Consider the following 144179-nt stretch of genomic DNA (forward strand, 5'->3'; position numbering starts at 1 on the left):
ATGGCAGGCCTGTGTTGCCTTTTCAAGGCTACTTGTGTGTGTGGCACAATTAGTGCTGCAGGTCCACTAGTATCATTTGCATTACCCGTCCTGGCACACATAGTGCACTTTAACAGGGACTTTACTAGTAAGGCAAACATATCAATCATGGACAACCAATTACCATTATACATTATACAGGGAGCACTTGTACTTTGACACTGTTTAGCAGTTGGAAAGGGTCCAAAGCATGTAAGTTGGCAACACCATGTCAGAAAAAAATTCTAGGGAGAAAGAAAAAAGTTTATGGACTTTAGCCAAAAAGGGCCAAGTCCTACAATAACTATGTATAAGAATCATTTTTTCCGTCATCCTAGTCTGACATGACACATCAAGGTACATTCCTGAGGGTAACACTTTGGGTATATAAACACCACATCTTTGCCGAGACAGGCAGAGGAGAAAAGGACTTCCATGCTAACACACTGAGGTGAGACACTGAGGTTCCTGCACGCAGACACTCAGGCACGCAGTGGTCTGACATCCCTCACTGGGTGTCCATCTCGAGACCAAGACGGGGACTCACAGTCTCTCACTTAAGGTAATGGGGTTGACTTTATCCTAGTGGAACTCATGGCTCTACACCTACATACTTGATAGGTACCCATAGATATATCTAGTTAGGATTGCATCGTAAGAGTACGCATTATTACTGTCATGTATTTATATACCTGTCTGTATTCATAGTTTTAGCACTATGGTAGGAATCTACTATCCTTTTACTCTGTTGGTGCTGACCATTATTTATATCTGTTTCTGTCTTATGGTTGTTGCAGCACACCTATTTTACATTAGAATAATGCTGGTTCAATAAATGCTTAAGGGAAAACCTCTCCACTGTTTATTCTGTGTATTTCTCTGACACAATGTGAGCACGAGCGAAGAGTACTATACTGTTTTCACGATCCCTGACAGGATAGATTTGTCATGTTCGATAGTTGCCAATAACTATTTTCTTCTTTGGACTCAGTTGGGCCTTTAGGCAGAAACATGTTGACCTCATTCACGGTGGTGGGGGGACATTGATATCCCCATTACACTGATCACCTTATTTTAAACCACCATATAGATGCCAGCACTATTAAAAATTTAAGCTGACACCTGTAATGGCCTTTTAATCCACTTCTTTTTCATGGGCCCCCGCTTAATTTAGAAGTGCATCCCTGTCAACAGGTGTATGCGCGCCCTCTATCAAACCAAGTTTTTAGAGGGCGAGGACGTGTCTAATTTGCCTCCGCTGTGTGAATGTGTTGCGCAAACGCTTTACACATTGCCTCTGGGATAAGCCTGACTGCTCTGCCAAGCTACCAAGGGGGTGAGCAGCGCTTATCTTTAATGTGTTACTCCCTTGCCCTGACTAGAGTAGTGGTTTCTGCATGGCTTTGGCTTTGGCGCATGCCCTAGCCAATCAGACACCCCATTTCTAACACCCAAGTACACCCACATCTCTGATCAACTCACAATTCTTCACTGGCTTCCAGTTGAGAAACACATCCAGTTCAAAGCTCTCTGTGGCTTATTTATCAGCCCCTTGCAGCACTTTTACACAGTTGGTCAGACACTTTGTTGACACACTGGAGGCGTTAATAATGTGCCACTTTACACCATATTTACAAGTGATGCATCTAGACAAATACAGCACTTTGTAAACCTCTGCCCTACATTATACCTACGTCAGGTATAATGTATGCAGAGTGGGAGTTTCCCCATAAGAAAGCCTTGTAGAAGTGGAGTAGAAAAATCGATCAGATTTCACGGTGCCCTTTCTAGGATGCCACTGCATCAAAACCTTATGCCTGCCTCACAGCAGGCATAAGGGGTGACACAGGCCCTTTCACTTGGGGCTTGCCCCATGTGAAAGGACACATAGCTGGAGTTGTGTCTGTTTTCAGACACACCCCAGCAATGCATCACTTTTGTGCATATACATGGAGCGTCGGACAGTAAATACAGCACATCCAAGGTGTCACAAGGAAGGTGCACTGACTGGTTTCCCCCAGCAATGCAACATATTTAATAAATTAGACACCCCCCCCCCAGGTGCAGACTATCCTTCCCTATGGAGTCAGGATTTCACAAACTTTGAAAACATGGCTTTTCCTGGCCAGCGCCTGGATACACTTACAGCTCTCTACAAAAATACCTATCATTACATTTACTAAAATAGACTTATGTTTGTTCTTATTTTTGTGATCTTTTAGGCTCTTCATGTTTAGGTCGACCATCAGTGCACATGCGCTGTCTACAAGACCTGCTATCATCAATAAAACCCCTCCTGATTACCGTTGGCTCATTCCAGCATCATTCATCCATGCAGCCTCCTGTTTCGTTCTGGCTGCCGATACCTCACTTCCTTTCAGCCTTCCTTTCAGCTGAGGAGCACTAGTAAATACGGTGTACATACGCATGCATTCTTTATCTTCTGTTTGGGAGAACTTCTTTTTATCCGTCGCTGCTTGTTTCCTTTTACTTTGTCTCTCCCTACCCCCAACACTCCAAGATTGCTGTTTAAAAGAAATTTAAATTAGTAGATCCTGTGATTTGTGTATTTAAATTAGTTGATTAAGGGATTTGCTAAAAGTCACAGAATGTTGAGCCAACGCTGATGCTCGATTACTGGTCTCCAGGTCCTGAGTCTGCAGCTCTGACCACTGAGCCACATATTTTCCCTCTACGGACAGCACAATATTATATAAATTTTCTTGTTATGTAAAAACGTTCCGTTCGAAACTACACACTGGCAAATTACACTAAAGAATTTTTATTATTTATTTATTTATTTTTTGCATTTATGATGCGCGCAGATACCCACAAAGGGTTTCCCGGCGCCAGGACTAAGAGACCGACAACACAGAAAGCAGCACGATCAAAGACCACAATTATTTATTGAAAAGCCAGGTTTTTACGCTTTTCTTAAAACTGGCAAAATTTTCCTCCTTTCGTAGAGCTGAGGGAAGGGAATTCCAAAGGACTGGTCCCAGATGGGAAAAGGATTTCCCTCCCACTCGGGCCAGTTTAAATCTAGGAACCGCAAAATTTGCTCCATTTGAAGAACGGAGGTTGCGTGCAGGAGCATAGGGCCTAACTAGTTTTTGCAGATATTTTGGTGCGGTTCCTGCCTTGATCTTAAACATATAGGTCAAAGCTTTGAACCGAACCCGGTTCTCAACCCTGAGCCAGTGCAGGTCCTTGAGGTGCTTCGAAATCCTTGCTGTCCTGGGGATTTTGCACAGCAGCCTGGCAGCGGAGCTTTGGACAAGCTGATGCCGCCTGATCACGGCTAAGTTGGAACTCAGGTATAAGATGTTACCGTAGTCAAGCCTAGATGTAATAAGTGCATTGACTACGGTCTTCTGGGTATCCACAGGCAGCATCCAGATAATCTTCCGCAGCCACTTGAGGATAGTGAAGCAAGTGCCAGCCACTTTATTGACCTGCTGTTTCATCGATAGTGACTCATCGATGCACACCCCTAAATTTCTGACCTGGGTAGCCGGGATAGGAAAAGCGCCCAAAGATGGCGGCCAATGGATATCCTGCCACAGATCTCTGTTTTTACCTAGGAGAAGGATCTCCGTCTTTTCCCCGTTGAGCTTCAGCTGGTTCGTTGACATCCAGCTGAAGATTTCATGAAGACCTAGTTTCAGCGCAGAGGGGGATGAAGGCTCTGAGTTGGTAAGGGAAAAAATAATCTGCGAATCATCCGCATAGGTCATGAGTTCTAGACCTACTCGCTCTGCTAGATCGGCGAGAGGGCGGAGATACAGGTTAAAAAATAGCGGGCTCAAAATTGAGCCCTGAGGCACGCCATGGGATGAGACAAAGGTGTCTGACTGAGCCTGCGAGGACGAGATCTGAAACGTCCGGTTGCTCAAATAGGACCCGATCCAGTCCAGCGCTGTCCCTCCGACACCATCCTCACTCAGCCTGGTAAGCAGTCTGTTGTGTGAGATGGTGTCGAAGGCCGCGCTTAGATCAAGCAGGACAAGCGCAACCGTTTGCCCATCGTCCAAGAGCCCCCTGATCTTCTCGGTGACTCCCAGGAGGGCAGACTCGGTGGAATAGCCTGCCCTGAAACCTGACTGGGAGAAATGGAGTAAGTTGTTATTCTCCGTGTATGTTGAAAGTACACCTTGAATGTGCTTCTCCAAGATTTTTGAGAAAGCAGGCAACAGCGGGATAGGGCGATAGTTGGCCAGCACCTCAGGATCCGCAGACGGCTTCTTCAACAGAGGGCTGACCATGGCGTGCTTCCTGGACGATGGGACTGTTGCCAGATGAATAGAGGCATTTAATGTCTCAGAAATGATCCTCAGAGCAGAGTCATCAAGTTGGCTCAGAATGCTAATAGGAAGAGGGTCACAGGGAGAGCCTGACTTTATGGAAATAGCCAAGGATTTCAGAGTGTCCAAGGAGATGGATGGCCAAGAGTCAAGCCGGCATCCTATTGAACTTACTGGAGACGGAACTCCTCTGCCATCCCTCACCGGGGGATTGATATTGGCAATAATAGTCTCAATCTTTTCCACAAAATAGGTGGCAAGATCTTGACATTTTTTAGTGGTAAGGGGGCGTGCGGCCGCCATAGAATTTGCTCCAGCTAGTTCTTTGACTGTATTGAAAAGAGTCAGTGCTTTATTGGCAGCAGTGTTAATAGTCTCTGTTACATAACAGGCTTTGGCTCTTGTGCAGGCCGAGTGATAAAGATTTCTGGCCTTACGGTATGTTTCTTTTTTTAGAGGATCATATTGTTTGCGCCATTTCCGCTCAAGTGCCTTACACTTAGTTTTTTCTATTTTAAGTTCTTCAGTGTACCAGGGAGCCGGTGGGCGGTGAACATTCCCTCTGCACCTGGCAGCAGGCAGACAAGTATCAACTGCTCTCTCCAGCCAAAAGTGAGTTTCCAGCGCATTATTTTCCATATCACCACCCAAAACAGGGGGGGATATCTTTAATGCATTCTGCAGCTCAGTCAGGTCCAGCCTTTTCCAGTTTCTCATAAGGGTCGGAGGCCGGGTGGAGCGTGACTGCTTAGGTTCTCTAAGGGTGATACTAAAAAGAGTTAAAAAATGGTCGGACCAACAGATAGGGTCAGTTTTTAGCCATTTTAACTCCTGTATGTTGGATATAATGGGGTCCAACAAATGTCCAGCTTTGTGAGTAGGGCCCTCATTACGCAGTATCATATTCAAAGTAGTAAAATCCTCAAGAGGTTGACAGCTATGCTATTTGATTTTTCCTCCAAATGGAGATTTAAATCCCCCAATATAGTCAGGTTTTGGGCATTAAGAAAGTAAGGCGAGATGAAATTAACCAAATTCGCAGCCCAAATGTTAACCAAATCTAGAAAAAACATGAAGGCATTCTTGCGTTGGTTATTAACATTTTTTTATTGTAATTTGCCCCTGTGTAGTTTCTATCAATCAATCAATAAATCATTTGTAAAGCGCACTACATACCCGCAAGGGTCTCAAGGCGCTGGGGGGAGGGGCGCTACTGATCGAACAGCCAGGTCTTGAGTATCCTCCTGAAGGTCAGCAGGTCTTGGGTCTGTCGTAGGCTCAGTGGGAGGGTGTTCCATGTCTTGGCGGTGAGGTGGGAGAAGGAACTCCCACCGGTGGTTGTTCTTCGGATGCGTGGGACGGTGGTGAGTGAGAGGTCGGCGGAGTGTAGCTGGCGGCTGGGGATGTAGAAGGAGAGCCGTCTGTTGAAGTAGGCTGGGCCGGTCTTGTGGAGTGCCTTGTGTGCGTGGGTGAGGAGCTTCAAGAATATCCTCTTGTTGACGGGGAGCCAGTGCAGGTTTCTCAGATGGGTGGTGATGTGGCCATGACGTGGTACGTCGAGGATCAGTCGTGCCGAGGCGTTTTGGATGCGTTGTAGTCGTGTGATGAGCTTGGTCGGGGCTCCCACGTTGAGGGCGTTTCCGTAGTCGAGTCTGCTGCTGACGAGGGCCTGAGTGACTGTCTTTCTTGTATCTCTCTGGATCCATCTGTAGATCTTGCGGAGCATGCAGAGGGGTTTGAAGCAGGAGGAGACAGTGTTGACTCGCTTGATCATTGAGAGCGTTGAGTTGAGGATGATTCCCAAATTGCGTGCGTGGTCGGTGGGTTTTGGGGCTGCCCCCAGTGCCGTCGGCCACCAGGAGTCATCCCAGGCTGAAGGGTTGGAGCCGAGGATGAGGACCTCCGTCTTGTCCGAGTTCAGCTTCAGACGGCTGATCTTCATCCAGTCGGCGACAGCCTTCATTCATTCGTGGAGGTTGGCTTTGGCGATGATGGGGTCCTTGGTGAGGGAGAGGATCAGCTGAGTTTCGTCGGAGTAGGAGATTTAGTGAGGTTGTGCTGTCGGGCTATGTGTACGAGCGGGGCCATGTAAATGTTGAGCCGCATCAGTCTGAGGGAGGATCCCTAAGGTACGCCGCAGATGATCTCGTAGGCTTTGGAACGGAATGGGGAAGGCGGACGCTCTGGGTTCTGCCGGAGAGGAAGGAGGTGGTCCAATCCAGAGCCTTGTCTCGGACCCCTGCGGCGTGGAGGCGTGCTGTGGCAGACGGTGTCGAAGGCGGCAGAGAGGTCTAGGAGGATGAGTGCTGCGGTCTTGCCATTGTCCAGCAGGGTCCTTATATCGTCGGTGGCTGCGATGAGGGAAGTCTCGGTGCTGTGGTTGCTGCAGAACCCTGACTGGGAAGGGTCCAGGATTCTGTTTTCTTCGAGGTATCGGGTTAGCTCTCTGTTGACGGTTTCTCGATGACCTTGGCCGGGAAGGGGAGCAGAGAGATGGTCCGGAAGTTCTTGAGGTCTCTTGGTCTGCCTTAGGTGTTTTGAGTAGGGCGTTGATCTCGGCGTGTTTCCAGATCTCTGGGAAGGTCGCGGTCTCAAGGGAGAGATTGATGACGTTGTGCAGATGGGGTGCAATGGAGCTGCTTGCTCTGTTGAAGACGTTGAAGACGTGGTGCAGGAATGGGTCTGACGGAGTGCCGGAGTGGATTGTGCGCATGGTCTTGATGGTGTCATCGATGCTCAGGCTGGCCCAGGCTAGCAGGAGTCATGGTCGATGGTGTACGGAGGGTCTGTTGTGTTGCTGTCTGTTGGGGCTGTCTGGGTGTTGAAGCTGTTGTAGATGCCAAATCAAATCAAATTTATTTATTTGGTTTAGTTCTCTACTGAGAACAACAAATAGAATGATAAAACAGATAATATTACATTTTATAGTCAGCAAAAATTATGAACACTTCTAATACAATTAATTTTTTTTAATTTAACAGATTATAGCATCCAAATTCATAGGGAGGGGATTTAAAAATGGAAATCAAACTCTACATTTATAGAGTTACACTTTGTTTGAACTGTTTTTAAAAATCGCTTTCTAGCATTAACTACAGTAGGGTTAGGACAAACAAACAAAATATGGATCAGATCTTGAACTCCTCCTTTACAGAGGTCACATCAGCTATTGGCAATATTGTTATTTTTCTGTTGTGGATGTCTGCTATCTTGCGGTGGAAGAAGGTGGCAAGGGAGTCGCACATGGTTTGCGACGGCAGGAAGTTGTTGGTGTTGGAGCTGGGGTTGGAGAGTTCCTTCACGATGTTGAAGAGCTCCTTGCTATTGTGTGCGTTGTTGTTGAGGCGGTCTTTGAAGGAAGTCCTCTTGGCCGCCCTGATGAGGTGGTGGTGGTTTGCGGATGGCGTCCTTGTGTGCTGCGTGGTGGTCCAGAGTTTGTTCACTATGCCATTTCTTCTCTAGTTTCCGGCAGGCTTGCTTGGAGGCTAGGAGTTTTGGAGTGAACCAGCTGGCCCTCTTGCTGGTGTCTCTGTGGGGGGGTTTCTTCAGCGGGGCGAGGGTGTTGGCGAAGTCCTCGATCCAGCGTCTGAGGCTGTGGGTAGCGTCGTCAGTGTTAGAAGGTTCGGTGGGTGGGCTAAGAGCGAGGTTTGCGTGTAGTTGGTCTTCGGTGATTTTGCTCCAGCGGTGGCAGGGGAACTGTTGGGTGCGGTGGTGTGTGGTGGGTTTCTGGAAGGCGAAGTGGATGCAGTGGTGGTCGGTCCAGAGGAGTTTGATAGTGTTGCTGATGGAGACGTACAGGCTTGAGGAGAAGACGGGGTCGAGCGTTGGCCGACGGAGTGGGTGGGCTTTTTGACGAGTTGCTTCAGTCCGAGGTTGTCGATCAGGGTTGTGGAGTTATTGTCATTGTTGTTCTCAAGGTGAAAGTTCAGGTCTTCGAGGAGGATGTATTCGTTGGAGGTCAGGGGGTGTTTGCATAACAAGCAAATATATATATTGTGCAAATTAGTATTTACTAAATGCCTACTATTTCATAATATTGGGAAAATTACATCATACAAGCTCAAGTGCTGTGTGAATATATTTTATGTTTGCCAGGTACAACATGGCTGATAGAATTCCACATACAAAGGATGGCTGCAATTAAACTTGGCTACCATTATCTTGTGGGACGTGTGGTCAAGTGACAGTGCTTGAATGCCCGGTAAAGATGACCGCCAACATTCTGTCAAAAGCGGGCCAATGTCAGAACCTAACAGCATGGCTACAGCAGCATCAGTAAGTGACTTCTAAGTGTGGTGCTTGCAGCTTTGGGAGGGTAGCCTGAGAATAGCACTTGTGCCATAAATGCGCTCGACTGCAGGGAATCCTGCCACTGACATTCATTGCGGGTGACCCTGACTGTCTATATTTATGACACACTGCTCAGGCTTTACCATTTCTGCTGCAGCACACGTTTATTTTTATTCTGCTGGTTTCAACGGCGCAGACAGTTGTTAAAGTTAAAATGCTTGTCTCTCCTGCTGCACTGGAAGAGACAATACTGCTCCAAATGAGGTCATCGATCCTCATGTAAGCCACAAACGGGATGGTCCCACGCATTAAAAAGCACAAAAGCGTGACCCTTTTTTTTCTTTTATTTTTACGTTGTCCCCCTTGCTGTACCACAAGAGACAACACTGCTCCGGATGACATTACCCAGCCGTGGGCCAAAGCATCATTCATCCATAGTCTTATCTTTTAACTTCTATTCGACAAATTGAAGGTTTGTTCTTTGCTTCCTTCCTCAATGACTTATTCATAGCTGAAGCCACACAGGAGGCTGCTCAGAAAAGAAGCATTTGCAATGCAATAGATCTCACATTAGTCAAAATGCGACGTTGCAGATTGGCGTTGCAGATATTAATGGTTTTTTTTAATTTCAAACTATGCCAGCAGTAGCATAATAAGCAAAGAAATTTATTTTAAGAAGGAAAGGGTGCAGTGCCACAGGCTGTTACGAGGAGTCCCTGGGACACCTAGAAAAGAAATTCCTTTCAGGAAGGAAAGGGCGCGGTACACAGACTGTTACTAAGAAATTCCTTTAATGAAGGAAAGGGTGCAGCACCACAGGCTGTCACTAGGTGTCCCTAGAATTTCTTTTATAGGTGTCCCAGGGACACTGAGTAACAGCCTGTGGTACTGCACCCTTTCCTTTGTGAAATACATTTCTTTGCTTATTATGGTACTGCTGGCAAAATTTGAAACAAAAAAACTATTAGTAACTGCATCGCCGGTAGCTCACATTTAGATTAATGTGCGACCTATTGCATTGCAAATGCTTGTTATTTTTCTGCTGTGTCTTTTTAGCACTAGGACACCTTGATTGTGTAGATATATATTCTTTAAACAAAACAATCTAATCTTGGTACATGGTGTTAATCCATCCACTGCCATGCAGTTCTCATAATCAGACATGTGAACTGTAAACCCCATGGAGGTCATGCCATCTCCCTTATTCCAGTTCTGAGTTCTATAAGACATTTCTAATCTTACAGGGAGGGGGTGGGTTATCTTATCTGGCGTGCATCACTTGCTCTAGTTTAAATGTAATAATTATTTGATAATTACTCCCAGGAGAGCCATTTAAAGCTTCAAATTAATTGTAATGGATTTCTAAAGCCAATAACGGGGAGAGGAGGAAGAAAGCAGTGACAATTAGTACAGAAGGCAGAGGGAATAGAATAATTATCATGTCAGTTAATACTCATAACTGCGCTTCCATCACTTACTTTATAGCTCAATCTTCACCATCTTTCGTTGTCTGATACAGATTTGTGCAGGAATACTCAAGTTTTCATAGGGCTTCTCCTGTGATCCCAGGACCTGCAGCTCCCGCGCTCCTAGACTCCACCACAATCATGGTCACCGAGCTCGTTTCCATCACGAACAGCATGCGAGTGGAAGTACCAGTCACCCGGTCATTCAACACAAATAATCAACCAGTGACCCTTTTAATTTCTGATCTTTATAAGTAAGGTCCTGTTTGGGAACATTGCCACTACTTGGTTCAGGTAAATGCTAGGGGATGTTGTGCTAACCCTCTCACCATAGTGAGGACAGTTAGCCAGATGATGTGAGACCTTCCCAGTAGGCCACCAAGCGTCGATCCATAGCGAGGTGAGATGAGGATTTCCGTCTTGTCCATGTTGTGCTTGAGACAGTTGTCCTTTATCCAGTCGCAACATTCAACATGCATCTGTGGAAGTAGGCTGTGATGATGGAGGGGTCTTCTGACAGCAAGAGAATAAGCTGGGTGTTGTCGGCATAGGAGATTATGTTGAGTCCATGCGGTCTGATGGTGTTGGCCAGGAAGTTCATGTACACGTTGAAGAGAGTGCGGCTGAGGGACGATCCTTGTGCGATGCTGCATATATTCTTCTTGGGTTCTGAGGTGAACGATGAGACACAGATTCTCCGGGTCCTTCCATTGAGGTCTGAGGCAATCTTTTGAAGTTGTCTCCCTGGATTCAAATTTGGTGGAGTCTGTTGATCAAGATGTGGTGGGAAACAGTGTTGAAAGCAGCTAAAAGGTCCAGGAGAATGAGAGCAGTTGTTTTGCCATTGGCAGGAGGTCCCTGATGTCGTGGGTGGCTGCAATCAGGACTGTCTCAGTGCTATGGTTGGCTTGCAATCTGGTTTGAAAGGGGTTCAAGAGGTTGTAGTGTGTCAGGTGTTCGGTGAGTTGCTGGTTAATTGCCTTTTCAAGAACCTTTACCAGAGAGGGGAGCAGGGAGATGGGCTGGTTGTTCTTCAGCTCTGCTGGGTCAGCAGTTGGTTTCTTCAGGATGGGACTCACTTCAGCATGGTTCCAGTCATCAGAGAAGGAGACCATGGTGAGAGAGGCATTCAGGGTTTTCTTGAGCTCGTCAACAATTGCTTTGCTCCCGAAGTTGAAGACGTGATGGGGTCATGGGTCCATGGGAGCTCCTGAGTGGAAAATATGACATTACAATGCAAACAAATTTAACCCTTGCCTTTACAATCCGGTTTCTACGTCGCACCATCCATTACAATGCATGATTTTACAATGTATACCATCACAATGAATTTTTAGAAACTACATTTACAACACATTCCATTACAATGCATACCATTACAACGCATACCATTACAACTCAAAATACTTTTATGGCAAGAGTAGGGTAAGTGTTGGATAGTGTAGGGGTGAAAATTACTATTCCCACTCCAGTGAATGCAACAGTAGGGTAAGTGTGGGGGTATAAATTACTATTCCCACTCCAGTGAGTGCAACAGTAGGGTAAATGTTGGATAGTTTAGGGGTAAAAATACTATCCCCATGTACCCTAAAACCCATACCCACCATAAAACTAAAATATTCCCATTACTTATCGTATAATGTGTTGTAATGGCATGCGTTGTGATGGTATTCATTGTAATGGCATGCGTTGTAGTGAAATGTGTTGTAATGACTGAGTTGTAATAGCATGCAATGTAAAGTTAACTACGTTGTAATGACTGTGTTATAAAGGTAGTGCATTTTAATGACTGCGTTGTAATGGTTGTTTCCCCCTGACTGTATGGAGTTCATGATAGAGATTGTGGCTTGAGTTGTGAGGGGATCTCAACAGGTAATCAGTTGTTCAGGGTTTGTGTTTGTGTGTGTGAGTAGGCTGATGCTGTACGTGGGGGGGGGACGTTGGGGGGTTGAGATTTGAAGTTCTCATAGATGCCTGAGATCTTGTCATAGAAGTAGTCCGCCAGGGTGTCACACAGTTCTTGGGAAGTGCTAATGTTGTTCCCGGTGGCTGCAGGGTTGAAGAATTCCTACACCTCAGTAAAGAGCTTCTTGCTGTGATCTGTGCTGGTTTCTAAGTGGTCTGCTAGAGCCTTCCTCTTTGTTTCTTTCAGGAGGCTGTGGCACTGGTTGAGTGCTCTCTTAAAGGTGGTGCGGTCTTCTGTCTTTTTGCTAGTACACTTCTTCCTTTCTAGTTGCCATCAGTTGCGTTTGGTGGAATTCATCTCTGCCATGAACCAGCTGGCTCTACTGACAGGTACATTGGGTTTGGCGATGTGATTGTGTCTGCGCATTCTGTGATCACCTGGAGAAGTTATTCACAGCCTGTTGTCGGTCAGATGCTGTATCTAGAAGATGGGAGGTGACAGCGTCGTTCCACTGGTCTTCTGAAATCTTTTTCCAGTTTCTCCGTGTGGAGCTGGGCGGCATGATTCTAGTGTTGGTAGATCCTGAGTTGGTGCAATGGACACTGTAGTAGTCATCCAGGTAAGCTGCAAGACATGGTTGTACTTGACTTTGACGCTGGACTTAAAAATGGTGTTGAGCAGGTGTCCTGCAATGTGAATGGGGTTGGTGACAAGTTGTTTGAGGCCAATGTTGCTCATGTTTTCCAGGAGGTCAGTTATGTTGGTGTTGTCTGGGTAGTCGAGGCGGTTGGGGATGTTGAAGGAGAGCCATCTGTTCAGGTAGGCTGGGCCGGTCTTGTGGAGTGCTTTGTGTGCGTGGTTGAGGAGCTTGAAGGATATCCTCTTGTTGAGGGGGAGACAGTGCAGGTTTCTCAGGTGGGGGGTGTGGTGGCCATGGCGTGGTACGTCGAGGATCAGTCGTGCTGAGGCGTTTTGGATGCGTTGTAGTCATGTGATGAGCTTGGTCGGGGCTCCCGCATAGAGGGCATTTCCGTAGTCGAGTCTGCTGCTGACGTGGGCCTGGGTGACTGTCTTTCTTGTACCTGTCGTGATCCATCTGTAGATCTTGCGTAGCATGCAGAGGGTGTTGAAGCAGGAGGAGGAGACGGCGTTGACTTGCTTGGTCATTGAGAGCATTGAGTCGAGGATGATTCCAAGGTTGCATGCGTGGTCGGTGGTGTCGGGGCTGCCCTCAGTGCCAACGGCCACCAGGAGTCGTCCCAGGCTCTCGGGTTGGCGCCTCCATCTTGTCCGAGTTCAGCTTCAGACGGCTGGTCTTCATCCAGTCGGCGATGGCCTTTATTCCTTCGTGGAGGTTGGCTTTGGCGGTGATGGGGTACTTTGTGAGGGAGAGGATCAGCTAAGTGTCGTCGGCGTAGGAGATTATGTTGAGGCCGTGCTGTCTGGCTACGTGTGCGAGCGGGGCCATGTAAATGTTGATCAGCGTCGGGCTGAGGGAGGATCCCTGGGGTACGCCGCAGATGATTTTGGAGGCTTTGGAACGGAATGGGGGAGGCGGACACTCTGGGTTCTGCCGGAGAGGAAGGAGGTGGTCCAATCCAGAGCCTTGTCTCGGATCCCTGCGGCGCGGAGGCGTGCGCGTAGTGTACGGTGGCAGACGGTGTCGAAGGCGGCAGAGAGGTCTAGGAGGATGAGTGCTGTGGTCTCACCGTTGTCCAGCAGGGTCCTGATGTCGTCTGTGGCGGCGATGAGGGCAGTTTCGGTGCTGTGGTTGCTGTGGAACCCTGACTGGGAAGGGTCCAGGATTCTGTTTTCTTCAAGGTATCGGGTTAGCTGTCTGTTGACGGTTTTCTCGATGACCTTGGCCGGGAAGGGGAGCAGAGAGATGTTCCGGAAGTTCTTGAGGTCTCTTGGGTCTGCCTTAGGTATTTTGAGTAGGGTGTTGATCTCGGCGTGTTTCCAGATCTCTGGGAGGGTCGCAGTCTTGAGGGAGAGATTGATGACGTTGCGCTGGTGGGGTGCAATGGAGCTGCTTGCTCTGTTGAAGACGTTGAAGATGTGGTGCAGGAATGGGTCTGACGGAGTGCCGGAGTGGATTATGCGCATGGTCTTGATGGTGTCATCGATGCTCACGCTGGCCCAGGCTAGCAGGGGTCGTGGTCGATGGTGTATGGAGGGTCTGTTGTGTTGTTGTCTGTTGGGGCTGTCTGGGTGTTGAAGATGTTGTGGATGTCAAATCAAATCAAATTTATTTATTTGGTTTTAGTTCTCTACTGAGAACAACAAATAGAATGATAAAACAGATAAGATTACATTTTATAGTCAGCAAAAATTATGAACACTTCTAGTACAATTTTTAAAATAAAATTAAAATTTAAACAGATTATAGCATACAAATTTATTGGCAGGGGATTTAAAAATGGAAATAAAACTCTACATTTATAGAGTTACACTTTGTTTGAACTGGTTTCAAAAATCGCTTTCTAGCATCAACTACAGTAGGGTTAGGACAAACAAACAAAATATGGATCAGATCTTGAACTCCTCCTTTACAGAGGTAACATAAGCTATTGGCATTATTGTTATTTGTCTGTCGTGGATGTCTGCTATCTTGTGGTGGAAGATGGTGGCGAGGGAGTCGCACAGGGCTTGCGACGGCGGGATGTCGTTGGTGCTGGAGCGGGGGTTGGAGAGTTCCTTCACAATGTTGAAGAGCTCCTTGCTATTGTGTGCTTTGTTGTTGTAGTGGTCTTTGAAGGAGGTCCTCTTGGCCTCCCTGATGAGGTGGTGGTGGTTGCGGATGGCGTCCTTGTGTGCTGCGTGGCTGTCCGGAGTTTGTTCACTATGCCATTTCTTCTCTAGTTACCGGCAGGCTTGCTTGGAGGCTAGGAGTTCTGGGGTGAACCATCTGGCCCTCTTGCTGGTGTCTCTGTGGGGGGGTGTCTTCAGGGGGGCGAGGGTGTTGGCGCAGTCCTCGATCCAGCGTCTGAGGCTGTGGGCAACGTCGTCGGTGTTGGAGCATTCGGTGGGTGGGCTGAGAGCGAGGTTTGCGTATAGTTGGTCTTCGGTGATTTTGCTCCAGCAGCGGCAGGGGATCTGTTGGGTGCGGTGGTGTATGGTGGGTTCCTGGAAGGGGAAGTGGATGCAGCGGTGGTCAGTCCAGAGGAGTTTGGTAGTTTGGCTGACGGAGACGTACGGGCTTGAGGAGAAGACGGATTCGAGCGTGTGACCGGCGGAGTGGGTGGGCGTTGTGACGAGTTGCTTCAGTCCGCGGTTGTCGAGGTTATCGATCAGTGTTGTGGAGTTATTGTCATTGTTGTTCTCAAGGTGAAAGTTCAGGTCTCCGAGGAGGATGTAGTCGTTGGAGGTCAGGGCGTGTTTGCCTAACAAGCAAATATATATATTGTGCAAATTAGTATTTACTAAATGCCTACTATTTCATAATATTGGGAAAATTACATCATACAAGCTCAAGTGCTGTGTGAATATATTTTATGTTTGCCAGGGACAAAATGGCTGATAGATTTACACATACAAAGGATGGCTGCAATTAAACTTGGCTACCATTATCTTGTGAGAGGTGTGGTCAAGTGACAGTGCTTGAATGCCCGGTAAAGATGACCGCCAACATTCTGTCAAAAGCGGGTCAGTGTCGGAACCTAACAGCATGGCTACAGCAGCATCAGTAAGTGACTTCTAAGTGTGGTGCTTGCAGCTTTGGGAGGGTAGCCTGAGAATATCACTTGTGCCATAAATGCGCTCGGCTGCAGGGAATCCTGCCACTGACATTCATTGCGGGTGACCCTAACTGTATATATTTATGACACACTGCTCAGGCTTTACCATTTCTGCTGCAGCACACGTTTATTTTTATTCTGTTGTTTTCAACGGCGCAGACAGTTGTTAAAGTTAAAATGCTTGTCTCTCCTGCTGCACTGGAAGAGGCAATACTGCTCCAAATGAGGTCATCGATCCTCATGTAAGCCAAAAACGGGATGGTCCCACGCATTAAAAAGTACAAAAGCGTGACCCTTTTTTTCTTTTCTTTTTACGTTGTCTCCCTTGCTGTACCACAAGAGACAACACTGCTCCGGATGACATTACCCAGCCGTGGGCCAAAGCATCATTCATCCATAGTCCATTTTGTTCTCTGCTTCCTTCCTCAATGATTTATTCATAGCTGAAGCCACACAGGAGCTGCTCAGAAAAGAAGCATTTGCAATGCAATAGGTCTCACGTTAGTCAAAATGCGACGTTGTAGATTGGCGTTGCAGATATTAATGTTTTTTTTCATTTCAAATTATGCCAGCAGTACCATAATAAGCAAATAAATTTCTTTCTCGAAGGAAAGGGTACAGTACCACAGGCTGTTACGAGGAGTCCCTGAGACACCTAGAAAAGAAATTCCTTTCACGAAGTAAAGGGCGCGGTACACACACTGTTACTAAGAAATTCCTTTAAAGAAGAAAAAGGGTGCAGCACCACAGGCTGTCACTAGGTGTCCCTAGAATTTCTTTTATAGGTGTCCTAGGGACACTTAGTGACAGCCTGTGGTACTGCACCCTTTCCTTCGTGAAAGAAATTTCTTTGCTTATTATGGTACTGCTGGCATATTTTTGAAACAAAAAAACTCTTAGTAACTGCATCACCGTTAGCTCACATTTAGATTAATCTGCGACCTATTGCATTGCAAATGCTTGTTATTTTTTGCTGCTGTGTCTTTTTAGCACTAGGACACCTTGATTGTGTAGCTATATATTCTTTTTATACTAAAGCAATCTTATCTTGGTACATGGTGTTAATCCATCCACTGCCATGCAGTTCTCATAAGCAGATATGTGAACTGTAAACCCCATGGAGGTCATGCCATCTCCCTTATTCCAGTTCTGAGTTCTATAAGACATTTCTAATCTTACAGGGAGGGGGTGGGTTATCTTATCTGGCGTGTATCACTTGCTCTAGTTTAAATGTAATAATTATTTGATAATTACTCCCAGGAGTGCCATTTAAAGCTTCAAATTAATTTTAATGGATTTCTGAAGCCAATAACGGGGAGAGGAGGAAGAAAGCAGTGACAATTAGTACAGAAGGCAGAGGGAATAGAATAATTATCATGTCAGTTAATACTCATAACTGCGCTTCCATCACTTACCTTATAGCTCCATCTTCGCCATCTTTCGTTGCCTGATATAGATTTGTGCAGGAATACTCAAGTTTTCATAGAGCTTCTCCTGTGATCCCAGGACCTGCAGCTCCCGCGCTCCTAGACTCCACCACAATCATGGTCACCGAGCTCGCTTCCATCACGAACAGCATGCGAGTGGAAGTACCAGTCACCCGGTCATTCAACACAAATAATCAACCAGTGACCCTTTTAATTTCTGATCTTTATAAGTAAGGTCCTGTTTGGGAACATTGCCACTACTTGGTTCAGGGAAATGCTAGGGATGTTGTGCTAACCCTCTCACCATAGTGAGGACAGTTAGCCAGATGATGTGAGACCTTCCCAGTAGGCCACCAAGCGTCGTTCCATAGCGAGGTGAGATGAGGATTTCTGTCTTGTCCATGTTGAGCTTGAGACAGTTGTCCTTTATCCAGTCACAACATTCAACATGCATCTGTGGAAGTAGGCTCTGATGATGGAGAGGTCTTCTGACAGCGAGAGAATAAGCTGGGTGTTGTCGGCATAGGAGATTATGTTGAGTCCATGCGATCTGATGGTGTTGGCCAGGAAGGTCATGTACACGTTGAAGAGAGTGCGGCTGAGGCACGATCCTTGTGCGATGCTGCATATATTATTCTTGGGTTCTGAGGTGAATGGTGAGACACGGATTCTCCAGGTCCTTCCATTGAGGTCTGAGGCAATCTTTTGAAGTTGTCTCCCTGGATTCAAATTTGGTGGAGTCTGTTGATCAAGATGTGGTGGGAAACAGTGTTGAAAGCAGCTAAAAGGTCAAGGAGAATGAGAGCAGTTGTTTTGCCATTGGCAGGAGGTCCCTGATGTCGTGGGTGGCTGCAATCAGGACTGTCTCAGTGCTGTGGTTGGCTTGCAATCCGGTTTGAGAGGGGTTCAAGAGGTTGTAGTGTTCCAGGTGAGTTGCTGGTTAATTGCCTTTTCGAGAACCTTTACCAGAGAGGGTAGCAGGGAGATGGGCTGGTTGTTCTTCAGCTCTGCTGGGTCAGCAGTTGGTTTCTTAGGATGGGACTCACTTCAGCATGTTTCCAGTCTTCAGAGAAGGAGACCATTGTGAGAGAGGCATTCAGGGTTTTCTTGAGCTCGTCAACAATTGCTTTGCTCCCGAAGTTGAAGACGTGATGGGGACATGGTCCATGGGAGCTCCTGAGTGGCAGATATGACATTACAATGCAAACAAATTTAACGCTTGCCTTTAGAATCCGGTTTCTACGTCGCAGCATCCATTACAATGCATGATTTTACAATGTATACCATCACAATGCATTTTTAGAAACTACATTTACAATGCATTCCATTACAATGCATACCATTACAACGCAAAATACTTTTAAGGCAAGAGTAGGGTAAGTGTTGGATAGTGTAGGGGTAAAAATTACTATTCCCACTCCAGTGAGTGCAACAGTAGGGTAAGTGTAGTGGTAAAAATTACTATTCCCACTCCAGTGAGTGCAACAGTAGGGTAAATGTTGGATAGTGTAGGGGTAAAAATACTATCTCCATGTACCCTAAAACCCATACCCACCATAAAACTAAAATATTCCCATTACCGTATAATGTGTTGTAATGACATGTGTTGTAATGGTATTCATTGTAATGGCATGCGTTGTAGTGACATGTGTTGTAATGACTGCGTTGTAATAGCATGCAATGTAAAGTTAGCTACGTTGTAATGACTGTGTTATTAAGGTAGTGCATTGTAATGACTGCGTTGTGATGGTTGTTTCCCCCTGACTGTATGGAGTTCATGATAGAGATTGTGGCTTGAGTTGTGAGGGGATCCCAACAGGTAATCAGTTGTTCAGGGTTTGTGTTTGTGTGTGTGAGTAGGCTGATGCTGTACGTGGGGAGGGGGTGGTGGGGGGGGGGGGTGTTGAGATTTGAAGTTCTCATAGATGCCTGAGATTTTGTCATAAAAGCAGTCCGCCAGGGTGTCACACAGTTCTTGGGAAGTGCTAATGTTGTTCCCGGTGGCTGCAGGGTTGAAGGATTCCTACACCTCAGTAAAGAGCTTCTTGCTGTGATCTGTGCTGGTTTCTAAGCGGTCTGCTAGAGCCGTCCTCTTTGTTTCTTTCAGGAGGCTGTGGCACTGGTTGAATGCTCTCTTAAAGGTGGTGTCTTTTTGCTAGTACACTTCTTCCTTTCTAGTTGCCATCAGTTGCGTTTGGTGGAATTCATCTCTGCCATGAACCAGCTGGGTCTACTGACAGGTACTTTGGGTTTGGCTGGTGTGGCGATGTGATTGTGTCTGCGCATTCTGTGATCACCTGGAGAAGTTATTCACAGCCTGTTGTGGGTCAGATGCAGCGTCGTTCCACTGGTCTTCTGAAATCTTTTTCCAGTTTCTCCGTGTGAAGCTGGGCGGCATGATTCTTGTGTTGGTAGATCCTGAGTTGGTGCAATGGACACTGTAGTGGTCGTCCAGGTAAGCTGCAAGACATGGTTGTACTTGACTTTGACACTGGATGTAAAAATGGTGTTGAGCATGTGTCCTGCAATGTGAATGGGGTCGGTGACAAGTTGTTTGAGGCAATGTTGCTCATGTTTCCCTCCAATGATAATTAACATACCAGGGAATTATATTTTACCCATTCATTTTAGTGCTCTGGGTACTAATTTGCCCTTTATTTATCATAGTGAATTGGAAGCTCATGCCATTTTGCATGGGGTGGCATGCTTTCCCATAAATTATACTTGTAAAAACTGCTGTGTTTCCACAGTATACTGGATTATAAAACATAAACAATTCACACTGGCAGAAACCATCTTGCACATTTAACCAACAAACTTTATTATGGTGTTAGATTGCTTATTTTCTATCTGAATGACAGAACCAAAGTGAAATGGCCATAAGCGCCACGCTGGTACAATCCAAACTGAAGACTCCCCAGCACAGCAGGATGCAGGAAATTAGCAAATAACTAGTTTTCTCATAATCTGTAATGGGTATTCAGTCATAAGTCTGCAATAATCAGTATTCTGCATTGTTATTAAGACTGTATATACTTATTCTCCTTATTCACCAGTTGGCCCTCTTGGGCCAGGGTGAACTGTTCTTCTACTCTACGCCTGCCTGTTTGTAGACAATGCATGGAAAGGAGGGGAGGCAGCTCCCTCTGGCTGCCTTAGCATCCCTTCCTCCTAGACAAATGCCTGGTTACTCACGGAAAATCTTCATTACTCCGAGTCCTGGTCTTCACGTCCCATTCCTTAACAGTGAGCAGCTTGTCTGCTCCCCAGAAACCTTATACCTAGCCGAGTTTTTAACTCTTCCCCCAATATGGCGCCTCCTATCAGGTGAGAATGTATTGGGAAGTGCATAACACAATATCCTGAGAATACCAAAGAAAACCAGAAAAATAACAATCACCAGAAAGAAAACCCAGGGTGGGAGGGAAGGGCCCAGGAATGGGACAGGAAGATCAGGACTCAGAGTAATGAAAATTACCGGTGAGTAACCGGGCATTACCTCCTCTTCCGTCTTCCCTGCCCATACCTTAACAGTGAGCCCATAACCAAGCACACAGTAATTGCAAGAACAAACACTAGGAAATGCAGCAAACAGGTCCATTTAATCAAAAAGAAAGCAATACAAATCATAAACAATGTACAGCAGACAAAACATGAGTGCTAAAGGCACCCAAGGCCACTATCCCCAACTAAAGAAGGTAATGGGAAACAAAGGTAAGGGGAGAGGCCCACATGGCAGCATTACAAATGTCACGCAAGAATGCATCTCTTTGAACATGGCCCAGGAGGAGGAGACACCCCGGGTGGACCTATCCTGGACAGAAGAAGGGAGAGGACAGTGAGCGAACTCATAAGTCAAAACAACAGCCCACTTCACCCAACAAGTCATGGTGGATAAGGAAGGACAAAGCCCCTTCCCAGAGATCCTGTAGGTAACAAACAAGGAATCAAGTTTCCGAATGGCACTGGTCTGATCCAAATAGATGCAGAGAGCCCTCATCACATCCAGAGAATGCAGAACCACTTCCTCTGGGGAGGATGGGTCCGGAAAAAAGACAGGGAGGACAATATCCTTCTGACAGTGGAAAGAAGAAAAAACCTTAGGCAGAAAAAACTGACTAGGACGAAGAATCGCCTTGTCAGAGCAAAAACATAAAATGGGGGAGAAGCCATTAAAGCACCAAGCTCACCAACCCAACCGCCCAGAAGAAACGGCCACCAAAAAAAGAACTTTAGCCATAAGGAACTATTGGAAATGGGGGTCTCTAGATGGTAGAGTTAGGTGCCTTTGACCAAATAGGGACCCTTGCTTCCAGTCAGGGTAAGGGGGATACACACTTTAAATAACCCCTGCTCACTCCCGTGGTAGCTTGGCACGAGCAGATAGGCTCATGCCATAGGCAATGTGTAAAGTATTTGCACCAACACCCACAGTAACACAGTGGATACCACACAGGTTGTTATAAAAATATATCTCTCTTTATCTAAATTAGGCAAGACCAAAAAAGACAAAAATCCAACATACAAGTATACTTAATTATTATTACTATAATTATAATTGACTTTTCAGGATGTTACGCAAAAATCACTGGTAGGATCTTTTCGGTACTTATGAGCAATTCAATTGTTGTAATGCAGTTCAATTTGGCACCGGCACGCAGTGCAGCCATGGTTAAAATATGCGTATTCGCTTTCAGCTGACCTACGCGGTCAGCACGTACAAAGATAGACCCCCAATGGATGAGAAAGAAGAGTTAGATGGCACAAGGGTGACACCGGTACTATTCTGTAAGTAAGGACCGCTTGAGTGTGTCAGCGCAGAGACGTGATGCAGCGGGAGAGATCGGAGCTTCCACTTCCAGTTTGCCGCCAAGTGACGCACACAGCGGCTCGGGACCGGAGTCCAAGCCTTACCTGGGGGTTGCTCCGCTTGTCTCTCACCACACATCGGATGTCTTGCTGGGCGGCTCTGATGTCAGCAGCATCTTTTGCATTTGACTTGTGAGGGACTGTAATGGCTGGATTTTCTGTTTAGATGGGATCAGCCCCCAGGGGCCCCTGCGACCCAGCCAAAACGTACTCACCTTCCGTCCTCAGGACTCCTCTATCCAGGCACCTGGTACCTACCTGAGGATAGGGAACTCGCAATATACAAGCTCATATTATCAAAAACACCACTAAATCTATAGGGATACTAAGAATACTCACTGATTATTAGGGATATCCATACCCTACACCACACTTATTTACATCAGTTGGTCTCGCGGCCACCCTGACCCAGACCGGTCTACCCTAGGGCAGATATTGCGCACAATCCGGTGCGACTACACATGGGCCTGCAGAACCCAATGCTCCCGTTTCCAAACGCTCAACAATCCTGTCGAACTCCACGTCAGTATCCCCCCTGGCGCTCTCACTTATTCAAGCCACAATCCAGTGGGTATTAACACTGGTCTCCCACCCAGTGCTGTCACTAACGCCGCATATCAACGACGACCACATTCCTATGAACACCTATACATATATATATATATATTGGGAAGTCTCTTCTCTAAGGGTCTGCTACTACAATATTAGGAGTTAGCCAATTAATATCATGCGTCCCCTGTTCTTGGCACTATAGGTCCACTCACTCCCTATTTATGTGATCACCACTTACCTGATTGGGATTACTCATCCATTCATGTGCCTAGTACTCACCTAGAAGCTTCATTTACCTATATTGACCAAAAATATGAAGCGCATGGCAGTTCATTAATAAACTGGGGGTCTCTTTAATCACAATAATATAGATACATATACAGATCTGACAAAGACTATAGGTAAAACACACCGCTTGAAAGAGAAGGATAAAACATAACAGGAACACTCCGCTGAAAGGGAAAAGATTAGCAATGCAAAAGCCCAGGGGATAAAGATAAGATTAAGATGCAAGTGTAAAGTAAATTAATATAACAGGAACGCCTTCACCTTATTAGTGTGTAGTCTTGTTCTAGCTGTCATCTGGGTTCCTCTCTCGTCTGTGCCTTGGGTCATCTCAGACTCTCTCTCTCTCCTGCACTCTTGGGTACACCTCTGCGCTGATCACTCTGTCTCTGGACTCCTCTCCCCCACACGAACTGTCTCTCCACCTTCCGTCTTCAATCTTTAATGGTTCCTGCCGCTCTGATCACCGTTCATTCCACTATCTTATTCACTCTGCCTCTGCGCCAATGTCCAATTCCATCTGCTCCCATAGGTTAATCCACGAGCTCTCCTCTATCTCTTCTAAAAGGCATTACTTCAGACTCCAGCTATTCACACCTCCTCCTGATAAGCAACTGCTTCTGACTGCTTCCTTCAGTTCCAGCTCACTATTCAACTCAGCTCTTCTCCAGATTGAACCCTCTCTCTCTCTCTGCCAACTCCACTCCACTGCTCTCCTCTCTGCTGGACTCTCTCCTCGACTGACTCCTCGACTCCCCTCTGCTTGACTGACTGACTCCGCCTCTGCACTTCACAAATATAGAATGCTGTTTCCTCATGGAAAGTTCCATCCATCAGCCCGCCGCTTACCAGGTCTCTGCATCACCTCGCATCAAGGACACACACCCAGCCGGCCGGCCATTTGTTGTGTCTTCTACACAGAGAATAATACAGCCTACCGATAAGGGCTGGCCCAGACCGGTTCTCTCCAAGTGAAAAACAGCCTTAACTATAAACTTCGCCTTTGCCCTAAAAAGCCTCCCTGCTTCCATCAAGATGGAGTCTCTCTAGCTCTAGGCCTTTACGCCTGAAAGGGGTGAAATGCTCCTTAGCTCTGTCAGAATACCTACATAAACCATACCAATATGTCTAATATGTCAAAGCCAATAGGCAATAGACAAGTTAAAGTCAAGAATAAAGGCATATTAAGCAGCTATCCTCTTCTAGGTCTGGAAAAAGGGCTTAAAAGGGCCAACACAGGCTAAGAATGCCTATACTAGATGCGAGCAAGAATAATGATCTATTATCACTGCTAAATAAAGCCAAAAACCCTGCCATAACATTGCACCCTAGATCCTTATCTTGCGAGCATCTTATAAACAACAACATCTAGATAAACAAACATCAACATAATCTATCCAACATAGGCTAAGAATACCTATCCTAGATGTGAACAAGATTAAGATCTATATCACTGCTAAAATAAAGCCCAAAAAACTCTGCCATCCACCCTTAGATCCTTATCTTGCGAACATCTGACAAACAATAACATCTAAATAAACAAACATCAACACAATCTATCAACAAATCAAAACCTAAAAAACTCCCTAAAAACAATGACAACTCAAGAAAATTCCACCTGAAACTCAATTGTAGGAAATAGAAACCTAAAAACAAATCAAAGCACCCTTGACCTGAATGCTGAAACATATCTGAGATTGGATCTGATAACAACAGAAACTAACCAAAGCATCCTCAAACTAAATGTGCCTCAACTTCTAATGATAACTGGTGAAATCTAGTGATGTAGGGACTTATGTGTTGAATGAAAACAGCAAGGGGCCTAAATGGGCCTACTTCGGACAACTTAAGGCTAAATGTGTTTCAACTTCTAATGAGAAAACAAGAAAGGGCCTAAATGAGCTCTACCTACTATAGGCAAGTTAAGCTAATGATGAATCATGAAACTATTGGTGTAGGGGCTTGTTTGTGTGATGAAAATAACAATAGGCCTAAATGAGGCCTACCTGCTGACATTAGTCAATTTAAGGTGAAATCTGAGAAATAAACATGACAAACTGTTGCAAGGTCTGGATAAACATTAACACATAATCATACTAAAAGACACACCACCCAGAACCATCTAAATTGTAAGGTAACCACCCTTTGATCAATCAAGGTGAAAATGCAAGAACAGTAAAAAACTACAACCCCAGTCTACAAGATAACTAGTGTAACATCAAGCTTAAATCACACAGTGGAGCACATGTGTGCGCCATCATTGAAAAAAGTCCTTCATTTGGAAAAACTATAATAGGTGACATATTTTTTTTTTTAAAAGTGGGGCCTGCTTGTAGTGATGTCAAAATTGCAGGCCAGGGAATTAATCATCAAAATACATGTATAATTCTGTCCCAAATAAAACATATTTGTATTATATATATATTTTTTTTTAAAGTGGGGCCTGCTCGTAGAGATGTCCATAAAAAGACGCAGGCCAAGGTATTAATAACACAGTCCAAATTATACAGTGTAGGCCACCACCCTGCATCCTCGGTACTTCCTCCAATGCGGCCATCCATCACCCGGTCTGGTCTGGTCTGGTCTGGTCTGGTTCCATCATCCAAAACAATAAACTAAAATAATAACATGAAAATAAAAAGCTAAAACAAATAAAGGGAGTGGGAGGGAAGTGGGCCGATCCAGCACGCACCACCACAACCCAGCAACCTAGGAACAAGAGAAGAAGTATCATTATTCTTGTAAAATAAAATTTTCCATTGAAAAAGCACCCCGGGTGCCTTTCAGTATTGAAAAGAAAATATCCTAATTAATTAAAAATATTCAAAATTTAACTTTTAGTAACATTGAGTGGGGCCTAACATACCCTAATCCTAACTAAGCCAGTCCCACCCTTCAGGGCAAGAGCCATGCTTACAATGTGAACAAAAAAAATTGTAATACTGCCAAATGATGACAGCATCAGCAGGGCACTGCAAGCCTCCCAGTTTTCCATATTAAAGAAGCCCGCCCAGGCTCCCTACACTAACTAACACCAAGGGAAGAGCCAGGCCACCCCGCCCTTAAATAAACAAGCCGTGCGCGGAAGAAAATTGAACTGTAGCCAATCATAACACACTGGGACGTGATCGAAACTTGCAGAATGAAGGGAAGATACTCGTCTGCACAGACCAGCTGGTCTGCCAAGGTCAAAAAACAAATTCCTTTTGCCTGTTCTCATGGCCTGATTCTCAAACTAACGGAGGCTAATATTAATAAAAAAACAATTCTGTTACAGTGTATTGCCAATTAAAAAAGCTCCAATTTTTTTTAAAAAGACGTTTGTCCAACTAATTCAACTAAAGGCAAGACATGTAAAATATGAGCACTTATTTAGAAAGGGGCAACTACCTTTGGCATATAATAGTATACATTTTAATTCACATTTGGGAAAATAATAATGTCACATTTTAACTTTTTTCATTCAAAAGCACATGGTTGCCTCACACTAATTAAAAGCACATGTTACCACGCACTGTCGGGCAAGATTTATTATTCTAAACCTATTATTATTGCAACCATCACATTCCTGTCTAGATGGAAACCCCTCACAGAAATAATTAATGAAAACAGCCCGTAGCATGCATTCTAACGGGCCATCTTTTTAACATTTCACTCATTTTAAAAGAACACAGCTTTCTCCGTAAGGTTGATTTATAACCACATCAATTCCAAGGTGAACCCACACAAATTCGTAGACGCATTTCAAAAGGAATATGAAATGAACAGAACCCTCCTCAAAACACAAGATGTTACCTTTCCGTCAAGAAACTGACAAAGCACGTAGGCTGACCAAGGAACCAAAAAAAAGTCAAAATCAAACCATCAAAAATCCTTAAAATAATTCACTGACTTTTATAGTCAGGTCAGATAACCATGCATGTTGACAGCATGTAAAAAAAAAATAAAGACTGCCATCTCAACTCAAGATATTAACCCTTTGGCAGCTCAAGCACAATCATTTCCCAACGTCCATGGATACATGGGAAAATCATGATCACATTTCTTCACGTTCACAGCTAACACGTACACATATTTTCAAAAACGTTATCCCCAAGCACCCGAGAGAGATCCAGCTCTCTCCTGCCAAACGTAATGAGAACATGCCCTGTCCAAGCCATGACCACATGGCGCTATTCACAAGCCATATTTACAAGACAAGCCTTTCACAAACAACATTTCCAAGGCGCAATGCACAAGGAACACAACAAATTAACATAAGAACATGCACCTCACAAACCACATTAAAATGGCGCTATTCTAAAGCCATATTTACAAGACAGTAAACAAACTCAAAAAACGACACGCTTTTCACAAGTAATATATTCAAAGCACCATTCACAAGCAACACAGCAGATCAACATGAGAACATGCACCTCATAAGGCACATTAAAATGGCGCTATTCACAAGTCATATTTACAAGGAGCTATATTCTAAAAACTCCACAGATCATATTAAAATGAACACATTTCACATTGCACAGCATAAGCAGATGCAGCAAGCAATTTAATGGGCAATTTAAAAGCACTTTCTACACACATTTATACAATTGGACCATCACATAGATGTAACTGGCTTCCTCATGTAATGCCATCCTTCAACTCTGACCCTTTAAACACCAAGATGAAAACCATTCCTTCCACCCTGAATAAGCCAAATGCCATGATGTAATGCAATCTCCTCACGCTGCAACTGTTCAAGCCCATAGGTCTAACAGGCTACATAAACTGCAACATTACGCCAGATGGAACTAGCGTTCAGGGCACTCCCTCAGAACACATGGGCAACTCTCTAAGCACATGGCCAGATCACACAGGATAGGTAAACCGTTTGACTACGCCAGATGTTATGGCGTTCATGGCACTCACTCACAACACATGGGAACCTCTCTAAGCACATGGCCAGGAACCTCTCTAAGCACATGGTAAGGTCACAAAGGTTTCGTAAACTGTTCGTAGACGCCAGATGTTATGGCGTTCATGGCACTCACTAACAACACATGGGAACCTCTCTAAGCACATGGCCAGACACACAGGCTTCGTAAGATGCCGACTACGCCAAAATGTAATGGCTGGATTTTCTGTTTAGATGGGATCAGCCCCCAGGGGCCCCTGTGACCCAGCCAAAACGTACTCACCTTCCGTCCTCAGGACTCCTCTATCCAGGCACCTGGTACCTACCTGAGGATAGGGAACTCGCAATATACAAGCTCATATTATCAAAAACACCACTAAATCTATAGGGATACTAAGAATACTCACTGATTATTAGGGATATCCATACCCTACACCACACTTATTTACATCAGTTGGTCTCGCGGCCACCCTGACCCAGACCGGTCTACCCTAGGGCAGATATTGCGCACAATCCGGTGCGACTACACATGGGCCTGCAGAACCCAATGCTCCCGTTTCCAAACGCTCAACAATCCTGTCGAACTCCACGTCAGTATCCCCCCTGGCGCTCTCACTTATTCAAGCCACAATCCAGTGGGTATTAACACTGGTCTCCCACCCAGTGCTGTCACTAACGCCGCATATCAACGACGACCACATTCCTATGAACACCTATACATATATATATATATATTGGGAAGTCTCTTCTCTAAGGGTCTGCTACTACAATATTAGGAGTTAGCCAATTAATATCATGCGTCCCCTGTTCTTGGCACTATAGGTCCACTCACTCCCTATTTATGTGATCACCACTTACCTGATTGGGATTACTCATCCATTCATGTGCCTAGTACTCACCTAGAAGCTTCATTTACCTATATTGACCAAAAATATGAAGCGCATGGCAGTTCATTAATAAACTGGGGGTCTCTTTAATCACAATAATATAGATACATATACAGATCTGACAAAGACTATAGGTAAAACACACCGCTTGAAAGAGAAGGATAAAACATAACAGGAACACTCCGCTGAAAGGGAAAAGATTAGCAATGCAAAAGCCCAGGGGATAAAGATAAGATTAAGATGCAAGTGTAAAGTAAATTAATATAACAGGAACGCCTTCACCTTATTAGTGTGTAGTCTTGTTCTAGCTGTCATCTGGGTTCCTCTCTCGTCTGTGCCTTGGGTCATCTCAGACTCTCTCTCTCTCCTGCACTCTTGGGTACACCTCTGCGCTGATCACTCTGTCTCTGGACTCCTCTCCCCCACACGAACTGTCTCTCCACCTTCCGTCTTCAATCTTTAATGGTTCCTGCCGCTCTGATCACCGTTCATTCCACTATCTTATTCACTCTGCCTCTGCGCCAATGTCCAATTCCATCTGCTCCCATAGGTTAATCCACGAGCTCTCCTCTATCTCTTCTAAAAGGCATTACTTCAGACTCCAGCTATTCACACCTCCTCCTGATAAGCAACTGCTTCTGACTGCTTCCTTCAGTTCCAGCTCACTATTCAACTCAGCTCTTCTCCAGATTGAACCCTCTCTCTCTCTCTGCCAACTCCACTCCACTGCTCTCCTCTCTGCTGGACTCTCTCCTCGACTGACTCCTCGACTCCCCTCTGCTTGACTGACTGACTCCGCCTCTGCACTTCACAAATATAGAATGCTGTTTCCTCATGGAAAGTTCCATCCATCAGCCCGCCGCTTACCAGGTCTCTGCATCACCTCGCATCAAGGACACACACCCAGCCGGCCGGCCTTTTGTTGTGTCTTCTACACAGAGAATAATGCAGCCTACCGATAAGGGCTGGCCCAGACCGGTTCTCTCCAAGTGAAAAACAGCCTTAACTATAAACTTCGCCTTTGCCCTAAAAAGCCTCCCTGCTTCCATCAAGATGGAGTCTCTCTAGCTCTAGGCCTTTACGCCTGAAAGGGGTGAAATGCTCCTTAGCTCTGTCAGAATACCTACATAAACCATACCAATATGTCTAATATGTCAAAGCCAATAGGCAATAGACAAGTTAAAGTCAAGAATAAAGGCATATTAAGCAGCTATCCTCTTCTAGGTCTGGAAAAAGGGCTTAAAAGGGCCAACACAGGCTAAGAATGCCTATACTAGATGCGAGCAAGAATAATGATCTATTATCACTGCTAAATAAAGCCAAAAACCCTGCCATAACAGGGACACCTAGTAACAACTAGAACTGCAGCATGATGTAATAATTTCAATTCTTTTGCATTTGACTCGTGAGGGACACCTAGTAACGACTAGTTTAACTGCAGCTCTTTGTAGAATTATTTTGATATTGGGTACTATAATATTCACTGCCCTCTGCTAATCTCGTCCCATACCGCTTTGCAGGACATTTGTTTGGGATTGTAATTTTGCGGATGTACCATGCATAGCGCTTGGGGGTGCTGGATAGTGGTAAGTATAATTTACTATTCTAACTCCAGTCCCCGTGGACCCTAGGGTAGGTGTTGGATAGTAAATTATACTTATTCCCTATCCTATAGCGCCCCCCAGCGCAATGCGTTGTAATGGTATGCGTTATAAAAGTCGCGTTGTAATGGTAGTGCGGAGTAACGAATGCGTTGTAACAGGTGCATACCTAATTTTGCTCATAACTGTGCTTGGGGTGGTCCTAAGAGGATGGGACCGCCATCGAATCGTTCAGCAAGATGTGCTCTTTGTTTTCAAGGCATCTGCTTGGTTCTCTGCCTAGGTTAGGGAGGATCCCAAAATCATCACCTTTCTCACTGCTTGCTAAATTTTCATTTTCACTTTTTTGAAATGACTATATGCATTTTAGCATGTAAAGACAGAGATACTTATTATTTTACCAAAAGTATATGAGGTTTCTGTTTTATAAATTGGGAGTCTGACAGAGGGAACTTTGTGAAAATCCGTATAGTAGTTCTCTGCCAACTACACCCACCCTTAGTGTTAAACCCTACAGAATTAGAAATCCCATATCGTTTGATGACTGGTAAAATCTGCCCCACAGAGTAGTTGCCCATTCTATGGGATTTAACTCGTAATTGGACAGTACTTGATTGAAATTACTGCAAGATAATGATACATTTGCATTCAAATTTACTCTTACAATTTTTTACCCAATACCATCTAATTCAATGTCGATGAAAATGCCAGGGATCAAATGGTTCTGAAAGGAGCAGCTGGAATTGCAGGCCTTCATTTGGGACTCCATGACATAGATGTATGTTTTGCTAAATGTCTTTGAAATTGGAAAATATCTTCTTTAGCTTTATGGCATTATAAAGCGCTTTAAATAGCTTGAATAATTAAAGAGAGATTTGAATGAATGAAGGTAAGAAGATTTATAAAGCACGTAGATATGCCCGAAAGCTTTGGCGCTTCCCTATGTACTCAGAAGAATGTTCTTTCCACAGCTGTAAAGATTACCCTTCCTCTCTGTCCCATCATGCCTTTTAAAAACTGAAATTAGGGATGCATGGTATTTTGTACACTTCACTGTAATAATTAAAGTTTTACGCTGATGCTGGTATTTATTTTCAGAAATACTGTCCTTGGAGGTAGCCACTTGGAGCTGGAATGGGTAGATGGGTAGAAGAGATGTAGGGGCATATTTACAAGGGCATTGCATCACAAGACCGTCACTTTTAACGATAATCCAGTAGGACAATGCCGTGCTCCATATTTACAAAGTCGTTTTAAGCCACTTTTTGTGGATTAACAGCACTTTGTAAATGTGGTCCCCTTTCACGTAGGTATATGTGTGGAAGGGGCGGGCAATGAGTATTGCTGTTTCACCGCAATACCCATTGTTTTTTAACGCTGCCCCGGGATTACAACGATGTGTAAATCTAAGGCAGCACCAACAACTAATGTCACCCAGGAGCAAGTGTTAGAATGGCAAAACAAGAGAAATGCATTTATTTCTCCTGTCTTTGCTTTTTCTAAGTGTGCTGCATTCTACAGCACACACAGAAAGAGCAAAGCGCCATTAATGATTGTTTATGGGCAAAGAGGAGACACCTTCTTCCACATAAACAATCATTCTCTGCAACGTAGACACCTTTGCACCATGGTGCAAGGGTGCCTGTGTTTCAGGGATGATTATTTTTTTACAGGAATGGAAACCTTTCTGTACAAAAATAATCACAAGAGGCTTTTTCCTCTATTTATGTGTGCTGCAGAATGAAGCACACATAGAAAAAGGAGAAACGAGGAGAAATAAGGATATTCCTGCTCGTTGTGCCTCCCTTACGCCTCCCATGGGGAGGCGTAAGCTTTTGGCGCTGCTTCAGATTTACGATTTCTCGTAAATCTGGGGCAGTGTTAAAAGGCAAAGGATGTTACTGGGAATGCCCCCAGCAACACCCATTGCACGCCCCTTCAACGCAGAACACTGTGTTAAAGGAACTGATATTTATCAGGCAGCATTAAGCCAAAGAAAGTGTCCCTGTGCTGCCCGATAAATATCATGCAGGCTTCAGCGCCACGGAACGTCACAAAAAGTGACGTTCCGGAGACACAAGGAGTCTCATAAATGAGGCCCCAAGTATATAGAACTGTCCTTGAAAATAAATCTCTTCGTTTGCAGGCATTAAAGAAAGATGTCCTCACCATTCCCTTTCCTATTTCACCATTCAGCATTGGGGACAAGGGAGAGTACAGCAGCATACTTATAAGCCATTAATATATCCAGTATGTGCTTGCTGTGTCTTCTGCAAATGGGTTTTCTTCTTTGATAACACTGCAAGGATGCTGGTACATACTAGCTTTCAGTTTGCATAATATCACTCCAATTTGTAACACATTGAGACCAATAGAGGCAGTGCTTACTTTGAGCTGGTGGTTGTTGTTGGGGCGCACCAGCACTCATTTTTGGGAACCAGCACTTATTAGTCCTTTTCTGACTTTGACCCAAAGCAAGAGAGAGAAAAACATTCAAAAGAGAAAGAAGAGAAAGACGTAAAACAGTGACAAAGGGAGAATGCAGGGATGAAAAAGAACTGCATGAGTGAGACAAAGAGACAGGAAATGTCTGGTGGTGGATTAATGAGGCATGAGGTGGAATAAAGACTACAGAGCTGCTGGCTTCTGAACACAACGTTGCGGCCCAGCACTAACCCTTTTACAAATCAAGCCCTGTAGTACTTTACAAAAGTAACACTATGTCATCCCTTTATTCAAACATCTTCCGTTTTGGGCTTTAACCCCTTCACTGCAGGGGATATTCCCCCGCTGTGCTGGAGGAGAGGGGGGCGCGCACAGCGCTCACATGCTCATAGGCACGGCGCTCCTGTGCTCATGACGAGCTCAGCTCGTCACTGCCACACCCGTTCCCGTGGAACGCTCAGCACAGCAGGGGAATTATCCCCGCATGCGAGCGTTCCACGGCTCATGACGAGCTGAGCTCGTCATGAGCACCGGAGCGCCGTGGCTCATGACGAGCTCAGCTCGTCATGAGCTTGCAAGGGGCTAACAGAAATGTATTAACACAAGCTCACCACAAAGCCTGAATTGCTCAGCTGGTAGCAACACAACAAAGCATAGGGAAGCACCTTTACCAGCTGCGGCCCGTGGAGGGAGTTATGGTGGGGCAGAAAGGCGGGGCGGGGGCAGGGTGGGGGGGTGCTAAAATCCGGAATATGGATAACTGAAGGTAAGTAAACAATTTCAAGTGAGAAGAAAGGTCCAATACCGATATCTCCTAAGCAGAGGAAGAAAGGGGGTTCCAGGAAAACAGGGTCAGTCAGGGGGAGTAAGCAGTTTCAGGCTCAGAGGAATACACCCTCGCTTAAAAGCTTTTTCAAGATTATGGAGCAAGCAGTTAAAGATGGGGAGTCAGCGGATAAAGCCGTCAACACAAACACTGGTACTGGCGCTTGCACCAAGGATAATACTAAGGCCAACACTAAAATAAAGAGAATTAAGACAGTTGTAGCCAATCAAACTAAAGTTGACCAAACGAAGGTAACCCCCAGCCTTCCATCTACACTTGCATCATCTGCCTTTTCTTTTTTGCCGCTGGAGAATAGGTATTCTGTGCTGGAAAGTATACTAGGGGTGGGCGGCCAGCTACGCTCCGTGCACGGAGTGTGCGTAGTGCCGCCTACTCCGCATTTTGCAGAGCTGGCGGAGCCAGGCGGCACTACGCACGCTCCGCAGACGGAGCGTAGCTGGCCGCCACCCGCCTCCCTCCCGCCCTCCCTAAATACTTTAAAATAAAGGAATGCAATAATTTTAAAAGCACTTACCTTGCCGCCGCTGGCCGCCGCGTTCCCCGGGGCTCGTTATCTTCCGTCTTCCGTCTTTTTCAGTAATGCGCATGCGCGGGCGGCCGCGCATGCGCATTTTCACGAGAAAATGGGCATGCGCGGCCGCCCGCGCATGCGCATTACTGAAGAAGACGGAAGATAGCGAGCCCCGGGGACGCGGCGGGCAGCGGCGGCAAGGTAAGTGCTTTTTAAATTATTGCATTCCTTTATTTTAAAGTATTTAGGGAGGGCGGGAGGGAGGCGGGTGGCGGGGCTGGCGGCCAGTGGTTTTGCGGAGTGGGGCTACGCGGAGTGCGGAGGTGGGCGTAGTTTCTCGCCCACTTCGCGTAGCTCCGCGAAGCCCCACTCCGCCAACTCCGCCCAGGGCTAAAGTATACCTTGTGAGGGCGGGGGAAATCAGACAATCCCAAAGGGATCAGTACGTAACCCAGAGCAGGACTTTGCTCCCATTTCTAAGGTTGGGGAGCCATAGATATTGGTTTCTTCAGTTACCCCAGGGCCCCCTGCTCCGTCTGCTCCCCCTGCTCCTCCAGCCACAGCAGATACAGCGGTTGTTTCAGCCTTCCACCCTCCTCCCCTAGCTATGGTAGTTACTCCAGCTTCAAATTCCGTGGGAGAGGGGAGAGCAGTACCTACCACTGTACCTCAACTGTTACCCCAGGAATATTTGTTCCAATCACACTAATGTCACTGACACCATTTGCATCCGCCCCATTGACAGAGGGCGGGGGGAGGGGAACGGGGCCCTTTCTTCTAATTTTTCTAACTCTACAACTCCAACTCCAGCCGTGGAAGGGGAAAATGTAACCTCAGTCGCATTAACTGATCTGTCTACAGCATTGCCAGTACTACCGACTTTTTCAAATCCCCTCCCTGCAGCCTCACAAAATTTTCCCATGTATTCTCCATTCCCCTCCACTAGTTATGCAATTAGTACAGCTCAAAGTAATCCGTGCTTGAATAGAGAGGTTCAAGATGTAGAGGCAGGAGGAGTGGAGGAGGATAGGCTTGGTCAACTGTTCTACTCACTGAGGGAGGATTTGATGGAGAAATTTGCCACATCAGAGAATTACCAAAGAGGGCTTCATGACAGATTTGATATTTTGGAGGCAAAAATTGAGGGTATAGCGGCTCGAACCGGTGTGCTAGAGGGAAAGGTTGCCTCATTGTCAAAAATATCAGTGAAGAATACCAAGGATATTGAGGCTCTTAAAGTTCAAAATCGTAAATTAGTTATGGACATGGAACGGCTGGAAATGCAGAGCAGACGGAATAATCTACGAACTCTGAAAATTCCAGAGGGTGCACAAGTGGAGGATATTAAGGGTTTTGTATGCCGTCTGTTACGGGAAGATGTATTAAAAGACAGACCTGGAAGCCGAGATACAGCGTGTGCACCGAGACCCCTTCAGACTGCATCCGGACCGCAAGGCTCTGAGGAAAATACTTGTCTATTTTCAAACGTATGCGGTTAAGGAACTTATCCTTAGTAGATGTCTTGCACGCTCTTCTCTCCATTACCGTGCTAATCCCTATCAAATTAGATCAGATATGGGGGGGAAGACTGCGTAGAGGAAGTGGGAGTTGGGTTCTAGGATTCCCGAACTCCGATCATTGGGTGCACAGGTCCAAATGAAATTCCCCGCACTACTGAAGATCATGTGGAACAACAAAATGTATAACTGTAATTACCCAGAGGAGGTAGATGAATTTGTGGATGGGGATGAGAAAATAGTAGGGCAATAAGTTCATTTCTAACGTAATCTTCTCTTGGCAGGAGGGAGCAATAGACGGAGGGGCAATGTGGTGAAGGGAAGTAGGGAAAAAAAATTAGAGAAACTTAGAAAGTTTAAAAAAAGCTATAGGTGTTGTATAGGTTTAGTAAAAAAAAAAAGAGTCAAGGTATATAAGCATTAAAAACAGAACTAAAGTGGGTTGGGAAAAATTCTACTAGATGTGCTTTGGGCTGGGAGCTCCCTATGGCGTTGGATACGCCAATTGTGAAGGGAGGGTTCCTCGGGGGGAGGGGGGAGGTGAAGGTCCAAGGGGAGGGAGGGGTAAAAATAAAAAAAATTCCTCATATGCCAGAATTCTATGTTGTAATGGTTTGGAATATCACTACAAGTCTATACAATTATTAGTCACAAGATTATTACTCTATCAATATATATATGGCATCGAGTACTAGAATCCTATCATGGAATGTAAATGGATTGGGAAGCCGGAAAAAACAACGGAGAATATGCGAATTTTTCAGGAATTCTGAAGCATTCTTGTATCTTTTGCAGGAAACACATTTAGAGTCGAAGGAGTGTGCGCAAATTTTTACCAGATATAATTGGGTCCAGGAAGTCCTGTGCTCTAATCAGAAAGGGTCAAATAGAGGTGTAGCCATCATAGTACGGGCATATAAAAGGATTAGGGTGATCAGTTGGGGTACTGACCAGTCGGGAAGGTGGTTGGTAGCAGTACTGTCTGTTGGAGGTTTTACTTTTCTTTGCGCTGTGTACTATGGCCCTAATGAAGATAATGCAGTGTTTCTTCAGAAGCTACAAGAGTATTTGATACAGTATACAGTGCCAGTCATACTAGGTGGCGATTTTAACTTAGTGTTTGACCAAGATCTAGACCGCACCTCGAAGGTGAAATATAATCCCCCCAATAAATCCATCTCAGCACTAAATATTATTATCAAAGAATTTGTTTTATTGGATATCTGGAGAATTAAGCATGGTCATCTTAGAGAGTACTCCTTTTTTAGCAAAAAATATAAACAATTTTCCAGAATTGTTTTTTTTTCTGATAGATCAGTTTTTTCTTTCAGACATAGTGTCTGTATCTTATATGCCAGTAGGTTTGTCAGACCACTCTGTGGTGGAGTTGGAAATTAATTTAAAAATTAACTATACAGAGCGGCGGTGGACCCTGGATAGAACAATGCTCTTAGACGATAAAGTTAAATTAAATATCAAAGAAAGTCTCTCTAAATTCTTTCTGTTTAACGTAGAGACAGCTTCAGAGCGAATTGTTGGGATGCATCAAAATCCTTCTTAAGGGGGATCTTTAAGTCACAGAAGGTTTCAATAATAAAACGTAGAAAAGAAATAGACATCCACGATCTAGAAGAGATTAAAAATAAGGAACGGCAACTCCAACGGGCAGCGTTAAATGACAGAGGTAAGATCCAGGTATTAGAAAAGGAACTGGGCGAGATACAGGCACGTCTCAAGGCTCGTACTGATAAAATTAACAGGGACAGGTGGGAGTGAGCAAGCTTCGTAACTTCGAATATGGGGAAAAATGCGTCTCGCTCCTCGCATGGAAGGCTATATCTGAGAGAAGTAGAAACAATATTACGATGTTAATTCAGGAGGAAACAGGGTCAAAGCTAACAGAAGACTCTGAAATAAGGGATGAAGCAAGAGGGTTTATGGAGGAACTTTACAAAGAACAAGATATGCCTAGTGAAGATGCATTGGAAAATTGGTGGGTGGAGAAAGAATTGCCACAGTTGAGTGAATCAGATAAACTTTACCTAGTTACAGCTATAACGGAGGGAGAGGTAAGGACCCAATTGAAAAAAATGACTAGAAACAAAGCGGCAAGCCCTGATGGGCTGCTAACTGAAGTCTATAAGGATAACGTAGAGGAGGTAGTAGGCCCATTTGTTTCATTATTTAATAGGATTCTTATAGAGGGGGAATGTATTCCTGATACTTGGGCTGAGGCAACAATAACATTGTTGGTAAAACCTAACAAGGATCCAAAAAGAATAGCTTCATACAGGCCGATCTCGCTCCTTAACTCAGATTCCAAAATATATTCCGGCATTCTTTCGAATAGACTCGCAAAAGTAATTAAATCCATTATACACTCAGATCAGAGACTTTATACAGACGGCCTAGGGCTAAAGTTTTAGTTAACGGAAGCCTAACAGATTGGTTATATATTTCAAGAGGAACAAGACAGGGTTGTCCCCTGTCACCTCTTCTCTTCGATATTTACATAGAGCCTTTTGTTTGTTCCATAAGATCTGACCTTAATATTTTACCATTTATGTTGGGAAATTTGGAGCTTAAGACGGCACTTTATGCCGACGACCTTTTACTTTATACATCAACCCAGATGAGGCTATCCCACGCTTAATAGAATTGGCCAAAGATTTTGGCACAGTGTCAGGGTACGGAATAAACCAAGATAAAACTGACATTATGGGGGTCATTATGATGGCGGATTCCCCGCATACTCCGGGCCGGCGGAAGCCATCGCCGGCCCGGAGTATGCGGGGAATCCGCCGAGGAGGCCTGAAAGACCCACCGCCAAATTAGGATGGCTGGTGGGTCTCACAATCTGTCCTCCACTTTTCCGCCGCGGTCGGAAGGCGACCACGGCGGAAAAGCACTAACATGGCTGGCGGTGTCTATCAGACACCGCCAGCCATATTAGGATGTAGGGAAAGTAATGCTTTTCCACGGCGGCTTTTCCGCCGTGGAAAAGCATACGGACATTCACTTTGGGGGCCCGTTGTGGGCCCCCTGGGTGAAGGTTGCGTGGGGGGTGCACATGGGGGGTACCTATGGTATCCCCCTGCCTTTTCGTGCACGAAGCGGCAGGCACCGCGCGGTGCCTGCCGCTTTGTGCATGCAAATGCACTGCTTTTATTTTTTACATTGCGGCGGGTGCTGCTTCAAGCAGCACCCGCCGCAATGTAAAACATACAGGATGTGACCACCAAGGTGGCGGTCACATCCTAATTGCCATGGAGGGACCGCCGCTGCCCATGCGGACGGTCCCTCCTACTCAGGGGTGGCGGACGGACGCAAGTCCGTCCGCCATCCTAATCGACCCCTATGTGTTGGAATTGCCCGTCCCCCATATTAGAGGCGAAAATAAAAATAAGATATTTGGGGATTCATATCACTCAAGCCTTGGATGAAGTAGTGAAGGTCAGTTGGAACACAGTATTAAAAGAAGTTAAGAAACTCTTGACTAGATGGAACGCTCTGCCTTTTAATATCCATGGCAGAGTGAATTTGGTTAAGATGATTATTTTACCAAAGTTCACTTTCTTATTTAACTTAATTCCTCTGGGCTTTGATAAAAAAAGATATCGCTAATCTCCAAGGTCGGATCGGCTCATTCATATGGGCTACTAAATCCCCTAGAATAGCATGGAGAAAATTGAGGAGGGGTTTGAAACTAGGAGGATTGGCTCTACCAGATTTACTTTTTTACTGTTATGCTTTTCAGTTCAAAAATTTTAGGCTCCGGGCAAATAAATTGGATTCGTCATCCCATGGTAAACTTGTTCAAGCTATGCTTACAGACTTGCCACAAGGTTTAGATTATTTTTTGTTTAAATTTGGAGACCAGAAATATTTTAAGAAGGTTCGTTTGAAGGTTTTGAAGACTGCGCTCGCTGTATGGCAGGCAATGCGAAGAATTTTTGATATTCCCTACTATCATCATTTGGCCCCCATCTGGGATTCTCCAGGTACCCCAGAATGCTTATTGGATCGTTTAGCTATTCCATTGAAAGCTGCAGGTTTTTTGCAATGGGGTGATTTGTGTAATCACGGAGAATTATTAAGTTGGAAATCTCTTTTTAACCTTACAGGAGGTGCTATTTCAAGGTTTAAGTTTTATCAGCTGTCCTTATGGTGGGAAGAGCAATGTGGGGGAAATATAAGAGAGGTTGAAATGTTGGAGCATGTTAACAGGGGAGGGGGCTGGAAGGGTGAGATATCACACTGGTACACCACAATGTTATACGAGAAAGATAATTTGGGAGCAGAAATAGTTAAACTCTGGGGGGACTTAATAACTGAGGACCCGGGGAAATGGTAAAATTATGGACGGATTCTTTTGTTCTCTCACAGAACGTTATAAAGCCCTCTACTCTAAGGAGGAATCATTTTTATACAGCGTATAGGGCCTATTGGACTCCATCAAAGCTCTCAAAGATCTCTGTAGATGAATACCTATGTCCCAGATGTAAGACAGTAGCAGCCAATGATAGGCATATGTTTGCGGAGTGTCCTGTATTGGAAACTTACTGGGAGAAGGTTGCTAGTTTCTTAGAGCAGGTAACATTATCACCCGTTGAATGCAATACCAGATTAATACTTTTCGGCCTACCTCAAGATTATGATATTAGAAATAATATTACACAATTGATGTTTTATGTTCTAGTCATTGCAAGAAGGGAAATATGTAGGGAATGGAAGTCCGCCAGTCCTCCGAGATTTGCGGACTGCCTTAGAAACATCATGGTAGTGAGTGGTTTGGATTTGTTGTGTGGTGGAGAGAGGGCAAGTAGGGTATGGACCCCACTGACGGCATGGTCTGAGAGCTAATTCGGAACTGAGCCCGATGATTATGCCAGAGGTTTTTTGGTCCTATCCTCCCGCAGGGCAAGAATCACCGCAAACGAGAGTGGGATGGGAAACGACCTACCTCTGGGTGATCTCCGTTGGCGACTTGCAGACTCCAGGGCGGGAACAATTAAGTCTGAGGTGGTGGCCCGGAGAAAGCCTTTCTAGAGTTATATTTCGGGTGGCATTATATGAGGACTTAAAAAAAAATGTATAAATAAAACGAATTTCATAGCGCGCCCTGCATCGCAAAATGCGATGCAGCGCGCGCTACCAAAATTTGTTTTATTAATTAAATTGTTTACTTACCTCCAATTATCCATATTCCGGTTTTTAGCACCCCCCAACCTGCCCATCCCCGCCCCGCCTTTCTGCCCCACCGTAACTCCCTCCAAGGGCCGTGGCTGACCTTCACTTCAGTTGCTATTTCACTGCAGCTCTATAAAGCAGTGTCTAAAGACTGCCCAATTAAGTAAATGTGAGTAAAATGTGCCTAACATAGTGCATCTACGAAAATGCACTGCCAGTGGCGTCTACCGTGAAGGCAAACTGGTGGGGGGCTGCGCGGGGAAGAAAAATATGGAAAAGAAAATATTACTTACCTGCTGGCCACAGCAGAGGTGGTCTTCTGCTCATCTACTCCTGCCGACTCCGAGCATCCAATACACAGGCTCCCAGACACCCCATGGTCAATCCAGACGCTTCTCTCATTTTAGTAATTCTATTAGAAGAATAAGAGCAGTCACGGGATTGGTCTTAGCGGCCTGATTTGGAGCTCCGACAGGGACTGGGAGCCTGTCTCTCTTTTTCACCCAGCTGAACAACACAGCTAAGTTTGGAGAAAACTAAGAGCGCATGCCGGGTTGGGTGGCATGAGACAGCCGGACAAACCCACATTTGCACTTAGTACCGACCATTCCTCCTCCCTGTTGCTGACTCTCCATCAGGATGGCCCTGCCCCCTAGACTCAGCTCAGTGACAGCAAAGTAAAACAAGCCTTTGAAATGCAATAGGTCTCGCATTTACATTAGTTTAAGCTATTGACATTGTAAATGACAATGCTTTTTTTCTTTTTTAAAACATAAACAAAAGGCATTGTCATTTACAATGCCAATAGCTTAAACTCTCGTAAATGTGAGGCCTATTGCATTGTTGGTGTCCTTAATTGCCCCGAGTGGTGTGGTTGCCCTACTTGGCTTTATGTCGACATGGCACAGAGATCAAAGTCCTGGGCCTTCCTTTTGCAAATGGTTGTTTTAAGGTGTGTCAGTCTAATAGGTTAAATTGAAGTGAAACAAGCCTACAGCTGCCAGAATCCATTAGAATACCAATGAAAATCCCAGGGCTCACACCATAGTGTCCTGGCGACAAGGTAAACTCTGTGACGTGCAGCGTAAGAAGATGGCCCTTGTGGGCAGCTTTAGAGGCAGGTGTCTGGGGAAAGGGAGAAGGTGGCAAGGTGGGTCAATGTGAAAAGCTGGCACTGGCAGGCAGTTTGAAGAGCTGATACTGGTGGGCAGAGCATGCAGCTTTCATTGGAGGGCAACGTGGCAAGCTGGCCCCGGTGGATAGTGTAGGAAGTTGGCATTGGGGGGCATTTCGAGAAGTTGGCAAAGACAGACAGTATGAGGTACAGTAATTGGTGAAGAGTGAGTGAAGGAATCCGGAGACAGTGAGAGAAGACGGCACTTAGTAAAGAAAGTAAAGAGGCACTGTGAAAAGACAGCAAAGATAGGCAGTCTACAAAGCAGAAATCATGGCATTGTAAGCAGAAGGCACCACTAGGGAGTGTCACATGCTGGCACCAGTGGGTCTCATGGGGCTTGTACCAGGGGCGGCTCTAGGTTCATGGCGGCCCTGGGCAGGGAGCGTAGGTAGGGGGCCCTGGAAGAGGGGGTCCAGGCGGGGTGGAGCCCCCTGGAGCTCAGGAGGGAGGGGGGGTCAGGGTGTTAGGAAGTTGAACAGAGCCAGAGGCCGCCAAATCTCTGCCAGGGGCCGCCATGCAAATATGTATCCATCCTCAGAGGATTGTTATATTAAGGATATATATTGGCGTGGGGGCCCCTGGGGTTTGGTGGCCCTGTGCAGGTGCACAGCTTGCACATGCCTAAGGCCGCCCCTGCTTGTACACTTCAAAGCAGCACCTGGAGCCGACAGCTGTTACAGAAGCAGCGCAAGGAGCTTGCCTCCTTGGGCACAGTGAGCACTGTGAGAAGCACGAACAGATCATTTTGAGAAGGTGGAAGGGGTGGACTATTTGCCACAAACCTCCATAATACTTCTGTGTACCCTCCTCCCCTTACCGATCCCTTCCTCCATGCCCGAGGTCTTCGGTCTGAGAGGCAGTTGAAGCCTGAGTAGGGAAGAGCGCAGGAGCCCAGGAGCTTTTATTGTTTACCGGAAATATAGAGAGCATTGCACAGAGAGGTACCCCAGTCTGAGCACAGGGCTAACATTACAGCCGCAGCCGGCGCTGGGCGGACTCCTCCGGCTGGGGGAGGGTAGCACAAGTACCAGATGCAGGGGCACAGCTTGCGCAGGCACTGGGCTGTTAGAGACCTACTGATGCCAAGCCTGTTTACATTTATGGCGAGGCAGGAGGTTGTGGTGAAACTCAGCCCAGCCCCTTCCTAGCCCTGCTCTCCAACGGTGGAATGAGCAGTACTTACCGGCTCCTAAACCCTGAAAAGGAAGGGTCAAGAATGTGGCCTCTAGCGAGTAATGCGACAGAAATGCATGTCCCGGGTTAAGACGCGCCGTATATACTGACACGCAGTCTACCATTTTACCAGAAAGGCATTCCTTTTCAAGATACACACAACGGTCAAGCAGAGGCGCAGCCAACATACTTTCTTACAAAACACAGCATAATACTCTATTAATCATGGATGCAGAATCAGACACGAAGAATTGGAGGTGCTTGCCATGAGCAGGCATAAACAACAAGCGTTCACCATTGCAGAAAGGCAGCCGCTTGTTATTTGCATCGCGCTTTCACTTGAAGTGAAAGTGCGGTGTGATGAAACAGATGTGTACACGCCCCCTTGAGATAAGAAAGTGCTTCACGACAGCCGTGAAGCTAACAACCCAGTCCGGATGGGCAGTCCAAGAGGGAGACAGGGCGGTAACCAAAAAGCATCCTTTACAATAGGAAGCTAGCGTTTAGCATAAACGCTGACGTAACCCAATGTAAATGATGGGCAGGGCTTCAAGTCCCCTTCTGATATCTCCTCGATCACAATAGCCCTTGCAGAGCAAGCAGCACATGTGCGCTGCAACGCTAGGCGAAACCTAATTAAATAATAATAGTCTTACATATTATCATTTTTATTTTTCCTGTGTGCACTGCTGAAAAAGCAGTGGGGTGATGCTCCTGCACCTTAACAGAGGAGCCGCGCTGCTGGGTGTATCCTGCATGCAAACCACGCCTGTGAATTGTAGAAAGGAAGGGCTCCTTCTGAGCAGGCGGTACCTCTGTTATTATAAAATCTTGTTTTTAATAGCCGTTCATACCACATTTCTTGCATTTCTAAACTTTGTACATAACAGATATTACCATTATCCCATGTATGGTACTAGGTTTACCGAGTGGTTAAAGGATAGATGGCTGAGTCGGCCTGGCTGTGTTTACAACCTAGAAACAAGAGATCACTGCCTGTTCCAGCAGTGAATGTTCAACTCGCTGAGCCATCCTGCCATCGTGTCTGAGCCAGTGAGACACATCTACTCTTTCTTTGATATTTCACCACAGTTGCTTAAAGCATCATGTAAGCACCTTTTAACACCTTGCGTGCGGCTCCGATTTCCCTCCCGTGCTGGACATTCCAGAACAGGGTGTGGTTGTGACGGAACCATTCCGTCATCAGCACAGCTCAACCGTGACTGATGACGGAATGGTTCCGTCACCAGCATCGAAGGGGTTAATTAAATGTGGACTTTTCTCTGAGGAGTGGTAAGAAGCATGAAACATGCCACGGAAGTTCCAGCAAGGCTTTGCAAGTATTTTATTGCCAAAACTAGTTAGATGTGAGTCTAATTAAGTAACTGAACAGCATATTTTGACTTACTTTGAGTGGACTGATAGAACATGTTCAGTGTGTGAACCACACCTGTGAGATTATCTTGCATGTTCTTCATTTGGCTGTTACCTACAAAGGGGGCTTCTGATTGGACTACATTGAAAGCATGTTTGATAGATCAGATATCAGTTTCCTCATGATCATTCATCAAGTTCTAAGATATACAAACTTTTTGCTTAATAAAGCTGACAAAAAATTATTTCTTTCTGTTTGTGCTTCAACAGAACTCAGCCTGAGCAAGTCTGTGTCCATCCATCATTTTCAGCCAGTAGCAGCACCATCAAACAGCATTTTCTGCTCATCCTACAACTGGAGCATTCCAGCTCTATATTCCTCATTCATTCTGAGTTACATTGAGCCAGTGGGCATGCAACTTAGCGACGAGTAGTCGTAGATGCTTCCTAGCTCATGGCACAACACAACAGCATGTTGACATGGATCCTAGCCCTTCATTAGTTATAGCCTTTTGGCAGTACTAAGGGGCAGATTTACAAGCCCCTTGCGACACTTTTACGCCGCCGTTGCATCACTTTTATGAGGCAGCGGCGGCGTAAACAATGCGCCACGTTGCGACTTATTTACAACGTGATGCATCTAGGCAGATGCGTCACGTTGTAAAGCCCTGCGCCACATGAAACTTGCGTCAGGTTTCATGTGGGCGTTCTGTCGCAGGGTGGGCGTTCCCTCGCAGGATTTCACTGAGTCAGTTTTACAATGCTGCTGCGTCAAATCCTTACGCCTGCTTCAAGCAGGCGTAAGGAGTGACGCACCACGTTGAGTATGGGTGGCCCCTGTGCCTTGCAGGAGTTGCGTCGCGCTTGCGACGCAACTCCAGCAATGCACCACCCGTACACCACAAGATGCGTCACACATCTGCCCTTCCCTGCACCATCGTGCACCGCATTGTAAATGCGGCACATCTGTGGTGGGGCAAGGAGGGGATTGCATGACGCATCTGTTCTGGCCCATCCCTGCTGATTTGCAGAGATGCGCCAGAACTTGTAAATATGCCCCTAAATGTGTAAATGAATGAGTTCCAGCACCCGAAGCTCTGCTCAGAAGCCCACGGCCGATAAAATTAAATGTGAGAGCACTGAATACCAAAGATGTGTCGTCTTCATTTCACTTCAGGCCTTTTCAATCCATAGAATGAGAGGCAGGAATAGGCCAAGGTGTGAAAACAACGATTTAAACATAGAACTAAAGGAAACAAGACCAGTGAGTCACTGCTTCGGATTTTTTCTCTTTTAATCCACTGCTTTTCAGCAAGCACAGCCAACGCATTGCGCATAAACATTGGCTTCCTAAGGGCTGCAAACATGCAAAAAACTCATAACAAACATAAGTATATTTGATAACCTATACATATGTGTTAGACGGAAAAACAAAATTACACCAAATTAAATATAGCTGTGTACATTTATACAGAAATTAAGCACATACGAAGCCACAAACATTTATAGAAACTAATTAGGGCCTCCTTAATTCACTGATAGACACTTTCTGCCCCCTTATCACACTCTCTCAGGTTTCTGCTTTCTCCCTATGTGACAAGTTTATCATTTTTCTCTTCCTACGCCTTTCTGCTTTGTGTGCTTTTTCTTCTGTTGCTCTTTGTGTAAATATTCAGAGGAAAAATAAGTGCCGACCCCCTGACATAGCTGCCAGTGGTGGGCACCGGCAATCATCGGCTCAAATTATACACTGGCCCTACTAGACACCTGCCAACAAACTGTTCGGTTTAACTGCCCAATTGTTTGATAGGAACAAAAGTACTTTTCTTCCGAATATTAAACCGACGCAAGAAAATTAATCACCAAAAATAAGGTAACTAAATGCCCCATTTACCATCAAATGAATAGTGCAAATAGAAAAAAAGAAACGTTGTGAATGGAAAAATAATACTAATTAGAAGAGTAGTTGTGAATGGAAAAATAACACTAATTAGAAGAGTAACAGCAATAAAACTAAAAAACACACTAAGCAGGACAAGGGAGAGCAAACAGCTAAGCTAGGTAAGAAAGAACTTTAAAGAAAGACCAGGGGAACCCAGTAAATGGCTCAGGACCATGGGTATCAAGTATTTATAAAGGAAACAAGTGGTCCTTAGCATATGGGAATAAGAGTACACACAGATATTATATAGACCAAATTGGGCTGCTAAATAGTACACAGTCCCTTGTCCAGCCGGACAGGGAATTTTTATTGATTTGGTAGGTTGTTTGATGTACAGATACAGCACATAACCAAAGCAATAGGGTTACAGTAGGGCACAGTCCTGTGCCGTACGTGGGAAGGAAAAAAGAACAGTAAGTGGAAGAAATATCAGGCAAACGGGGTGAGCTTACAGGTCACTGATGTGAATTTAAATTAACAGTGTATCCTGGAGTTCAACATACATACAATAATACAGTGGGGTCATATGTATGGATTACTCGTAAAGGAGTCGACGTTTCGATCCCAAGCTCAGTTTATAAAGGGATCATCTTCAGGACTTGGAAATGATTTTGCCTGAATAAAGCTTTTAAACAAACGCCAAGTGTGCGTCTGTGATTGAAATCTCTTCAATTGAGATGGCACAACAAGGTCGTTGCTTGCGTACACTGTGCAGGTAACGCGACGCTATTACCGCAGACTGCACGGTGGTACTTGCACAAGTGCGCGCAAGCATCGACTCTGATGTGTCTTTTACCACTTTCAAGTTAACCAAACGCGACGCTATTATCGCATACCGAATCGCGGTGCCTGCACAGTGTATGCAAGCAACGACCTTGTTGTGCCCTTTAATACCGATCCATACCAGAAGAAACCCTCAGATCATGGCCACTGTATGACATTTATTGCATTGAGGCCATCTCAATTGAAGATCGGTTAGAGGCTTTGCTGACCAAATGCTGCAGGACTTTGAGGGCAGTTCAAGCCAACTCCTCGCCGCACCCGCTCCGCGGGTGCCGCTTCGCACAGGAGTGCGCAGAGCATCACTTACCGGGAACCAGGAGCAGTAAGGCGGAGGTAAGGGTGTGAGGCTCGGCGGGGCTGCAAGCGTGCGGGGACTCCAGCAACCAGGAGTCCCTGCGAGACCACGGAGACAGCATCCGGTCCGCTCTCCCCGCTGGCCCGCCCCCCGCCCATTACGCCCCCTATATCACATAATCAGACTCCCGCAGCGCGGGACGCAGCTCGGGGCGAAGACCGGGCTAAGAGCGGGCCGTTTGAGGCCGTTCGAGGTCTGAGAGGACTGGACTGGGCCACCCTCTTTCGCCTTTTTCCCCGTTATTTCCTCTACTGAGTCTAAATAGGTAAACCATTATATTATCCTATTTCCACTGCTAGATTTGGCGGTTGCCTTCGTGTAGTTAAAGTTATGTGCACCAGGTTAACTCGGAGTAAGGCTGTCAAGAGCGGCCCACCAATCAATGGCCCCATGGATGATTTCATTACTCGTACCAATCTAGCTATAGACCAAGAAATTTCCAAACTTCAGACTCGGGTCTCCCTGGAACTGGTAGCTGCTAGAAGGTTGTTTGAGGTCATTGCAACTTCTAAAAAATCTTCCCTAGGCCACATAGCCACTGCGATTACCCCGGAGCGTCCTGCCATTCCCCATTGTGTAGTTACGCAGGTTGATGTTCACCAGACCCCGATTTCCCTCCCCCTTCCCCCGCTCTTAGAGCCACCAGCCAAGACAGACGAAGCGAACCTACCAGCTGTTTCTCCCAAACAGGCTGCTATTTCAAAACCCCCCACCCCGGTATTTCTCAACTCACCTAGTTGTAATATTATTAATGGCAAACAACCTAAAAGAAAACGCAATTCCCGCTCTGCCTACTCTCGCAAGAAGGCAAAAATTGCGGTAGCACAACATCTGAAGTTGACTAGTGTTCCGGTACCCAACGCAAAAGGAGAGTGTACCCCTAGTGAACAGCCACCAAGGGAGGGAGGGGGAGAGGGGACAGCTACTGCTTCCCCCACTACCATCCTAGAGGATGAGGGCTTACATGTAGAGGGTTTGGGAGGGAATGAAAGGGAATTTATAGGTTTAGTTTGGGAAACTCTTAAGAAACTTCTTTCCCCCCTCGACCTCAGACTTTCACGCATTGAAAACAACTTGCTCGAGATGGAAAAGAGCATTATTGCTCTGGCCACTCTCTGCCTGAGAAGTCTTGAAAATCAGGGTCTTCCTGTAGCTGACCCAATACCATTAGTCTCTACATTACAAGCCCGCAACCTCCCCCCCAGTACCAGCCTCTGTACGGCCGGCTCCCAAACCACGGACCATGGGTGTGGATCAAACCACCGTTGCCTCTAAACCTATGGCTCCCAAGCGCTCTATCCCAAAGCCACTAGTAAATCCTAACGCCAGCGTCCCTCTTAGACCCCCTCCCAGTGAAATGGCTTACCAACCAACTCAGGGCCCTCCTGTCAAGAATAACTTTAGAGGGGGCTACCTTGATCTTCCTCCAGAGGCCAATGATTATGTGGTTGTGTTGACGGGCGTCACCCAGATTGGAAATGGTCAACACGAGAACCACTGGTCTCTGAAGAACAAGATAATGCACTGGCTTAATGTGAATAGACCAATTCCCAATGGCCGGAGAAGCAGAGTTTTGATGGTACGTAGAATTCCCTGGGTGGGTCCCACGAGGAAAACCAGCTCCGGGGATTGTATAGTGGTGACCTTTGAGGACCCACACACGGCACATCACATCTGTTCTTGGCCCATCAGCGAAGGTTCTACTGTCATACCTAGGCCACTGTCCTTCTTTTACCCACCACGCCCCAGACATATCCAGGTGGATGACTGGTCACTGGTACATCACCACACATGGAAGAGTCACCCTAACAACCAAAAGGATTTCCCTTTACATTGGAATGGCCTTCCAACCTTTAATAGGTTTGGTGGCCTGGAGGAGGTAGATGGACTCCCTAGGCAACTTGCCCATCAATTAATGGAAAAAGCACCTTCACCCCAGGCCTTAGGGCTCGTAGAATCCCTCCCCTTGTTGATTGAACCTCTAGTTCCTAGCCCCCTAGGTCCAGTAGGAATACTACATACTTTGCCTATAGATGGGGAATTGATTACTTCATGTACTTTAGATTCGCAAGACGTAGTCGAACGGCTGGATTCACCTTGTATGATTCCCCTATCATCCATTCAGGATGTCCCTATAGATAGGAAGCTGCCCAGAGTAGCAATGCTTCCTAAACACCAGCAGATTGAGTCACCACTAAGGTTATCCAGAGTGGCTGCAGGGGTGACAGGCCCTGTGACTAATTCGGCTATACCTCTCTATTCTCCAAGGCAGATTATCCCAGATGAACCTTTGCTAAAGATTCTAAGCTGGAATGTGGCAGGGCTCGCCCGTAACCTTGAAATCCCTGAATAGAACACCTTTTTGGACCCCTATAACATCTGCCTCTTGCAGGAAACCTGGTGCCTAGAACCCAGGCACAGAGTAGGCTTTACAACTTACTTTGTCCCAGCTTCCCAACAACATGGATGCAAAGGTCGCCCGTCTGGCGGCCTTCTTATATGGGTCAGCATTGCACTAGGTTTAAGTGTAAGTCAAAGGTCCACTCAATCTCCTGACCTCCAGAGGATAACTATACACTGCCAAGGGGGAGGGAAGTTAGAAGTCTTTAATCTTTATTTGAGGGGAGCCAGGGGTGGGGCATCATGCCTATCCTCAACAGGATTAAGCAGCGATTTAGCTGCCTGCAATATCGATTCTTATGTTCTCCTTGCAGGCGATTTCTACCGCTGTTTTGAGCCATTGGCCAGGGAGGACATATTGGACACTTTGGAAGAGGATACAAGGAGAGGTATCCCTATCCTGACCCTAGATCCGATCCCCTAATGGACGCAAAGTGCGATAGACATCAACGCACTTTGCATGGAACACGACCTGAGACCAACAAATGGACGATCCAATTCGGATTCTATGGGTGCGCACACTTATAACAGGACGGGGCATACCTCCAGAATTGACTATATCATGTTGAATTATAATCTTTGGTCATTCCATCAAGACATGGAGGTCATAGCGTCTTGTGATAGTGGCCATAATCCTCTTTCCTTAACCCTCACTCCTCCTTGGCAGGTTGGGAATCGAGACAAGTCTGCCCACAAGTGGAAATCCACCCATGAAATTGTTCCTTCAAACTGTGGCAGGCGCCTAAAGTGGGCAAAAGCAGCAGCGGATGAAGTAAGGATGGCGCAAGCAGGGACCATCATGTCAGTGGTGGGGCCGCGGCTCGATGCCTTAAGTCTCACCAGTCAAGATGTTTTACCGATATTCACAGAAACTATTGTGGCATTAAGCAAACTGTTTACCACTCCCCAATCCAGTGCGAGGGTTGTACCGAAAGGTGCTTCTAAGGCAAGAGATAAGTGGTATTCCTCCAAATGTCGGGCTGCTAAGGGTGAACTTATCTCCGCAGTGAAGAATAAGGACCCAGCCAATATCAGAATTGCAAGGAAATTTTACAAAAAAACTGTGGCTGAGGCTAAGGAGGCTCATGAATACAAGTTTTGGTGGGAGCTAGTGGAGGCAAGTACTAGGAAAGATTCCAAGGGGTTTTGGGATTTGCTGAGAGCCAGGGACAAGCCTCTTGACCAACAGTTAACCTGTAATATCCCCGGTGTCGTCTGGTTTGCCCACTTCTCCAAGCTTTATTCCGCTCCACAGGGGGCACCTCATCCAAGTTTGGGTCTTTTGCCCAGTCCCCCAGTTGTCATCCCAATAAATGACTGCCCCTTCACCACTGAGGAAGTTGAAAGGGCAATCAGGTGTATTGTAGCCAATAAGGCTGCAGGCCCTGATGGGATTCCGGGTGACTTGCTGAAGAAATACCCATCATTGTGGAGCAGATTAATTGCCTCACTCTTAAATGAGGCTTTGCTGGGAGGTTCTCTCCCTGACTCATGGAGGGGTGCTGAGGTCGCCCCTATTTTTAAGAAAGGTTGCAGGGACGACCCAGCCAACTATCGCCCCATCAGTCTGCTGGACTCAACCCAAAAGGTTGCGGGCAAAGTGGTACTAGGTAGGATCTTGCAGTGGGCTGAAGAAAATCAGATTCTCTCAGATTTCCAAGCAGGTTTTAGAACAGGGACAGGCACCATCGAGCAGACATTTCGCCTTTTAATGATATATTGGAAAGTGGTGGTGCTGGGTGGGGGCAGTTTGTATTTAGTCTTTATAGACTTGCGAACTGCCTTCGACCTGGTCCCACGAGCCCAATTGTGGAATATCCTCGATAGGTTAGGTATACCCCCTTACTTGTTGGCTTTGCTTATAAAATTCCATGAAAGCAACTTTGCTCAGATTAGATGGGGTGTTCAAGGGGAAAAAACATCTCGTATCCCTGTAAATAGGGGCATCCGCCAGGGGTGTGTGCTTGCCCCCACTCTGTTTTCTCTTTACGTTAACGGAGTGGTGGAGCATCTTCTTCAACATCCATCAGATGCACCCTCCCTGGCCGGAAGGAAAGTTCCGACGCTCCTATTTGCGGATGACACCCTCCTAATCTCAAAATCACCAGCAGGCATTCAAAAGTTGCTTTCTAGTTTCAAGGCCTTTTGTGATACCAAGGGCCTGTCTATAAATATAGGCAAAACCAAATTCCTTGTCCTTAACCCCTCTAAGAAATCTGTTGCCCCTCCTGCTCTAGACTCTGTTCCACTCGAAAGAGTCAAAGAATTTGACTACCTGGGCATCCGACTCTGCGACACTATGAGTTGGAAGGCACACCACCAAAAGGTGTTTTTGACCCATAAGAGGGTCGCAGGTGCCCTGCTCAAAGAACAACGTGCCTCATCTATAAAACCTATTGGGGCACTATTAGACATCTACAGGGCAAGGGTGGTGAGTGCAGCATTGTATGGTGCAGAACTGTGGGGCATTCAGCGAGTTGACACCTTATCGCACCTCGAAAATAACTTCCATAAAGATCTTATGAGGTTACCCCACAGTACCCCTACAATCCCCCTCTTGCTAGATGCAGGCACACACCCAATATGCGAGCAAGCAAGGCTACGTCCCCTTTTATTATGGGCCAGGATATGGAACGTCCCAGAACTGTGTAGCTACGCAGATGCCTTAAGTGAACTCTTATCCCTTTCGGGCTGGCATAAGGTACCCTGGCTCAGGGAGGTTAAGCGGCTTCTCTACGAGTTGGGGTTAGGAGACGCTTGGGTCAATAGATCAGCACCGTCAAAACAATTACTAAAGAAGGCTTATTGGTCATGGGTGGACAACGAGAGATTGTGCAATCCTAAGCATTGTAAATCTGTTGCTCAGTTTCTGTTAGTTAAGGAGCTCCCTTATAGGGAACCCTATCTGGATTTGATCCATAACTCGGCGACAGATCACTGTACTTCAAATTTAGGGTGGGAGTACTCCCCTTAGGGTTGTTAACTTCCACCTGGAAACCACCATTACAAACTGTATCATATTGTCCCTTATGTGACTCAAGGGTTGAGTCTGTTGCTCATCTGTTGTTTGAGTGCCTAGGTCAAGATGGCTAAAGCCTTTATGTAGGAGCTTGGGCACTAGATCACATTTGGAAGCCCTACGCATATTGCGTACAGATGCCCAACCCTTTTTTGCCTGTTGTATGGCAAAATTCCTGGGCTGGGCTTGGCGAATAAGAACTGCAAAGAAACTGTTGATCCAGTAATGTGTTTTCTGCCTGTACTGGTTCTTACAATATGCCCAATAATAATTTTTTTTAATCCTGTTGTTGATTCTGAAGGGTTTTACACTGTGCATTGTTAAATTGTTTTTTATCATTGATGTAATGTATTGATTTTATGATATGTTTTTATATCGAAATAAAGCTTCAATCAATCAATTCCTATTGCTTTGGTTATGTGCTGTATCTTTACATCAAACAACTTACCAAATCAATAAAAATTCCCTGTCCGGCTGGACAAGGGACTGTGTACTATATAGCAGCCCAATGTGGTCTATATAATATGTGTGTGTACTCTTATTCCCATATGCTAAGGACCACTTGTTTCCTTTATAAAAAAAAAAAAGGTAAGAAGGAACAACACAGTGAAATAATATCAACAAGAGACAAATAAATCACACAAACACTCATTAAAGACAGAAATAATTGTCTGATACATTTTCACCTGGACAAAAATAACAACAACAGTATCATAATTCCGCAAGCGGACCAAGTCATTTGTCCTACCTGCCATCACATCAGACCTACCATGTTGTATAGCTTTTTAGGACCCTAGTGTAATTTTCCTGGTTCATGCCCTTATATAGGTACAAATCACTTTGCCCTTTTATAGGCATAGAAATCATAACCATATTTAGACATAACCCATCCAGTGCAAATACAGGCATGGCTACTTCCACTAGTTCCAAAAAGCCACAACGATTTCTTGGAAAAACTCGGCTTCAACAGTCAGGGACATCCCCTTTCTTGAATATTGTTTTGTCCTAGAAATCATGGCGTTTTCAAAGAACTACATTCTTTGGTGACGTTATTATGTCCGACTTTACGTCAAACTACGCACCTTCAAGGTATAAATATGCCTACAATTGCCCTAGCAAACACACAGTGGTTTGAGCAGTTCAACAATCTACTTGCCCCATGCAGCCCGCTACAGCAAGTGCCGAAGGAAGCCGACCCTTCAGATGACGTTTTGACAGATAGGCTGCCTTTCTCTCGCGAAGAATCCAGCTCCAGTGTTTCCAAGCTCCCTTTGCGGGGTGTTGGGAAATCGAGTCCCGAGACAGAGATACCAGATCTAAAAACCAAGGTTCGGAGCTGATTAGATCCTGAGAGAAATCTTGGTTAGATACTTGGCAAAGAAACTAAACCTATGCTACACCTCACTTACTTCTTCCCTCGTACAAGACTTAGGTTAGGTACATTGGGGTAGGCGTATTTTAGAAGCACCAGTTGAGTACTTTTAGTCTTTGTTATTTATGTATGTATTTTATGGCTTAGAATACTCTTTTTACTGTACACATTATACTTTGCAACTAGTATTACGATTGTAGCAGTTCATTTTGCTTGCATGAGAAAGAAGACTGTTCAATAAATACTTTTATTGAAAACGCCCGTCTCTCTGTTTCTCTGCACCTCTTGTGAAACAAAGCATGCACGATTGACTGAATGAAATACTTATTTATTGTTTCCATGACTCTGAAGATCAGTTTTATCTTGGGAAAACAAAGTTGTCATGTTTATGCGGATGTCAGAAACTAATCCCTTCCTGTGTATTCGAGAAATCTTCTAATGACCTCTGAGCTAGCTGGCACTCACAATTAAGTCTAATATATTCGAAAGAGACCTAGTCGACCTAAAATCTATGTCAAATCTATAGGATATATTATTCCAATCCGCAGAGCCTATTGGGATTATAGGAACTACACTACAACCAGTAGCGCCCATAAACAGGCAAAACACACCATAAACGTCCCATGAGCATACTCACCCACGTGGAGCGGTGAGACAGAGCGCAGACGTTGAGAGTTTCAGAATTAACGTTCAAGTTCCTGGTCAATCAAAAAGTACAAAACATAGATCGGAGAGTATACATTAAACGATAATCCACTGACCCTTCCTGTAGAAATTTACCACAGTACTAATGCAAGTACAACAATAGCAAATCCCTCGCTGTAAACGTCAGACACTAAAGTTTTGGAAGAATTTGACCATTTCTTCACAGTCATAGCAAAGGCACAGGTAAGAGAGGTGGAGGCCCCCCTGCTCAGTGTTTGAGGGCACCCGCCCTTCTATACGAAATACAAGATATGTAGCTCAGAAAAACGGCACGCTCAGGGCTCACGCAAGCAACACGCCAACAATCTCAATGACATAAGAAGATGATGTTCAGCACAACCAAAATCTGACACACGAGTAAGGAGTGCTCCATTGGCAATGGGCAACAAGGGAGCAGCCCTAATAGAAACAGGTAAGTAGATAACTAGTAGGCACACTGTGAGAAGTTGGCCTGATATATGATGTCTCCAATTCTGGGGGCACCTTGTATCAGTCCAAACAATCCCTTATGGTGTTGGTTGTAAGTCAACCTTATAGACAAGCTATCCTAAGGTTAGCATGGACTAAGCAGCCTTAAAGGCTTAACTCAAGAGGTTGTGTTAAGCAAGCTGTTTTACCAATCACAATCCTGTAATATCAAATGAAAGAACACCACACAAGTTATATATTATAAAAATATATGTATTTATTACTAGAATTATCCTCTATACTCTTTATGAGTCTAGAAGCACAAGCGTTTAAACAAAAGCACAGTAAAACATATGAAAGTTGCACAATTATGGATGAGGCCCAGGGGCCACTCAAACCATATACTAAAATAGTGGTATGAGTATCACTAATCGAACAGTGGTCAGGCCTAGGGCCTGGGGAATCGCTGGGACCATTCGGGACTAGCAATGCTGAAGTCGGGAAAAGCCCACAGGACTCGGGTGCAGCGCTGAAAGCACACACATGCACCAATGCAAAGTCAATGGTGCGTAAAAGATATCGAGTTACTGTTTTAAGAGTCTTCCGACTGACCTAGAAGGGCAAAACTTTAGACCTAGACACTAGAGGCGTATACCAATACAGGAGCACCGGCGTTCAAGTGTTATCTCAACCACAGGAAGCGGGTGCACAGGTGCAAAGTTGTGTCGGCTTTCGTTGTGTAGATCTGTGGAGCCTGTAGATGATGATGCTGTAGGCGGCCAGAAGAGAAGTGTCCGGTGCAATCCAAGGGTGGATCGAAGATGTAGATGACCTGAAAGCAGAGGGGACAGAGTCTGGGTCACTCAGCAGTGACCAGGGTGGAACCAGGAAGGAACCAGGCAATGTCTGGCGCAATCAGGTCGATGTTGTGAAGCTTGTCTCCACTGCAACGTGGACTCTGGGGCACAGAGGATGTCCAGGAGTGGATCACGAGCTGTCCCACAAAGGCTCTCGCTGTCAAACCTTGGCAAGCGCAACCCACGCAAGATTCGAAGATCGCTTCTTACTCGGACCATGAAGGTCAGAGCGGTACTGGGGCCGCTAGCCAACGGGCAAGCGACCAGACCAACGCATTGAGCCAAAAGATGCAGAAGGGCCCCACGCAGCACTCGGTGAGTGTAGAGGGGGAGCTTTCGGTGCAAGAGTGGCTCAGGGCTGGGGCTTCTCAAACCCCAATGCACAGCTTCAAGTGTGCCTCGGGAGCTGCACGGTCAGCGCCTTGTGGTCTTTCCAAGATGGCCGGCCCCACACTTCAGGTCGCCTCCACGGGTCTCAGCTCTGCAGGGACTGTGGATCGGGCTGTTATTGGGCTGTTAGAAGGCAGGCACGCTGTATCTTGTTGATCTCTGTCGCTCGAGTTCTGGCTGGAACTGCAACAAAGCAAACGTCAAGGTGCTGGATGGTGCCTGTTTGCACAGGGTGGTCACTCCTTGACCACAAGGGTGATTCTTCAGTCTTCTACGTCAAGTAGGATGTCAAAGGGTCCAGAGTTTTGTTTCATAAGTTTAAGTCAGGATAATCTGATGTGCGCTGGCACTGCTCCCACTCTTATCCCAATCTAGTGGGCTGGATTACCTGCTAGGTCCCTCCTATGGGTGGGACCCAGGAAGGGGGTGGTTACACCCCTTTCCCTTTGTCCAGATTCACGCTGAGACTGGGGCTGGAGTGCCCCAGAACTGGTTTAACCGGATTATGCAAGGGGAAGCCTTGTGTGCCCCAGGCAGTGTCTGGTTTCATTCAACCCACCCTGCCCCAATACACTATCTCCTGTCTGGGGAGGTGTAGCACCTCCCTGCGACAGGAAACCCTTTGTCCAGGCCTCCTCTGCCAAGTTTCGGTCAGCACAATCAACAAAAGAAAAATGCCAATACTGATGTGTTCTTTTCGAGCACTTTTTCTCTCCAAGATACAGACGACAGTTCAATACCTGGGGTGGCTATTTAATAGCTGTTTATTCTAAATTATTCACAAATCAACACCATTTAAATTTTAGTGCGCCATTTCAGGTTATATTCATAACCATTGGTGAAAGTGAGGACATAACTACAATAAAAACTTGAACCATATCATCACTCTTCAGGCATATCACATTCAAACCACTTTCATTCAAACATCCATAAAATACAATCAAACTGGAATTAAGTGAACCAGTTGAAGAAATCAGGTCAACTGAATGATTAAACAAAGATTTTTAAAGATTACAAAAATATATACACCACTGTGATTTCACTTTTTGTAAATTAGTTCTCAAAAACTTATACCACTATATGGATGTATACAAAACAAAACTGTGTGCCAAATAACTAGGCACCAGAATATCCACAGTTGACCCTACACGGTCTACGCGTTTCGAATCCTTTATAAATGACGGGATTCTCTTCAGGACCAAAGAAGGCTCTGCAAAGGAGACAAAAGTGAAGAAAAACAAAGACCAAATCTCAATTTAAAATTCACTGGACAACACCACAAAACCTCAAGAGTACTACTACACAACACCTCCGATCCAGCTTACCAGTCAGAAGAACAAAGAGGAGTTTTGGAAAAGTGGGATGGCTCCTACATGAAATAACAGAGAATGGAGAAGCATGCGGGAAAAAAGAGACAAATCAAACAAAAGGGGATTTAGTAACAATCTTGAATTATAAGTAAATGGTGCACGTCCTAGATATCAAGTATCTGAGTGTGTTACATCAAAAGGGAGTGGCAAGAGTCCCTGTATTCACAAAGTTGTATCCGTCAATTCAAGCGTAGCAGGCGGTGGTAACCTAAGTAAACCACATGCATACGATTTAAAACTTGTACACTTCGTGCAATCACAATATCTTATGTTTTTCAATCTGGACCCGTTAGGCAATGCTTACCGGGCAGAGTTCCTAAGCTGATTTCAGGAGGCAGTTCCAACAGACGTCGGTGTCGGTGATGAATTCATCACGCCGTGCTGGGAAAACAAAGCCAGCAGGTGCCGAAATTAGAATCTAAAAGGCCTTGGTGGAGGTTAACAAATATACGGGTAATGTCAGGAATACGATTCTTACCATTTAACGAAGCCGGGTCTCATTCCTGGTGTAAACAATTCGTCAATCGCGGTACGCAAATCGTTTGCGCATGCGCGAGACTCGGAATGCCGGTTAATGAAGTTTCAGTGTGCCGACAGTAGCGCGTGCGCAAAGCACAGGGTGTTGGTTAACGTAGTCATACTTGGACGCCAAGCTTGGATAAGTATTGGTGACGTATCAGTGGGGTTCTTTGTTTACATGTAAAATTCGGACGGCAATAATAAATACACCATATCCGGGTCCAACACGGGAGTGGGCCCGATACTCTTAATAATTCATGAAAAACGGGGATGTATCAATGAATGTGAAAAGGTAAATTGGGTTTAATGTACAATAAATGAAAATTCGGGCCAATGGAGGCCAACAGCTAGTATAATACAGTGCTACTACAAAAACGTGATTTACAGCTTGTAAATTTCGGACAGCTCATTCAGACCCGACACGGCTGTGTTAAATTTGACAATTAGAAGGGCTTCCCTTCTAGAAAGTTTCAAGTCCCAATCACCCCCTCGAGGGTCTCTTTCTACGTTAGAGATGACTGCCCATCTCAAGTCCTTAACCCTTTCGATGCTCATGACGAGCTCAGCTCGTCATGAGGCACGGTTGAGCTGTGCTCATGACGAGCTGAGCTCGTCATAAAACCATAATAATCAAAAAAGTCAGCGCAGGAGGGGAAAACACCTAGCAGCCAAGGTGTTAATTTGATGTTGAGATCTGTTCCAATGGTTGACCAAAGGTGCAGTTTCCACTTTCTGTTTTATTCTGATTTGTGTTGTGAAATCCTTTGGTGGATTTCTTGATTGGTTTTACCAATATACAGGAGTCCACACGGGCATGTTATTCCATAGACAACGTATTTAGATTTACAATTGCTGAATGTTTCGTGTTTCCACGAGATTCCTTTATGTTGGAAGAGAGTATCTTCCACAGTCAGGTCACAACACAGGCATGCCCCACATTTATGGTGGCCTGTAATGGGAGTCAAACCCATAAGTTGTCTCAGGGTGGGCTGAGAATCCTTTGGGATGGCTGCTCTTACTACGTAGTTGGCAATACAATTTTCCTTCTTGAATGCAAATAGGGGAGACTCGTGTAAGCTGTCATGCAAGTTCTTCACCAGATGCCAATTCTGTCCAATGATTTTTTAAAGTTTCTTGGCATTAGGGCAGAAAGTGGTGACACACACTTGACGTTTCAGTTTGGGTTTATTTTTCCGTTCAAGCAGGCTTTCCCTTGGAGTCCACCTGGCACATTTCATGGAATTTCAGACTAGTTTTTTTGGGTAGCCACGTTCACACAACTTTTTGACTAGCTTGCCAGCATGTAAATTGTAATCATCATTGAAAGAGCAATTCCTTCGCACACGTAGAAATTGGCCATAAGGCAGATTTTCTTTGAGGCTCCTAGGATGATTGCTGGAGAACAGTAAGGCCTTGTTTCTATCAGTTAGTTTGGTAATTAGTGAAGTTGCCAATTTCCCATCAGCTGGAAAAACTTCAACATCCGGAAAGGATATTCTACTGTCTGAATAGACCATGCTGAACTGTATATCGATTGTTCTGCCATTTAACCAATTGTAGAAGAGTGCCAATTTTTCTTCTCCTCCTGACCAAATCATAAACACGTTGTCAATAAAACGAAGCCATGTCTCAATATACTCAGAAAACGGATTGTTGTTATGAACATAAGTGTCTTCATAGAGTGACATAAATAATACTGCCAGCTCTGGGGCAAAAGGACGGTGCACAGACAAAATATCGACTCCAAAATATCGAATGGACAAAATATCGAGTTAAAAATATCGACAATAATAAAATATCGATAACAAAAATATCGTTGGTCAAAATATCGATTAAAATAATGATAAAAAAATATCGAGTACAAAAATATCGACAAAATATATATAAATAGTCAAAGTAAAAAATTTCGATAATATGTAGAAAAAAGGTAAAAAAAATGTTTTTCTTTTTATTAATAGTAATATAAATTGTAGTTAATGTTTAGGAGCGGGATGTTGGGTTAATAGGGGATAAGGGTGGGGAGTAATTTAATAATAATTAATTAATTAATATATGTTTGTAAATATTTTTAATTAATAATTAATTGGTAATTAATTAATATTAATTAGTTAATTAATTAATATAATTTTGTACATATTTTTAATGAGTAATTAATTGGTAATTAAATAATATTATATAGTTAATTACATTAATTAGAGTAATTTATTTATATATATAATTTTTAGTTATTGTTAATTAATTAATTGGGAAAAAATAATATTAATTATTAAATTAAATTAATTACAGCTAATGTGCTAATATATTTACTTTATTGTTATTGTTAATTAATAATTAATTGGTATTTAAATAATATTAATTAATTTTGGGTAAAGGAGTATTTTTAGGGTTCAGGGTCAGTTTTCAGTTTTTGGGTAAAGGGGTATTTTTAGGGTTCAGGGTCAGTTTTCAGTTTTTGGGTAAAGGGGTATTTTTAGGGTTCAGGGTCAGTTTTCAGTTTTTGGGTAAAGGGGTATTTTTAAGGTTCAGGGTCAGTTTTCAGTTTTTGGGTAAAGGGGTATTTTTAGGGTTCAGGGTCAGTTTTCAGTTTTTGGGTAAAGGGGTATTTTTAGGGTTCAGGGTCAGTTGTGGGTTTTTGGGTAAAGGGGTATTTTTAGGGTTCAGGGTCAGTTTTGGATTTTTGTGTAAAGGGGTATTTTTAGGGTTCAGGGTCAGTTTTCCCTACTGTTGCACCCACTGGAGTGGGAATAGTAATTTTAACCCCTACGCTATCCAACGCTTTCCCTACGCTTGCACTCTTTGGAGTGGGAATAGTATTTTTTACACTTCTGGTATCGTACGGTAATATAATAGTATCTTATTTAATTATAGTATGTTACTATATATATATGTTTTAACAAATAAGATTGTAAAAAATAATTTTTATTATTTTCAGTTATTATTTAATTATTATAAGTTAATGTAAGTATTTTAAAGTATATTTTAGTAATTCAATTTTAATATTAATTTAATTTAACACTGTTTTTAATAAAGTCGATATTTTGTACAACTATATTATTGTAAACGATATTTTGTACTCGATATTTTTGTACTTACCTGTTTGTAGATACAAACTCGATATTTTGAATGTCGATATTTTGTCCACGATATTTTTGCAAGTCGATATTTTGTCCCTCGATATTATTTCAGTGATCCCAAAAGGACACCCCATAGCCACTCCTTTTGTTTGAAAAAAGAATTCCTTCCCGAAGCAAAAGTAATTCTTTTTGAGGGAAAATGAAGCCAAGTCAACCAGGAATTGTGTGGGAACTTGAACCGGTCTGGGTCTTGAATCAAGGAAATGGGAAAGCACTGCCACTGCTTCATCCTGGGGTATTTGTGTATAAAGAGAAGTCACATCCATTGTGACTAATAGATCTTTCCCTGTTGAAAAATGGATGGTTTCCAGTTTTTTGATAAAGTCAGTCCACGTATTTCGCGATAGGCTCTAATAAAGAATCGCAACCCGCCACAATTGGTCTTCCGGGCGGGTTGGTTTGGTTCTTGTGAACTTTTGGTAAGATGTAAAACATTGGGGGGCATATGTATGAAGGAAATTCGCATTCGCAAAGGCTGAAATTCGCCGAATTTCGGCCTTAGCGAATGCGAATATGCAGAACGGCATGTATGAAGGTATAAGCCATGCAAAAGTGGGAATCGCTAAAATAGTGAATCTGCAGAATGCGAAAAGAGGCAATCTGCGATAAAATTGCGATAATGCATAATAGCGATTTTTCCGTTTGCGAAAGATTTTCGCAAAAGTAGGGAATCGCATAAAAATCGCAGATTGGCTCATTTTGCAATTCTCAGAATCGCAATGACATGTATGACCAATTTGCAATTTGCGAATTTCGCTAATTCGCAGAATTCAGAATCGCAATTACCACCAAGTAGGAGCAGGTGGTAACCAGGTGCAAACTATTTAAGCTGCAACAGAATTCAAAAAACTGTTTACCACAATGGTGGGGCTTTACATCATAGCAAGGAGGATGCGACTGAGAGCTGCTGCACAGAGGAGGCTGCGGCAGGAGAGGGTATTCCGTTCGCGCATCAGCATCTCCCAGCGCCTTGAGGAGGAACTCCACACCCATTACAGGCTTGATGAAGACAGCATTAATGATTTGATAGCTGAACTCAGACCCTACCTTGAACACCCCACCCGCAGGACAAATGCCAGTCCCACTTGTGGGACACCCCCGCGCCGCACGGCCACCAGCTGCTGCGTGTGCCCCCAGTGCCTGCCTCTGCATCAGCGCCGTCCTCGCTGCTGCCCTGAGCGCTCCCCTTTGGTTTTCGGCCGTTTTGTCGAAAATTTGTGCTTGTTTCTTTCTGTGCCCGAGTTTGTGTTTCCACTGCTTTTTCCCCGTTTTTTTTCCTGTATTATTGCCTGCTTTGCTGTGACGCTTTTCTCTTCGTGTTCCATTGCGCCTGCCTCCTTCCTCCTTGCCCGCCTACCTCGCCACTCTCCCTCCCCGCTCCCGCTTCCCGCCACCGCCATTAGCCCCGCCCCTTTTTCTTCTGTACCCTCCCCGCTCCCGCCTCCCAGCTGCTCCGCCCACCCGCGCACTTGGCCTTAAATGGCGACCGTGCGACGCAGGTGAGTGTGACCCACTTGTGGGACACCCCCACGCCGCACGGCCACCAGCTGCTGCGTGTGCCCCCAGTGCCTGCCTCTGCATCAGCGCCGTCCTCGCTGCTGCCCTGAGCGCTCCCCTTTGGTTTACGGCCGTTTTGTCGAAAATTTGTGCTTGTTTCTTTCTGTGCCCGAGTTTGTGTTTCCACTGCTTTTTCCCCGTTTTTTTTTCCTGTATCATTGCCTGCTTTGCTGTGACGCTTTTCTCTTCGTGTTCCATTGCGCCTGCCTCCTTCCTCCTTGCCCGCCTACCTCGCCACTCTCCCTCCCCGCTCCCGCTTCCCGCCACCGCCATTAGCCCCGCCCCTTTTTCTTCTGTACCCTCCCCGCTCCCGCCTCCCAGCTGCTCCGCCCACCCGCGCACTTGGCCTTAAATGGCGACCGTGCGACGCAGGTGAGTGTGACCCACTTGTGGGACACCCCCGCGCCGCACGGCCACCAGCTGCTGCGTGTGCCCCCAGTGCCTGCCTCTGCATCAGCGCCGTCCTCGCTGCTGCCCTGAGCGCTCCCCTTTGGTTTTCGGCCGTTTTGTCGAAAATTTGTGCTTGTTTCTTTCTGTGCCCGAGTTTGTGTTTCCACTGCTTTTTCCCCGTTTTTTTTCCTGTATTATTGCCTGCTTTGCTGTGACGCTTTTCTCTTCGTGTTCCATTGCGCCTGCCTCCTTCCTCCTTGCCCGCCTACCTCGCCACTCTCCCTCCCCGCTCCCGCTTCCCGCCACCGCCATTAGCCCCGCCCCTTTTTCTTCTGTACCCTCCCCGCTCCCGCCTCCCAGCTGCTCCGCCCACCCGCGCACTTCGCCTTAAATGGCGACCGTGCGAACGCGCAGCGGTCACGCGCAGCGGGCGCGCCGATTGTGCGCCGAAGGCGCGCCAAAGGTAAGCCCGTCTGCGCCCGTCCGCGACCGGATCGCGACCAGCGCCAGGACCCCTGGCCCACGAAGACCCCGACCGACCCGCCTGACGTACTCCGCCGCCACCCTCATCGCTCTCAACCCCGGCCGACTCCCTGAATGCCATCAAGCCACACCACGACACACCCACGGACCTTTCAGCTGCCACGCCTGCAAGTTCTCCTGCATCCGGACCTGCATCGCACCAGCACCCGCCAAGTCGAACTCCAGCAGCACCCACCTCAAGTGCATCCTGCTCAACACCCGCTCCGTCCACAGACACGCCATCGAACTCTGGAACCTCCTAGACGCCACAGCCCCTGACGTTGCCTTCCTCACGGAGACCTGGATGAACGCCTCTTCAGCTCCCGACACCGCCATCGCTATCCCGGAGGGCTACAAGATCGTCCGGAGGGACCGAAACGCCAACCAGATGGGAGGAGGCATCGCCATCATCCACAGGAACACCATCCGTCTCACGACCAGCACCGACAACACCCTGACCAGCGCCGAACACCTGCATTTCCAGATCCACACCAACCCGAACACCACCCTCAGAGGCACCCTGATCTACCGACCCCCTGGACCACGCACGCAATTCAGCGAGGACATCGCCGACTTCGTCAGCCCGCATGCCCTCCCCTCCGCTGACTACATCCTCCTGGGGGACCTGAACTTCCACCTGGAGAACAACAACGACCACAACACCAGCACCCTGCTCGACAACCTCGCCAACCTGGGACTCAAGCAACTGGTGTCCACCCCCACCCACCTCGCCGGACACACACTCGACGCCGTCTTCTCATCCAGCACAGACATCAACTTCAGCCACGCCACAGAGCTTCAATGGACGGACCACAGCTGCGTCCACTTCACCTTCAAGAGAACGACGACCCACCAACACCAGCAACACACCGCCCGCAGAAGTTGGAACAAGATCACAGCAGACCAGCTCGCCACCTCCCTGAGCCAACACCCTCCTGCCAGCTCAGCGAACCCCAGCCAGGCCGCCGATAACATCACGAAGTGGATCAGCAACTGCGCGGACGAACTCGCCCCACTGAGGACCCCGCCCAGCAGACCCGGCAGCAAGAAGGCCCCATGGTTCACCGACGAACTCAAGAGCTCCAAGAAGAACTGCCGAGCCCTCGAGAAAGTCTGGAAAAGGGACCCGACACCGGACAACAGGACCTCCTACAAACTGGCCACCCGGAAACACCACCAGCTGATCCGCGCCGCCAAGAGAACAGCATTCAAGGACCGGCTGGACAACAACGCACACAACAGCAAGGAACTCTTCAACATCGTGAAAGAGCTTTCCAACCCCAGCGCAGGAAACAACGACATCACCCCATCGCAAGACCTCTGCAACTCCCTCGCCTCATACTTCCACAACAAGATCACGGACATACACAGCAGTTTCAACAACCAACCAACGCACACCACGACCGACCTGCCACCCCCCCCCACCACCACCCTCCACGCCTGGACCCCGATCAGCACAGAAGACACCATCCGCACGATGAACTCCATCCACTCCGGATCACCAACCGACCCCTGCCCTCACCACGTCTTCAACAAGGCCGACGCTGTCATCGCACCCCACCTGCGAGACATCATCAACACATCCTTCGACACCGCCATCTTCCCCGAAAGCTGGAAACACGCCGAACTCAGCGCTCTACTCAAGAAACCAACAGCGGACCCCACCGACCTCAAGAACTACCGCCCCATCTCGCTTCTCCCGTTTCCAGCCAAAGTCATCGAGAAGACCGTCAACAAGCAGATGGCCGCCTTCCTCGAGACGAACGGATCCCTCGACCCCTCACAGTCCGGCTTCCGAGCCAACCACAGCACCGAGACCGCCCTCATCGCCGCCACCGATGACATTCGAGCCCTGATGGACAAAGGAGAAACAGCGGCCCTCATCCTCCTAGACCTCTCCGCGGCATTCGACACGGTCTGCCACCGCACCCTAATACGGCGCCTCAGCAACGTCGGAATCCAGGACAAGGCGCTGGAATGGATCATCTCCTTCCTCGACGGAAGAACACAGCGAGTCCGCCTACCACCGTACAAGTCAGAGGCCTCCGAAGTCATCTGCGGCGTCCCCCAAGGATCATCACTGAGCCCCACCCTCTTCAACGTCTACATGAGCCCCCTCGCGGCCATCGTACGCAAACACCACCTCAACATCATCTCATACGCCGACGACACCCAGCTGATCCTCTCCCTGACCAACAACCCCGCCGCCGCCAGAGCCAACCTGCACGAAGGGATGAAAGAGGTAGCCGAGTGGATGACGACCAGCCGCCTGAAACTGAACTCGGACAAGACGGAGGTCCTCATCCTGGGCTCTTCACCCTCCGCCTGGGACGACTCCTGGTGGCCTCCCGCCCTGGGCACCGCACCCAAACCGACAGACCATGCACGAAACCTGGGCTTCATCCTGGACTCCTCCCTCTCCATGACCAGGCAAGTCAACAGCGTCTCCTCGGCGTGCTTCAACATTCTACGCATGCTACGGAAGATCTTCTGGTGGATCCCCTCAGAGACCAGGAAGACCGTCACCCAGGCCCTCGTCACCAGCCGGCTGGACTACGGCAACGCCCTCTACGCCGGGACCACCGCCAAGCTCCAGAAGAGACTCCAGCGGATCCAAAACGCCTCAGCCAGACTCATCCTCGACATCCCACGATCCAGCCACATCTCCGGACATCTGAGAGACCTTCACTGGCTTCCCATCAACAAGAGAATCACCTTCCGCCTCCTCACCCACGCACACAAAGCCCTACACGACCAAGGCCCGAGCTACCTCAACAGCCGAGTCAACTTCTACGCTCCCAAACGCCACCTCCGATCTGCCAACCACGCCCTCGCCGCCGTCCCCCGCATCCGAAGAGCGACTACAGGAGGAAGGTCCTTCTCCTACCTGGCCGCCAAGACCTGGAACTCCCTCCCGTCCGACCTGCGCCTGACCCAAGACCACCTCTCCTTCAGGAAGAAGCTGAAGACCTGGCTGTTCGAGCAGTAGCGGCACCCCCCCTCCCCAGCGCCTTGAGACCCTACGGGTATGTAGCGCGCTTTATAAGTGTCACTGATTGATTGATTGATTGACAGAAATACAGGTCCTCTGTTCACTACACCTCTTGGCCTCTGGAAGTTTCCAGGGGGTGATAGCGTCAGCAGGAGGGGTGTCACAGAGTTCCCTATCGCGATTCTTCCATGCCTTCCTAGATGCCATGGTCCAGAGGATGCCTCATCATATATACCACCCCAGCACTCCTCAGGCAATTGCACAGACAAAGCAGGACTTCTATCAAATAGCGCATTTCCCACACGTGATCGGATGTATTGATGGCACACATGTTGCAATAACCCCACCCGCACACAATGAATACCTCTTCAGAAATCGGAAATGCTACCACTCACTGAACATTCAGGTGGTGTGTGATGCCAAACACATCATTACTGACATTGTAGCAAAGTACCCTGGCAGCACCCATGATGCTTTCATCTTCAGACACAGTGGAATCTACCGTAGACTCGCAAGAGGGGAGTTTGGCGAGGGATACCTACTCGGTAAATGCCTTCACACATAGGGGTCATTTATAGTAACTACCATGTGCATGTCACATGCTAACATCTTTTTCTCTAACCCACAGGTGACAGTGCTTATGCTGTTCGTGATTTCATCTTGACTCCCTATCTCAATCCCAACAATGCAAGTGAACGCAGATATAACAGGGCACACATTGCTACCCGAGGCACCTTAGAACGGACATTTGGAATACTGAAAAGCAGATTCCGGTGCCTCCATAAGAGTGGAGGAGCACTCCAATACAGCCCCAATACGTGTTGTAAAATAGTGGTGGCTTGTGCCATGCTCCATAACATTGCAACAAGAAAAGGGACACCAGTGGAACTGAGTGACTCTGGATCCTCTGATGTAGAGGGGCATGGACCTGGACGTATGGTAGCTGGTAGCGCGGTAGCAGCAGCTGGGCGACAGAGGCGTGATGAGATAACGCGCAACTATTTTTAGGTAAGAAAAAACAACACAATGCCAAGTAAGGCAAGTGTGTAAATTAGCTTTAATTCCTTAATGGCAGGAAACGCATAGAGTGAAAATGAACAGTAGTGTCATTGAATACCTTTGCACATGTTAATGTCACAGTGCCCTTAAAAAAGAAAATATGGGGGGAGGAGCTTCGCGGGCAACCAAAATGGCTGCGTAAGCTCGGAGCTCCGCGGACCCTCCGATCCTTCTCACATATCATGCTCGAAATCCTGATCCACGTTGGTGGATCCTAATTGCTCACGGATCACTGAAGCGGGAGCTGCCTTCCGCCTCCAAATCGGTGGTTCCAACGCTGAGTTACGTCGAGTGGAACTCCGTGCCACGGATGCGCCATTGTCTCCCCGATCTCCGCCGCTCCGCATGATTGGAATGCGTAGTGGCTGCTTGAGTTTCCTACTGGAGTGCTTGTGACTACAATGCCCACTGTCATCGGCCTGGCCTGAATATCTGGCTTTGACCCCTCTCCCTGGTTCGCTTGGCGCCGGCTTGGGTGGCGTGCCCCTTTGTTCTCATCGGACCTATAATGGCCGGCAGAGGAGACCCCGACAAGACGTCGAACAAAGGCGTTCGCGGCAAGTCTCAAACGCAACTGAATAGGATTGAGCGGTATGTTCAGCCGAGGCGCCACCTGCTGCGGTGGCCTCCACTAAAGACCTTCCTTCAACGGGCTCGCCCGATGGCTCCGAGCCTACCCTCAGCGACATTATGGGGGCCATCACAGGCATACGGGTCGAAATGCAGAAGAAACATGAGGTCTTGACCCACAAGGCGGACACTTTGGCAGTTGATCTCACCCTTATCAGAGCCGACCTGGGTAAGACCAATGACCGTGTGAAGTCATTGGACATTAAAACTTCCAGCCTAACCACCGACGTCTCGGACCTGCAGACTGAGGTCCGGAATCTGCGGATGACTACGGACCACTTCTCCAGGAGGCTGGAGGATTTCGAGGGACGTGCCAGGCGGCAGAATGTCCGCATCATTGGTATTCCGGAAGGCTCTGAGGAAGCGGCGACGGACCTCTTTGTGGAGGAACTGGTACAGACCCATCTAGCGCCTTCTGGTCTGAGTAATTTTTTCTCAGTGGAGCGTGCCCACCGGGTGCCGAGCGGCCTGCCGAAGTCGGGCATGGCGCCTAGACCCATTGTTGTACAGCTCCTCAATTTTCGGGACCGGGACGCGATCCTGCAGGCGTCCAGAAGACATGGGCCGCTGAAGTTCCAGAATTCTGAAGTACATTTCTATCCTGATTTCACCAGGACTGTTCAGAGACAGCGTCAGAGTTATGCGGGAGTGAAACGGCGACTGAGGGACATGGGCTTCAAGTACTCGATGTTGTTCCCTGCCAAGCTCCGGATTGAACATGAGGGCCATGCCCTGTTCTTTGACGTCCCCGAAAATGTGAGTGAATGGCTGGACACTCTGCCTCAACGCCGGGATGATCACGATGGACACGCTGGGGGCGCGACTGGTGGTTCGGATCAATGAGACTTGGCTCTACTGGAAGGATTTTGGCGGTTGGTGGCCCTGCTGCATGTGACTTTCGATATTGTTCTTTAATTGACTTTGCCAATTCTCCTGTCGTTTACATGGAGGGTGGCGGGAGGTGTTCGTAGAGATTCCTTACTCCTCTGGGGGCTTTTCGTAGACTAGTTAATGGGGCTACAGGCACACTGCTGGTTGGGGGGGCTCTTTAGTCTGATGCAGGGGTGCAGGGTGGGGGGTGGGTTTGGGCAAGTTTATCTGTTCGTTCGTTTTTTCCCTCTTCTTTCTCTTAGGCAATGGGTCCTGTACACTGTTGAGCTATACTTGCTGTTGAGGATTGTTGGGGTTGGGTGGGGTGGGCGGCAGGATGATGGGGGGTAGGAAACTAAGAGTAATCAGTTGGAATGTTAATGGGCTGGGTGACCGTATCAAGAGATGGGTGGTGATTCAACTGCTTAAACGTCATATGCCTGATGTTGTCCTCCTGCAGGAGACGCACTTGGTTGGTAACTCGTGCAAAGCACTCAACCGCAAAGGGTACAAGATGGTGGCTCACTCTGGGTTCTCTTCGGGCTCTCGGGGGGCGGGAGTCCTTGTACGTACGTCCCTTCCGCTTGAGATAGACGTCACCATGATTGATGAGAGAGGACGCTTCGCCGCAGTGGCGGGGAGATGGGAAGGGCGTGCCCTGACGTTACTTTCGGTTTACGTCCCCCCAGGCCTGCAGTCTAGTACTTTCCAAGACCTTGGTGGCGCCATTTTGTCTTTGCCTGCTGGTTTGCTGGTAGTGGGGGGTGACTTCAACTCAGTCTGCTCTGGCTCCTTGGACCGTCATCCGCCTAGAGACCTCCGGAGTTCCCAACTGTGGCTGCCTTCTTTCCTTGAGTCCATGGGCTTAGTGGATAGCTGGCGGCTTTTACACCCCACGCTCTGCCACTTCTCCTTCCTTTCAGGTGCACATGGTAGTCTTTCTCGTATAGACTACGTTCTCACCTTAGCAGCGCACGCGCCTGCCGTGTCTGAGGCCCGGTTTTTGGCGCGGGGCATTTCCGACCACTCCCCGTTGTGGGTTTCATTTGACTTTGACATCGTCCTATCGTATCGACCAGTGGCGGTTAACCCGTGGTATTTCCGTAATCCTAAAACTCGCCCTCTCCTGGCCAAGGCCATCGACCTTTATTTCTCTGAAAATGAGGGCTCGGTTGGCTCGGCCGTGACCTTGTGGGAGGCATTTAAGACTGTTTTGAGGGGTGAGGCTTTCGCTCTCATAGCGGAGGCCCGGAGAGTCAGAGATGCCGACTTGATACGCATCGAGGAGGAGGTCATGAACCTTGACTCCCAGCTGGGGCCTGAACCCGACCCCGCGCTTCTACATGCCCTTTCCCTCAAACAGTCGGAATACCATGATCTTGCCACGAATGCTGCCCTTGCCTTGGCAAAGGAACAGCAAGGTCGTATTTATGACGTTGGTGACAAGGCTGGAAAGTTGCTGGCTTGGTTGGACAGGAGAGAGATGGCTAGCCGCGTCGTGCCCGAGATTTTGGGCGATGACGGGGTTGCTGTCACTGACCCGAGTGCCATTGCCGAGTCCTTTGCTGATTACTTCCGGGGTGTCTACACTTCTACCTCAGAATGCTCCGAGGCTGACTCGACGGCGCTTCTCTCGACAGTTGACCTTCCCTGTCTCTCTGAAGAGGACCGTACCGATTTGGATAGAGACATATCCGCTGACGAGATCGACCTTGCGATCCGTTCGTTGAGGTCGGGTAAGGCACCTGGTCCCAACGGTATCCCGGTCGAGTTATATAAAATTCGACCGGACGTGGTTTCCCCGCACCTGCGTACTATGTTTTTGAAAGCACTGGGCGCTGGCCTTCTTCCCCTTGACCAGAGGTTGGCCACCATTGTGGTCATCCATAAGGAAGGGAAGCCGAGAGACATGTGTCGATCTTTACGTCCCATTTCTCTCTTGAATGTCGAGCCTAAGATCCTTGCCAAACTGCTCGCGAATCGACTGATTGGAGTTATTGGCGACTTAGTGCATCCGGACCAGTCGGGCTTTATTCCTCACCGCAACACTGCCCTCAATTTGCGTCGACTCCACGGCGCCCTGGCCAGGGCCCATACCCTCGAGGAGCCGGCAGTCCTTGCTTCTCTTGATGCCACAATGCCCTTTGATTCTCTTGAGTGGAGCTATCTCTGGGCGGTGTTGACGAAGCTCGGTTTTGGCCCGGTGTTCGTGAGTTGGGTGAAACTTCTCTACGCTAGTCCGTTGGCTAATGTCACAGTTAATGGCCGTCTATCAGCGTCATTTGCCCTTCACCGAGGCACCAGACAGGGTTGCCCCTTGTCGCCTCTTCTGTTTGCCCTGGCCCTTGAGCCGCTCGCGGCCATGCTGCGTACGCACCCTGACCTGCATGGCATAACCTGGGCCCCCGGCTTTGAAGACAGAGTTTCCCTGTATGCCGATGATATTCTGCTGTATTTAACCTCCCCCTGCAAGTCACTCATCGTGGCCTGCGACGTACTCAGACTCTTCGGACGGTACTCCGGCCTAGTTATTAACTGGGCCAAGTCCTCCCTGTACGTCCTAAAAGGGGATACGCCGCGCCTCCCCAGTTGCTGCAATATCCAGGTGGCCGGACAGGGTTTCAAGTACTTGGGGATCTACATCTCCGGGAGTTCGAAGGCGCGATACGACCAAAACTTGCTCCCTCCTCTCCGGCGTCTCCGGCGCGACGTGGACAGTTGGCGCAAGCTTCCGCTCTCCCTACTTGGCCGTGCGGCATTATTCAAGATGATGTCTTTGCCCAGGTTCTTGTATGCCTTGCAAAACACTCAGGATCCGGTTCCGGCCCGCTACTTTCGGGAGATTGAGAGTCTTCAACGGGCCTTGCTCTGGGATGGTCGGCCCCGCGTCGCTGTCAAGAAGCTCACGCTTCCGTGTTACGACGGGGGCATAGCACTACCGGATGTGCATCGGTATTACTGGTCCTCCCAGCTCGCGGCTCTCAATCACGGTTTCTATGGTCCTGTGAATAGCCCCGGGTACGCCATGGACAGGTGGCTCCTGGGCGGCGGTAATTATTACCGGGCCCTGTACTCGAGGTCCTTAGATCGGCGGATGTCGGGTCCAACGAGGACAGCGGTCCACATTTGGCGGGCGATCACCAAAGCGCAGGGCTGGCAGGGCAGACTGACCAGATTCACCCCTCTGTATGACTCTGATATTTTGGGTAGGCTATGGCACACCAAGGGCTTTGATAAGTGGGACCTCATAGGCATCTCCAGGGTGGACGACATGATTTCTAAGGGTGACGTCAAGACCTTTCCTCAGTTGCAGGCTGAATACCAGTTGGGCGACTCGGAGTTCTTCCGCTACGCCCAGCTGCGGCACGCGCTGCTCTCTGCCAAACCAACGGAGGGGGATATTCCAGAGAGCTCTCCCTAGGAAGACAGAGTATTGGATGGCCATATGCCCGATAGTGCTATCTCCCTGTCATATAAAAAACTAATCAACGTCCGCACTGACCTTCTCCTTGGCGTGCGTGATCAATGGGTGGAAGATGGCCTAGAGATTGACGATGAGGACTGGCAGAGTGCAGTGTCCTCCCCTAAAGAGGTCGCTATATCCTCTCGCCTTCGGCTGGTGCAATTCAAGATCTTTCACAGAGTGTATGTGACCGGCCCCCGGCTTGTGCGTATGGGATACTCGCCCGACGGACTTTGTCGTCGGGGCTGTGGTGCCCTCGCTACTTTCCTGCACATTCTATGGGAATGCCCTGTCATTGCCTCCTACTGGAGGAGGGTGCACCGAATTATGAGTGAAGTGACTGGGGTGGTGTCTAATGCAGAGGCTCGAAGGTGCCTCCTCAACATCTGGGAACCATCTGATCATAACACGGCGCAGACTCGGTGGGTGACCCTGGGTAATATGGTGGCCAAGCGGGACATCGCTCAAAAGTGGGACGCTGCCACAGCTCCCCTTGTGGTACAATGGAAAGCCAACATGGATTGGTGTATGTTCCGGGAAAAGACAGTCTATGTTGCCAGGGGAAGGCCTCAGAAATGGAGTAAAGTGTGGGGTGCCTGGAATGCCTACAGGGGCGATGTGTGCCTGCCGCCAGAACCTGTTTCTCTAGATGAACGTATGTCACCATAGCCTATGACACCAACTGAGATATGCTGAACTGATTGATCCTGTATCTCCGCCTCCCTTCTGCCATCCTGTTTTACTCTCCTGAATTCGTGATTCTCTGCTTGCTCTCCACTGCCCACTACCAATACCCTGATAGCTTTCTCAATCCCATTGCCACTCTTTGGCGCCTTTTGGCGTTTCTTCCTTTGGTTTCAGTTCTTTCTATATAAAATATAAAAACAACCTTCAATGCTCTGTTGTGAATGCTCTTGCACTATTGCTCTCCTGATTCACCATGCTGCCTTGCCTCCGGAATGTTAGGCTGAATAGCTGTGTGCTCTTTCATAATAAAGGTTTTAAAAATAAAAAAAAAAAAATAAAAAAAAAAATAAGTAGGATTCACCAGTCACACGCTACACAGCCTATTGGTCATTAGTAGGTGCAGCCCTACTGGTCCTGGCACTACGGCGTCTCTCAAGGGTTGGTGGTGGTGTGATGCTGCTCCTACCAGACTGGTTTTCTTCCTCACTGGGAGTCAGCACTACCGGCCCAGTAGCGCGTATTTGGCGCAACTCATCCACCGCAGTGGTCACCTGCAATAGTGCACTGGCAATGTCCTGTGCTGCGTGAGTGAATTGGCGCTGCATGTCGATGCTGCGCCTTGCCTGTATGCCAGACATAGCTGCCAAGCGATTGATGGCCCTGGTGTACCTGTCTTGTCTTTGCGTATTTGTGCGCATTTGGTCACATACAGCCTGTACACCATCCTGCAGGTCCTTCCTGAGTGCTCGGAAGCCCTCCCTCATCTCCCGCTGTAACAGTTTTATATTTTTTGCCTGCAGGCGCTGCACCTGCAACATGTTAAGTTCCAGGCCTGCATACACTGACTCTTCACCTCGACCTTCAAAAGGATTTGCTGCGCGTCGTCTGCGCCTGGCTGCAGTACGTTGCACTTGGTCGTGTGTGGCATGTCCCTCTTGGCCTGGCTGTGTGTCAGCATGGTTGTCATTTTCTGCAATTACTTCCGCCTCATCCTGGTATGGTGGCAGAGGCCTGACTATCTGTCTCCTCCCATGTCTGCGCCTGGTCACTGGGCTGTCATCCCCATCTGTGTTGGCATCTTGGCCGCCATCTCCCGACTGGTGACTCTCTGCCAAAGTCCCACTGCCTGAGGGCTGTGTTGTAGATGGTGCTGTGAATAGAACAGCACACATTAATTAGCTTCACTATTTTGCACTGTATAAATAAATTTTGCACTTATATTTCGGTAACATTGTGCTCTTGTTTCACTGTCAAGAACAGCAGATAATGTGATAGACTGTTTTTGCTAAATATTGGACACTTTCATTTATATGTGACTACATCTCCCATAATGCATTGCTATGGCTGTCTGTGTGCCTGCTCTGGGCTGCATATCTTGTTTTGCGCACCTGGCTCACTGCTGGGGGGTGTGAGGGGGTCTGAGGGGGTGTGAGGGTTGTGAGGGCATGATTCTTACCTTTTCCTGCTGCTGGCTGGTCAGAGCTGTCCAAATCAGCCAATCCTCCCACACACTCTGGTTGCAGGGTCCCCTCAACCAGTTCCTCCAGGGGTGTAGATGCAGGTACAGTTGAGGTCCCAGCACCTGTCTGCCTGGACTGTTCCAGCCTTGCTGCAAGTTTCTCCTTCGAGCGCAGGCGCAGGTCATACCAGCGCTTTCGGAGGTCCTCAATACTCCGGTGTGTCACACCCACAGCATTTACATGGTGCTGGATTTCCTCCCAGATCTTTCTTTTGCGGGTCTCTGGAACCTCCCTGGATCTTGCACCAAAAAGGAGTTCATGGTTTGACACCATTTCGTGGATGAGGGCCTCCAATTCTGCCTCTGAGAACTTTTGTTTTCTTTTCCTGGTGTTCTCAGTCTCCTGCTGCTGTGAATCCTGGCTGGGCGTGGCTCCACTGTCAGCCATGTTTTCCAAGGTGTGCACTGCTCACTGCCAAACACTCCTTCACTCTGCCTCAGATTCAGGAAGTCAGGGGCATCATGGGAAGTCACTCACTTCCTGGTTGTGATGTCATCATGCTGCACCAGGGTTCCTGATTGGATCATGTGAGAAAATCGCTAATTAGCGAATTTCTCGCCGCGATTTGCGATTTTTCGCTATTATAGCGATTTTCCGGTGCGATTTCAGAAATTATGCAATTCCTACTGGTTAAGGAATCGCATTTGGGGTAATCGCAAATAAATAGCGATTTGTAAGGAATCGCTATTTATTTGCATTTTCATTCATACATACCGATTTGCGATTCTGAAAGTGCGATTCGGTAAAAATCGCAATTTCGGAATCGCAATTCGGGACTTTCATACATATGCCCCTGGGACTTTTGGATGTCTATTCTGTAGTTAATCATATTCTTTCGGCCCAAGGAAGCCTTGTTTCGAAGCCCTCTTTAAGTAGAGAGAACAGTTGATTTTGTAAGTCAGTGATGGGATCTTTTTTCGATTTTCCAATAGCATGCTGGGTCATTGAGCTGCCTCATGACCTCTGATGTATATTCAGTTGTATCCCAAACTACAATTGAACCACCTTTGTTCGATTGTTTTATGGTGACGGTAGGATCAACGTTAAGTTGTCAATGCATTAGTTTCTTCTTTTGAGATGTTAAATTTAACAAATTTCTTTTGTCTTTCCATCTCGGAAATTGCGGATAGTACAGTTTTTTCAAAGACAATGATTTCTTTGGGGATCTTGTTGCCTGGAGGGCAAAAAGTCGATTTTTTTCGTAATCCTGTCACTTCAGGTGTCAAAGTAGAAGGACTGTCTGCAAAAAACGTAGTCAACCTTAATTTACGGCAGAACTCTATGAATTCTGTTTTCATTCTTACAAAGTTTGTTTTCTTTGATGGCACAAATGAAAGTCCTTTAGCAAGGACACTTTTTTCAGCCTCAGTTGAAGTTCTTTGGGATAAATTAAAGATGGGGGAAACCGCTAGTTCTTGTAATGCTGGCGGCAGGTTGTCATTTCCCACGGTTGCGTGTATCTTGTTTTGGCTCTTGACCTGGGTTGGCCTCTCCCTAAAAAAGAATTCGAAGATTGTCCTTGAGGCTGTTGCTGTTGATTCCATTTGCTATTCCTATTTGATCTATTGCTGCTATTATCACTGTCGCTTCCTGCAGAAGTTGACGTATCTGAGAACGTAATTAATTGATTGCGCGACCTTCCTCGGTTATCACTTAGATAGCGTCTTGAGTCTAACTTTGTGTAGAAGTCCGCCTGTAAAAAAGGATAGACGTTGTCCAGTGAAAAATTCTTTTTATCTTTTTCAAATTGGTTAGCTTTTTGTGTGACCGTGTAGTCTTTGAATTCCTGAATTTCCTTATCTACCTTTTCCAGTAGGGATTTGGAGTCCGTTATGGTTTGGCTGTTACTTATTTCAGATTCCAACTGGGCTATTTCCTCAAGTTCTTTTTTGGAAATCCTAGCGGCCGTTACTATGGTAAGGACCATAAGGCCCCTACTACATTTTGTTTCAATACAACTAAACCCTTTCTTGAAAAGAGGATCCTCAGTGAAAATCACAGGAATGTTCTTTATATGGAGGCCTCCTGGCATAGTGCCTTCCCTTAGATGTTGCAAAAGGAAGTGGCCATGCAGATCGGTTCTGATCTGTTTTTTCTTTAATCTTAGTAATTTGTCCGATTCGTTTTGCGAGGTAGCAGAAGTACTGAGGGAAACTGAAGCGAATGTGGGAGGAGCGCTCAAAAGGTTTTTTATGTGGTCTTCGCTATAGGCAAAGGCATCCTTCTCTGCCATAACCTTTCACAATTAGTCAACTTAAACGAAAGACAACACTGACAAAAAGTGCCAAGAAGGTAAAGTAAAGATTAGAAAAGAAGAAAGAAAAGAACAGGTAAAGAATGGCAAAAATGCAACCTCTACCTGAAGCAAAAGAGGCCCAAGTCCTCAATGCACCCTCTTGTGTAGGGTTTCCACAACAGGAAAAATATGCCTCGCGGGACTGCTCCTGCTATCACAACTAATAACAAATAGGGCTGGATCTAATCAGTAAGGCTGAGCCTCCAAAGTACAATCAACAAAAGAAAAATGCCAATACTGATGTGTTCTTTTCGAGCACTTTTTCTCTCCAAGAAACAGACGACAGTTCAATACCTGGGGTGGCTATTTAATACCTGTTTATTCAAAATTATTCACAAATCAACACCATTTAAATTTTAGTGTGCCATTTCAGGTTATATTCATAACCATTGGTGAAAGTGAGGACACAACTACAATAAAAACTTGAACCAGATCATCACTCTTCAGGCATATCAGCAGCAGCAGCAGGAGGTCAGACTCGTGTCAGTGGCAGCAGCATCCATTTTGTGATGCTGAGGCTCTTTTTGAAATCAACCGTGTTTTAGCAAAGTAACATGTCTTCTCCCTCTAGAAGGGTGGGATGCTATCCCCGTCGCCAGCACTGGCGAGGGGATAGTATTCCAAATGGTATGACACCTTACACGACATGTTTTGATAAAGCCAATCCAAAGTTCGCACATAACCGCGATGGATCATAATGCACTTAAGAGTATATGGTATGTCATTATCCCGGAACTGCTAAGGGAGTTGGTCCTGACAGCTGCAGACAGGCTCAGCTCCTGCTAGAGCAGCATCTCACATAAAACCAAGCACTCTACCTCTAGGATTGTTAAGGCCTGCCATAGGAGTGACTTATAGGTATATATGTGTCCAGTTTTAAGTGTAGCTATAGGTATACAATATCAGAACGAATTGCAGTCAAAACTCTATAAAGCAGTTTTTGATTTGCCAAAATGTGCCTCGCCCGCCCAGGTAAGACTGGAATTTGGGCTTCAGGATCTTAAATACAGGGCAATGAGCAACTTTATAAAATTCTGCCACACCCTCCGGTTATCCGAAGTGGACACTCTAAACAGACTCGGCTGGGACGAAGTAAGGTCACAGAACGAGCAAGAAACCCCAAACTCTTGGGGGAGTTATTTGAGTACATCTTTGGCCACTTTGGAACTTCAACCAGGATGGGACAACAACATGGTTCGAGCGTCCTCTAACAAAACTGTGAATGTCGCAAGCAAAAAGAAATCTTTATTGGAAGACAAATTTGCGCTCACAAAGAGACGGCATGGATGGACAGTCATGAATTCATACAGGTCTTCAAAGCCACAAGCCTACTTATCTGCCCACTTTAGTTCCTATTTAAAGATGTGCTTTCTAAAGTTCAGGATGGGGGTGCATGTCTCCAAGGATTTATCCCCTTCTTGGTTGACAGATTTTAACTCAGAACGTTGTCGCTTATGCGGATTCCAAAAGGAAACCATGGCCCATTTGCTGTGCGCATGTCCAGCCATGTTAACCCAAAGGAGACAATACCTAAAGGCGATTTTTATCATCCTGAACATTCGCTCTAGCAGACAAGCAGTGATAAGCTGGCTGGAGGGCTCGTCATGCATCTTGTCTTGCCGAGGAGTCAAATTTATGAGACTAGTCAACAGCTGCTTATTGCAAGCGGATGATCTTTAATCATAATTGCATGTAACATATCCCCATACTCTTAATTTGGTTGGTACACAATTTTAATTCTTTGCTGTAACTTGATCTAAACATAATTTTAGAAGGATTTTATAATAACAGAATTTTACACATTTGAAATGTATGGAGACAGAGAACAGATGTACATTTGCATATATGACATCTCTAGCTGTTTGAGTAGATGAAACTCACTTATTTTATGTAGGGGGGTATTGTGATGATTTTAATTAATCAAGCAATAAACATTAAACTGAAACTAAAACTACAATATCTAAGCAAGGGGTGATTACATGACCTTGCCCCAGCTGAGTGATCAGCCAGTTGTGTCAATTTAAGGACCAGCCAGGGGTGGCAAAAGATATGCTGCAGCCCCTGGTAGGCCTTGGATGCACCTATGCCCTGGGCACCTATAGTGCACAGTACAGGGGCTGATAAGGTGTCCAGCACCAGATTGGTTATACACCTAGGGTACATGGAGTCCATTCTACAGAGAGAGCAGATAGCCTGGGGCCCTGATTAGCAGGGAACCAGGCCAACTAAGTCGAAAACCAGCTAAACAAAAGGCAAAAAATCTGGGGTAACAATAGTCAGGTGTCCACCTTCCTACACAACTCCCCCCTCCCCCCAACGAAAGGAGATAAGGCTATATTGCCTGAGTGGCCATATAAGGAAGTACCTGAACTAGCATGGTTACCCCCTGTCTCATGGTCCACTAACCAATCCCTCACCCTTGGGGTATTAGAGGGTCTCCACCATAGGGAATCACTACCTTGGGTGTGTCTTTGCAAAGTAAAAGGCTGGTGTTCATATGGAGTACTGAAGTGAGGCTCCACTAATTTAGGGCTCAGCTTCCTCCAATTATCTTCCACCATGTGTGCCTTTCTTTCTTCAACTGAGTTGCACTGTGCTCTCAGGGTCAACCTCTGGCTACCTAAAGCTGGAGGCTGGGTCCCTTTTGTTGGCTTACTGGAGGGACAGTTCAGGTTTGGGCCTTTGGATCCCAGGTTTGGCTGTGCCCAACAGAAACCATCTGTGGGAGGTCCCTAACTAATTTTGAGGGGGATCCCTCAGGAGATTTTAAAGTTTTCACCTGGCTAGGGCTGCTAGCTTCGGTGCCCCTAATCTGCTGATGGGGGTGCTTTATTTGACAGGGGGCCCTTTGGGGCTCACTGTCCTTCTTGTCCTCTGCAGCCCTGGGCTGACTAAGGCAAGGTAGAGAGGGGCAGGTTACCTGCTCCAGACTGGGTCCCACCTGAGAAGGGTCCACTGCCATTAGGGGCTCTGTCAGGCTAGGCCTAGCAACCTCTGGAACAGTTCCTTCATCAGGGGTAAGATCAGTTCCCTGAGGAGGCTGATCCTGTCCTAATGTCTGGTGGGAGGGAGATTTCTCTTCCTCCTCAATGCTCTGTGTTTGTGTGGAGTGATCCATCATTTCAGGCTTCACAACACATGAATCAGTTTGAATTTGGGCTGTGGTCATCACAGAACCACCAACCTTTTCAGGAGGAGTCTCAGTTTGGGTATGAGCTGTTATCATAACAGCTCTGCTAACTTGTTCAGGAAGGGCTTCTGCTAAAGATGGGGCTGAGACTTGCACAGCCCTACTGACCTTTTCAGGAAGGACATCTTGGACTGGCGCTGTGGCCAACACAGCCCCACTAACCTTTCCATGGGCATTTACCATTCTAGAATGGATTTCCTGTTCAACCTCAGCCCAGGCTGAGATTTACAAACCATTACCAAGTAGACAATCCTCAGGCAAGTTTGCTGACACTGCCACTCTCTTTGGGCCAGTGACACCTCCCCAGCTTAGATTTACTACTGCCATGGGATGATTGGTTTCTATTCCATCAATGTTTGTCACCTGGTATGTGGCACCAGGTATAAGTTGCCTTGAGGGGACTAGACATTCAGCCACCATGGTGATGCTAGCCCCTGTGTCTCTAAAGGCCTCAACTTTTAAGCCATTCATGAAGGGCTCCTGTCTGTACTTGCTCAAAGTGTTTGGGCAAGCCGTGAAATTGGCAAACCCCATGCCATTATCACAAACAAGAGTAGCTAAGTTAGGGGACCTGGTTAGGCCAGAATCCACCTGTGTTCCAAAAGTAAACCCAGCCAAATTCTTGGGGGTGCTCCCACCACCTGGGGGATTACTGCTGACAGTAACAGGAGGTGTTGGAGTGTTACTTGGAGGTATATTTTCCTTATTGCAGGCCTTAGGGCGACTGGGGTCAATTTTCCAATGGCCAGCCTTTTTACAGTTATGGCAATAAGGCTTTTTCTCTGTAGAGGAAGTGTCATGGGGCCCACCGTTTCCTTGGAATTTTGGGGCCCTGGGGAAGTCTTGTTTTTAGATTAATCCCCACCTTTTTCTTGAGGCTTGGTAGACTCCTTCTTCTGGTCATTACCTTGATTTCTAGGCCTAATCCTGGTTCCGACCCATTTATCTGCCCTCTTTCCCAATTGTTGGGGAGAGGTCAAATCTGAGTCCACCAGGTGCTGGTGTAAAAGCTGGTTCTGACAATTACTTAGGATCTGCTCCCTCATAATCAAATTATACAATCCTGTATAGTCATGTACTTTGCTGCCATGTAGCCAACCTTCCAGAGCCTTAGTAGCACAATCTACAGAATCAGTCCAGTCCTGAGTCTGTGTCTTCTGGGTGTCTCTGAACATTAACCTGTACTGTTCAGTGGTTAAGCCAAACCCATCTATTAGAGAACTCTTCAGGACAGTATAATTTTTAGCATCCTCAGGTCTAACCGTGAGGAGCTTATCCCTCCCTTTCTCAGAAAAGGAGTACCATAAGATTGCTGCCCACTGTTCTTCAGGAACCTGCTGTACCATGCAGGCTCTCTCTTGAGCAGTTATCCACTTGTGGATGTCATCCCCTTCCCTATAGGAGGGCACAATCTTTGTCAGGTTTCTAGTATCATAGGACCTGTCTTTCTCTCTAGGAATTATGTTGCTGCCACCAGTGGCATCTAAACCACTTAATCTTTGTTCCCTTGCCAAAGCAAGTTTAGCTTGGGCCAAGGATATCTCTTCCCTATCTATCTGGAGTTGGACAGCCCTCATTCTGGCCTTATGCTCTCTTCTCTGGGGGGAAGTCATTCCCCTTCGAGATTCACTTGAGGCACTAGAAATGTGAAAGTCCCTTGAGGGAGATCTCAATCTTCTATTGCCTGGAACAATTCTGTTATGTATTCTGGGGAGGTGCTGACCCTCTCCATTTCCATGTAGGTCCACGTTGGCTTGGCTAAGCCTCCCCACATGTACCTGGATATCCCTTGTTCTGGATCTGACTCATTACCTTCTGATTCTGGTTCCACCTCATTTTCTGGGGTGTTGTTCTCATTCTCTGGGGGATCTACTCCATCTCCTGAAGCTAAGGGAGCTACACTAGGTTTCTCAAGATCATCCTTCTCCAGGATGGCTATCAGGATGGGAATGGTAGGGTTGTGACCCTTTTTCAGCCCCCTTGAAGTGCACAAGGCACTCAAGTCTCTGGCTGAGGTTGTCATAGCTGGAAGGTGCCTTGGTAAGGTCAACCATCACAGGCTCGGAGCCTGAAGCTCCATCTGTACAAGCCATGACTGCTAGTGAGGTGTAAGTGGTGCACTTACCTACACTAAGTGTTTTCCTACTGTACCTTGCTAGTGAGTTGTAGGCAGGGTGTGCTAAGCCCTTTGATCTACAACGACTAAGTTCAGTAGAACTTAAATATGCTAAGCTTTGTTTATATGTACCTAAGGTACTTGATGTGATCTTTCAATTTGATAAAAAGATTGCAATGGTAAAACAACAGCAAGCTCAAATACGCACCGCTGTGCACCAATGTGAGAAGTTAGCCTGATATATGATGTCTCCAATTCTGGGGGCATCTTGTATCAGTCCAAACAATCCCTTATGGTGTTGGTTGTAAGTAAACCTTACAGACAAGCTATCCTAAGGGTAGCATGGACTAAGCAGCCTTAAAGGCTTAACTAAAGAGGTTGTGTTAAGCAAGCTGTTTTACCAATCACAATCCTGTAATATCAAATGAAAGGACACCACACAAGTTATATATCATAAAAATATATGTATTTATTATTAGAATAATCCTCTATACTCTTTATGAGTCTAGAAGCACAAGCGTTTAAACAAAAGCACAGTGAAACATATGAAAGTTACACAATTATGGATGAGGCCCTGGGGCCCCTGAAACCATATACTAAAATAGTGGTATAAGTATCACTAATCGAACAGTGGTCAGGCCTAGGGCCTGGGGAATCGCTGGGACCAATCGGGACTAGCAATGCTGAAGTCGGGTAAAGCCCACGGGACTCGTGTGCAGCGCTAAAAGCACACACATGCACCAATGCAAAGTCAATGGTGCGTAAAAGTTATCGAGTTACTGTTTCAAGAGTCTTCCGACTGACCTAGAAGGACAAAACTTTAGACCTAGACAATAGAGGTGTATACCAATACAGGAGCACCAGCGTTCAAGTGTTACCTCACCCACAGGAAGCGGGTGCACAGGTGCAAAGTCGTGTCAGCTTTCGTCATGTAGATCTATGGAGCCTGTAGATGATGATGCTGTGGGCGGCCAGAAGAGAAGTGTCCGATGCAATCCAAGGGTGGAACAAAGTTGTAGATGACCTGAAAGCAGAGGGGACAGAGTCTGGGTCACTCAGCAGTGACCAGGGTGGAACCAGGAAGGAACCAGGCAATGTCGCGCGCAATCAGGTCGATGTTGTGAAGCTTGTCTCTGCTGCCACGTGAACTCTGGGGCACCAAGGATGTCCAGGAGTGGATCACAAGCTGTCCCACAAAGGCTCTCGCTGTCAGCAGTGTCGGCTTCCGGATTGGAGCAAACAAACATTGGCAAGCGCAACCCACGCAGGATTCGAAGATCGCTTCTTACTCAGAACAGGAAGCTCAGAGCGGGTGCTCCTTTTCAGGGGAGCGAGGGCCAATCTAGAGCAATCGGACTAGCAGGTCAAATTCAATGGTTTGTTGGTACTGGGGCGGCTAGCCAACGGGCAAGCGACTGGACCAACGGATTGAGCCAAAAGATGCAGAAGGGCCCCACGCAGCACTCGGTGAGTGTAGAGGGGTGAGCTTCGGTGCAAGAGTGGCTCAAGGCTGGGGCTTCTCAAACCTCAATGCACAGCTTCGAGGGAGCCTCGGGAGCTGCACAGTCAGCGCCTTGTGGTCTTTCCAAGATGGCCGGCCCCACGCTTCAGGTCACCTCCACGGGTATCAGCTCTGCATGGACTGTGGATCGGGCTGTTCGAAGGCAGGCACGCTGGGTCTTGTTGATCTCTGTTGCTCGAGTTCTGGCGGGAACTGCAACAAAGCAAACGTTGAGGTGCTGGATGGTGCCTGTTTGCACAGGGTGGTCACTCCTTGACCACAAGGGAGATTCTTCAGTCTTCTACATCGAATAGGATGTTGAAGGGTCCAGAGTTTTGTTTCATAAGTTTCAGTCAGGATAATCTGATGTGCACTGGCACTGCTCCCACTCTTATACCAATCTATTGAGCCGGATTACCTGCTAGGTCCCTCCTATGGGTGGGACCCAGGAAGGGGGTGGTTACACCCCTTTCCCTTTGTCCAGGGTCACGCTGGGACTGGGGCTGGAGTGCCCCAGAACCAGTTTGACCGGATTATGCAAGGGGAAGCCTTGTGCGCCCCAGGCAGTGTCTGATTTCATTCAACCCACCCTGCCCCAATACACTATCTCCTGTCTGGGGAGGCGTAGCACCTCCCTGCAACAGGAAACCCTTTGTCCAGGCCTCCTCTGCCAAATTTCGGTCAGCAGCAGGAGGTCAGACTCGTGTCGGTGGCAGCAGCATCCATTTTGTGATGCTGAGGCTCTTTTAGAAATGAACTGCGTTTTAGCAAAGTAGCATGTCCTCTCCCTCTAGAAGGGTGGGATGCTATCCCCGTCGCCAGGACTGGCGAGGGGATAGTATTCTAAATTGTATGACACCTTACACAACATGTTTTGATAAAGCCAAACCAAAGTTCGCACATAACCGCGATGGATTATAATGCCCTTAAGAGTATATGGTATGGCATTATCCCGGAACAGCTAAGGGAGTTGGTCCCGACAGCTGCAGACAGGCTCAGCTCATGCTAGAGCACCACCTCACATAAAACCAAGCACTCTGCCTCCAGGATTGTTAAGGCCTGCCATAGGAGTGACTTATAGGTATATATGTGTCCAGTTTTAAGTGTAGATATAGGTATACTATATCTAAGCAAGGGGTGATTACATGACCTTGCCCCAGCTGAGTGATCAGCCAGTTGTGTCAATTTAAGGACCAGCCAGGGGTGGCAAAAGATATGATCCAGCCCCTGATAGGCCTTGGATGCACCTATGCCCTGGGCACTTATAGTGCACTGTACAGAGGCTAATAAGGTGTCCAGTACCAGATTGGTTATGCACCTAGGGTGCATGGAGTCCATTTTACAAAGAGAGCAGATAGCCTGGGGCCCTGATTAGCAGGAAACCAGGCCAACTAAGTCGAAAACCAGCTAAACACAAGGTAAAAAATCTGGGGTAACCAAAGTCAGGTGTCCACCTTCCTACACACACCAAGCAAGGCCATTTGCCTATAACCTACCTTACTGACTAACAGCCTAGAGCCTGCTGACCAAGCCACATACAGTAATTACTGATCACAGTAATCACCAACATTAGGCATACCCACTTCTCAATCAGAAGCCCAGATGCATTGAGGAAGCAAGCTTTGAGACTGCTACTGACCGCATTTGGGTATCGTTGCTTGCGCTGTGTGTTACCTGTGGTAGCGCTGTGTGTGCATTTCATCCTAGCTCGCTCTGTATAGCGCTGTGTGTTATCTGTGATAGCGCTGTGTGTGCATATCATCCTAACTCGCTCTGTGTAGCGCTGTATGTTGTCTGTGGTGGCGCAGTGTTTTGCATCACATTATGGCTCGTTTTGAAGAGATTTTAACTGACCTGGATTGGCCTTTGGCTCTGCTCGCTCCGCTCTGCATTGCTGTAGACGCTTTGATTCCATTTGCTGCCCCTGCTTCACTTTCACTTTGACCCTCCATTTTGTTTGTGTTGGTGCTCCCTGGGCCGCCCCTCCTCCCCGCTACCGCCTCCCAGCTGCTGCCCCTCCCACACACGAATAGAGGGCTCTCCACTTCTTCTGACAAACTGTGACCGCCCGGACTTGCTCCAGAACGGTCGCTCCCTCTCCCACTCCCTGGTCCCACGCTTTGAGACTGCTACTGACCGCATTTGGGTATCGTTGCTAGCGCTGTGTGTTACCTGTGATAGCGCTGTGTGTGCATTTCATCCTAGCTCGCTCTTTATAGTGCTGTGTGTTATCTGTGATAGCGCTGTGTGTGCATATCATCCTAACTCGCTCTGTGTAGCGCTGTATGTTGTCTGTGGTGGCGCAGTGTTTTGCATCACATTGTGGCTCGTTTTGAAGAGATTTTAACTGACCTGGATTGGCCTTTGGCGCTGCTCGCTCCGCTCCGCATTGCTGTAGACGCTTTGATTCCATTTGCTGCCCCTGCCTCACTTTCACTTTGACCCTCCATTTTGTTTGTGTTTTGGCGCTCCCTGGGCCGCCCCTCCTCTCCGCTACCGCCTCCCAGCTGCTGCCCCTCCCACACACGAATAGAGGGCTCTCCACCTCTTCTGACCAACTGTGACCGCCCGGACTTGCTCCAGAACGGTCGCTCCCTCTCCCACTCCCTGGTCCCACGCTTTGAGACTGCTACTGACCGCATTTGGGTATCGTTGCTAGCGCTGTGTGTTACCTGTGATAGCGCTGTGTGTGCATTTCATCCTAGCTCGCTCTGTATAGCGCTGTGTGTTATCTGTGATAGCGCTGTGTGTGCATATCATCCTAACTCGCTCTGTGTAGCGCTGTATGTTGTCTGTGGTTGCGCAGTGTTTTGCATCACATTGTGGCTCGTTTTGAAGAGATTTTAACTGACCTGGATTGGCCTTTGGCGCTGCTCGCTCCGCTCCGCATTGCTGTAGACGCTTTGATTCCATTTGCTGCCCCTGCCTCACTTTCACTTTGACCCTCCATTTTGTTTGTGTTGGTGCTCCCTGGGCTGCCCCTCCTCCCCGCTACCGCCTCCCAGCTGCTGCCCCTCCCACGCTCCGCCCCTCCACCATCCATTTATGACCAATGCCCCCACGTGCAGCGTTCACGCGCAGCGGCCGCGCCCCAGTAAATGTAAATGTAAATGTGCTTCGATTTATATAGCGCGCTTTAACCAAGGGGCCTCAAGGCGCTTGCTTAGGGAACCCATCCTGGTATTCCCCTGTGAGATACCACGGCCGGGTATCCACAAGGTGAAAGCCAGGCATCCCGCCGCGAGGGGCCGTAGTGGAGATTAAGCAAGCTATTGCCCAGAGTCGCAGAGTGTGACCCCGTGAGTCGAGTAGGCACCAGAGCGAGAATTGTCGACTCCATGGAATTTTTGAGCCCGAGACCCGCCAAGGCGGGGAATCGAACCCTGGTCCACGGCCGATCTCAGCTTCTGGGTCTGCCGCCTCTAACCACTGAGCCACACTTCTCCAGTTGCGCCGAAGGTGCGCCAAAGGTAAGCCCGTCTACACCCGTCCGCGCCTGGACCGCGCCCAGTGCCAGACCCCCTGCCCCTCGCACCACCCACCCACCCCGTATCACATACGATGCAACCTCCCTCCTAGCCCTTAACTCCGGCCGCTCCCCCAACTGCACCCAAGCCGCTCCTGGACACACCCATGGACCCTTCTCATGCAACTCCTGCAAGTTCGACGGCACCAAAACCTACTCCTCATCCACCAACGCGACACAGAGACCCAACACCAACCACCTAAAATGCATCCTGCTCAACACCCGCTCAGTCCACAGACATGCCATCGACCTCTGGAATCTACTAGACACCATCTCACCGGACGTCGCCTTCCTAACAGAAACATGGATGAACGCCTCATCAGCCCCAGACATCACCATTGCCATCCCAGAAGGTTACAAGATCATCCGTAAAGACCGCGTCAAGCATACTGGAGGAGGCATCGCCATCGTCCATAAGAATTCCATTCGCATCTCAACCAGCTCAGATGACAACCTTACCAGCGCCAAGCACCTTCACTTCCAGATCCACACCGACCCCAAAACCACTCTCAGAGGCACCCTTCTCTACCGGCCTCCGGGCCCCCGGGCGCAATTCAATGACGACATCGCTGACTTCATCACCCCACACGCCCTCCCCTCCGAGGACTACATCCTATTGGGAGACCTCAATTTTCACCTGGAAAAGAGAAATGACAACAGCACCACCACCCTTCTGGACAACCTCGCAAACCTCGGACTCAAACAACTTGTCACTTCCCCCACCCACATTGCAGGTCACACACTCGACCCTATCTTCACCTCCAGCAAACATGTCTCATTCAGCCACACCACAGCTCTTCATTGGACGGACCACAGCTGCGTTCACTTTTTCTACAATAAGCCCACAATCCACTACCACCCTCAACCCACCCTGCGTAGAAATTGGAACAAACTCACCATCGACCAGATCTCCTCATCGCTCCTCCAAATCCCTCCTGTCCACTCCTCAAACCCCGACCAAGCAGCCATTAACTTCACCCAATGGCTATCCAAAAGCGCCGACATCCTAGCACCGTGGAAAAAACATCAAAACAAACTAAGCAGCAAGAAGGCCTCCTGGTTCAACGATGATCTTAAGAACTCCAAGAAAATCTGTCGCTCCCTCGAGAAAGCATGGAAAAAAGACCCAAACTCCAACACCAGAGACGCCTTCAAAAACGCCACCCGTATACACCACCAACTAATCCGATCTGCCAAGAAAGCCGCCTTCAAGGACCGACTAGACAACAACGCCCACAACAGCAAGGAGTTTTTCAACATCGTCAAAGAATTTACCAACCCACCAGCCAACTCCAACGACATCACCCCCTCTCAAGCCCTCTGCGACTCCCTAGCCTCCTTCTTCCACAACAAAATTGCAGACATCCACAACAGCTTCGACAACCGACCCGTAGACCTCCCCACCCAACCTTCTGCAGGACCTTCTCCCCCCTTGAACATCCTCAACGACTGGAACTCAATCTCCACTGAGGACACCATCCGCCTGATGAACTCCATACACTCAGGATCCCCCACAGACCCATGCCCTCACCACATCTTCAACAAAGCAGACTCCACCATAGCACCACACCTCCGAGACGTCATCAACTGCTCCCTCAACTCCGCCACCTTTCCGGAAAGCTGGAAACACGCAGAACTCAGCGCCCTTCTGAAAAAAACCCACAGCTGACCCCAGAGAACTCAAAAACTACCGCCCCATCTCGCTTCTTCCTTTCCCGGCCAAAGTCATCGAGAAAGCTGTCAACAACCAGCTTGCCACCTTTCTCGAAAGCAACAAAGCCCTCGACCCCTCACAGTCCGGATTCCGAGCCAAACACAGTACTGAGACCGCACTCATCGCAGCAACAGATGACATTCGAACCTTACTGGACAATGGAGAAACAGTCGCCCTCATCCTCCTTGACCTCTCCGCAGCCTTCGACAAAGTCTGCCATAGCACCCTATTACAGCGCCTCAGTAACATCGGAATCCAAGGAAAAGCACTGGAATGGATCACCTCGTTCCTCACCTGAAGAACTCAGAGAGTACGCCTCCCACCATTCAAGTCAGAGGCCTCTGAAGTCATCTGCGGCGTGCCACAAGGATCGTCACTCAGCCCCACCCTCTTCAACGTATACATGAGCCCCCTCGCAACCATCGTTCGCCAACACAATCTCAACATCATCTCCTACGCTGACGACACCCAACTGATCCTCTCACTCACCAAGAACCCCAACACCGCCAAAAACAACTTACATGAAGGAATGAAAGAAGTAGCCGAGTGGATGAAGCACAGCCGTCTGAAACTGAATTCAGACAAAACAGAAGTCCTAATCTTAGGTACCTCCCCCTCTGCTTGGGACGACTCTTGGTGGCCTGAGGCCCTTGGAAAAGCACCCATCCCGACGGACCACGCACGGAACCTGGGCGTCATCCTGGACTCCTCACTCTCAATGACCAGACAAGTCAACACTGTCTCATCATCCTGCTTCAACATTCTTCGCATGCTCAAAAAAACATTTCGCTGGATCCCCACCGAAACTAGAAAAACGGTCACTCACGCACTGGTTATGAGTCGCCTGGACTATGGAAACACCCTATACGCCGGTACCACCGCAAAACTTCAGAAAAAACTCCAACGCATCCAGAACGCATCAGCCAGACTCATACTAGACATACCGCGTAAAGAACACATCTCTGGTCACCTGAAAAACCTCCACTGGCTCCCCGTAAATAAGAGGATTACCTTCCGCCTCTTAACCCACGCACACAAAGCACTTTACGAACTTGGACCCGAATGCCTCAACACACGACTGTCCTTCTACACCCCCTCCCGTCAGCTACGATCCTCCAACCAAGCCCTTGCCACTGTTCCTCGCATCAACAAAGCCACCATGGGAGGTAGATCCTTCTCCTACCTAGCAGCCAAAACCTGGAACTCTCTTCCCACTCACCTTCGCCTTACTCAGAACCACCTAGCATTCAGAAAGCAACTTAAAACCTGGATATTCGACAAGTAATTTCCTCCCCTTCCTCAAGCGCCTTGAGACCCTATGGGTTTGTAGCGCGCTATATAAATTTCTGACTTGACTTGACTTGACTCCCAGATCACAAAGTGAGACGGTGTTGTGGTTAACACAATGGTCATGATTTCATTAGAATCCAATACTTTTGAAGTATTATTTACTAACAGATTAATAGGAAACAAAATATTAATAATATGCATTAAGATGGCCGCTTTGTCATTGGAAAATATATATGGCATAGCAAAGGGACGAGAGGAAATGATCCTTTCACTATTTATTTTTCAAGTAGTAGAAGCCACCATACACAATGCTACGGGACTCCGTGTCCAAGGATTCCTTTGGACATTCAGCCACAGGTTGGTGAGGGGGGCAGAGGCACTGAGCCCTTCTTTCCTGGCCACAGCGCTCTTAATTCCATATCATCTCCTGCCGCGCAGGGCGCATCCAGGCTTTGCCCAGGCAAAGACAGGGCCAAAAGCAAACCCGTCTGCGTCCGTCAGAGCCCAGATGAGGCTATGCTGGGCCACTCTTCTTACACCCATGGAACATGCTGGTATATATCCGAAGATAAATAAGCACAGATCCACCTGCCCCTCTGGTCCTGCTGCTTGTAAGGGACCTTGAAAAGGGACTTCAATAATTTAATTTCACACTTCAGAGGCTTTAAATGAGGAAATTCTCTCTTTAGAAGAAGAACTCAGTCAGTGGGGTGATTCGCCCATACCACCCAACATTACTCAATCTAAGGAGGGAAGTTAGGTGGAAGATACAGATCTGATAACCAAGAGAGGTGAAGAAGGCTCTCTACAGGAGACAGACCCTTACTTAGTTATCACGGTGGCAGAGGGTCATTGTCAACCAGCTACTTCTCCCTCTAATTTGGACCAACTGGCAAGGAAAAAGAAAAAGAAGGCTAAGGGAATGAAAAAGAGATTAGTTACCCTGCGAGCTAACCCTAATAAGGACAACAGCGCCACCCTGGGAAGTGTGCAATCTGTTAAAAATTACTAAAACGCTGAATGAAATCGGTTACAAAAGGTCTTAGAGAAGTATATAGAAACCATGGTGATTGAACTATATCAGATAGTGGAAGTGTTAAATAATGGAGTTGTGGAAGGATTACATGATAAACTATCTAAGATAGAGTAATTTATTAAATATTTGGGCTTTCGTTCAGATGAAAAAACAAGCCTAACGGTTAATGGGGAAAACCTTACTCCAACACCAAACGACCTGCCGTCAAAGAATCCTTTAGGCACCAGCAATTTAGAAATGTCTAGGAAAGTGGGACTGGGTAGTTCTTTAAATGTTGCATCTAGAGGACTGAATGAGAGAGGTCCTCTCGCTAAGTTAGATAAAGGTCCTGATTCTATGAGTCTTTAATCACAACAAGACCAATTCACACAGAACACTTGGGAAGGAAATAGGAAATTTTCAAGCTGTCTCTACCCCCACCTAGTTAGATGAACCCACATTGAGATCTTAGGAACTGAATAGGAAACCCCAACCTATCCCACCCATTAGTAAACTCAATGCCACAAATAGTTTACATTTTCCACTGGATTTTTCGCCTTTATTAGCCACTCTTACTATAGTTCCACCGTTGAGAGCGGGAGTAAAGGAAACTAACCTATGTGACAGTCAAATGGGTGAAGGACATTACCTAGCTGCACATATTAACACAGTCAGAAGAACAGAATGGGTGGATAGTAGGGAGAAAGAGGGGGAGTGATATTGTGTTATTACCTTTGAACAACCAGACATTGCTGGTCATCTTATGTAAACGATTCATTAGAACAACCCACCTTCTAGAATTAAGATACTCCCATATGGCTATTTGTACCCACCGTCAGCTACATCTGTTATTGGGAATGGTAAGGGGCAATTGAGGAGATGCCCAAACCAGCAGTTCACATGCCTGAAGCTGTCAAATATATTTGAGGCCCTCAGTTTACTTGATTTTAATGACTGACTAAACATCTTGTTTTTTAGGTCTAGCCTAGACAGCACAAGCTGTCTGGTGATCTGTTATATGTACTTTGTGGGGTCTGACTCCTCCCACCGCTTCGGATTGGTTGGTGCCTATGTCATTCAAAAATTATTGCCTGCTAATGGTTGGTGCATGTCCCACCTTTTTTCACAGGTTAACTCCCATGCAATATTGCTGTGGTAACAAGTAGCGATGCACACACTGCTTGTTTTATTTTGTTTAATTTACATTACACTACTCTCCCTATGCTGTCTTTCTCTGACCCCCTCAATCCTCCGAGATCGCTGCTTTTTATTTTCAGCGCGTGCACACCACTCGTGGGACGCTGCTTTGGTACTGGCACCCTCCTTTTTATTTTCAGTACGCCATGCACACTTTTACTCGCTGGGGATGCTGTCCTTGTTTCAGGAAGGGCTCAGGGATGTACAAGGTCAGTGTGTATGTAATGATCGCATTGGTCCCACTTTCGTTGTAGCATGGACATTCTTCCAAGTCCCTCTTGCGACCCCCGCAGAATGTTTAGAACTCAACTTTCAGCGCTCTTTGACTAGAAACTAACTTCAGCTATGCACACAGCAGATGTTTTTAAGAACATGTTTTTTAAATTTGAAAAACTCACTGGTTGCTTTTATTGCCATGGCTCAGAAACCAACTCGCAATGCTGACGGTATTTTTTGCACTCAAATATTTATTTCGCCCTTCTCTCCCTTCATTCGCCTTTCTCCTCCTTTCTACTCTTTTTATTCTGTTCATACTTCCTTCCTTTCCTCTTTCCCTCCATCCTTCCACCATCCCCTGACCGATCTTCCTGTCTCCGTCTTGCTGGCCTGTGCCCTCTACATCTCACCCCCCTCTCTTTTTAGGTCTCGCCTGTCAATGCGCATGCGCATTGAGCTTGCGAGACTATAGGGGCTTAAACAGAGTTTAACTAGACTGGCGTTTTGATGCAGTGCATGTGCGCTTTTAGCTCAATGCGCAAGCGCAATGAGTTAAAATGCGCGTGCACAGCATCAAATCGCCAGCCATCTGTTGCCCAGCTTGGTGCCGCCAGCAGCTCTTCCCGCTCCACCCCCTGCTGCATCAAAGGCTTTCACGGCCAGCCGGCCGTGCTTTCAGTTTCACGGCCGCTAGGCCGTGTCTCCTTTTCTTTTTTCATTAATTGCCATTTTGTACAAGGAATGTTTTAAGCATGACCATTGATGTATTGATATGCTTTATCCAACCACCATTTAAACCAAAGTACATTTTACCGTGCTGCCGCCCGTCAGTATGTCTTTACAATTTACTTAAATGTATTTATATCTACCTCAATCATTTGTTCACTGATACATTTTTGTACTGTATATAACAACCGCAATGCTTACTTCTTTAACTTAAGACGCAGTCCACTGTTACCATTGTCATTCTGCCACGCAATTAAACAGAGTTTTTCAGGCCGTAAGATGCCTAGGAACGCCCGGACTTGCCACTCTGACCGGATTAGGTTACCTTTTGTTCATTTGGCATATTGTTACGCACAATGAGCCCTATTAATTTGCTATTTGACATTTTGACCGTCTTGGCCTCTTGTTTTGACATAAATCACAAGCCTGCTCTTTTAGTGCTCCCTTGACTCAAATCATTGTTTCATCAAACCAGATGCAGAATGGGTTTCCCTTTCCTTAACACCATCGAGTTTTTGTAGTTGGCACGTCTGTAGTAGTCTGTCCCTGTCTATACAGGCAGGATGACTCGATGCAGTTAGCATCTACCGTCTGTTACCTACTACGTCACGGGAGGACTTGGGAGTTCGGGCGGCACTATTTAATAGTTTTTGTAATGCTGGCTTGTTTCCCACGTTCATGCATTGTTCTTGAGTAATCAGCGAGTAGCGGTAAGTGTTTGTTTGCTCCCCTTCAGTTAGCAACCCACGGCAGTCACGCTCTTTTTATTACCCAGTACTGACGTACGGCCTTTTGTTTTGTTTTGTTCAGACAAAGCACCGCTTGGGTAGTAAGGCGTTTCCTTCACCGAAGACCAGTGAGTTTATCAGGATTCTGGAAATTTCTACAGAGTAGTGTTGGGAGAAACTCGGCATTTTCCGTTTATTTCACAGATACGGTGCCACTGGCACTTTTGCCGTTTTCTGACACAGATCAGGTATTGACATTGTGGACCAGACCACCTGATTGTGATTATCATAATAAAAAAATAAGAATAAAGTTACAGAACTCTCTCTCCTACTACCTTTTTTTTAACCAAGAACATTATTTCAGGCAGAACATCGTCACTAGCCATAGCTTTCTCCCACTACTTGATCGTGACAGTACCACTGCTCCAAACCACCACATAATTCACACAAGCAATGGCTCCTTCTTTCTCTCTTCAGGACATGTGTGTGTGCAACATGCAACTTAGAAAAATGTATTTAAAAGCATTTTTCTAAGTTTTCGCTATTTACCACGAGGTTTGACCTCGCGGTAAATAGCGGGCCGAAATTGCGATTTCGCAATTTAAAAATGGTTAATGAATTGCACTTAAATTCATACAACCAGTATCACTGAGGATGCCAGCAGAGTGTTTAAATTTATTCACTAACTCATTGTGCCAGGCGAAGGGGTGCACATGGTTATAGAGTTGTATATAACATAACTGAACGGGTGCATAGTAGCATAAAATGGTTAATTTGCATACTTCTCTACTGATTCTGTTATTCAAAGCATGCATGGTAGGTATACACATAACTGGGTATACGTTCATTTACACAACTGGTTTGCACTGACTGACTTTTCCCATAGGCTGCCTAAAGTCCGAAGTTCTAAAATGAGAAAAAGCCATATTTAATGTTTTTAGACTCATATTGTTCTTTAGCATAAATAGTTGTCCACAAGTCATTCCATCATATGCCACCAAATATATCTTGCATGGACCGATGCATTTTAGTGCATTTGATGCACAATGTACACCAGGGCCATAAATTAGCTATTTATGTGAGTGTACAAAAGCTGTGTGAACATGGGGGCATATACTAATTGTTCTTATTACCCAGGGCAGCAAGCAAAGTTGTTGCACTGCGTTGCGCGAAAGGGAGGGAGAAGAAATGCTCCATGTTTACAAAGATATGCAGTATTTCTGCTCTCTCCTTGCGCCAATGCATAGCGTACAGCCTAGCGGCAACCCAGACTGCCTTGAGCCATACTATAAGGGAGCCTGGGATAGAGTCAGGATTATTTTACTGCAGGAAGGGACTCCCTCCTCTACAAAAGCAATCCTTTGAGGAATTTTCCTCTTTCAGTGTGTGATGCAGAATGCATCACAAATGGGAAGAGGAAATAACAGGAGGTAATATACTTCTCTTGTTACACCTCATTGGGGAAGGTGTAGCATTTTGACACATTTCTAGGTTTACTAGCCGGAATGCGCCAAAATCCATGGGTGGATGCGTGGAAATGCCCATGGAATGCCTCCCAACCTTAAATGTAACATAAGGCAGGTCAAGCCGCTGCATTGCATTACATTTATTTTAAGAAGCCACGCAAGGTGGCGCAAATCACCATTTGCAAGGCTTTGCAAATATTATTAAAGCCTTTGCTTCATCCTAATCTTGGCTGAAAGTTGGCAGGGGCAGCGCCAACACCCATCAAAGGTCGCTGCTTCTCTGGACTTATGGTGGGGCTTCTTCAGCTTCGGCGCCCGCTGTGCTGTCCTGCCCGTCACTGTTCCCTGGTGCCATGGCCCTTCCCTAGCCACTTCTGGAGACAGAAGACTGCTAAAAGCCTTAGCAATGCTATCGCCGCTGAGAGGAGGGCTTCACCGCTGCCTTCTAAAAGGTATTTAAAAAACAAGTGCTTTTTAAAGTGAGGTTATACATTATAAGAGAGAAGCATTTCCATTACAACGCCAATAGCTCTAACTCTAAACAATGCGAGACCAATTGCATTGCAATTGCTTCTGTTTTACTGTCCTCACTCGAATAACCCAGCTTTACTTTAATACTCATGGCAGTCCTTGTAGCTTTTTTTCCCCTCCCTTCCCCTCCTCCTGTCGCATTTCCTGATGGTCCCAGCAACTTCTCTGCCCCCTCTCTCCTCTCCCCATGATGGAAGTCACAGCAGAGTCTCTGCATTCTTTCTTTATTAATCAGTGGCGTCACTAGGGTTGGTGTCACACAGTGCGGGTAACTCATAACTTACCGGATGGACCAACTCACCCTCTGCCTGCACCATGTCCCCTCTGCCTGCACCATCTCTCCCTCTGTCCGCACCATCTCCCCTCTGCCTGCACCATTTCACCTCCTGCCTGCACCATCTCTCCCTCTGCCTGCACCATCTCTCCCTCTGCCTGCACCAACTCCCCTCCGCCTGCAACATCTCTCCGTCTGTCTGCACCATCTCACCCCCTGCCTGCACCATCTCACCCCCTGCCTGCACCATCTCACCCCCTGCCTGCACCATCTCTCCCTTTGTCCACACTATTTCCCCTCTGCCTGCACCATCTCTCCCTCTGCCTGCACCATCTCTCCCTCTGCCTGCACCATCCCTCCCTACGCCTGCACCATTTCCCCCTCTGCCTGCACCATCTCTCCCTCTGCCTGCACCCTCTCCCCTCTGCCTGCACCATCTCTCCCTCTGTCTGCACCATCTCCCCTCCGCCTGCACCATCTCTCCCTTTGTCCACACCATCTCCCTTCCGCCTGCACCATCTCTCTCTCTCTGCCTGCACCATCTCTCCCTCTCCCTGCACCATCTCCCCTCCGCCTGCACCATCTCCCCTCTGCCTGCACCATCTCCCCTCTGCCTGCACCATCTCTCCCACTGCCTGCACCATCTCTTCCTCTGCCCGCACCATCTCTCCCTCTGCCTGCAACATCTCTCCTCTGCCTGCAACAGCTCAGCCTGCACCATCTCTCCATCTGCCTGCACCATCTCTCCCTCTGCCTGCACCATCTCCCCTCCGCCTGCAACATCTCTCTCTCTGTCTGCACCATCTCCCCTCTGCCTGCACCATCTCACCCCCTGCCTTCACCATCTCTCCCTCTGCCTGCACCTTCTCTCCCTCTGCCTGCACCAACTTCCCTCCGCCTGCAACATCTCTCCCACCACCTGCAACATCTCTCCCTATGTCTGCACCATCTCACCCCCTGCCTGCACCATCCCACCCCCTGCCTGTACCATCTCTCCCTCTGCCTGCACCATCTCACCCACTGCCTGCACCATCTCCCCTCTGATTGCACCATCTCTCCCTTTGTCCACACTATCTCCCCTCTGCCTGCACCATCTCTCCCTCTGCCTGCACCATCTCTCCCTCTGCCTGCACCATCTCCCCCCCTGCCTGCACCATCTCACCTCCACCTGCACCATCTCTCCCTCTGTCTGCACCATCTCCCCTCCGCCTGCACCATCTCTCCCTTTGTCCACACCATCTCCCTTCCGCCTGCACCATCTCTCTCTCTGCCTGCACCATCTCCCCACTGCCTGCACCATCTCCCCTCTGCCTGCACTATCTCCCCTCTGCCTGAACCATCTCTCCCTCTGCCTGCACCATCTCTCCCTCTGCCTGCACCATCTCCCCACTGCCTGCACCATCTCCCCTCTGCCTGCACCATCTTCCCTCTGCCTGAACCATCTCTCCCTCTGCCTGCACCATCTCCCCTCCTCCTGCACCATCTCTCCCTCTGCCTGCACCATCTCTCCCTCTGCCTGCACCATCTCTCCCTCTGCCTGCACCATCTCTCCCTCTGCCTGCACCATCTCTTCCTCTGCCCGCACCATCTCTCCCTCTGCCTGCAACATCTCTCCTCCGCCTGCAACATCTCAGCCTGCACCATCTCTCCTCTGCCTGCACCATCTCTCCCTCCGCCGGCACCATCTCCCCTCCGCCTGCACCATCTCTCCCTCTGCCTGCACCATCTCTCCCTATGCCTGCTCCATCTCTCCCTCTGCCTGCACCATCTCTCCATCTGCCTGCACCATCTCTCCCTCTGCCAGCACCATCTCCCCTCCGCCTGCAACATCTCTCCCTCTGTCTGCACCATCTCCCCTCTGCCTGCACCATCTCACCCCCTGCCTTCACCATCTCTCCCTCTGCCAGCACCATCTCTCCCTCTGCCTGCACCAACTCCCCTCCGCCTGCAACATCTCTGCCTCCACCTGCAACATCTCTCCCTATGTCTGCACCATCTCACCCCCTGCCTGCACATCCCACCTCCTGCCTGTACCATCTCTCCCTCTGCCTGCACCATCTCACCCACTGCCTGCACCATATCCCCTCTGCATGCACCATCTCTCCCTTTGTCCACACTATCTCCCCTCTGCCTGCACCATCTCTCCCTCTGCCTGCACCATCTCTCCCTCTGCCTGCACCATCTCCCCCCTGCCTGCACCATCTCAGCTCGACCTGCACCATCTCTCCCTCTGTCTGCACCATCTCCCCTCCGCCTGCACCATCTCTCCCTTTGTTAACACCATCTCCCTTCTGCCTGCACCATCTCTCTCTCTGCCTGCACCATCTCTCCCTCTGCCTGCACCATGTCCCCTCCGCTGCACCATCTCCCCTCCGCCTGCACCATCTCTCCTCTGCCTGCACCATCTCTCCCTCCGCCTGCACCATCTCTCCCTCTGCCTGCACCATCTCTCCCTACGCCTGCTCCATCTCTCCCTCTGCCTGCACCATCTCCCCCTCTGCCTGCACTATCTCTCCATCTGCCTGCACCATCTCTCCCTCTGCCTGCACCATCTCCCCTCCGCCTGCAACATCTCTCCTCTGTCTGCACCATCTCTCCCTCTGTCTGCACCATCTCCCCTCCACCTGCACCATCTCTCCCTCTGCCTGCACCATCTCTGCCTCTGCCTGCACCAACTCCCCTCTGCCTGCACCATCTCACCCCCTGCCTGCACCATCCCACCCCCTGCCTGTACCATCTCTCCCTCTGTCTGCACCATCTCACCCTCTGCCTGCACCATCTCCCCTCTGCATGCACCATCTCTCCCTTTGTCCACACTATCTCCCCTCTGCCTGCACCATCTCTCCCTCTGCCCGCATCATCTCTCCCTCTGCCTGCACCATCTCCCCCCCTGCCTGCACCATCTCTCCCTTTGTCCACACTATCTCCCCTCTGCCTGCACCATCTCTCCCTCTGCCCGCACCATCTCTCCCTCTGTCTGCACCATCTCCCCTCTGCCTGCACCATCTCTCCCTTTGTCCACACCATCTCTCCCTCTGCCTGCACCATCTCCCCTCCGCCTGCACCATCTCCCCTCTGCCTGCACCATCTCTCCCTCTGACTGCACCATCTCCCCTCTGCCTGCACCATCTCCCCTCTGCCTGCACAATTTCCCCTCCGCCTGCACCATCTCACCCTCTGCCTGCACAATCTCACCCTCTGCCAGGACCATCTCCCCCTCTGCCTGCACCATCTCCCCCTCTGCCTGCACCATCTCCCCTCCGCCTGCACCTTCTCTCCCTCTGTCTGCACCATCTCACCCTCTGCCGGCACCATCTCCCCCTCTGCCTGCACCATCTCCCCCTCTGCCTGCACCATCTCCCCAGGGCCGGACTGGGAACTGAAAGCAGCCCTGGAAAATTTTTCCAGACCAGCCCCCGTCCGGTGCGTAGCGAACCGGCCCCACTCCGGCGCGTAGCGAGCGAGCGCAGCGAGCGAGCCCGACTGCAACTAGGGGGGTTTGACGGTGTTCTCCCCCCAAGAAATTTTTCAAAAAACGACAGACCAAAATGGTGAATTTTACAGCACATTTATCATTACATATTCAAATTGTATCAACTTTCAAAGCACAGTAAACAGTAGATGATGACCTTAAAGAACATCAGGTTACCCACCCAGTCATATGTATCCATAGGCATTCTTTCAGAGAGCACCACAAATAGACACAAGTAGTGAGTCAGAGAGAACAAAGTAAAAGTGAGACCAACCCCCCCCCCCCCCCCCCCCCCGCCCCCCCACATGGTGTGTAGCGAGCAAGCGCTGTGAGCAACCACTATGGGGAGTTTGGGGAGTTGAACTTCTCCCCCCCAAGAAAATTTGGGAGACAGAAAGGCCAAAACAAAGCATTTTTCAACACATTTCTCATTACATATTAGATTGTATTCACTTTTAATGCATAGTCCACAGAGACAACATATTCCAGAATTCTTGCGAGCAAAGCGCGGAGATACCTCATGGGTCGATTCTGGCGCGATATAAGCAATTAAATAAATAAATAGTAAATGATTACCTATAGAGCACCAGGATACCCAATCCTAAATCACAGACATTCCTGAAGAGAACACTAACAAATGAAATGTCGAGCATGAAACATGAATTGAAATATAACCAATTTATTCTTCATATAAAATAGCATAAAGACATTTAAAAACACACTGAACTTCAAACAATTGTGCAAAGGTTCAGAGTAAAAAGTGTACAAGACAATGTGCAAACATTAAATGATTTTTATATCCTGAGTTTTGTAAACAGTGCTAAAATAAAGCATCTTATGTAAGGTGCAACAGTGCACAACATTATGATTGTAGGCATATTGACATTGTAAACAGCTAACATGTCCTGCCTGTAGTAGCACATCCTTCATATGATATTAAATACTATAAAACATAATAACCTATTTCTTCTCAAACAAGTGTTATATTCAATTGCACTTTGCATTAATTTGTGTCAAGAGGGTGCTTCACGGATGAGATGTCGGAGCAAGTCCCCAAGCAACTACCCATGGGTATTGATGTAAAGCCCTACCTACTAACAAAGGTAGACCTGGATTTAAGACAAAAGCTGATGCCTTCTTGAGGTTTTCCAAGAATGCATGTATGCTCTAAAGTACAGCATAAATACAGTTCAGTAAACATTTTAAAGTTTTCCTAAGCATAGGATTTTGTAGTGGATGGATATTACTTGTTGTTTCAGTGCGAAACCTATGCTAGACAGTAGATATAATGCTCACAGCCTTTCACTATGGTACAAAGGTGTGTGCGTGGTGCAAAGCAGGCTCAAAGAGAGCAAACGCAAGGAGGTCAACTCTGGTTATTGGACTGTATTGTTTGATATTTATAAATGGCCCTCAAAATGTTTACGGTAACATGCACAAGTCAAATGCTTTTCATGTCCAGGGTGCAACCATCAAAGAATATGGATAAAATAAGTGTGATACACTTCTGGAGGGTACAACAACCTGTTAATATTTGTGAATAGATGGCACTCATAATTACCTGGAATACATCATTATTACGAAGGACTTCCTATTTAAATAGGAAGAGTCTGCATATTAGGCCAAATTCCTGCTCTACCATTCCAGATCAGAGGTATGGTAAAATCGGGCACAAGGCAGAACTAAGATCCCAACATGGGGATTTACTGTTCGGGCCTTATTGAGAAGGTTGAAGGAGAATGCTAAATAATACAGCGCAAATAAATAGGAGCTATTCAAAGTGATGATCTGAGGAGAGTGCATGGCCAAAAAGTATAGTAACAAACAATAACTGGGACTGAAGAAATAGAAAAAAGACTCAGTTAAGAGAAGCAGCATCTACAATGCAACCGAAAAATGCTAGACTTGTTATATGTATACGAAAAACATGGGCTACTCGAGACAAATTGACTATTGCTACATATAAAAAACCCAGCGCAGTGACCATATAACTAGATCATGAACATATGAAATACCACAAAAGACCTGCACATTTGCTCAAAGTTGCGTGAAAAACTTTGAAATCCACAATTGTCTCAACCTTATACAAACATATTTTGACTTGAACTTCTGTAGGTTGTCTATTTACCTATATATTATTGCGGGGCCTCCTCTGATGTGTATGTAAAACGTACCTTTTGCCCAAAAGATTTGTACTGAATTTTGACGTTCTGTCCTGAATTTTTGTCCTGAATTTTGACCCTTTGTCCTGAATTCTTACACTCACCGTCCTGAATTTGCACCAATGCCAGTTGGTCACCCTAATCATGCTGGTTACAAGGATCATCATGAAGAAGGCTGGCTTGGTGCGGTGAGTGCAGGGGATGGGACGGGACAGGTGTGAATACGGATGGCGATGGTTTGGCACAGATGTATTAAGGGGTTGTGTTGTGCAAGTGAGCGATATCTGAGGGTTACTGACTGTTTTGTGTTTGTCCGTGTTTTGCCTACGTTCAGGGTCCCTTTGAACTGCGATGCTGCTGTGGGATGGATCCTCCAGAGCTGAGGCCCAGAGCCGCAGTTGTAGCATTGTAGCTTGTTTCATACGGTTGTTTGCCCATCCTTGAATCTATCCCCTGCTGCCAGCCCACACTCCTCCCTTTAAGGGGTACAATATCAAGCGGCAGCGCTCAGATTGCACATCATAAAAACGTCTAAACGTCTTATTTATTCCTAGTTAAGTCTTTCACAGCAGCACTTTCATAATAATAGCCGAATTGGGGCGATGTGACTTGTGGGCACCCTTGACCTTGTTACTCTTTCCGGAGCGGAGAAGAGAACCATACCACTACATCACCAGGCTGGGTAAGACCAGGGCGGTCCGGCGAAGAAGACAATGGGAGCATTGCCTGATCTATTTCTCAGCGGGCAGTGCCAGTGCCAGTGCAGTGCTTCCGTTTTTAGGTCGAGCAGACCTACTCTCAATGCGCGAGCATTGAGAGTGTCTGCTTCAGACCTTTTGTGGCCCGTATTTAGGAATGTAGACAGCTACCAGACGCGCGCTTTGACGAGGTCAGATTTCACCTCGGGAGCGAGCGTCTGGTAGCTGCGCATGCGTGAATCCAATCCCTTGCTCACACACACACACACAGGCAGCCCCCACCCCTCTGCATGCACGCACGCACACACACACAGGCGCGCGCATGCACACGCAGGCATACGCCACACATACAAGCACCCATACAGGCACACTATCCCCTACCTCGCATTCTCTCTCAATCACACAGTCACGCATGCGCACACACATTCCCTCGTGCACACACGCGCGCACACACTCCCCCCCCGTCCACCAACCCCCTCCCCCCCAGGCATACACACAGGCACGCACGCACGCACTTCACATCAGCCCTGGGCCCCACTCACCGACTGCGCTCTTCCGGCGGGGCTCCTCTCGCGCTCCGCTCCTCACGGCGCGGCGCGTCTCCTCTTCTCAATCGGGGCTCCCTTAGGTCCGAGGAGCCCCGCAACAGGCGCCACACTCCTCCTTCTCATGGCCCCCTCCTGGGGACCCGGGCTACCTCGGACCGGCAGGGCGCTCCATGCGCCGGCAGCTCGGGAGGCGGGACTTCCGGTCGGCCGCGACCGGATTGGCCGGCCGGCCAAGAGCTTCCGGGTCCCCAGTAACCTTTAATGGGCGCATCTTGTTTAGTTTCAAGAGCCAGTATCTAGCTTTTGTCTACCGCTCCTTAAGCATCCTTGCACTCTATTTTATTTGCGCGTGTGTTCTTCAACCATTTTAAGTCCCCTTGCGATTTCTTAGCATCCGATGCACAGGGCTTCCCTTAAGAGCAGCAACTTCCTTCACAACGGTTACTCTTACTTTTCGAAGGACTTTTAGGATGTTGTCTGCGGCTGCCGCCGATAGAAACAAACAGCCCATCCTGGATGTGCTCCGAGGCTGCGTGGATCCCTATGCCCCCGTTGTCCACGTCCTGGAGGTGGCCTCCGGCTCTGGTCAGCATGCTGCCCACTTTGCCCAGGCATTGCCCAATGTAAGAGGGCAGCCGTCGGAGATGGATAAGAAATGTATAGAGAGGTGAGCTGTGGCACAACATTTTTTTGCAAGTGGAGTGCGTCTTTAGACCGTATATTTGGTATTGGCACGTTATCCATGTCAGTGTTTCCTGTGACTTATGATATGCTGTGGGCATGTTGTTTTTAATGTTTCCGTGTAAACACTGACAGAGAACACTACAGAGACAGTGAACAGACTTCAACTGTAATAGTGAAAAGGTGAAGCTTAGTCTCAGCCACTAATAATAGATTGGGCTTCATTCCAATCCATTGCCGTTTGCCCTCAGCATCACTCCAGACAAGGGGGCAACATATGCACATTATATGTGTCCTTACTTCACTATGAACAGTCCGACCAGTGCCAGGCCATGGTATCTTTTGCCAGAAACACAGCAATCTATTGTGCCCCAGTCACTACTAACTCTAGAACAGAGAATGCTATGAGCGTGTGGATCTCAGAAATGAATATCGAGACAGTAAATGTAAATGTAAATGTATTGGCATTTATATAGCGCACTACTTACCCGTAGGGTCCCAAGGCGCTTCGACCGCTGCGAAACCCTTCCTGGCTTCCCTGAGAGATGGTCCCTTAATGGGTATCTCCAGGGTGAGACCAGGCATCCCCGGCGGTCTGGTGGGGCCGTTAGTGAAGATGAGGCAAGCTAATGCCCAGAGTTGCCGAGTGTGATTGCTGATCAGAGTGGGCACCGAGGCGAGAGAATTAATGGGGGCACTAAGGTCTATAAACTGAGTTTTGCAGAATTATAAACTACAAATGTATGTGTGTGCGTGTCCTTGTGTGCTTGTCTGTGTGTGTGGTCCTGTGCTGATAAGCAACTGCTCCACCTTTAATGAAATGTGCGGGATTGTTTTGTGGTCAATGTTTTCCGCACTGTGCCTTTGCTCCGAATCACTGAGCAGCAGCTACAGTTTGTGTATGACATACAACGCTCCTTGCTGTAATCAAAGCATGCCTAGTACTCCACACTACACATATTCTCCTTGGCTTCCACATGCCTGAGTGAAAGCAGCTTTTTTGGAGATACTAGAGATAGGTAGAGAACTGCCGCTTGGTGGTGATAACAACCCTTTTCCCCTTCCACTGACTTGGTTCCCCCAGGCTGCTTGCTCGAGCCAAGGTCACTCCCTCTGTGCATTGCCCTATGGCTCAGAAAGCAATGTTTCTCCATTTTTTTCCCCTCACCCTCACACCCGCTCACATACCCTCACACACCCTCACCCACACTCACTCTCTCACTCACCCTCTCACACCCTCTCACCCTCATCCACCCTCTCACCCACACTCACTCTCTCACTCACCCTCTCACACCCTCTCACCCTCACACACCCTCACACCCCCTCACCCTCACACCCCCTCACCCTCACACCCCTCACCCACCCCCTCACACACCCTCTCACCCTCACACCCTCACACACCCTCACCTCATCAACCTCACCCAGTCACCGTCACTCTCCCTCACCCTCACACCCTCACCCTCACACGCTCACAACCCCACACCCTCACAACCCACACCCTCCCCCTCACACCCCCTCACCCTCAGACCCCCACACACCCCCTCACCCTCACACCCCCTCACCCTCACTTCCCCTCACCCTCACTCCCCCTCACCCTCACACCCCCTCACCCACCCTCACACCCCCTCCCCCTCACCCTCACTCCCCCTGACCCCCCTCTCCCTCACACCCCCTCACCCTCCCTCAACCTCACACCCCCTTACCCTCCCTCAACCTCACACCCCTCACCCTCACACACCCTCACCAGCATAGCATAACAAAACATAGCATAGCATAACAAAACACAACATAGCATAACAAAACAAAGCACAGGATAGCAAAACAAAACATAGCACAAGAAAACAAAACATAGCATAGCAAAACACAACAAAGCATAGCATAGCATAACAACACATAGCATAACAAAACAAAGCATAGCATAACATAAAGCATAGCAAAACAAAACATAGCATAGTTTAACAGAACATAGCATACCATAACAAAACACAACAAAACATAGTAGAATAAAGCATATTATAACATAACAAAACATAGCATAACAACATAAAACATAGCATAGCATAACAAAACATAGCATAGCATAACAAAGCATAGCATATCTAAACACAACAAAACATAGCATAGCATAACAAAACACAACAAAACATAGCATAGCATAACACAACAAAGCATAGGATAGCAAAACTAAACATAGCATAGCATAACGAAACAAAGCATAGATTAGCAAAACACAACAACACATAGCATAACAAAGCATAGCATTGCAAAGCAGAGCAAAACATAGCATAGCATAACAAAACACAACAAAACATAGCATAACAAAACACAACATAGCATAGCATAACAAAATAAAGCTTAGCATAGCATAACAAAACATAGCATAACAAAACATAGCATAGCAAAACAAAGCATAGCATAATAAAACACAACAAAACATAGCATAGCGTAACAAAACATAGCATAGCAAAACACAAAAAAACATAGCATAACAAAACACAACAAAACATAGCATAGCATAACAAAACAAAGCATAGGAGAGCAAAACTAAACATAGCATAGCATAACAAAATAAAGCATAGGATAGCAAAACACAACAACACATAGCATAACAAAACATAGCAAAACACATCAAAAAATAGCATAGCTTAACAAAACACAAAAAAACAGCATAGCAAAATAAAACATATAATAGCATAGCAAAACATAGCATACCAAGCACAACAAAACAGATTATAGCATAGCTTAACAAACCATAGCATAGCAAAACAAAGCATAGCACAATAAAACACAACAAAACATAGCATAGCATAACAAAACATATCATAGCATAACCAAGCATAGCATAGCAAAACATAGCATAGCATAGGAAAACATAGCATAGCATAACAAATCCAAGCATAGGATAGCAAAGCATAGCATAGCATAACAAAACAAAACATAGGATAGCAAAACAAAACATAGCACAGCATACAGCATCACTCCGCACCACCACAGCATCACTCAGGGACACCACAACATCACTATGCGCTACCACAGCATCACTGAACGCCACAGCATCACTCGTTTGCCATCACAACATCACTCAGCGCCACCACAGCATCAATCCATGTAACCATTCAACAACACCTGGTTCAAATATGTTCTCTCAATGTTCCAAGCTTTATTACAAATGTAACAAAAGATGTTAATATTTCACTTCTGTTCTTGGATTTTCGTCACAATAAAATACACTGAACATAATCTTCACAAAAATTATTTACAAAACTTTAAGCTATTGCCATTATAAATTACAATAACTTCTATTTAAGTATTAATTATTGGAAAAAAATTAAAAGCCATTCTTATTTGTAATATCAATACATGTAAGTCACGTAAATACAACACATATTGCATTACAAATGCTATAGGTGTCACATTTGCGAAAGTTATAACTATTAGCATTGTAAATGACAAAGCTATTATTTTCGCTATTTCCAAAAACAAAACATAAATACAAAAAATTGTCATTTACAATACCAATAGCTCAAACTTTCCTAATGTGAGACCTATTGCATTGCAAATGCTTGTTTTTAATGCTTACAGGCAGCTTGTGTGGGATTTTGTCTGCGAGTGCAAATGATCCTCTAATTGCATTTGTAATTGAAAGAAGCAAACAGCGTGACATGAGTGACTTATGTGTACGTACCTCTCGAGCCGGGAGGTTATAACTTACAAGTTATGAGGTACATAGTCAGTCACGTAACACGTTTGCTTCTTTCAGTCACTCTCTGCCCCAATTATTGCATTCAGTAAGATGTGAGGACTATTCTGCAAGTGAGGGAGGCATGTTTCGAATCAGAGGTAGACACTGTGATACAATTACCCATACTGTAAAACTCTGAGCTCCTATCTTCCCCTAGACTAGGTATTGCAAGTCCTAGACTAGATATTGCTGGTTTCACCATGATTTACTGCTGTCAATCATCTGGCCTCCTCTCATATCTTTCTGTCCAGTGCTTCTGTGTTGTCTGAAGATGCCTGGTTTCCGGGTGCGGTATGCATGGTCGGGCTGTGCTCTGGGTTTTCCATCCCTGAGGGTGTTTCTCAAGGGATTATCGGGCTGAAGATGGTCTGAGCTGATAAGATCTGATGCTCCTGGAAATTATGTTACTAAAAAACGACTTTGTGAACATGATGGTGTGTCTTATCATGTGTTGAGCGCATCTGTCAAGTGTGTCTTGCAAGTCTCGTGGCAGTGTTGGTCCTTGCGATCTAATTGGAATGTTGGTGTATTTGTATGCATGCGTTCTTGTGGACTCAGTTGAGTTGGCTACTCAAGAGAACTGTGTGTATGCTCACACCAAATAAATACGTACTTTTGGACTCAACATGGCGAACCTACTCTTCGAACTCTCTTTTTCAATGCAATTTGAAGTGTAGGAGATGAATTCTACACCTTTTCTACCTAAGGTGCACCTAGTGCCTTAGAGCTCTTTCTTTGTTTTAAGAACAAAGAAGCGATACTGTGACAAAATAACTAAGGTCCCACTGCAGCTGGAGTGCACAGTCTTTATTGTTTATCAGAGTCTCAGGACATCAACAAAACCAATAGGCAAATTGATGAAAAAGGGACGGAATTAGTCCCACTTTGGCCCCTTGGATAACCTACAGTCCTGTCAAGTATCACGCATTGAGTGTGACGCTAATGCATTTCAGTGTGGTGATCCGCATCATCGCACTGAAATGCATTGTCACGCATTATAGCGCCGTTCTGTGCTGCTATAAAAATGCACATTATAAATTGAGCTACAGCACCTGTCAGCGCGGTGCGCACACTGCTCCCAGCAGGCAGAGGCTAACGGGGCTGGGCCTGGCTAGATCTGGTTGCAGCTCTGAAAAGTACTGCTACAATGTTACAAGTTGTAGAGGCAAGTGGCGCCGAAATTAAACTGACGTCACTGCAGTGCCCACTGGTGACGTTAATTGACTTCCTGCCGCCCGCGCTTCTTTAAATTCGTTTAGCTCCTGCTCCTTCCTCCTGACATCGCCGCTCTCACCGCAGCAGGGAGGCAGGATGAGGTGATCTTGCGTATCGGCGCTTTCGTTTTCGAGGAGCAGCAAATATCTTCAAATCACTGCAACATCAACGCGTAGGCCCCTGCTGCAGCCGGCTTCCCTGTTTGATGCAGAGCTGAGACGGCAGATAGAGGAGGTCTGCTTCCAGACTCCGAGGCACGAGACCCCAGGGAGTTCAGGGCAGTGAATTTACATGGTGTCACTTAGAGCCAAGGTAAGGAGACGCCGGTTTGAACTTCCTTGTGGTCACTGACTTGTGTTCAAAACGGAGGTCTGGTCACGGGAGCTCTGATTTCATTATGTTTAATGTAGGACAGGAATAACGGGAACACCCGATATTTAAAGTGGTGCTTGTGCTAACAGCGTTGCTCTTCAAACTCTTTCTGTGACGCCTAATGCAGTGTAATTCCTTAACGTGTGTATAGGCTGGTAATTCAATTATTGCATTAGCAGAGGCAGGCGATCCGTGGCACAGCTCCTCCGAAGAGGAAATACACGGAAGTGCCCCCTCTCCGCAAAGGATTGGGGGTGCTGAGCCACAGTCTGCCATACACACCTACCCTCCCCACGAGGTGTGGGCATTACAGTGAGGCTGGCTGTCAAGGAAACAGCCATCTCAAGCCCCCGCGCCAATCCTCACCTGAACATTCCAGCATGGTGCTTAAATTGAGTTGAAAAAGGGTTCGTAGTTATATAGCTCTTTCCCACCACTTGCAAGGTATCAAGGAACTAGCCTGGCAGATAACCCAGGCAACAACCCCTGGTCGCAATTGGCCTGTTCATCTCTGGTAAGTACACAAACAACTCATCCCTCTCCACTCAACCAATGTTGTGCCATCAAATGGCTGCAATACCAGCTTACTGGCTATCCTTACCCATGCCTCAGTCTCGTCTGTTTTGCCCCTTCCCTGCTCATGACGAGCTCAGCTCATCATGAGGCACAGTGGAGCTGTGCTGATGACGAGCTGAGCTCGTCATAAAAAAAGTAAAATAGCAATTTCCAGCACAGGCTGAAAATTGCCTTAGCAGCCAAGGTGTTAATAGCCACAAATCCGTGCGTTTTCATCATGCCCTGGTAGAGCTGAACTTCTGAAAGTGCAGTAGTCTTAAGTATATTAATTCATTTTTTGCCTACCCCAAAAATCTATTTCCAAGAACATCTGCTACATTAAATCATTGAAATAGGTTTTGAAACTCTGAAAGGAAACCCACAGTTACGTTTTTTAAAGTATATGCATTCATGTTTTGCCTAACCCAGGTAACCCTGAGCACTTACTTCCAAGATTTTTAAGATCGAGTGTTGTTCTCAAGTGGGTGTAATGTCTAATAAGTATAGGTTTCCCACCTTTTCATTGTTGGATTTGCTTGCGAGAAAGAGTCACTCATAGTCGTTGAAATGTCACTCATAATTACAGTAAAATTATAAAAATGTCACACATAGCAATCTGAAACCTTGGCAGCTATGAACCTACGTCCTTTACAATCTGGAGGAAGACGGCCATTCGTGGCAGTAACTTTATATCCTGGTGGCCTCTTGCTTATAACTGTGAAAAATGAGCATAAGCAATATCACTCTGCGAGTGCGAACCTGATCCTAAGTGCATTTGCATTTCTAATTAAAAGAAGCAAGCAGCGCGACGTGACTATGTACCTGGCTGATAAGTTATAACCTCTAGGGCCGGGACTCCGCCTGTCTCTCCGTCCATATGACCGTGTGTATTATCTGTAATTGCAGGTCTGGTCTATATCTGCATTAATACTTGTAAGTGTGTGTGCAGTGGTGCGGGTGTGTTCACCCCTATGTAAAGGTATGCCATGCCCTCTTTTAGATGCCTGCTGGTCTCTGTTTGAAAGGACCTGTCTGTTCTTCTGTGTTCATTGTTGTGTGTATGATTGCTGTCCTCTGTACATGGATGTCTAGTGGTGCTGGCCTTGCTGCCTGTAAGAATTTTCCCTCCCACTCATTACCATCCTTTCTTTCATGCTTACGTGTGTGTCACCTGTATAGAGTGCCTGTTATTGTGCATACATGTTTGTATCTGTTTCTATGGGTTTCTGGATGCCTTTGTGTCGATTGGTTTAAGTGTTATGGAAACCTGTTTGTTGGCACCAAATAGAAGGGATTTCTCTGAAAACCGGACAGAAATTAAGTAAACGTTGACATTTCAGTCCCTTTAATTATATCCATTGTCGAGTGTCTGAAGGTTACTCTTGCGTTCCTGCAGTCACATTTTGAGCAGTCTCTATCACTTTGTCTGACAATCTATCTTTTTGGCCAGCCCTATATTTCCATGTGCTGTGTGACTGCAGGAAAACGGACTCACCTCAGGGCAGGCCTGCTGACAGCTGTTGGTGGCAGACACGGGGGTCGGGCTAGGCGGCAGTAGAATGAAATGATGGCCCCCTGCCTTCAACTAAGTACCGACGACGTCCATGCTCACCTCTGCTCCTTGGCTCTCGTCACTCCTGTGGCAGTCACGCGCAGTTAATTACCTAATGCGCATGCGGCTCGGGAATTCATTACACCATCCAGCCTAACCCTAGAGACTGAGGCGCGCAGACGCAGAGGAGGAGACAGAGACTGCGCGCTGCGCACAGGCACCTCCTCCTCCGTCATTTGTTTTGTTAGGTTGCACATTCAGCGATGTGTGCACACCGGACAGGTCAATCAGGCTTGCTGGTGTTGTGTCCCCGAGGGTCCGCCCCCGAGGTCCGGAGGGACGGACAAGTTGGTCATGTGACCGCCCTATAATAAAAAGAGGTCGAGCACGTGAGAGGGCGTTCAGAGACGCGCGCCGACCGACCAAGCAACTTTATTCCCAGTGTCTGGCTGAGTTTATTCTAGGACCACGTGCTAGGCCTAGTCAGGGTTAGATGCCCCTTGATGAGCGGAGATCACACGACACAACAATTGGCGACGAGGGTGGTGATCGATTCCCCGCTAGGGGTGCGTGTGTGTGTCCCCATTGGGGTGAGGCGGCTGCGGGCACTACCACGTGTCCGCGGTGCTCGTGCCTTGCTACCACACACCCCCCCCCGCTCTGCCTGCCTGGAGGAAACACTCTGATCCCTGGCTCTCCTCAGGTGAGCGGCGCTGGCCTGCATCTCCCTGCGGCGCACAGAAGTCTGATTGGTCGCGCGAGGTGCGTCCGGCGCTCCGGCTGCCGCGGGATCACACCCCGGCTGCCCACGGACATCCTCCCGGCCGTCCAAAGCGATGGCCAACATTCCGCCCATTGAGCCGTTCGTGGTGGAAGGTGCACCGTCCACTCTCGCACCGAAGTGGAAAGAATGGGTGGACAGGCTACTCATATTCTTTGAGGCCACCAAGGTCCACAAGGAGCAGAAGCGTGCCATGATCCTCCATCTTGGTGGCAAGGACATTCATTCCATCGCCCGCACCCTCACGGAAGCAATTCCTAAAACCCACCACACGCTCATAAACGCGCTCAATGCGCATTTTGAACCCATGGCCAACCAAGACTATGAACGGTTCATCTTTAGGCAAGCGCGGCAACTGCCAGAAGAATCACTGGACGCCTATCACTCGAGGTTGAAGAAACTGGCACTAACGTGTGGATTTCAGGATGTCACGGAGGAGATCAGAGGACAGATCATACAGGGCTGCGCTTCTGCCAAACTGCGCGAGAGAATTCTAGAAGAGTCCGGGAAACCCCTCCCAGACATTCTCACGCTGGGCCGCACGAAGGAGCTGTCCAAGGCCAGGGCAGCCCACATGGAAGCAGCTCTGCAGGCCAATATGAAAGTGGAACCGGTGAACAAACTGCAGGTCCGCCCACAGCCCAAATGGGTGAAGAGAACAACAACTCCCCAGGGCGGAGCCTCGGCGCAGTCATGTGGTTACTGTGGAGGCCCGAGACACCCGGCGCCAGAATGTCCAGCACGGGGCAAGATATGCTCCGGGTGCGGGAAAATGAACCATTTTGAAAAGGTGTGTCGGTCCAAAAAGTTCAGCAAGCCCCGCCAGACAGTACACGCGGTGGTGGAGCCTGAAGGCGCGGAAGGAGGGCCCAGCAACAGTGATATGGACGACGACGAGGAGGAAAGGTCCCCACACAAGGTGCACATGATCGGTACAGCCACCCGACGCACAATGACACTACCACAATGCGCAATACAAGTGGCTGATCAGGACATCATGGCGACGGTGGACACGGGCGCATCAATAAACCTGATGAGTGCGTCCCTCTATGAAGACATGGCTACTCCACCCAGCCTCCGCCCCACTCCGATCACCGTTTTTGCCTATGGCCAGGATGTGCCCCTCCGTATTCGAGGAAAGTTCAAAGCAGCAGTCCGGCACGGAGATAAGATCACGCGTGCCAACATCTTTGTGTCGGAGGAAGGCCAAGGCATGCTCCTGAGTTGCCGGACGGCAGAAGACCTGGGAGTGGTCTCTTTTGCATTTGGGGTGCACGAGGAGTCAGTGCAGCAACTGATCGTAGACTTTTCGGACCTGTTTGAAGGGATTGGCCGATTCAAGGGTCGGGAAATACACCTGCATGTGGACCCCACTGTCCAACCGGTGGCCCTGCGACACCGGCGGGTCGCGTTTCATCTGAGGCCCCTGGTTGAAGAAGAACTACAGAAGTTGGAAGCAGCGGGCATCATTGAGAAAGTGTCCGGACCCACCCCCTGGGTATCGCCCATCGTGGTCACTCGGAAACCCAAGCAGCCGGGAGCGGTCCGGATATGCGTGGACATGCGCCTCCCCAATGCGGCCATCAAAAGGGAAAGACACATCACCCCCACGATCGATGACCTGATCGGAGAGATGGCTGGGGCCCGGTGGTTTTCCAAGTTGGACCTCAGAGCGGGGTACCATCAGCTCGTGCTGGATAGAGAGTCTCGGAATATCACGACGTTCTCCACTCACGTCGGACTGCGCAGGTACACCAGACTGAGTTTCGGGATCTCCAGTGCTGCCGAGGTATTCCAGAATGTCATCCAAGAGCTCATTGCTGGCATACCGGGGGTGATCAATGTGAGTGACGATATCATGGTGCACGCAAGGACAATTCCTGAGCACAACCAACGCTTGGCACAGGTGTTCCGCAGGCTCCGCAGTGCTGGACTTACTCTGCACCGAGACAAATGCGAGTTCCTTCAGACCAAGCTGGGGTTCTTCGGCTATGTATTCTCGGCCGATGGCGTTACTCCTGATCCGGACAAGGTCAAAGACGTCAAAGATGCACCTCCGCCCACGACTGTCACGGAAGTCCGAAGCTTCCTCGGAATGGTGAACTACTGTGGTCGCTTCATAAGAGACCTAGCTAACCTGACCCTCCCTCTGCGTGAGTTAACCAAAGACTCCACACCATGGAACTGGGGACCGGAGCAGGAAAGAGCATTCCAAGCCATCAAGAGTGCACTGTCCAGCGACACCACGCTGGCGTTTTTCGACCCCCGACGTTTCACCCTTATTGCAGTAGATGCTGGACCGGCGGGACTGGGGGCCGTTCTGATGCAGAGAGCCCGGGACGAGATAGACTGGGCCCCCGTCGCTTTTGCCAGCCGGTCCCTCACGGACACTGAACAAAGGTACTCCCAAATTGAAAAGGAAGCCATCGCGATTCATTGGGGATGCCGGCACTTCCATCTGTATGTATATGGCAAACCCTTCACAGTAGTAACAGACCACAAGCCACTGCTGTCGCTGTTCTCAGGTACATCATCCAAACCACCCCCCAGAATTGAGAAGTGGATTCTGCAATTACAGGAGTACAACTGTACCATTGAGTACCAGCCAGGGGCAAAGAATCCGGCGGACTATCTGTCACGACACCCCCGGGCGGCCACCCCAAAGGAGATGGAGGAAGCTGAAGAGACGGAGGCCTATGTGCGATGGGTCGTGGCCAGATCATGCCCGCGCCCCATATCCCTGGAAGAGGTGGTGAACGCCACGGCTCAGGACGCCTGCATACAGCGGGCCAAAGATCTGCTCCGGACAGCCAACTGGCAGAAAGCTAGGGAGAGCTGGAGGGTGCTCACCCCCGAGGCCCAGAAAATCATGGACGGTCTGTACCACGTGAGGGCTGAACTGAATGAAGACGAGGCAGGGTGCCTCCTGCGAGGGCATCGTCTGGTGATCCCGACGGCCTTGACGAGCCGAGTAGTTCAGCTGGCGCATGTAGGACACCAGGGAATGGTTAAAACAAAGGCCCGGCTGCGGACAAAGGTGTGGTTCCCGCTAATGGACGACATGGTGGAAACTGCTGTGCGCACATGCACGGCCTGCCAGACCACAGGGGACAGCCCCCGCGAAGCACCCATAATCGTGGAACCCAGGCCCCGAGGTCCTTGGGAAAGGGTCAGCATGGACTTTGGCAGCCTTCCGGATGGACGGCACACGCTAGTGATGATCGATGATCACTCCAAGTACCCGGAAGTCGAAATTATCACCAGCACCAGCGCCGACTGTGTGATTCCCAAGATGGAGAAAATCATTGCCACGCACGGAGCCATGAAAGAACTCAGAACGGACAATGGCCCGCCATTTCAGGGCCAAGACTTTGCAGACTATCTCGTGTCCCAAGGAATTCGCCACAGGCGCATCACCCCAAGATGGCCTCAGGCCAATGGAGAGGCCGAACGATTCATGAGAACATTAAACAAAGTAATCCGCATTGCACATGATAAAGGACAGTCTGTGGAGATGGCCATCTTCACCTTTCTCCGTAGCTACCGCCAGACCCCTCACTCTACAACGGGGGTAGCTCCTGCACACCTTCTCCTAGGACGAGTAATAACGGACTCCATTCCTCATCATCCCCAGTGGGCCCCTGAACTGATAAAGGAACAGACTGTCGAAATGAAGAGGCGGGCCGCCTATGATCAGATCAGCAAGAAACGGAGGGCGGTGGCCCCCCACATCAAAAGAGGTGACCTAGTGCTCATAAAAAATCGGGCCACTGGGGGAAAATTCAAACTCAGTTATGAAAGACGACCATGGCGAGTCAGTGGTGTGAAGGGCACCCGTATCACAGTTCCTCGAGGACGAGACAAGGTGACTCGCAACGTATCCCATTTCAAACTCTACCACCCGGCGAGTAGCGAGCCAAGGCGCCAGCAAGGCGACAGAGAAACCGAAACTGCAACTATGGTGCCGCCTGGTGAATCAACACCTCAGCACGAGGTCCGGCCACGTGCTGAGCAGCCGATCCCTGGTGAGGATGTGGGCGGAGACCTGGAGGCCCTGGATGAGGCCCCAGATCCGGAGAGGGCCGACAACGAGGCGCCAAGCCAAGAGGTGGAGACTGGAACCGAGCCGATGACGCAGCGAGGGTCCCAGCGCCAGCTACGTGCTAACCCCACCCCCTCCAGCTGGCTGAGAGACTACTTTACGTAAGACTGTTCTAATTTATATGTGCGCCTGCCAGGTTTTGAACTGAATGCGCTAGCATTTGTGAAAGACGCTGAAGGTACCAGTCCCGATACTAATGAGACAGTGGGCTCGATCAGACTATATTTGCAATGTTACAGTGTGTTGTTGGTTTTGTTGTTTTTCGTGTTTTAGGAGGAATGTTGTGTCCCCGAGGGTCCGCCCCCGAGGTCCGGAGGGACGGACAAGTTGGTCATGTGACCGCCCTATAATAAAAAGAGGTCGAGCACGTGAGAGGGCGTTCAGAGACGCGCGCCGACCGACCAAGCAACTTTATTCCCAGTGTCTGGCTGAGTTTATTCTAGGACCACGTGCTAGGCCTAGTCAGGGTTAGATGCCCCTTGATGAGCGGAGATCACACGACACAACAGCTGGCACTAGTATTCGGGGCAGGCCTGCTTCGGAATCGGAACTGTCCCAACGAAGTGAGTGATGCTGTTGTGGCTGGGGGCCGATTTTCAGTCCGACCGTCACAGGCTGTGACGGTCGAACTGAACACCGGCCCCCAACCACAAAACCGGCCCCCTTTTTGAAAACCGGCCCCCACCCCCCTGCAGCCGACCGGGGGATTGCCCGGTGCCCGGACTCACCAGTCCGGCCCTGAGTGAGTGATGCTGTTGTGGCTGGGGGCCGATTTTCAGTCCGACCGTCACAGGCTGTGACGGTCGAACTGAACACCGGCCCCCAACCACAAAACCGGCCCCCTTTTTGAAAACCGGCCCCCACCCCCCTGCAGCCGACCGGGGGATTGCCCGGTGCCCGGACTCACCAGTCCGGCCCTGCATCTCCCCCTCTGCCTGCACTATCTCCCCTCAGCTTCCACCATCTCTCCCTTTGTCTGCACCATCTCCCCTCTGCTGCACCATCTCCCCCCCTGCCTGCACCATCTCTCTCTGCCTGCATCATTTCACCCTCTGCCTGCACCATCTCCCTCTCTGCCTTCACCATCCCTCCCCCTTCGCCTGCAACCCCCTCCCCCGCCTGCTGCTCTTTTAGCCCTTTCCTCGTCGCCTTCTCCCCCCCCCCTTCCCCCCCATTGTTTTTCCCTCACAGTTCTTGGCTTTTCTCAAAGTGACTGAAGTAAACACATGAAATTTGACGCCCCTGTTATTACACACATTAAGCCTACAGTTTACACCATTGTAAATCCACCTACAGTTTGCACTGGAAATCTATGCAATGTTTTACTTTTTGAATGTATTGCGTAATGTTTCATTCCCCAAGCCATTTAGCTCTCTCTCTCCCCCCTCCCACTAAATAGAAAAAACCCTGCTCCTGAAATAACTTTTTTTATAGTTTGAAAGAATTTGAGTTAATTTATATACCTAATACAATGTTGCAACATAAATATAGCCAATTTAGAAATTCTGAGTTATATTTATAAGCCCCTATCACCATCACAACGTCACTTTCAGTGATGTTGTGATGGCGATAGGTGCCTCCCCTTATTTACAAGGCAACGTCAAGCCACTTAACGTGGCTTAACACTGCCTTGTTAATAAGGCACCCTTTCACACTGTATTTAGTGTGAAAGGGGAGTGCAATGGGTGTTGCGGTGGGTGTTCCGGCGCAACACCCATTGATTTTGATACTGCATCCTATTTACAAGGGCAGCGTAAATAGGAGGCAGCGCCAAAATTAAGACCAGGGAAAACCTGGTCTTAACCCCTTGGCTGCGGGGGTAATTCCCCCCCTGTGCTGGGGGGTGGGGGGCGTGCACAGTGCCCCGGTGCTCATGACGAGCTCAGCTCATCATGAGCCATGGTGGCCGTGTGCTCATGACGAGCTGAGCTCGTTACGTTCACGCCCGTTTCTTTTCAACGCTCAGCACTTCAGGGGAATTAGCCCCGCCTGCGAGCGTTGGAGCTGTTATGACGAGCTCAGCTCGTCATGAGCACACAGCAACCATGGCTCATGACGAGCATGGGAGGGGTTAAACAGCAAAACCAGAAGAAATACTTTATTTCTCCTCGTTTTTGCTGTCTCCATGTGTGCTGCCTTGTGCAGTGGTAGAGGATGTGCTGAGACAAGCTGCGACCCCATCCCCTTTGGGCTCGGAGGTTATAGATCCTGCGCAACGACCCACAGACAATGACTGCATCCCAAGTTGCTGCACTGCTGGGCGGAGGTCCACCTGTCACACTGCAGACTGCCAAAGACTTGCTTTGAGCAACCCATTCTTTCCAGGTTTGGTAGGCTACCAGTTGCTTGGGTATGCATTGTTACTATGGGGACTTGTCTCCGAATGGCTACTGGTAATTGGGTCACGGGGAGAGACCTTCACTGGGCATGCCTATGGCGGCTCTTTGATTACATTCTACCAAGGGCCAAAGGCCGGCGCAAGCTACTCAGCATCTTCGCAGCCGGGCACGTGGGACCCAGCGTCGTGGGTCTGGTGGTCAGCGAGCAGGTCAGTCCACTAGTGCCCCCTCTGCCTCGGCCTCCAGGCCTTCCTAGTCTGACCGGTCAGGGCCACCAATTGTCAGTGGGTAGCAGGCACGCTATCTCCTCCCACACTGGCACAACATCACATCGGACAGGTGGGTTTTGCAGATAGTCCAAAGGGGCTACTCCCTCCCCTTTGAGACCACCCTCCATCCATGCCACCAATACTCCATTGCATGTTGGAGGATCATTTGGCCCTTCTCTGCCCGGATGCTATGGCTGTCTTGGCCAAGGGAGCCATCAAGCGAGTCCCTGTGCTAGAAGTAGGTTGCTGTTGTTAATCCCACCACTTCCTGGTGCCTAAGAAGGACAAAGGCCTTCGTCCTATCATGGATCTCAGGGACGTTAATGGCTTCCTCCAGAAACCACAGATCTTCCGCAAAAAAATAACTTGCCAAAGAAACCCTTCCCTGGATCTCCTCCTACAATCTGGAGCTCTCTTCCGCCCAAAATTCGGAGGATCTCCTACAAGGTCGCTTTTCAAATTGAAAGCAAAAAAATTCCTCATGAAGAAGTTCTTACATTAACAAGAGGGGAAACTTTTTTTTTTGTTGCCCTAAGTGCATCGGATATTTTATAGTGTGGTTCAATGGTTCATTCATGTATATGATTATTATTTTGCTTTTGATTATCATTCCTGTACATGATTATTGTGTTTGCTCCCCTTAAATCATTAGGTTACATCGTTTTGCCCATCCCTCGCTCACCCAGGTGTGTAAATGATCTATTGGATGCTCACAACTGGATTCAATGCCTATTAGAAGCCCCATCTCAATCATCTTTAGATTTTATTTTGATATGGACTAATATTCCTGTATATGATTATTTCACTTACTTCCCTTATATCACTACGCTCCATCATATAGCCCACTCCTTGTCCACTCAGGACTTATAATAGATTTGTTTGTGTGAACTATTTGATGTTATGATTATTATACTCCCCATGTTGGATTCATGTTCTGATTGTTACCTTTCCCTATAAATGTAAAGCGCTCTGATATCCTTCGGGATCTAGTCCGCGCTATATAAAACTTTATAAATAAATAAATAAATAAATACCATCCCCTCTAACTTCGTAACTATACTGGTATAGACTGTTTCTTTGGGTAGTTATTAATGCATCCCAATGCTGATGGCTGGCCTCGAGTTGGAGCGCTGGCCTGAGAACGGGAATGTGTCGTTTGAACTGTTTACGTAAGGTTATTTACAATGTGGGCTCCCCCTCTCTTTTACAGTAGATTGTGGTCAAACACGGGGGCGGGGTGGCTGGGGAGGGCTGCGTTGGGTGAGCTGCTGTCGGGGAAGACGTCTTTGTGATTGTTGGAATGGCTGATAGTTTTACTACACGGGGCACCTCGATGCTGATGCTGACCTGGAATGTTCGGGGGTGAGCAGGATGTGCCAAGCGCTACCAGGTGTACCAATATTTCCACAGAGGAAGGGTTCAAATATCGCTCCTTCAGGAGACGCATCTCACATTACACACATTTTAGTTTATGCGCAGGCATTGGAGGGGTGTGGTAATTAGGAGCCGCATATTCTAGCTATGTGGGAGGGGTGTTGATCTGGGTAGCTCCTGGGATCCCGTTTTTTGAAATGACGAAAACAGCACCGGGTTTTGTGCATATGGATGAAAACAAGACCAACAAACCGTTGCTCACTCAATAATATATTGTGAAGACAATGTAAATTATTAGAAAATTATTTTCTTTTTATTAAATTCTTTCTTTATAGATATCTTTTCTTGAAAACTTTTTTTACATCGTATTTGATCTTGATTTGATCACTTTATAAGTACTTTTGTATCACATGTTTCAATTTTCATATCATAGTATATGTACAACAAATCATCAGCATGAATGAATACAAATACTAAATGACAGTCCTATTGATAATATACAGAATTGATAATGTCCTATCTCAACACGCTTCGGCGACAGCCTTCCTCAGGAATTCTGTAAGGACGTAATATAATAACTAAGGAACAAGAAGATACATACATTACTTACTATTAAGTGACAACGATTTGTTTATACAATTACTCATTTTACAATTGGGACAACTTGAATACAGGATGGGGAGCACTATTACTGATACGGCCTTATTTGCTTGTAACACTAGATAATTAATTTTCAATGACAATTTTTTCACAGTACTAAACTCCTAACATTATTTTTTGAAATATCTACAATTCATATATACATTTCTATCCTATATACATTTCTATACAATTTCTACACATTACATTGCATTTTCTTAAAAAAAATTAAGAAATTTATTTTTATCACAATAAAAGATGTGCTTCAATATTTCTACTGCATTGCTCATCACTGACTAGCCCTTGACTAGGTTTCCGGAAGGAGAACACTCTTTTACCTGTATGTGAATTTATTTATTTATTTATCCGGATGATACTTGTACCATGGTTCTATGTGGATATCTAGGCCATAACTACTAGCAACTGGCATTACACAGATTCCATTGAGAAAATTAGATAGCCTACAAATAATTTGCTGCCTGTGTCAATGCAAGGGTTATGGGATTATAAAAAAAATAAATTCTGACAATAATTGATTGCAGAGTCTAATTTCTATTTTACTTTTTTCGCTTTCTAGTTAAAGGAGACACTGATTATTTAGCTCCTGGGATCCCCCCATATGATCTTGCATACATGAATTGATCCTGAGCGCTGCTATGTTACACGGGAAGGACTCCTTTATGGCCTCCCTCTCTCATTGGTGTCACTTTACGGCCCCAAACCAACCAAGCTTCCTTTTGAGTTCCCTGACCTCTGCAATGTTGTGAAACGCCCTGGCCTCGACTTATTGGGGAGGGGATTATAACTGTACCCCTGACCTTGACGCAGACTGACCCCCACCAACCACCCCCCGCCACCCCCTCCCCCGACTGCTGGGCGCGCAGGCAGTGTTCATAGCACAGCATTTACCGAAATGGGCTCCCGATGTGCAGGTGCAGGGCACCTGGTGCGTTCTACAAAGTGACACCAGGGAATATTCTTATTATTAAGAGCTAGGGTAAGTGCTACCAGGCGGTGACGTCGGGCAGGGGGGGGCAGGGTGGGGGTCAGTAAACTACTGAATATGGCCAAATGCAGGTAAGTAAACATATAAATAAATTAAATTAATTTCTAGGGTGTGCCTGGCAGAGTTCCTCGGACACTCCTGCTTTGATCACTGTCCTTTACAATTACAGTGCAAACCCAAAATCCAGACGTGGTGTATGCCCTTGAAAGCACTCCACAATGCCCACTACGCCCCACTATTTCCGAGGCTATCACTTTCTACTTTCCAATTGACAGCACAGCTTCCGAAACTGGGTCTCAATGGCATGTGTTCAAGGTAGTACTACACGGCCATATGATCAAAGCCATCTGTGGCGCTCAACTAACTCTCCACAAAGTCCTTAGCACCTTAGAGCAGAGGTCTTCAAACTTTAGGATGCTGAGATCCCCCTGTCAACATTTTCAGGCGTAAGGACCTCCTCCTGACAAAAATTTCTAAACCCTGTGTGGGTGACAAGAGTACCCAAGTGACTGCACGGTGAAAGATGCAACAGTGTGAGAGTAGGGTAAAAGGAGTGAGTGAGGTGACCATATGAATTTGGGTTCCGGCTGTAAGTGCAGAGTGGGATGAATTAATGTATGCTTAGTGATGGCCTTGTTTGAGTGAGCTACATATTGAGCAGTGAGGGGGGGACAGGTGAGTAAAGTGTCACATGAGCGCAGGGTGAGTAGTGTGCTCATGTGACTGCAGGGTGAGGTAAAGGGTGAACAGTGCAAGCGCATTGTTAGTGCAGAGTGATCACTGTGAGTGCAGGATGAGCGGGTGAATGTTGTGAATGCATGGTGATCAGTGTGAGTGCATTGTGATCACTGTGAGTGCAGGGTGAGCGTATGACCGGTGTGAGTGCATGGTGATCAGTGTGAGTGCATGGTGATCAGTGTGAGTGCATTGTGATCAGTGTGAGTGTATTGTGATCACTGTGAGCGCAGGGTGAGCGGGTGAATGTTGTGAGTGCATGGTGATCAGTGTGAGTGCATGGTGATTGCTGTGAGTGCATGGTGATTGCTGTGAGTGCATGGTGATCAGTGTGAGTGCATTGTGATCAGTGTGAGTGCATTCTGATCGCTGTGAGTGCAGGGTGAGCATGAAAGTGAAGGCGAGAATGAGGAGTGAGTTGTCTGAATGCAGGGTGTATTCCCAGAACATTGAAGCGTAGGGTTTCAGATATAAGTTAAACTATTGCTATAATGGCATTAATCAGGGATCGAGGGTGGAGGAAATAAATAATGTGCTGATACAGCTCATTATTTTGATGGCCCACAAATAAGCAGTCACCTAAAGCTGTATTTTTAGCACTTATCTGTGAATACTTAGAACAGCAAATATAAATAGAAAGCACTTTTAATTATGTTCTAGGGCTACCTCAATGATCCATGACTGATAATTAAAGAGAACAAAGACAGAAAAGTCACATAGCTAACTTTTTTATTTATAACTCTATTTATCAAGAGTCTGTCTCGAGCAGGTCTCTGCGGGCTCTTTAAATAACACAAGGCAGGGATTTTTCTTTTGGCTACCCAACTTTATATTTCTTTTCATTAAATGCATTCTCACACTACAGCAGTAGGTGTGAAAATACAAATGTAAGGAATAGGCAGAGTCGGGGCCCAGGGGGTACTGGAACCATTAAAAAATCTAAGCCTAGGTAACCAGTAAACAAAGGCATGTAAATATGCAAATGGTCTTTAAAGACCTGTGAAAAGCTCAGGCGGCTGGAGATAAGACTCCAGACACCTCCCAGGCGAGCCCCCAGCAGCGCGAACTGCACCGCAGCAGCCGGGCTGAGAGACACTACGGGGAAGGAGGGGGCTGAAGCTATGGGCCTCGGCAGAAGTGTGAAGGGAATGCCCGACCCCTTTCCTATCACTCCACGGCCCCCCTGGGGGTTCGCGCCCCACAGTTTGAAGGCCCCTGCCCTAGAGGCTGATAACCGCCGATACCAGGACTTTTCTCCCACCGACCAATCGGTTGTGGCTCTACTGGCTGAAGCCCGCCATACCCCCCAAAGTTACTCGGAAAAGTTGGAAGCCCTCGACTGTAGGGAATACCTGGCCAGACGGCATGCCAAGGGCGATACGGCTGGTAAATTACTGGCGTGGTTACTGCGCTCATATTCACCTAGGAATCCAATCACGGCTATTAGAGATGGGGCGGGACATATCATTAACACGCAGGAGGGGAGCAACTCTGCTTTTTACTCAGATTAATCATCCCTGTATAAAGCTCCACAGAGGGAGGACAAAGCTACATCGCGGTCCTTTATAGAGGGCACCAACCTCCCTTAAATTCCAACCTTGAAAAGGGAGGAACTGGAATTCCCTATCACTGAATCTGAGAGTGCGGACACCATTAAGTAGATAGCGTCAGGCAAGACCCCCGGTATGGATGGTTGGTCACTAGAATTTATTCAACCTACAGTTCACAATTGGTCCACCGCTTGCTACATAATTATATCAGTGCATATACTAAAGTCGAGCTGCCCCCTTCCCTACGAGTATCAGTGCTGGTGGTTTTATCCAAACCGGACAGGGACCCTTGGGGTCTTAACGTCCACTCTAGCTATTGAACTCGGATTATAAAAAATAATTGAAGGATGCTGGCCAATAGACTGACTTTAGTGGTGCAAACTGTTGCGCAAACGACCAGAACAGGTGTGTACCCATTAGGAAGACATTCCAAAATCTACAGAGATTATTTATGTTGATGAACTGGACACACGACACAGGTGTCCATCCTTGGGTCACCTCCCTTGATATAGGAAGGCTTTTGACACCCTGGGATGGCATTATATGAGGTCGATACTTAGTTAGTTTGGGATGGGGTGCAAAATACTCAAATGGGTTTCAATAATGAACAGTTCACCGGTGGGGCAGGTGAAAACAGCCGTCACTATCTCTGATCCCTTTACCTTCGAGCAGGGCACCCCACAAGCTGTCCTCTCTCCCCAGTTATTTTTGCGCTAGCAAGGGAGCCCCTTTCGTGGGTGCTCAGGCAGCAATCGGAGAGTTTGGGGATAAGGGCAAATGCTCACTACCTTGCAGCAAAGACATGGAAGGGAACTTCCCCTGCAGCTTCTGACCTCCGCTGCTCCTTCGGAATACTGGAGGGTACTCAAGATATGGCTACTTTACTGAGTCCCTGGGACCCTGCAAGGTCCTGGATACCGACTAGCGTGAGAAGCAGTGCTATACAAATCTACTGATTGATTGATTGATTGAAGGCCGCAGACTGAAATGAAATATGGTGATCAGAGGGACTTTATTATTTAGCTACTGTCTGTGAACATGAAATTGAAATTTAATTTTAGGCAAAATCTCACTCAGAAATAACTCTAAGTGCTTTTAGCTAGGTCTTTAAATACTTTGCAGCATATTTGACTCATCCAGTGGCCAAGCATGGGGAAGTCAAGAACAGATGGTTTCCTCACAAATGTTCCTTGGCTCATCGAAACTTGTTGAAAGCTCTAAAGAAAATCACCAGAACCACATCTGAAGTTGTTAGTCGTCAGAACATAAAGTCAGCACTAATTGAACAGGAAAATAAAATGTAAAAAGAAGCCTGGGACCAGCGTTTACAGGCTAGCACGTTCTCATGTAGCACAAGGGTTTTGGGAAATGGTCAATTGTCTCTTTTTTGACAGAAATGAAAGTGGTGTAGTGGATTGCCATAATGCTCCACATAGCAGGGTACAACACTTTGAGGGGGTTTAAGGCCCAGATTCCAGCAATTAGTTATTTATCAACAAGGAGAGTCTTTTAGATAAATCTAATATAGAAATTCAACCATCATATGGACCCGAAGCAATTATATATTTATCTAATAATAAGGCTACAGGCCCAGATAGGGTTCCTGCTGATTTATATAAATCGGACCGTTCATACTGGCAAAATTATTAACAAATATTTCTAATGCAGAATGCAAAGTGGGGATTCCGGCATCATGGTCTAGATCTGCTATTGTACTTTAAAAGAGGGCAGCGGGATGACCCACGATGCCATAGGTCCATCTCGCTTTTTGAAGCTGTGGTCAAGTATCTAGATAAACTATTCAGATGGAAGATAATAACATACTGACCTGCAATACGGCTTTAGAGCAGCCTAGGGTACCCTGTACCAGTGTCTTAATCTACAGATGATGATAGGGAAATATACAGCTGCAAGATGGTGGTTCACTCGATAAGGCATTTATGGATCTTACATCGGCTTTTGACTGAGTTAATAGAAATAAACTATGGCCAATCCTATTTAACATGGGAGTTGACAGAGACACAGGTTTTTACGTGAATTACATAAAGATCTAACAGCCTTGGTAAGATATGATCTAGATGGGAGTTGTACCACACCTTTTAAAGTTCAGCACGGGAGAGACAAGGGTGTATTTTATCTCCACTCCTCTTTACCCTGTATATCAGTGGCCTGATTCTGACATTATGTGCACCACGCAAAGACATCCCAAGGGTGGAAGCCCATCTCATTCCGGCACTATTGCATGCCGACGATACAGTGTTAATAGCGAGAACTGCAGCCGGCTTGCAGCAGCTTCTCAAATCCTTTGTTGCTTTTATGAATAGTTAGGATTTAATAGACCAGGCTTATTTTCATTACTATCAAAAAGGATTAAAATATTGTTTTTTTTACAAAGTATGTTCAATCTTTATGCAATTCCCGTATTTTTATAAAACTGAATGTTCCATGTTGACATTGTAAATCCTAACTTAAAGATTATCACACAGAAGGGTAAAAGTATCAACATTTATTTTAACATCATGCTGATAGTAACACATATAATTACTATTCACAGTGACTGTCTTCTATTTCTATGGTCACACTCTAAAATATACCATTCTATATTTAGTTAAAATGCTCCTCTGAAAAGCATAGTCAAATTGAAATTGATCACAGTATCCACAACTGAAGTCAAAGCTATGTATGTATCGATATAGTTCACCTTGTTGCTCCAGACAGAACGGGGAGGGTGACCCGCCTAGAATCTCGTTTTTCAATTTTCGATTAGCCAACGAAGCACAATAAAAGAGCACTCCCTTCCTTATAATAACATTTAAATTCCCAGGACAATGGTTAGGTCGAAACTTACCAGACTCTGGTTTGCTAACGACATCTTGGGGACATTTGGAAAGCTACCCTCCGAATGGATTCCGCCCATTGCTTACTATTGGCTTTGTGGTTTGTAACTCACATTTGCTTGCTTTCTGATTGCTGACTTTGTTTTAGGCTGTCCAGCTTGAGTACACCCTTTCCCTTTCCCAAACCCTATTATCTGCTTTATTCCGTCAGTACAGAACTTCTGTAAACAAGCCTTTAAATATTGTTCTTGTCACTTTTGCTGTGCATTCAAAATCAGGGTTCCTATGTCAGGTTCTGTCTTTCAGGAAGCTTGGTGTTTACTTTTATTTCTCTGACTTCAAAGTGAAAGTATTTATGTGACAATCAGGCTGTCTACTTTGAGTTTTCTGTACAATGTTATTTTACTTTTCTAGCACAAATGGAAATTTAAATGTCTACTACATGAACTGTGGAGATATTTTAGAATATGGAAAGCACAAGTGAAGTACATTTCTTTGTAATTCTATAGTGTGGTGGAAACAAATATTTTAATACTAACAAAACAAATCAGTACACTAAGTGATGACATTTCCACACAATATCGTTTGTGAGCTGTATACATTTATCAATAAAACTGTATGTCTGTGCAAATGTAATGGTCATTTTAATTCAAGATGTGTTGTCAGTAATGGCAGTGTGCTACCACACCATGCACACCCCACTACTCTCTACTCTGCACCACTCCACTCCAAGTCACTGCACTCTACTCTGCACCACTACATACTGCTTCACTGCACTGTACTCTGCTACACTCCACTCTACGTCACTTCGATCAATACCTCTCTACTATACACCACTCTACTCTATGCCAGTGCACTCTACCCCGCTCTACTATGCACCACTACACTCATTTCCACTGTACTCTGCCCCTCTCTGCTCTTTGCCAATGCACTCAATGCAAATGTACTGTATGCCACTGCACTCTTTGACACTCTACTCTGTAAGACTTCACTTTCCGCCTCTGAACTCAACACCACTCTATTCTGCACCACTGCACTCTACTCTGCACCCCACACTATGCCACTCGACTCTGTGGCATTGCACTGCACTCTGCACCACTCCACTCTATGCCACTTCACTTAACGCCTCTCTACTCTACACTGCTCTACATTATGCCCATGCACCTTACCTCACATTACTCTACTTTGTATAACTGGACTCTTCATCACTTTGGTCTACTCTGCACCACTGCTCTCTATGACACTCTACTCTATGCCACTTCACGCTAGGCTTCTTTACTCTGCACCACTCTAGGTTGTGCCAATGGACTCTCACTGCACTCTACTCTGCACCACTCAACTCCACGTCACTCTACTGCACTCTACGCCAACGCACTCCATGCCACTACACTCTATGCCACTCTAGTCTGCATCACTCCACTCAACACCATTCTAATTAATTCTGCACTACTGCAATTCACCGCATTGCACTCTACACCACTCTAATCTATGCCACTTCACTCTACACCACTCTACTCTACACCTCTGCACTCTGCTTGCACCACTCCACTCTGCCCTGCACCACTCCACCGTACGCCACTACACTCTGCTCTGAAATAATCTACTCTACCCACTGTTCTCCATGTAATTCTACTCCACTCTATGCCATTGCAATCTACTCTACTGCAATCTACTCTGCACCACTCTACTCTTTGTCACTGCACTCTACGCAGATGGACTCTACTTTACTCAGAACCAAAGCACTCTATGCCAGTCGACTCTGCGCCACCCTACATTACACCATTTCACTCAAGTCCACTCTATGACACTCCACTCTATGACACTTCACTCCACTCTATGCAACTCTACTCCATTAAACTCTACTCCACTCTAAGCCTCTCTACACCACTCTAATCCTTTTTCTGCCACACTTAGACACTACTCCAATATACGACACTTTATTAAACTCCTAGTAAGCCACTCCATGCCTCTTTACTCCACTCTATTCTACGACACACTACTCCACTCTACTCCACTCCAATGTTTCACTCTGCGCCACTCCACACTACGTCACTACAATATGATACTCTATGCCACTTCGCTCTATTCTATAACACTCTATGCAACACCCTCTATGCCACTCCACTCTGCTCTACACCACTACACTCTATGCCACTCCACTCTACAACACTCTATTCCACTATGCTCCATTCTACGCCTTTCCACTCTACTAAACTCTTCTCCCTCCATGACACCCCATAACACTCTACACCACTTCAAGCCACTTTGTGACAATCCATTTCACTCAACTCCATGCCACTGAATTTTACTCTATACCACTTTACGCCACCCCACGCATCTCCATGACTCTCTGCGCCACTCCATAACACCCCACTCTACTCCTCTTTAAAACACTCCAAGCCAATGCTTGTTTTTTCACGGGTGGACGAAAACTATGGCTGTGTAAATACTAAGACACAAACAGCCTAGTCTGCTGTGTCACCTTTGGTGTTTTGCAGTACGATTCTTTTTTTAATGTGCCTTGGCAACCCTGATATTTATCAAACAGAGGTCTTGAACGCCGTGCACTACCACAGACCGATTCTTTTTCTTTGCCAATCCTCATTCCTGTAAGCACCACCTATTCCCAAACACACCATCCTCGTACAAGCCTCCTATGTTTCTACCCTTCTATATTGTGATTTCCTCTACCTGTCGGGTTTGCACGGAACATTGAAGGGCATATTTAAAAGCCCCTATCACCTCCACGACGTCATTTTAAGTGACGTTGTGGTGGCGATAGGGGCCTCATCTTATTTACAAGGCAGCATTAAGCCACTTAACGTGGCTATGCTTAGCGTGAAAGGGGTGGCAATGGGTGTTGTTGTGGAACAATCCTGAAATACCATTTTGTCACTTCCATTTGTGCTGCTTGATGAAGCACACATGGAAGTTAAAAAATTTCATTTTTTATAGGATTGTTTATGTGCAGGAAGGGCCACTTCCCAGCACATAAACAATCCAAATTGTTTTGCTTTTCCCATGTTTGCTGCACAAGGAAGAACAAGTGGAAAAGGAAAAAATGAGGAGAGATAATGCATTTCTCCTCGTTTTGCCATCTTAAGACCAGGTCTTTCCTGGTCTTTTTCCTTCCCTTTTGTTATGGCGCAGGGCAGTGCAGCAGTATTCCTTGCAGGCAGTGTTTATCTAATATAATCAGTCTACCTGAGTGTGGTTTGTGAGGGAGATAGTACAGCACGCACACCTTGCAATGGATCAATATTTCGGAGGTGAACACGTTGCATTCAGTGTTGGTTCACTGCCTTATCCACTCATCACCTTCTACAATGACTACGTTTCCCTGAAAAATGCCTTTCATGTTGTGATAAATATAATGAAGAGCTTTGAGAACCACATTGCAAGGCGACAAATGAGGATGATCTTGTTAGGACCAGGTGCATACTAATCCAAAAGTTGTCAATATAAATAAGGTGCCAGGGCATGCAAAGGTATGGGATCAATAGGGCCATTTCACAGCGCTGGAATTTGTTGACCACACGAAAAAGTGAGTAGCACGTGTCTTTATTTTTTAACCGTCTGGAAAACAGACCCTATTTATCAAGAATAATAGTGAATACCATTTTATATAGAACTATATCCCACTCTTCTGCTGTTTAAGATATCTCTCTACTATGGCCCAATTTATTGATAATACATTTATTGAATTCAGATGTTTAGACGGCTTAGTCAGAACTGCTGTGATTTGAACGTTAGGCCACTGCTCCTTTCGTTGTGCTTTGGTAGAGTTTGGGTTTCCAAAGTGGCCTAGGTCTGAAAGGTTTTGGTGTCATGTATGAGGACCTAGGAGCAGGCTGCTCCTTTTGTGGAGTGATGTAGAGGGCGGTTGAGAGACAGACGCCTGTCATCTTCATGTGAGTGTGTATTTGATCCTTTTTTCATTGGATACTGGTACTTGCTCAGTGATGCTCATGGAAAGCGGGATATTTGCTAAAGAACTTTAAGGTCTTTTTATGAGCCTCTTCAATTTCAAGTGGATGTGGATATTTCTTATCTCTAAACACAAAATGTGATGGGAGGGATACTTGCCATTTGTCTAAATAATGGTAATCACTTGGGGTGACATTTCAACCCATCTTTTTTTGCCCATCACGCTACCTCAGATTAAACCCAGCCATATGCAGATTGTTAGCAATGGGGATTTCTGGTTGGCTAAGGCTTGCACCAAAGCCAGGCAGAAACTGCCAGTCTACGTCAGGGCAAGGAAGTCACCCGCCAAAGATAACCCCTGCTCACCCCCTTGGTAGCTTGGCACAAGCAGTCAGGCATATCCGGGAGGCGATGTGTGAAGAGTTTGCCCGCGCACCCAGCAACAACACCCAAGGCCCACCACAAACGAAACTCCACACAAGGTTATATATAAAAATAGCCTTTGTATTATACCAAACACAATTAAATAATAAACACACACTTTACACTATGCCACTGGCACAGGCGGAATTTACAGGGGATTATATACACAGGACAGGGCCACATGGACCACTGTCAGGAATAAGCACTTGGTAGAACTAGGACTTTGTAGAAATAGCACTTTTAGAACATAGAATACTTGTAGCACAAAATAACACTTGTAGAACACAACCAGTAACTACTGGTGAAAGGGTAGGAAAGGCCTACGCAACCCTCACCACCTTAGGCATATATCACGCAGGGAAAGATTAACTCACTAGCATAACTATACTAGGTAACACAACCTTCTAAGCATAAAAATAAATTTAGAGGTATAGGCAACAAAGCATTACACATGATGCAGAAATCACATTTAGGTCGGTCATCACATTTGTGCCAACAGATCACAGAACTGACCCCAGGTCAACTTGGCCTCTCAGGGGCTCACAGGCCCAATGTCCAGAATGTCTGTGCTAGCTGCGCAAGCAGCCAAAGAAGATTGCACAAGGGCCTAAACAATGCAGATGCCCACTAAGTGCTGGGCAGCTGGAAAACTGAGCCTGGCACCAGCGTGCCTCCTGGCTCTCTTCTGGGGCTCTGAATAAACAATAGTGCCCAAAACAACGTGAGAGCCTTGCAGGCGCTATGAGCAAACAGCTGTGCCCTCAGGAGCCTCGTGGGCTCTAGACAAATGCTGGCACACTGGGGGGAGTGGCCCGCTGCCAACCAGGGCAGCTCTACCCTCGGAAAATGCCCCCAAAAATGACGTTGGAGCCACGGGGAACGGGATAGCCAAGAAAATGCTGCCAAAACACGGGGGAGCGGCCCGCTGCCTTCAGGGGCCGCTCTACCTACAACTAAAATCCGCCCTAGGAATCCGTGTCCCTGCCTCGAGACGCTCGCACTCACCGGGCCTCTGCTGGGGACTCCTCCTGGTACCGGCGCTGCTCCTGGGCGGGGGCTGCTCGGGGGGAGCCTTCCTCATCGGGCTCCTTGTGGCTGGGACCCCAGGCGGCGCAGCCTCCACTTAGGGGAAGCTTCCCCGGCTCGAGGTGCAGGAGGCAAGGGCAGCCAATTGCTGCGCGGGGCACCTCAGCAAATGGCAGCGCTGCCCCAGAGGCGAGCCTCCGGGCTCCGGGGCGCATTAGCCAATGGTGCCGCGCTCTACTTAATGAAGCCCCCGGGCGGCAGTGGTGATTCTGCTTGCAAAATACGGAGTAGGCACCCGTTTAACTCCAATATCCCTGCCGGGGTGGGCACCCGTCAGAGGTCAAAGAATAGAATACCAATGAGTGGGGTGGCACCCACGAGAATGCAGGAGTCCCTGGCGGGGTGGGCACCCGTCAGGGGTCAAAAATAAAGGACAAAGGCACGGGGTAGGCACCCGCCCAAACTCCATGAAGGACGGCAATGAGCGGGGTGGAACCCGCGCCGAAAAGGAAGACAAGGGGGGGATCCCCACGCCAGAGAATCCCTCAAGGAAGGACAATCGCAGTCCCCAGTGGCGGTCCTCCTGGCGCCCAGCAGCAGGCCCCACTCAAGATAGGATCAGGAAGAACATTTTGCAAGGCGTCGCAGCACCTTTTTATAAACATAAATCCTTTGTCTTTTAGCACAGGGTTAGGGAAAAACCAGATGCAACTGGTTTTGGAGCACTCTGTTGTGCTCAGCCCCTCTCCCCATTCACTGGACAGGCTAGGGACATCAGACACACCACAGGGGGCGGAGCCAGCATTGTGTAGGGAAGGCCCAGCCCCATTCAGGTCCCTGGTGCACTCCTCCCACCCATCTGGATGTAAATCTCCCTATTCACCACCGGGGCAGACCCATCCTGACTCCTGGAGCCAGGCTCACCAGCTAGCTCCAGCCAATCACAAGCCAGACAGTCACTTCACCTTTATTACACAGACATGCCAACTTCTAGAAGTGGCACTTCCACACTAGACACATTAACCCCTTCGGTGCTCATGACGGAACGGTTCCGTCATGAGCGTCGGTTGGCCTGTGCTCATGACGGAACCGTTCCGTCATGAGTCCATAGGTTCTTTAGAACCTTCAGCACTGCAGCGGAATTCGCGCAGCACTGAAGGGGTTAACACAGCAGACATCATCGCGCAGCATTCAATCTCATGAGTCCGCACATACCAAACTCGACCCTGCACTCCCCACGCATCAGGAACTACCATGGACACTCACATTCCCCATGCATTCCTATGGGAGGGCAGGCCAACCTCACCACACGCACGCACTTTACCCTGGGACACAGTGGTAAAGTGCGCAGAAGCCAAAAATAACTAGCACCAGGTCACATATCAAAGCAAAAAGTTTAGGGGTGAACCTGCCACAAGAGCCAAGTCCAACACAGATTAACCGTGGTCCTGCTCCAATCGGAACAGTCCAGCGTGAACTGCTAAGCCAGGTCCTCTATGAAACGGAAAGCCCACCCTGTGGCATCTTTGTTTTTCAAAAACCTCTTCAGGCTAGAATCCTATATTCAAAACATACAATACAAAATGGGTTGTGTACATTAAAGCACAACTACATTTGCTCTGAATTGTTCTAAAAGAAGAAAATCTACAAAGTGGAATAAAATAATTGAACATTAAGGTAGAAAAAGTGTTGGATACAATAAGACATACCCGCAATTAGCATTTCTTCAAAAATATTCCTGCATGTAGAAATAGCTATTCTGTAACCCCTGATTATCACTGTCCATGAAGTCTTCGCTTAATTTTATGTTGTGTCAACACTGGAGGCTCTACCCCCAAAGCCTATGGGCTTTTATACAAACGAACGAAAACACTCATTGCATAAATAAGTTGAACAAATATGTGATGTAGGACAGGTGATGGAGGAGGAAGTGTTGTCATCGCCAACTGCTTCTGGGGGCACATTTATGAGAGCCTTGTGTCACGTTTGCAACTTGCAATGTCTGAATCAGATTTATAAAGCCACGTAAAGCCACATTGTGTGGCGTTGAGTGGCCTCATAAATCTTAAGTAAGGCAACGCAGCGCAACCGCTGCGTCGTCTTACTCTGCGTAAAGGAGGTGCTCCATGGGCGTTGTGGTGGGTGTTTCCACGTAACTCCCACAGGTTTTCACGTATTCCCAGATTTACCGAACCTGGTAAACCTGGGTGTGACTCAAAATCTTCCACCTCCCAGGGCAGGCGTAACGAGGAGAAATATCTATTTTTATCCAGCACACGTAAAAGGAGGAAACCGCCACTTTGGATTGCTTTCGTGCAAGAAGATGCCCATTCCTGCTCAAAAACAAACCTGCCTACAACAGAGGCACTCTTGCACTGTGGTGCAAGGGTGCCTGCATCGGTGCTAGGCTGCCGAAACGCCACCAGTGCAGGAAGAAAGCACAGGAATGCACCTTATTGGATAAATACTGTGCATTACTACCCTTTCACTTTGGCTGTAGGCAGTGCAGCAAGGTCACTTGCTGTGCTGCTTTACACCAAAACCCCATGATTGAGACCCCTGGTGCTTTGGTGGTGGAGTAGGGAGACTACTGGAACTGGCATTCACCTCGAAAGAACCTCCGGAATATCTCTATTTGCTTCTAAGCTCTCTCTCCTTAAAATGAGACACTTTACTGGCACAAAAATCCTTTAAAATGTTCCTGTTAATGCTAAGTAGCTACCTTTTAGTCTAACTACGTCACAGAAATAATTGATAAGTTAAAAAGCAGTGTACAACGGTACAGATGCACTTAAAGTACATTTCTAAAAACTATTCAAAGTTTTGCGGCTTAATGTGTGTTCAGCCACTCAGTGTTGCTTGATACCGCATTATACTGTGTTTCTTCTTTTATCCACGAAGTTACTATTTACCACAATGTTAGCACCCTTGATGTGTTTCATACAAGGTGTGACCTCTAACGACAAATACAAAACAAGACAAATAAATCAGTACATATATATCAGGGGCCTAATTTATGGGGTTTTGGCTTAAGTGAAAGGGTAAGAAAGCATTGCATTTATCCAGTACTGTGCATTCCTGTCCTTTCCCCCTGAGCTGGCACCGTTTCAGCAGCAAACACAAAGTGATGATGGACGGAGCGCTGAAACTTTTCAGACACTCAACCCCAGTCACAGATCTGGGTTGAATCCATCATCGTTCTTTGGCTCACTTCGCCACCCCAGTTCAGACACAGCTATGTGCTAATAATTCTTGATCCTGTGCCTCATGTTAACAGTTCAGCCCGAACTGCCGAGCCAACATTTTAAGCAGCCAAGGGCAAACACAGGCACCTTACAGAATGCTGCACACAAAGAAAGAGGAAAAAATGAGGAGAAATAAGGATACTTTACCTCATTACGCCTACCCTGGGAAGGTGTAAGATTTTGACAAATTCCCAGGTTTACCAAGTTTGGTAAGTCTGGGAATGCATCAATACCCATTGGAGTTGCATGGGAACACTCATCGCAATGCCCATTGAATGCCTCCCTTGCGAAGAGTAAGGTGACGCAGCGATATGCACTGCGTTGCCTTACTGAAGATTTATGAGGCCATAAAAAGCCACGCAAGGTGGCTTTGCATGGCTTCATCAATCTGACTCAGAACCTTGTGTCATGCGTGCACCATTGCGTACTGCAAACTTGACACAAGACTCTCATAAATATGACCCTAGGTGTGTCCAACCACTGTGTCCAGAACATGAGGCCTGCAACCAAAGACACATAATAGCATGTTACAAAATTGCTACAGAAAGGCAAAACTTCACAAACATGCTACAAAATACCTGTGCAAAAAGGTTCGAGAACGTGCTTAGTGCAAAACAAAACAGAACTAGGGGCTTCATTTATAGGGTTTGTTGTAGGGCAGCTCAGCAAGTGACTGTGCTACACTATTCTACTTCAAAGTGAAAGGACAGGAATACTTTATATTTATCCAATACGGTGCATTCCTCTCCTTTACCCCTGTGCTTGCACCGTTTCTGCAGCCTAGCGCCAACGCAGGCAATCTTGCAACATGGTGCAAGGGTGCCTGTGTTGTAAGCAGGATTGCATGACTTAAACTGAGTCGAAAAAACCGGCAAATGCTTTGTTCAATTTCAATGCTATCTAAAAGAATTTAAAGGCGCTCGAAGTCTAAAAAAAATAAACAAGCATTTACAATGCAACGGTTTCGCCTTTGCAAAAGTTTGAGCTATTGGCATTGTAAATGACAAACTTTATTTATGTGTTGGTTTTGAAAACATAAATAAATGGCATTGTCATTTACAATGGCAATAGCTTAATCTCTCGCAAATGCGAGACCTATTGCATTTTCAATGCAATAGGTCACGTATTTACGCAAGTTTGTGCTATTGACATTGCAAATAATTCCCATTGCGCAGCACGCATACCCGGTCTGTACCAAGGGTTTTATTTATATAGCGGATGGAAACAGTTGGGGGGGGGGGGGCACGCCAACTATTTTACCCCCTCACACACATTACCAGTAACGACACTATGAATAGTTCTAGTTTAGTAAAAATGTGGCTGGCCAGAAGTATCTGGCAGTCCCTGCTTTCCGAGTGCAGTATTTCCTTTTAAAAATAAATGCAATGTTCAAAGTTCCAGTTTAATACAGTGTCAGACTTCGGATACAATAGAAAGATGCAGGTTAACACTATTTCAAACCGTCAGAATTGTGCGAGGTCACAGTCGCACGGTACAAGATGGGACCTCTAAGGTGAGACACTGTAATGAATACAATGGTCATTACAAATAAAGTATTTTGAGGTTTATTCCCAACAGGTATTCACCCACAGTCAGGAGCGTCCTATCAGCCCGGAGTCGGTTCAGTAACTACAGTCCCTGAACGAACCTCGAGCGCAGAACACTCTAATCAATTCAAACGAATACATAAAGGAATACACAACATAACAAATACAATCTGCTGGGTTAACATTCTATACATAAGCATTACCTCATTACTACATCACCTCCCCCCTTATCAACAAAAACAAACAAAATAAAAATTAAAACTTAATATCTAACAAATTCATTGAACGTTGTAGGAACTCTTCTCAGTCTTCCATTACGACTAAAAGAAGTGGAAGGGTACAGACACCTACCAGGGTTGCATTCCCAGATGTGAGCCCCTCGGCGGTTCAGGTCCGCAGGCTCCAGACAACGCAACACCTCCCGCGCCAACTCGGGGTCTGCGATGAAGCGGCAGAAGCCTTTACTGGCCTGGGCCCGCTCCTGCAGGTACTCCAGGTCAGGGACTTCTCGATTCCACCGCGCCCCAGCCGCTGCCGCAGCGGAGACCCCGCGGAGGGGTAAGGTCGATACCCGAGGAAAGTGGCGCGAGAGCAGCGGAGGCAAGAGCAGTCACCCGCTCTGGAGAGTGCACATGACGGAGGAGGCGGCCCTCGCACACAGCCCTGCAGGGTGTATGTTTCCACCCGTGCCAACAAAGGTCAGCACCCCACAAAAAACCCGGGTGCCATTGCACGTGTGTGACCTTCTACATGGTGCAGGAACGCTGGAGGTGGCGCAGGCCGTCAAACCAAAGCACACACAGGCTTTTACTTCCGCTTCCTGAGCACACGGAATGTAAACAGGACGCTCTAACAAAGCACTAGAGCGCTAACTCACAATTTACGTTGTGCTAGCATCAAGCGAAAGGTGCTGGATAAACCGCATTCACAATATCTTCCCTTCTCTATGAGACTGCCTGAATTTGTAAATGGCTCGGGTTTTACATGTCCTAGCGATCTGCTGCAGCATTGGAGGCCGTAGACACAGAGTACATTCCATAAAACGCCACTATCTTTCGGACTGTAAATGCGCTTGAACCGTTTGGTGTTTTCACTGTACTTTAAACCGCAGGTGCTCTTAGTGTAAAGATCCCAAAGCAAATACATATTGATTTTTCCACTGACAGTCTGTTCGGACTTTCCCCGCAAATACATAAATTACGGCAAATCGGACTAGACCCTGTTATGGAGGTGTTCGCAGCCAATCAAGTCAGTGTAAGCATGTTTTATGTAGCAGTCCAATATTGATTCCAGCAATCCTAACTGTACCATTGGCTAGGAGCCCTTTGGTCAATTGTTAATTGGCTGCATTGCCGCAGAGAGTGCAATCAGCTGAAACAACGATCAAGTGCTCTTTGGATGTTGATCGCTGAAGCCGGAGCATGCCCTCTGTTCACAGTATGTACCTGTGCACTTGTATGTCTTCCTACAGTTTACGGGTTTAGATGTAAATGCAAAAAAACATTGACTGAGTACTCCTCAAGGAAAGCTACAGCTAGTGCAATTGCTGGGACCGAGTAGGTGCCAGGCCCGAGAACATCCGAAAAACAAGTCAGGTCCCGGGCCGGCAGCCAATCACAGCACGGCCCGGGGAATGATGTCACGGGGTGTCCCGGGCCGGCAGCCAATCACAGCGCGGCCCGGGGAATGACGTCACGGGGTGTCCCGGGCCGGCAACCAATCACAGCGCGGCCCGGGACACACGGCATCAAGGGGCGGGACTTAAAAAAAGAGTCAGAAACGCCCACGATTCGCGTTCTGACCGGTAGAAAGTGATTGACGCTGATGTCTTCCAATGGCTAGCCTCCATTTACGGAGCTAGCCAATGGAAGACAGAGGCGGAACCAAAGCCCCATATCTAGGACATAAGATTTTGCCCTGGGCGGAGCAACTGCTACGCAGTTGCTACGGCCAGGTCGAAACCTAAAAACAACTGAAGAGCTGCGGGATAACAGAATAGTATGTTGGGTTTACTGCTTGCTTTCCTACCACCGCAGAGACAGCAAATCACACCTTCCTTCTCAAACGTGCAGATCAGGAGGACCCTTCCAAATAAGTTAACGCAAAGCGATCCTAATAGATCTGCATGGAGATGTAACGTCACACGACCAATTACTCCTTTCACAATACACGGATAGCCTCACTCACCAGTTTACAGCTATCAATTGCCAAGGTCTATCCTCTAATGCCGAGGTATTGGGTATTCTGGATAGATGCGGCTCCTGTGGCCATGTACACCTTCACAAGCCAATGTACTGCCTCACTTACCCTGGCCCTCTGCCATATCGCACTTGTAACTTCATGTTCCCTGTTAGTATCATAAGGCGCTGCCATCGTATGGCATAGGCTTACATGTCCAGGTACACCTTTGTACCCTCAGCTTACGCCTCATATGAAAAGGCGTGGAGACGATATGGAAACGCAAGGCAGATGGGTGGTGGAATGCTATATGAAGGTATCAGCCACTAAAAATCACACACGGCTACTTTCCCATCCATCATTTTTGTGCCCACTATGCCACTCCAGAGAGGGGTCCGCCACAGAGAAATCGACTTGTTTCTGCTCCAAAAGCCACAGTGCAAGTGCAGCCCAACCTGCCAGGCCAGGTCCCCTATAGGCGGAAACAGAGGGCAGGCCACACCAGTGGAACAGCGAGCACGGAGCCATGGAGGACTCTACCTGCTGCACTTAGACACACACACAAAGATGATGTGGCGCCAAATGGGCCTTCCTGTAGCCGACAGGCATCAACACACTGGCTTGTGTCCTGAGAGCATCAGTACAGCGTCCACGGTCTAACATTCATTAGACTCTATCAAGAAAGAGAAGACATCATAGCATTGCCCCGGGGATGGAAACCACTAGAACAGTGCTTCCAAACGACTCAGCCCCTGACAGTCACTCAGGCGGCTTTCCTGGGCAGGCAAAAGTTACATGCTCTGGTGCAGTCTTACGGCTGGCCCAGCCACACATCATCATGGGTCTAGCTGCACCATCTACTCTATAACCGGGTTATTTATGCCTGTAAAGTACTTCAGACATTAAACACCTGCTGCTGTAATCTGCAGGAAGCAATCACAGTCTTTCAGATGTCTAATGATGCCGTGCTGGGCAAATAGAACATGTCTTCCGAATAACTACAGCACTGTTAACCTGCAGTGCCAGTTTCTATATAAAACTCACATTACTACTATTATTATACTGCCAAGTGCAGCATCATCAGGTAGGTTTGGCCATCGTATGGCATTGCAGTCAGTCGTATGGGAAAGTACAGCCTGATAGGCATAGCAACAGCTTCTTATGCATCGATACATGCAGGCAGCACCACCTGTGTGCCCTGCACTTCACGTAGGATGCAACAGTGTGGGTGCTCAAGAGTAGAGCCCTAAAATTAAAGCTGCTCCTACTTCATTCTTTTTATTTTTATGTATAGGTCTTGGCTGGCAGCAAACGTTCACTTAAGTTCTAGTTCTCAAGCATATACAAAGCCCGTTGGTTCGATGTTTGTACGGTAGGATACTGGATTTGCCAAACGTGTGTTTATATACTGGGAGGTGAGCTCCGAAAAAAGCACCTGATAAATGAATGCTACAGAAAAAATGCTTTGTTTTCTGTAGCAGCCCTTTTTCAGATGTTTGTGTCAGCACTTGTTTCTCAGTGCTACCAGGCTGCTTGCAGACTTAAAAATAATTCCTCATGTATTTCATTGGCATTGGAAGATCACACCTAAACAGCCAATAGAAAAATGGTATACCTAAGTACTCTTGTTGGCTGACCAAAGATGTGATTGACAATGTCACGAGACACTGACTGAAGATTCACAGGCAAATTAAGCAAATGGATATATGAAGCTGACACAAACCTCCCTCCCGCCCCCCCCCCCCCCCAAACAAAAATATGAATAGAAAAGCACCATATAGGTCAAACCTAAAAAATTTAATATTTCCACCTCCAAGGAGAGAAAAGAAGAGGGCACCAATTATTTATATTAAAAAAGTAAGATCGGCCCAGTCACCTCCAGAGTGCTATGGTCCGCTGTGCCTCTTAGGGGCTACAACGTGTAATGTGTATCCGCCTATGTGGAAACAAAGTCTATTCTGCACGTACCCTCTTCTTCCCTATGAACAATATGCGAGAAGAATGATTTATAAGCCAGAACTAGTTATGGTTTCAGAAGGTTCAGTCTGAGACACATTGAAGGGACCCTTCTTTCTGTTGCAGCTGACAAAAAATCAGTAAATACAACACATCTCTCTGAAGCCCTCTGGCGTATTCCCCATTGCCCCCCCCCCCCCCACTACAAAATGCAGTGTTCAATGCCAACATGTTTTATCAGTGAAAATAACACGACGAAACTCTAATCATTGTCATAAAGTACTGAATGTCACAAAATCATCTTTCTTGGGTTAAGTATTTTAGGATAAGTAACTTTCCTTCACTCTGAGATCTTCCACTGAAGAACTATAGGTGAGTTCCAAACTCTGCAGAGCCAAAGGAGCCCCAAACTCGGAAGAAAAGGAGAGCACCAAACTCGGCAGACCCAAATGAGAGCCCCAAGCTCTGCAGAACCAGGCCCGGAGGCAGAACTCCGCGGCACTAAAACAATTTGGAATTAGCCACGAGGATAAAGGAACAGTTCCTTACCCAAGAAGTAAATCCCTTAGGCGATGAGAGGTATTTGTCATATATAGGTGCAGCTTGGACTTGTAACATCTACTTTATCTTTCATCAGGGACTGGATGAACCTCAACCACCTGAAACTCAATCCCGATAAAACGGAACTTGTGGTGACGGGTGGTTGTTCCAGTCCCTGGAATTCTCTTTTCTGGCCCCCCTCTTTTGGTTCTCCCCCTACTCCGGTCTCCTCTGTTAAGACTCTTGGTATGAAGCTCAATAATCAACTCACTATGCACTCCCAGATTGGTTCTGTGGTTTCTTCTTGCTTTCTTACTCTCCGCACTATTCGCTCTATTTCCCGTTTCTTTTCCTTCCCTGCACTCAAGCTAATTATGTCCGCACTGGTCCTGTCCCGCCTGGACTACGGGAACATTCTGTATAATGGCATCCCTCAGTACAGCCTCCGTAAATTGCAATTAGTGCAAAACCAGGCTGCTCGTCTTGCCTTTGGTCTCCCTAAATTCCACCACTCTTCCTCCCTCCTGAAAACTCTTCACTGGCTCCCGGTGCGGGAGCGTGCCCTATTTAAACTAGGCTGCATGATGTTCCAGGCCAGGACTGGCCTGGCCCCCCTATTTATATCATCGGCCATCAAGGCTTATGTTCCTGGCAGAGACCTTCGTTCCTCGGCCCAACTTCTCCTAGATGTGCCCCGTTACCGTAAAAAAAAACAGGGTGGCTCAAAATTTTCCATTCTTGCCCCCATGTTTTGGAATTCTCTCCCTTTTTATCTTAGGTCTCTCACTGATTACTCCGCTTTCCGCAAAGCTTTGAAGACCTTTTTATTCCCTCAGGCTCTTCCCTAGTCCATCGTTTATTCTCCAGTCCTGTCTCAGTGACTGTCCCTGCTCAGTGGGCTGTCTTCTACTTTAGCGCCAAGAAACCGTTCAGGTGTATGTTGCGCTCAATAAATATTTTAAACTTAAACTTAAACTTAACAAAAAGCGCCTAAAACCGGGATGCCCCCATATTTCAGGCGCTTTAAACCAACACAAACAAAGCCACAGATCGGGCCCGCTCGGACGGGCAATCATCAGAGGGAGGGAGGTCAGGTGTCGCAGTAGGGACAGGTAGCGGGTCAAGGGGTCACAGCAGGTTTGGTGTCACGGGAGAGGCGTTCCCTGTAATGTCGGCAGTCAGAGCTAGGTTCAGAGGCGGGCGCTGTGCTTAGTTGTCTGTCGGACCCCAGGGGACAGACTGGGTGAATCCAGGAAGACGCCACTGCAGGGCGGCACTGGGGGCAGGGGATCCTGAATTACAGTCCATGGTGGTGTAGACAAGGGTGTTCCCATCTCACACACAGACCTCAGTGGCCGCTTCCCGTCCGAGGGGAGGAGGAGCCTGAGGCCGTCAGAAATCCCCGCCCACAGTGCCCCGGCAAGCATGCCCGCCTCTCACTCCGCCCTCCCTCTGCCCCTTTCCACCCGCCTCCTCCTCGCAGCACCCATAGAAGTATCCTAACTGTA

The sequence above is a fragment of the Lissotriton vulgaris genome, chromosome 2_1 (assembly GCF_964263255.1).
Source record: "Lissotriton vulgaris chromosome 2_1, aLisVul1.2, whole genome shotgun sequence".
In the NCBI taxonomy this organism is placed as follows: Eukaryota; Metazoa; Chordata; class Amphibia; order Caudata; family Salamandridae; genus Lissotriton; species Lissotriton vulgaris.